Consider the following 144,179-nt stretch of genomic DNA (forward strand, 5'->3'; position numbering starts at 1 on the left):
AAGTTAAACCAAACTTTTATTTTGAAGGGTTGCCATGAAGACCTTTTGAGTTTCTGTGTTTGACATGACGATAGTTTTTCTCAAATGAAGTGATTAAATAATTAAAGTTAATCAATCTTTCGGGGTGCGCGGGTCGTCCCCCCAAAACAATGGTAGGGGAGACACGGTTTCACATATTCCTTGTTTATATATCTGCAAAATCACACGCATGCATACATAAAATACCCAAGGGCTGTTTAAATTAATCTTAATTTGTTAATTTTTTCTGTTTAACATGTTAAATGATTTATCGCAATTAATGCTGCATCTTATTTTTCCCCCTGGCATCCTTTGGCAAGTGTTATAGTATATAATCTCATTTATTCAAGTGCTTTTAAACCATCAGGCTTCCTATGCAGATAATTATGGGAAAAAAGAAAGAGTATGGAAAAAAATATGCCCTATTCAGTTTTCTAAAATATAAAATTAAGAATTTATCACACAAGTTTAGTGTTTGTCGAACACAACTGAATGAATTCAATGTGCACATTTTCACTGTTTTAAGCTGTTCATCCGGTTTCTTTGCCATGAGCGAGTCTTTTGTATGAATGTGCGGAGTTGAATATACTTGGGGTTTAAAGCATTTAAAGGTGCCATAGAATGTGAAATTGAATTTATCTTGGCATAGTTAAATAACAAGAGTTCAGTACATGGACATGACATACAGTGAGTCTCAAACACCATAGTTTTCTCTTTCTTATTTAAATCTCGTTTTTGAAAAACACCCCTGAAAAACGGGCGAATCTCCACATAACACCAACTGTGACGAAACCGATGGGATCATTAATATGTACGCCTCTAAAAATTTGCATATGCCAGCCCATGCTCAGTGCCAGGCGAAACTGCACAGCCGAATCATCAGAAGTTCTGCAGGTGAAGAAACAAGCAGGAGGAGGATCATAGGGAAAATGGCAGATCTATCTATAATCTATCTATCTATAATCGGATACCGCTACAGTTTAATTCGAAGTTGTTTAGTTGCTCTGCCCATTTCACCACGGACTGTTACAACAATATCAAGCAGCCAGGCTTCTCTCGGCGTCTCAAACGGACGAAGGGGGCAATTTCAACTAACGTTATATTCCCGCAAGCGGCAAGTAGGGATTTTATTAACGATAATTTACACTGTGTTATCTAGATCCAGCGCGATATTGTTTTTTCCTCGAGAGACATCGTGGCTTGCAAACGAGCGAACGAAGCATGGCAGTTGCTCAGTGTTTGGTTGTACAAATGAACACAAAAATATTTTTTTGCTCCTTCATCCGAGCCTCTGGAGAACCAGTGGGTTATGTGAATTTCTGATGTGTAATTGTTCAAATTCAGACAGATAATCTTTCTTTCAAAGTCGTTCAACACTGTTTATGCATCAGTATATCGCGTTGCAGTGATAAGATCTTCATTCACGCGATCAACAGGCTGTCATCTGCTCAGTGCTCATCACTGAAACCTTTTATGTGATGGGAATAGATCTAAATACTTTAAAAAAACTTCTCATGATTCGTTAATCCCGATAGCTGTAATAGTAAAAACATATAAAAGCTGTAATAGTAAAAGTTTTCCAGATAGCTCTACATGTAATGCCAGATATTTCATATGCAAGCATGTCAGCCAATCACAGCAGTGGGCAACAGCACTGAAGTCTCACAGCAGACACGCCCCTTCAAACAGAGTGTTCAAATCAATGGATGAAATCAGGCTAGGAAATATGCCTTTTATTTCTAAATTATAACAAATTTTGATCTAAAAAACATACTAACATTATAAGGGCACCCCAGGAAACATTATAAAATAATAAAATAATCCATTCTATGGCACCTTTAAGGTTTCTTCTCATTTAAGTACATGTTATTACTTTGAGAAAACCCATGGAAAAAAAAATATTGAGTTGACTATTATATACCAAATATAATGCTAAATACAATGCAATATTAATCATTTAAATATGGTCTGAAAAACTCTACAGAGAGGTTTGGAGATTTGAGCCTGGAAAAGTATGGAATTTTGAAATGGATGTGTAGGAGCCCTGTAAACCCAAAACACTCGCGCAGAAATCAGCTTCAGACAGCGCGCCAGTACAGATTTGAGTTCTCTTTTACATTGTATGAACGTTGACATGCAACTGAAACGTTGCTTTTTTTAATTAATTTTGACCATGCATGTTGGTGAGAATGTGAGATGGCTTACTGCGATCATCAGATCACAACGGTTGTGATGTAATTATATAAATATATAGTCTGACGTGCTGTATGTTTCAGAGTACTGCACCAGCACTGCTTTCAGTTTTGATCCACAGTAAATGCTACTCAAGTACTTAATTTAACGCCTATAATTTGCATTTGGGATTGCAACATTTGTCATGAGAATCGTTTATAAATCTGTTGTTGTCAATCAAGAGAAGCGATAAGGGCTTTCTGTGGTTTCCAACCAAAAATAAGCTCAATTATAAATGTTAGTATTGTAATTCTACTGTTGTTCTGTAAAATAAAGTGAAAAATAATCATTTTCTATTAATACTTTAGTTATAACTTGTATTGTATTGTATACCGTTGCTGTTCCATAAGCGCCACCTACTGTCTGAGAATGAATTTGCCCTTTCATTCAGTCCTTTTTTTTCAGCTATGCATGATTTCACAAATCTAATGTCAGACCGTTCTGTTTTTCCTTCAAATCCTATCATTACATCTCATTGAAACAACTTGCTCATGCTACGTGTGTAGCATCTTTGATCATATTTAAAATGCAGTGGTGCCTCTAATTTCAAATGGCTACATATATCTTGTTTAAGACCAGTTTGGCCTTTAATAAAGCAAATAAACTTGTTATAGAGCGAAAACATTTGCTTAAAGAAAAATTAGCTTAAGGATTAATCCATATTTAATTTTCATCTTAAAGTTTAAAACCATCAATGGCTCAATTGTAGTGTTGTGTTTTTTTTTTTTTTTCAGGGCATCATTGACTACATCTTCTACTCTCAACCTTTGCTCAACGTGCTTGGTGTACTGGGTCCCCTGGACCCCCACTGGCTCCACGAGAACAGTATCACTGGCTGCCCCCATCCTCACATCCCCTCTGATCACTTCTCCCTGTTTGCACAACTGGAGCTGCTCCTGCCCTACCCGCCTGCTGTCAACGGCATTCATCTGCCTGGTCGCAGGTAGTTCTCCGAGCCAGCAGGGGGAGCTCCGGCCCTTTTGGTCTCTCGGTGGCGAGGGAACGAGGCACGGGCTGTTGTGTATAAATCTGAATCTCTTATGAGGAGATGGGGTATGGCAAACTTTTATTCCCATGGATTTTAACTGAAGCAGACACTTTTGTCAGTCTTATCTATACCACCTCTCACACACTTTTTCTTTTTGTTTAATTTTCTCCCTCCGTTTCTGGGCACAAGTTACCATTCTGTACTTTTTTTTTTTTTTTTTTTCAAAACCTTAAGGGCCCCAAGTGATCATGTAAGTTTTACCTTAAGACAGGAAAAAAAAGTTTGTTTTATATAAATAACTAAATGGCAATATCTTTGAAACATGCAGGGAGTCCAGCTCAAGCGAAATATCATGAAATACATAATTTGGATCATGCTATTATGAGGCCAGTTTAGAGCGAGCAGCTGAATTTGAAGACAGAAAAAAAAAACAATTTCACCAGCTTAGGCCAGAGAGTACGATCTCCAGGAGCAACCCTTTAAAAAAGGGCTTTTAATGTGTAAAGAGAGCGGGCCGAACTCTCACGTTTGCACTCAATGGTGCTGAGGCCTCTCCACGGATGATCTGCCTCGCGCTCTAGCTGTACACCAGTGACAGGTTTGCGCGGCCCACCATCACCTACTGGGCCTTTGCCCGTCTCATAATTTAGTCCGTTGGATGCCAGAGCAATTGATGTACCTTTTTTGTTTTTTTTTACTCATGCTTTTAAGAAAGCAACATTTCAAGAGCCAAAATGGCCTAGTTATGAAGTTGTCAAGCTTCATGTGCCATAGAGCCCTCCTTGAGCTGAGGTGCCCGCAGATCTGGTGCGTACAGCCGAGCAAGAGTTTCAATTAAGGGAAATCATCTGGAAAGGGCCAGCTGTGTTTTAGCAAACGCCAGTGACCGTAGCCTTTGCACCTGAGGGAGTTTAGCAGGAGATCATGTTAATATGCTAGAATGGGCAAAGAAAAGCACATCTTACTCATAGACGGATAAATTAAACCCTCAATGTCACCAGTAGACGCTTCGCCCAGCCAAGACTCCAGTTCACTCCTAATTTTTTTTGTTTTTTTTCTCTACATGATTGTATACAAGCAACAAATGTCCTGATCTACTGCATCTATTTTTTTCTTTCTTTTTTTTTTGTACGTACACTTTTAGATTTGGATGAAAATGATTGTATTGTAAATGAAAGCGAAATTTCTATCATTTTTAGAAGTTCATCCTAATGAACATTCAAAAGACCAGCGTGTGTAAAATAATTTTTTTCAGGTATCTGCTGTGTAAAGTTGCACTTGTCCAGGTTCCCATTTTTATCCAGTGTACCAGTTTTTTTATTTTATTATTATTTTGGATGTATTCCACTGAGGCAGATATCTGGTGATGTGGTCCTGTTACCCACTTTGATATTCAAGAACGCGTGACATTGTGCCTCACTGATTCGTTTCTCTAAGCGCACTGCCAGTGCTATCAGTGAACACCTGAACAGCCTCAATCTACTTGTACAATATCCTCATTTGTTTTTCTTTTTTTTTTCGGGTGTCTACAATGTCGAGTAAAGTGAGTGCTTCTGGTGTGCCGATCCGGGCTCGTGATCATTCTCATGTAGTTCCAAAAAAAAAAATTTCTCCTTCCATTTGCATCCTCTATTTACTGCCACTTCCTCCCTCTCGACTCAGGCAATTCACTTTAACCGTATATTTTTGCTTGTGTATTTCTCTATTCGTTCGGATCTCGTTCTGTATTTCACTTCCTGCTAGACTACGGTTATCTCCTCGTGTCGTGCCATCTAATGCATTCTGCCACAAGGCCAAGTGTAAAGCTCGATTTACTACTGTAAAGCCTGTTCTCTGACCTGATGAAAACGTATGTGGTGGGTTTTTTTTGTAGGTTTTCTGCTCTAAACGCAAGGCCAGAGTACCATTCCTGTAGCGCGGTCTGACTTTTAACTTCGTCTACGGTGGCATTGCGATAGCGCTGCGTCGTTTTCTTGCTGCGTGCTCTCAAAGCCAATTTGTTTTTCGTTTCCCCCTCCCTCTCGAATTTGTCATGTTTTAAAAAAATCAAATGATTGACAAGCACTTATTGTAGATCACTGGTGCAGCTACTCATTGCTTTTAAAAAAAAAAAAAATGAAAACATACTTTTGCCATGAGGCAGAGGTCAATTTTAATGGCTTTTATCAAGCAAGAGTAAATAGATGAACTGGGGAGGACCATCTTATAGTTCCCCTTTTGGTGTCCCTTTTTATTCCTCACATTATCTGTCCGTTTTTGTTTTCTTCTGGTTGTTTTTAATTGGAAGCAACTTGTCTGGTTCTATTGGATTGCTGATGGTGTTGTAGTAAAAAGATTTTTGTAAAGTGTGAATAAATAATGTATCACGTTTCCTTTCTTTGACATGAATTGTGTTGATGTGTGTATTATATCTAATAGTTTGTCATTTTCATTTTGCTTTTGTTTTGTAATACTCAAAACCAAATTTTTTGTAAAAATGTTGGCACACTGAATTATAGATTTATATTGTTGCTAACCTTCACTTCAAGAAACTTTTGAGAAAAAGATACGTCAATGAAATCGTAAAGTCGCAGAGAAATAAAGAGCTGTCATTTTGTCACCAAACAATTCCAACTTTGACCCTGAGCTTTATGTGGCATTTCACCTGGTTTGAGAGCCAGTTAGTTTAAAGCGTGCAAATGTGTTTGGGTTGTGGCAAGAATAGCAGTCTCTCTATCTCTTTCTTTCTATCTCTCTTTCTTTCTCTCTTTTTTTATTTTTTAGGTGTTTTCTTGCTACCGCTCTCCAGGAGAAAGTAAGGTTGAGTAGGATGAGATGAGACTTTCTTTTTTTTTTACAAGTGTTCTTGTTCTCCCTCCTTGTGTTCTGTGCACATCTCAGTGTCACTGATCTCTGAAAAACAGTCACTAATAATAAATTGTGCATGTTTAGATATTGTTGCCATCACCATATTGTTCAGAGACGTTTTTGTTTCCTTTGGGTCAAAGACAATGGTTTCAGGTGGTGTCTTGTGCACGACAAGCAAAAACGGCATAATGCTAATCACGTCAACATGCTCAACTTGGCAATAATTGCTTGCATCCATCCCCCCCCTTTTCTGATCCACTTGAGCAGATGTTTCTGGCTTCACCATAGAAATCCTTTTAATTTCCTTTTCCTGTTTCATAGTCGACTTTTCTCTGTCAGTAGGGATAGTAGTTCAATGGTCAGGATTGTGGTTGAATCAGCTGAGAGTCAATAAGTATTTAGGTAATGTCACTATATAATGCACTGGACCAACTCTTGTTTACCATTTATGGAATACCAGCATAACACTTGCACAATGTTTCAAATAAGAATGTTGCATATATATATAAATATATATAAATAAATAAATGCATATATATGGTAAAAGATTATAGATATTTAATAATAGAAAATCAAATAATGGCAGCTGTTTTTAATTCAATATTAAGTGTTGGGGATAAAAACCTAATGGTAAACAAGCGTTTTGGATTTCACTGTTTCTCCAGTTCTCTTGGTTCTCTGAGTAGTGATGTGTTTATAACAGGGTCAGCTTGTTTCCTTTACACCTATGTATTTTTTTCCTACTCATGGTTAAATAAATTCTATATCTGTTTCAGTCTTGGTGTTTTGTGTTTATTCTTAGATTCGATGTAAATGTTAGAGCACGTTGTGTAGGGTTACAACGCATGCAACAGAAATTTCCTTCGAGTCAATTCCTTTAGCATTAAAGGTGCCCTAGAATTTGAAATTGAATTTATCTTGGCATAGTTAAATAACAAGAGTTCAGTACATGGACATGACATACAGTGAGTCTCAAACACCATTGTTTTCTCCTTATTTAAATCTCGTTTTTGAAAAACACCCCTGAAAAATAGGCGAATCTCCATATAACACCGACTGTGACGCAACAGTCGGGATCATTAATATGTACGCCTCCAAAAATTTGCATATGCCAGCCCATGTTCAAGGCCAGGCGGAACTGCGCAGCCGAATCATCGTCCGAATCATTTTTCATCGAGAGACATCATGGCTTGCAAACTTGCAAACGAGCGAAGCATGGCAGTTGCTCAGTGTTTGGATGTACAAATGAACACAAAGGTATTTTTTTAGTTCCTTCATCCGAGCCTGAAGAACCAGTGGGTTATGTGAATGTCTGATGAGTAATTGTTCAAGTTCAGACAGATAATCTTTCTCTCAAAGTCATTCAATACTGTTTATGCATCAGTAAATCAAGCCAGTGACTAAACGATCAACTTCACGTCGTTTCTCTTAGTAGGATGAAAATAATCTTACTTAAACTGTGATTAATATACAGATAGCGATCAAAGAACAATCACTTTCCAGTCGCCCAAGCTGTCAATCACACAGCGCGAGTTTATCTGGACACTTGCCAAAACTCGTTATGAAATCAATGACGCTGTTACGCTGCACAACGAAGCTCTTACTGTACGTACATCATGTTTGCATTGGTGAAATCATTAGTGAGAGAGCAGAAACTGCGTTGCAATGATAAGATCTTCATTCACGTGATCAACAGGCTTACACTGAAGTCTCACAGCAGCCAATCACAGCAGTGGGCGTTTACACTGAAGTCTCACAGCAGACACGCCCCTTCAAACAGAGTGTTCAAATCAGAGGCTAAAATCAGGCTAGGAAAAATGCCTTTTATTTCTAAATTATAACAAATTTTGATCTAAAAAACATACTAACATTATAAGGGCACCCCAGGAAACATTCTAAAATAATAAAATAATCCATGCAAGGGCACCTTTAAAGGGTTAGTTCACCCAAAAATGAAAATTCTGTCATTAATTACTCAACCTTATGTCGTTCCAAACCCGTAAGCCCTTTGTTCATCTTAGGAACACAAATGAAGATATTTTTGATGAAATCTGAGAGCTTTCTGATCTCCCTGTAGACGGCAACGTTGTTACCACTTTCAAGGCCCAGAAAGTTAGTAAAGACAATGTTAAAATAGGCCATGTGACTACAGTGGTTCAGCCTTAATTTTATGTAGTGACGAGAATACTTATTGTTAATACTTAAAAAAAAAGATTTTATTAATTTTATTATGCAACGATTTTATTCAACAAATTCTTCTCTGCCATGTCAGTCTCTGATTGACGTTGTAAACACAGTGCAGCGCTTATGGGTTCTGCGTCTGAACGCCGACTTAGGCTGAATTCAAAATCGCCCCCTAAACCCTCATTCACTATTCCTTACGTTAGTCCACTTGAAGGAGTGAATGAAAACGAGTGAGCGTACGTTGGCTGTACACTTATTGCGGTGCAATGTGGGATAGAATAAGTGCACACCATAACATCCACTATGGTTTCGGACACCACTACAAATGGCTGTCCCCTCAAATAATGCCCTTTTTGAGGGTATTGGGGGTAATTTCCATAGACAGTATATAAACTGGACACAGCGACCCCATTGGATTCAACTGAGAAAAGTGAAGTCAATTAGAAGCTCTCACTTCCTGATGGCTGAGCGTACTGCGCAGACTCAAACTGAGCTTGACGACGTAGATATGACGTGAGAAACCCGTCTGTCTTCTAGTTGCTGTGCCAAGAGAAATTTGAATCATTCCCTTCCGAAACTTGCAGAGACGGAGAGTGTGAGTAGAAGGTGTCCATGAGCTAGGAGCAGGAGCAACTTTTGCTAAGTATTCTGATTAATTACTCTGTCATTTTGCCTCCACGTCCCCCCGATTGCCCGCAAGCTTCTCCTCCTGTCTATACGGTAATCTCTCTACTGTGCGACAGAGAGTCGCGTGGTTATGACGCAATCGTTAGCCTATTTTTTACAAAAACTGCATTTACAGGGCCATAAAGTAAGCTATAAGGTAATGGAGCCTTTTATACATTTTCGTGTTTCTTTAGAAATAAATAATGGACAAATGGAGTCTTTAAACGCCTCAGATGTAAAGTTATTCGCTGTCAAAGTGACACCAAAATGAATGGGAGTCAATGGGATGCTAACAGCAGGTGATGGTCCGCTAGCCAATGGTGGCGCCTGGGGAAACTTCAAAATAATATGAAACCCTGCCCCCCTGGCAATTTCGGATTCAGCCTTAGTACTGGCCGGCTGTCGTGGTTCTCACATGAAAAGCGTCAGAGACTGACACGGAAGAGAAGAAATTGTTGCAGGAGATTTAAGATAGTAAAATGACACACTTCGGCTTTCATTTTATAAACTTCTTTAAAAAAAAATTCCCCAGACTTGTAGTTTTGTCTGCCCTGATGTGCTTCACCCAGCAGATGGAGTGCATGTTTCATGGATGATCATGATTCTTTTTTCTTTACTTCTCAGCGGTTATGAACTTTGTCTCTTTTTTCCATCTGTAAGCTTGGCAAGAATTCTAAATGTTTATATATATATATATATATATATATATATATATATATATATAACATGTGTCTTATAAAACAAAAGCCACATGACACTATAAGATTACAAAGGATCCTGTAGAAAGAATCTGTACAAAGTTTTGTAAGATTACAGTGTGTTTTACCAGACACAGATGAATATGTATTATATTGTCTACAAAACCCTCAAATTGACAGTCTGTATGAATGTGTAAACAGACATTTCCCTGCAGTTCCATTGTGATTTAATGCAATTACCATGGAGACAAACCCTCCTGCAAAACGATCATCACAGGGAGCATAAACAGTCAGTCTTGGGTAGCAATGCGGCAAACATCTGCAGCGCCGAGATGAATAAGTCATGTCAGTCATAATTTGTTAAAACTTTGTCAATAAGACAGCCAAGTGCTACAAATTATGTATCGCTGAGAACCTGAGATACATAATCATGAACACATGCACAATGTGGAAAATATCAAAGTATCAAAACAATATCTGCTCTTAACCTGTCTCTGAAGCAGTGAGAAAAAGAAACACCAGACAATTACCCGGGTGAAAATGTTACACATTAGATAGACGGACATAAAAAATGAATAGGTAGACAGTGAGACAAAGAAATAGACAAACAGAGATAGGCATGCGGATGGATGGATGGATGGATGGATGGATGGATGGATGGATAGATAGATGGATGTTGGAGCTCATGTTGGTGCTTCTCTGCACATAAAATCCACAATAGGCTGTTAGAACATCACTATGTAATTTTGCTGCCTTAAAGCTGAAGTTGTTTACAGGTTGGATTTATCCTTGGATAGACTTCATTAGTTTTGAAGTTTCATTTCAAGGTTTGGGCCATAGGGAATCTGTCTAATTTCTCTCTGTAGGTTGGTTATAACGACCCAAAGCAATGATCCCTGCTAAACTTTTTCCGAAACAATCTCTTGGGACGGCCACTTTTTTTGAGGTATGATCGCTTTAGAATTCGCTTGGCTTACACTGCATGCTGTAATGCTTAATGCTGATCCTAAAACCACATTTAAAATCATTTGGTCCTCTGCCAGAAGAGTAATTTTTACAAAATACATGCCCATGGCTGGCACTGTTTATCCCAAGGAGGTCTATAATAGCCTAATTAATTTCTTTAGGTTATATATGACTCAACTGACACTTTGAGCTCCATCTGCTTCTTTGGCCATTATGCTGTTAGCAAAAAAAGGGACTCCTACCAACATTAGGCTTATCAGTCTGTTAGGCTCAGTGGATAGGCTATACTACAGAACCATCATGCTCTGGTCAGCATTACTAGCCTACCATTTCAACAGTTGATCCACAAACACTCCATTGAACACAGATGATAATAATCCAAGTCTCACTTAATTAAACGTGCGAGTTCCACAATTGTATGCGACTCCCTGAAAGATACCGTTGAAATAAGAACCGCCCTTGTCTCTGCAAACGGTATAAATCTGTATTTTGTTTACGCAGGCTGTGGTTAGTTTGTTTGTTTAACCAATCAGAAGTGGCTTTCATCATATGAAGAGTTCAGATGCAAAAGCCTCTAAGTGCCATCTGAAATTTTCTTCTAAAATGATCATTTTTATCAAGCTCGTATATTTAATTTCAGTTATTTCACTTAAATGGCAATGACAATGACCTATTAATTGTCATTTAAGTGAAATTACTGAACTTAAATATACGATCTTGATAAAAATGATCATTCTAGAAGAAAATTTCAGATGGCACTTAGAGGCTTTTGCATCTGAACTCTTCATATATGAAGTCCATATATGGGAAGCCGGACGTACATGAATTTGTACAAAGACCGCAATACATGAATTTGGGGCGTTCATTGCGAAATGTTTACGTTTGCGATTTCCCTGCATACACAGCCAAACGTCCTTAAAGGATTATGAAAAATAAAATAAGGAGACCAAAAGGCGACAGAAAAAAAAAAATTCAAAAGGAGAGTAGGCTAAACACTGGCAAAGTATTTCATCACTGGAGGGAGCTGAGAGTTTCAAAGTGTATGAAAACGGATGCCAAGCTCGCTTTGCTTCTTCTTGACAGGTAAAAATACCAAAGAGTAGAAAGGTCGTTTCTAGTTCTGGATGAAGTTCTATAACGGTTAACATCGCTTGCATGACATTCATAGAGATTTTGTAATTTAACAAATATGTTTGTGAGTTAGCAGTAATATTCAATTTAAAGGTACAGTATGGCATTTTTCGCCACTAGGGGTCGCTAACCTATTTACAATAACAAAGGCGTAGATTGATGACGCAACATTTGCTAAGAACTATGGATCTTGTCGTCAGCGTCAAGCCGACCGATCTAATAATGTTTATGGATGACTGAATACATCGATGTTTTTATCATGACTGTGATATGAAGCAGTTCGGGATTGCTAAGAGACAGCTATCAGCTCCAAACGCGACGCGAGTCCCGCGGATATAAAAGGAATATGGACATTTCATTCTACCGAACTACACGCAGAATTACTACTCACAGGTCAGTTTATTAGACAAATTAAACTTGTGAGGTAACGCAGCGCTGTTTCACTTGGTCTAACATTACACTAGCACACTAAACTGCATTTAAATGTGTTTAAATTTATGTGTTAGTCTGTCTGTATGAGACTATAGCAGTAAGTTAAGCTAGATCAACATTAGAATAACATACAGATCATATTCTGACATTTTATCATTGTTGAACTATAAAACATTGATTAGTTTTATGTAAATGTGCTCACCTGTTTAATAAAGTACATGTAGGAGCGGTCGAAGTCTCGGACGTGGAGCTCTCGTTTATATACTGTCTATGGGAGCTCTAGGCATCTCGAAAACACCGCGCTGATATTGATTCTCGTTTTAGTTCTCCTTTTTTATCCAAAGTCTGCTTGCCATGGTCCATACTGTTTGAACGAAACAACAACAGCGTGCAAATAGACATTGCGAACTACAAAGTTGTCCGCGTCAGTCGCTTTGGTTACTATCACGGCTCTGGTTCATAGCTCTGGTTGCCATGGCAGCACGAGCGGAAACCAGGGACAACGCGGATATGACGGCATTGGCGGCGACAAAACGGAAATAAAGAAACGGGACGTTTCTCGAATTAAATTACAAATTTCTCCTGGTTTGAAAGTTGTTGGAAACAGTCGGGATAATGTAAGTACACAACTAAAAAAATATATAACATAGATATAGTGATTTTTTTCTAAAAAAGTTACATAATGTGCCTTTAAGGGAAAATGCATGTAGGCCTATTTCAAGAAATATTTCCAAAAACAAGTCTCAAAATTTTATTGTGTTTTTTATTACTGGAAAACAAGAAAAAATACTGATAGAGAAAGTTATTCTGTACTGTAAGTAATTTGTGTAAATTCGGATTTTATATTATCTTGTGTAATTGATGCATGTCGGTTATGTTAAATAGTACTGTAGTAGCCTAGGAAAAAAAAAAAAACTATTTTATTTCTTGCTGTTATTTAAAAACAGTGCTAAACAACAGATTCGGCTAAAAGTATATGGCAAAACTTTTCATTGAGACTCAAAAAATGTATAATTTGACCGTCTGACCAGGTTGTACTAGTCCATCCTTTGGATCATTTAATTAGGATTTTGTCATATATATAAATATATATATAATTTTTTTTTTTACATTTTTATTGTAAGGTTCACAATTTAGTTTTCTTGAAAAGACATTTGATGCCTGGTGCTGGTTAAGTAATTAAAACGGTTGAACACTTGTATAATATTATAAATGTAGTTTGAAGCAAGTTTAAAGACAAAAATAGATTTTGTTCCATGGAAAATGGAAGCTCATGGTCCTCTGCTTTTCGTTCTCTTAGGCTCATAAATTGTTCAGTGGCTTTCGTAAATGAATAAATCAAGTATCTTGAGGTTCTTTATGAGTTGCATGGTAATACTTGTGCATCTTTTTATTTTAGGATTTCATATTCTAACAGATTTCAGATGTTTCTCTTTGATGTTCAAATACATGCTGGTTATGAAATACACGTGGCATGTCCATCATTCTTTTAAGTTTTTTGTTCCTTTGAGGGGAATGCAAGAGGATAAGAAGCTAAGACACCCTAAAATGGCTTGAGCAGCAATCATGGTGTAAAAATAAAATAATGATGCTGCCATCTTTTTTTAAAGGCCCCCTGAAATCAAAATTTAAGCTTTGTAGTTTTTAGTATGAATATGTTAGCATTAAGGTTATGAATAAGCTGGTGTGTTCCAAAACAATGACAAAATTGGCATTTAGGAGATATAAGCATTAAAAACGTACAGTTTCTCACTTCCGCTAAAATGGATCACGGATTTTTATGACATCACTGCGGACTTCAGCTTCTCATCACATCTTCTGTCCAATCAAATGCTCTCTAGAATCTAAAGCGTCCCGCCTCCTATGCTATAAATACCACGGAGCAACATGAGTTGGAGATGTGCGTTCGGTTGCTAAAACGCTCAAGTTTTATTCCGTGTTCCAACTGTACGTTGGTTAAGAAATAAATAGCCAGAATGTATTCACACCTCTACTATTGAATCCAACGTATCATCAGTGCTCAGATTCGCTTCCATGGTGCTGTCAAGTACGAATTGCAGTCTGTGAGGTAAACTAAACGCTATTGGTTATTTAAAAAAGGGGAGGAGCCATTCAATATGTCCTGCCTTAGTTTCCTGTTTCAGTGGAATTTACGCTGCCCGTTCCAAGGCACTTCAGTGGGCCTTTAAAGTCATTTTTACCCCCTTGTAATTTGGCTCCAAATCTCAGGTGAAAATTGTCATTTTGACCCCCCTCCACAAAATAGTGGATTATTCAGTAAATATACATCCATGGCATTTAATATTTTGGATTTCTGCTTCATTCATGTATTTCTTTCAACAGAAAAAAAATATAAACCAAAATTTGTAGTCAGGGACCTCTGGTTGATTTTGACAGGAAGATAATATATAGAGATCAGTGAGCTGGAACCAAATCTGTAGTGAATGGTGACAAAGTGAATCACTCAACTTTCACGGTTTGCTTAATGTAACAAAAACACTATGTACAAATAAGTGATACAAATTAATATTTTTCATCATTTTGAATTCGGATATAGCCATGTGGGTTTACGAGTTTCCAAGTGCACTTGAAGGCAGCATCATTGGGGCAGGAATATTCTCATTCTAGATAGCATTGACAAATTGAAGAACTGCAGGATGAGTAATCAAAATTTTAGGTATTCATATACAGTAGATGGCCTTAAAGCTCACAGAGAAGGATTAAAAGCTACATAATTCCTGTTTTTATTAAATGGAGTGTTTAACTCAGTATAGGGAAAGTTGCCATCTCGCATCCCAGATGCGGATTATATTGTTATTTTCAGTGGTAGTGCAAATATCAGTGCTCCGAGAGAAGTGCTGCCACACACACACACACACACACACACACACACACACACACACACACACACAGATGGGTCCTGACTGCAGTCACCTCAGTGAGGTGGCTTTGACATAAATCTCTGCAGACAGCTCCCAAATGCATCCTCCACACTTCCCTGAGTTGTGCTCCACTCACAATGTCACCTGCTTTTTTCCATTTTGCTATAGCAGAAAAGTTCATTTCACAAGAGAACCCTCTGCGCTCTTTACCTAACAAACCCGATTGATTACTTGTCACCCTGCGAGTAACTTCCTTACTTTTGTCACTTCAAGTTTTCGGCGTCATCCATCTGAGGCTCACAAGGACCCGCATTACGTCAAAGAGTTATTTAAGTGAACTCTCTCAAATTGAGTTGTTGATGAAGCCACGCTCCGAGTTGAGAGATTTAGAGGACCAAAGCTAAACTGTAGCATCTAGAGCCGGGGAGAGGCGTTTGTCTCTGCCATAGTGTCGGCGGGACATCAAGGACACACTGATGTTTGTTAGCGGGGGAGCGAGGCTCAGCTGGAGGTGCAGGTACAGGTAGGATGAGAAGATGCAGGGTGACAGCAGTTCCAGGTAGCTGAATCCGTGAATCCGTGGGGGAATGCTGAGCTCAGCAGTCTGAAGTGAAGTTAACAGAACAGGCAGCTTGCAAAAGTGCAAGGAGGAGTGTGAGGTGAGAAGGCACAGCAAACATGACTGAGCAGATGGGAATTTCTTATTGTTTACCAGAAGCTGCTCAAAAGGGAACGTGCTTTGGTTCCGAAAGAGCTTTTTTTGTTGTTGCTTGAGCTAAAAAATTTAAATATGGAAAAATCAGTGCATATACTCTCAGTTTATTACATTCTCTTGAAAGCAAAAGCAGAGCAGCTTATGTTCGTACTACTTGCATGTTGGGACCTTTGTAATATTCTAAATCTAGCTAAATATTTGTCCAGAGGCTTTATATAAGCTTTGATGTCCATGCCACACATCCTCAAGCAACTTGCTTTTTGGCCATCAGGAGAAATAAAATTGGAGTGTTTTGCTTTACTTCTCATATTTGGCTTGCAAAGTTTGGCCCCGTTTTGTCCACGCGTCAGGGTGCAGTGAAGTAGGACACGATTCCACCATAAAAAGAGAATCTCTTGGTGGTAATTAAGGTAATAAGAAAGAAAATGTGTTTTGAGTGGGCGTTTTAAGTTTACAGGGAACATGGGGTTGTCCATGTGGAAAATTAAAGTCCAATTTAAGAATTAGAACTTGGTTTCATCAAACTGAAAGACAGTTTAATGAAACCAAGAAGCTGTAATAGAATGTCTGTAGATGAAACCACAAATGATCAAAATGAAGATTTCCATGTGTGCATTTGAAAGGCCTTTCAGCAAGTTGTCCTGTGATGTAATGCGTCTTTTGATTTCTTTTACTGGACAAAAACTGAGACAGTAAGTTATGTTGTGGCGTTGAGCATTGTGGAGACACTCACCAGATTTGCAGACAAGACGAGCAGTGAAAAACAAACTGTTCCTGAAACACCAGGGGATTTCAATTCTTTAAGTCACTTTTTGGAAGATTTCCCTCCCATCCATTCCATTTCTTTTCCTGTCCAACATTTCAATGGCTTTGATCATGGAATTGGAAGCAGAAGATGTGGAGCACATTGTCGAGAGAGCCAGCAATGGAGGCTGCTTCTGGTTAAACAGAGGGATTAAACCTCGCAATCTTGTTTGGTGCACACAGTCTGTTATTCAGTTCGTATTCGCATTTGAGGATGATAGTCTATCGCTCTCACCACGTTTCAAAGCCATGTAATCGGCACTTTCCGTGAATAGGGTACAAAATAGGGCTTGAAACTCTTAGGAACTAGAAAGTATTTTACAAATCAGTGAGAAGAGGTGCCTAACCTTCATAAAATGGCATTCTTCCACCTCAAGAGGTCAAAGAAAGTATTATATGAGCTTTTTATTTTGTTTATTATATATGATTTTCTTTAAAAAAATTATAAAGCCCTGTTACTGAAATGTGGGACGTCTAAAACACTTTAAACCAAAATGTTCTGGTTTTGTTATTTTCAAGCAGTAAACAGTTAGATTAACAGTAATATAAGGTCACTGTTGCGATATTGGTCTTTTTGGATGCACTTTATTTCAGTAGTCCACTTTAGACACTCTAACTATAAGTAACTTGTCTATAAGTAACTACATGTCAACTAACTCTCATTAGAGCATTAGTAGACTCTTAGTAGAGTGTTCAGGTTAGTAGAATAAGTTGACACATAGTTGCAATAGTTATTTATAGTCAGTAGAAGGTCTGTTGAGGGAGCATCAAAATAAAATGTTAGCAGATTTTAAGCTGGCAGTCTACTAATTCACTAATAAGAGTTAGTTGACATGTAGTTGCAAAGTTACTTATTGGGTCACACTTTAAATTAGGGTCCAATTCTCACTATTAACTAACTATTAACTATGACTTTTGCCTCAATAAACTCCTAATTACTGCTTATTAATAGTTAGTAAGGTAGTTGTGAAGTTTAGGTATTGGGTAGGATTAAGGGATGTAGAATATGGTCATGCAGAACAAGGCATTAATATGTGCTTTTCATAATTACTAATAAACAGCCAATATCATAGTAATATGCATTTTAATAAGCAACTAGTTAATAGTGAGAACTGGACCCTAAACTAAAGTGTTACCACTTAAAGTTAGTAGAATGTCTAGAGTGGGCCATCAAATAATTTTTATAAATTGACATATTATCACAAATAGTACAAAGATGAAGATGAAGGCAGGCTAATAAAACAATGACAAGGTTTATTTAAACAAGAAGCTAACACTTGAGACAGCGTGCAGCTAAAACACAAACAATACTGGACAAATGAAGAGTGCACAAGGAAGAACTTAAATACACAATGGTGATGAACTAAATGACAAACAGCTGTGTTGATTGAGTTAGTGCCCATGGAAACAGACGGATGTCGGGAAACTAAACAAAGGGAAACATGTGACTGACGATAAACAAACTAAAAGTCCATGAAAATGAATTTAACAGAACATAACTGTGACGCATATGATATACAATAAACTTTAGAAATTAATATGATTTGAAAATGTAACCATAAAATGTATAAAATATGATCATATTTCTTTTTTGTTCTTTTATTATGATAACTTGAATAACATTTTTGTAATGGGGGAAATTGTTATAACAGGGTTGCAGAATGTGGGACACAGCAAAGTATTATGAATTTGTTTACTAAAATGACTTAATTTAATCAATTTGCACCTTATACATGAAAAGTACCCTTTATTTTTACAAAAAAGTGAATCTGTTGTCTTCTAATTTGAATAATTTTCCTATTTCCTCTGTGCTGTCAGTGCACATTGAAACAGTCGATTTAGAGGAGGACGTGTTTCCTGCAGGGACGACTTGTCTATGAAACACCCTCTAATGAGGAGCGCTGGTGTCGCTGTTTGTGTAACCACGGTGACAGTCTTGCTGGTCCGTTTTCAAGACAGATTCCACTGGCTGCTGTCACAGACATGTCTCATGCAGCCCTCTCATGCTTTAGCTCCACAGTCCTGAATTGGTGACTTTTCATTCGGTGCAAAGTCACTACAGGAGAAGATCCAGAAGACCTTGAGGTCCTCCCGGACCATAATGTGTACTGCTGATCTGGCATATGGCTGCTCAGTGGGTTTATTGTGTGCTACAGCAGAGAGCTCTCCCAATCTTCCTCCATTAAACAGCAGAAAGGGATAACCTTCACCTGAACCCACTCGGGATATCAATATCAAGGTGCAGTCGGATCTTCGTCTCCATCGCTTGAGAGAATGATGTACCTGCTAATGCATTCCTCGAAAATCCCTCACCATTATTCATCTCAGCTGTGTGTGATCTCATAAACTGATGGCACAGACAACAGAGCCTGCGTAAGATTTTATCCACACATCCGTTCCTGCTTGTTAAATGTATGCTCTGCATTTTTTGTCATTAAAAACGTTTTGCACATATCAGTAGCTGAATAAAAGCTCTTTTATTTGACATTGGAGAGGGTCACCTCATGAGGGCAGACATTTTGAGATCACATGACCAGCCGAATACTGCTTTTTTAATTGGATCTCTGTAAAGTCCCTTAGTCACTTTTGCTCGCAGAATAATATAACTCTTTGAGAATGAGAATGAGGGTTGCATCAGTAACCAAGACATACCCTATCTGTCAGTCAAGTTCGATGTTATGTCGAAAAGACTGACACACGGTGTCCCATGGAAAGCACCACAACCACTGAACTGTGTTATGGGGGATGGAAATGCAGATGCTGGCAAGCTGTAGCGTGCCTTTTTGGCAACTGCTCTCCTTAAGTCGTAACATACCCAGCACCCCACGGAAGTCCAGAATGTTAGTCCTCCATGCCAATGGGATGAAGGGGACAGTTTTTATCAACACTTGAATGTGTGCAAGTTTCATAAAAGGAAAAAAAAAGAAATTTCAGAGACTACATTATCGCTTTTATCACTTGTTTCTGCTCCTTTTTTTGCCTGTGTTTTGATTCAGAGATTCTCTATTCTTTCAGAAGTTGTGTAATAGCGCCCACCTACCATATAACAGTGAAAACAAAGAAAGCCGGAAAATTCCATCAATGGCGGGGAAGCATAAGACAGGGATAATGCAGGTCGAAGCCTCCAGGTCGAAAGGAGGCTTGCCGAAAGGTCAATTGCTACAACAGAAACTAACCCATAACCCCTAACCCTACCCCACACCCTGACAGACAGCTATCGCGACCAATGATGAAGACCTTTCTCCATGCCCATTACTCCAAACTGCAGATACCTATACATGGGAAGCGTTGTCTCATAAATGACGGAAAATTCTGTCAATGGCGGAGAAAGAATTTGTCATGTCCCTCTGCGAAAAGTGAGTGGCTGTTCATTTGCTAACGCTTGTGTTTGCTTGATGCTGCATCCACTAGGTGATAGTATGTGTCCAAGACAACTATCAGTACAACTAAAAATACTGAGAACACCTTTAATAAAAAGCTGATTTTTGTCAAAACGGGTTTAAAGGTTTGCATGCATGTACAAAACTGGGTTTTATAGAGTTTTTATAAAGTTGAAGTTTTCAGAAAGCTAAACAACAGCTTTCATAACAGTGCCAGACTGCTCCCTTTACAAGTCCACTTTGTTTTCTTTCTGGTCCTGTAAATGTCATTTGTAAATCATGCTGCCCAGAGATGCTGTTCTTGACTCTTGAAGGACTCCAGCCAAAACTTTCCTATAAAGTCATTTTTCTTGTGGGGTGAGCCACTGTATAAAATCATAATTCCTTCAACAAAGTTAAAGCAAAACAGGTTTGCAATGGAAAATATACTGTTGAGGTATAAACCCAAAATGTGTGGTGATGTATTATTATTTTTTTGCTTCATATGCAAATATCTATCCACCAAAACAGGGATTTTTGTGTCAGCTGAAAGGCATGGCAGTAAATCACACTGGTTTTGAGGTGTAAAATAACCTGGTTTTTATTAAGTGCAACATGTTTTTGGATCAACATCTTTGTTGATCCTGGAACAACATTTCAATCAACCAATCAAATTTGAGGGACACGTTTATAGTGTCAAGTTTAGGCTCACAACCAGGTTAGGTGCTTCTATCAGTGTTATTCACCTATTATTTCCCTCTGATTTTACGGATAACTTATGGTTAGGGTTAGATTTAGAGGTATAGGATATTAAATTTTCAGACAGGAATGTTGTTCCAAGATCCATAAAAAATATGTTGACCCAGGAACGCGTCTAACTCGGCAAAAACAAGATGTGCAGTGTACAACGTTTTCAGAGGTTGTTCATCAATGGACTCAACAGATTTATTGTTTCTTTGAAGGAACAGTTCATCTAAAAGTTAAATTATTGTCATCATTATACACTATACAGTGCCAATGATAAAAAAAATAAAACACGTGCCAAGTCCTTAGTCTTTGTGTTATCGTTGGTTTCATATGCTTTTGATTTAATTAAGATTTTAATTTATTTTGAATTAAATTAATCAAGTACAAAGTAATAAGATGTTTTCCTTACACATTGAATACATGTGAGTGTGCACATCTCAACACGTTTTAAAATATATTTCTAAGATATTTTTTACAAATAATGATTAATTTCATTCATTTCATTTCAAGTAAACGTAGATAAACACCAATATTACCATATAAATAAGATTAAGAATATACATTCTACATTATAAATTAATTATTTAAAAATATAATAACATAACAATATTTAAAAATTCACTCAGTTTAGTGTTTGAGTGGACATAGATTTTTAAAACATTATTAATAACCAGTGAAGCAGTTTTGTTTAAATGTTTTTCCTCCAAAGAAATGATAATTACAATAAATCATGCCAAGCTACTTTTTAAGCTTGTCTTTTCTTTTTTTCTATGATATCAGGACAGTTGAATCACCCTGAAATATTTGACTTTATGCCCTCAAAAAGTTTGAGCTTAAGAGCCTCATCCATTTTTATTCTAAGTGAGCAGCATGAACATTCTTCAAAACATCTTCTTTTGTTCTCAACAGAAGAAAGGCTGTAGAACGACCTGAGGGTGAATACATGATGACAGAATTTTCATTTTTGGGTGAACTTTGCCTTTAAGTGTCTTGTCAGTACTTGTATTTGAGGGCTTGTATGCCTTTAAGCGTATGTTCATGTAATCCATGTGTCTGTTCAGCAGCAGCCGTTTAGCCCAGCAGGTCACGTGACGTGAGTTTGTGCGGAAGGAGTTTCAGGAGGAGAGGGTAGAGAGGGAGCGGAGGAACAAATGTGAAACACACGTCCTGGCGGGACACACTGGCTCGGCCGTGGTTCGTTTGAGAGCCAGCAGTGACGGCAACATAGATACATCTCTCTTTTACAGCCACTAAACAGTAACAAGTCCCTTACTGCTAACCTGTGCCAACTCTGGACCCTATCCATGCAGTCTCAGATTAAAAACAAAGGCTATGTAACACAGCATATCTGTCCTGCATTTCCCGGATCCACATGAGTGAATCATATGACACATATGGTGGAATTGGCCGGATGCACCGGAACAAGAGAGGAATTCAAACAGTGTGATACATGCATTACGACATGTTGTTGCACATGTGGTGTGTGATCATATCATTGGTCATAATGTAAATTAAGTTGCTCATAAGTCTCAGCTCTCAGGGACTTTCATGGCTGGTTGTGTTTAGACTTTAGGTTGTGTCTAATGCCAGCTGCTGAATGTATCTGTTGGTTTATGTATCTAAAGGTTGTGTTTAGCTGCAGTATGCATCTATTGGTTTTTCCCTTCAGGCTCTATTACATGAAATTTGCTGACTCGTCTTTTTTGTCCACAGTTGGCAGTAAATATAGCAATAGTCTATTGTTGCCTGACAAGATTGTGTTTGTAAATGAAATTTAAAAATGTGTTCTGTGTTGCATTTGCTGTTTGTATTGCTTATATTACATTTAAATTTGAACTTAAAAAATTAATTTATAGAAAAAAATATATAAATATAATTATTTAATAAAAAATAATAATTTGATTATACTGTTTGTATCTCTAAATTTGTCAAAAGTCTAGAATAATTGTTTTTTTTATGTTTTTGAATGAAGTCACTTACGCTCAACAAGGCTGCATTTAATTGATCAAAAATTCAGTAAAAACTGTAATATTGTGAAATATTATTTCAATTTAAAATAACTGATTTCTATTTTAATATATTTTTAAAATGTAATTTATTCCTGTGATGGCAAAGCTGAATTTTCAGCATCATTATTCCAGTGTCTCATAATCCTTCAGAAGTCATTCTGATTTGGTGCGCAATCATTTATTTATCTATAGTGCTAGTTATCCAATAGCTTAGTTTTTTCACAGAGGTATTACAATTCTTAAAATGCTTAGAGAAAATGTTCCTTTCGCAGATTGTCTCCTATGGTGTTATTTAGACAAGAATTAATATACATGACCATCTGCTTCCACATTTACTCTTTTGCAACTTCTTTCAGTTCAGTGAACCAAAACTCATGTAGTCTTTCCTCATCTGACCTCATCATGCAAGTTCAAATGACAAAACACTCAACTATTCCCAGGATATGACCTTCCCCATAAGTATAAATTATACTTTTACAGCTTTAACATCGTATTTGACCTTTATATAGTGTACTACTCAAATTTTAAATGCAGTTATCCTTAGCATGTATACTCAATGCACCTAGTTTACATTCTGGATGCCCAGCTACAAGAAAGTTGCAAGCATGATAGCTTGACCCATCTGGCTAAACAATGAAGCTGGAATGTAGAGGTTCAATTAAACCATCGTCTCCCTTAACCACAGTGACAACCTCAATCTTTTACCTCAGTCAGAGAAGCATGAGAAATAGACGCGGTCCCCCTCAGAAACCCTCTCTTCTGCTCTGCACTTAAAATCCCACAATCTGAAGTCTCTGCAATTATGTCATAAAGTTAACCACAGCTGACTTTTGCTAACTGAGTTTATAGTTTAATAGAGTGTTGTTATCTGATTCAAAATGCTTCCCAAAACTGTTTTCTATAAACAAATATTTCTGTAAGTAAATCGTTTGTTTTTATAAATTTATCTTGTGAATGCAATGCAAATAAAAGTTAATTACTCCATATGACATCGCTTAAATGTGTATTCTAAAAAGTCTATGTGTAAGGTATAAAGTGTATGAATTTATATTTCCAATTAGCTTTTGGAGTTGGGATACACAAGTTGATCTGTTATTGATCCATTGATAATGTCTAATTTTTTAAAGAATAATTTCAGCAGTGATAGCCAAAATGAAAATAATAATAAATATAGCTGCAAGCAGCCATTAAGGGGCCAAGCACAAAGAAGGCACAATAATTCATGCAAGCATGGCTGGATATCAGACCAACTGCAACAATGAGCAATTAAAGGCATATTAAGGTGATGTTTGGCAAAATGGCTGAAAATAAAAATAAAAAATACAATCACTAGTGAAATGATTTAATGGTTTATCACTTTTGACCAAAAGGTGGTGCTGTGACTAAATTGATGTGGTGTGGTCAGAGTAAAGTGACAATGACACATGCAAAGTTTGGTGTCAATTTGTCAAATAATTGCAGAGATACAGCCTCAGAGTCATTTTGGTATTATGCCATCAAAAACGATTTTGTCTATTTACGCGAAATCCATAACTTTTTGCCATCATGGTCTAAAGATGATCTGTCTCATTTGGTGAAAATCAGATAAACACTTAAGGAGTTTGAAAAAGGTTTTTAAAGAAAATCAAAATGGTGAACAGAACTTTGGGCGACTATGGCAAAATGATCTATGTTCTCAGCATGAACCAAGAAGTTCGGCTGACTATGACAAGGTAGCCTGACTACGTCAGACTTCGTACTTCCGCTCAATTTCATTTCGCTTCTGTACTCAGTCTGAGATAGCGACCTATCTTTCCGTTTTCCTCCGGCCTGAAAACAGCCGGGCCAATCAACGAACAGAGGGCGGGCTGAGAGCCGTGACGTAGACGCTGATTGTACCGTGGATGCGTAGATTTACTTCACATAATCTGCAAAAGTCGTTCACAGCCATGTTCACTCCGGTATTTCGCTTGATGGATTTTGTTTTCGCATCATACCTGTGTTTACAGTGGAAGTTAGATGCGGCTGAGCATGCGCATAACACACGCCATAACCAAACGTTATGTGATTGGCTTACGGGTAATCAATGATTTTAAACTTCAGATAAGCGACCCCCGCGAGAGAGAAAACACTTCTCTATTATGCCATTCCAGACTCTGTCTACGAAGCAAAGCGAAGTGACAAGGTGGCGCTGCCCCTAAACTTTTTGAGTATCTTCAGGGCATGGTGCTGAAGACCAATGTTGGGGAAAGTTACTTTTAAAAGTAATGCATTACAATATTGCATTACTCCCAAAAATAATTACTTTTTTTGAAAAGTAATGCGTTACATTACATTTGTGTTACTTTTTCTCACCTGGGCAGGGCTTGCTTGTTTGTTTTTTTAATAACAACAACAAATTTTGGGCAAATATTAAGGCCCTTTCACACCAAAGGTGAAGTGAATAAGCCTCAGGCTGAAGGAAATGCATATTTACACCTGTACAGTAGAGGGCGCCACTCAAACAAACCTTTCAGATGCTGTTATTCTGGATTAGAGAACAATAGGATACAGGAGAAGGAAGTTCAACACTCTTATTTCTAAATCTAATCTAAAGTAATTTTTTCTTATTAGTATGGTTGAATTAGATCATTGAAGGTCAGCAGCAAAGACATTGGTTAATAAAGAGATTAAATACATAAAGAATATTTGTGTTATTTAATATACTTAATTATAAAAGTTACCTCCTCACTTTATTTCTTTCAACATGGGGACAGGAGAGCTGTCAGTCAATAAATATGAAAAAGTAACTAGCATTACTTATTTAAAAAAAGTAACTTAGATATTTTGTTGTAAATTGAAAAAGTAATGTGTTATTTTACTAGTTACTTGAAAAAGTAATCCGATTACGTAACTCAAGTTACTTGTAATGAGTTACCCCCAACACAGCTGAAGACACATATTAAGTTCCGTAACGATACCCCAATGCGTTCGTAAAATATTGCATTTTAAGTCAAAATTCAAAATGGTCAGCTTCCAAAATTGCCGATATAGGAAAACTGGGTTTCATTCAACTCGGCATGCTGCACCGAATCTAAAGTATCTAAACCAGTGTAATAATTTTTGGCCAAACTGTTAAGAAGTTAAAAGAGCTATTTTTCATATCTCCTGACCACTAGGTGGCCATGTGCCGAAACTGAGCACGTACCCTCAGGTTATGGTTGTTATATAACCCAAACCAAGTTTTTTCAGAATATGCTAAAACGTTGCAGAGATATAACCTCATGTCCATTTTGGTGTGCACTTCCCCAAATTCGTTCGCAAGTTATTTGAGAACGGTTTGACGAAACAACTTGAATTACATAACTTTTTGTTGGCATGGTATGAAGATGATCTGGTTACATTTTTGTGAAAATCTGAGCAACCGCCTAGAAGGATCCCCAGATGTCCTTTTGAAAAAGAGTAGGGGTTTAACCCCGGTATCCTGGCCAAATTTGCCCATTGGCCTCTGTCCATCATGGCCTCCTAATCATCCCCATACATACTGATTGGCTTCATCACTGTCTCCTCTCCACCAATAAGCTGGTGTGTGGTGGGCGTTCTGGCGCAATATGGCTGCCGTCGCATCATCCAAGTGGATGCTGCACATTGGTGGTGGTTGAGGAGATTCCCCCTTCCATATATAAAGCGTTTTGAGTACCCAGAAAAGCGCCAAATGATGGAAAAAATGTTCAAAGGTAAATGATGTCATATGGTGCAATGAGTGCAAATTTGGACAGTTGGTGGCAGATCCGACTGTCCTCTATCTGTGTGCCAAATTTGATAACTTTCCCGCAAGCAGTTCTATGGGATTCCATAGTGGAGGAGGAGGAGGAAGAAGAAGAAGAAGAAGAAAAAGAAGAAGATTACAACTTCTGTGCTTGGCCCCTAATAATAATTTGCTGATCACAAAACAACCATATATGTGGGCATGATGAGATTTAACAGCTGTTGTGTAGGGCAACATTTTCAAACTACTTTTATGGTGTTTTATTCTTCTTTTTGGATCTTATTGGTCCCAGTTCACCATCCACATTCATTGTATGAACAAAAGCAGAATGTTCTGTGTTCTGTTAAGCATCTGCTTTTGTTTTCCACAAAAAAACACAACAAAAACAAAGTCAGGGTGTAAGTAATGACAGTCATAATATTTGCAAATGAAAAGCAACCTGTGGTGGTGGGTTCTTGCATGTTATTGCTCATCATCAGGTTTTTAAAATAATGAAGGTAAATCATTGTACTTTAAGAGCCTTTGCCCCACAGAGGAGGTTGGAGAGGTAAAGCTGCTGACAGATAGATGGCACATGATCCATTTCCTCCTGCGCCACAAAGATGCATTAGACATTCTTTTTCCAAGAACCCAGCATCCAATCTCACCAGGTGATTTATTTCAATAATCCACTAACTTCATAACAGAGCAGGATGCTTCTTCTCCAACTGCTCTGGTCCTGCATAACGTATGATATTAAAAATACTAGGACAGATGTACTCATTTTTAGTTATAAGAAATATGAATGGGAAAATGAGGAATGATTTCTAGACATCATCCAAAAACTAAACCACAAAAAGATAATTTAGCTTTTCCAAGAATGTAATCCTGTTTTGCCATTCGAAAGTACTCACCTTCTCATTCTGAAATGTCTTAATTGGAAATGGGCATCTTAATAATTTCTTTTTCCTTCTAAAATGCTAAACAAGTAAAGGAGTTTGGCTGGTTAGTTTCCGCAGTTGTCCTGCCGGTAGATGCCGTACACCATTAGATGAGCAAAAAACTTATATTGATGATTTCTTAGTGTCTGATTCTCCTAAAGATATTTAACAAACTTTATATTTTTCAGTGTATGCTTTTTTCCCCCTGTCTGCTGTCTTTACTGTATCGCACATCTCTATAAAGTTTGATATATATATATTGATATAGGCTAGAAAATCTCAACTGCTTGACATTTAATGTTGCAAAATGTAGCTAAATTATCACCCTGCTCTTTATGTAGAATTGCATATATAAGTCCAAAAATGTGTCCAACTTCATTCGCATACATACATGTAGGGCGATTATACTGTATACTGTGTATAGCATATCTCAACGGCTTGATTGCTTGTATCGTCACAAAATGTAAACTATATTATTGCCCAGCTCTAATCTGCTAAATACGACTCTAAGGCATTAAGATATTGGGATATGATTTTCAGTAAAGCTGCTTTGAAACAATGTGTATTGTGAAAAGTGCTATACAAATAAATTTGAGATGACTTTCTTGTTACAGCTCAGAATAGTCAGCATTGATGGATTTGGGTGTGCTTGTTTTTTTTAGATGTAGGCTATATTCTACCTTTATGCATATGGTTTGTAGGTAAACAATATATAAATAATAGTAACAATAATAATAAATACTAATAAATAATAATAATAATTATTATTATTATTAGTAGTAGCAGTAGTAGTAGTAGTTAGTAGTAGTATTATTTGAGTATTATTTTATGTCAGTTACATGGCTGGTCATGTGATGGCAGCATGGCGGTGCCCATGAGGGGGCGACCCGCTCCATGTAGAATAAATACATTTTTTTTGCTATGATTGGCCTCTCATGTGAGTGAACAATGATTTTTTCAATGATCATTTTTTTGTGTAAAACTTAAGGGTTTTGTGTAAAACTTAAAACTTAAAACCCAAATAATACAATAGTCCTATTTAATTTGATTTCCTTCATACATACCCTCATATTCTTCACATTATATTTACTGTCCACCACTAGGCTACATGAGTATTGAATGCCGTCTATTGAGCTTAATAAACTTTTTAAACAAACAAACAAAAAAAAAAAAAAAAAAAAAAAAAAAAAAAACTTCTGACCCTGAAGTGTGAGTATCACAATGAGTTCCCCGTCAACGTTGATGAGAAGAACGAAGAATGTTGTCATGAGAGGATCTGCATTCACGCTCACCGCGGACTGTGGAGGAGGAAAGGGGGCTGGAAAGGGAGGGTGAGAATGAGAGCCTATCTTCCCCGGTGCACTTTGCAGTCAGTCTGAAAGGGGAGGGGGGAAGGAGGGGGTAGCGTTCGCTGCTGGATCGCTTATCTGAGATCTCAAAGTCCGCCTTTCGCCCGTGCGCTCTCCCCTCTCCGCGGACCTGCCATGGATGTTACTCCTGGATGTGCATTCTTCATTATTTTCCTTCACATTCAGCACGCAGATACTCTTTACATTGCCAACAGTATAGGTACGTGGAAAGGTTTTTATTTGTCAGTAGGCTACTGATCACGGTTACTTTATGCAGGAGATACGGATCCGTTCGGGTGTCCAGCTGTATGAAGCAGCAACTCATGTTTCAGCAACTTGTACTTTTATAGAGATGAACGAGTTTTAAGAAGAATTTTACTGTCAGCGACGGTTTCCCTGAATTTGAGTAGACCTGGAACTTTTCATGGCTTGTAAACTGAAAGATCTATAACTTTTGTTAGAGTAAAAAGAACGTTATAATACAATATGCATCTTATTAGGCTATAGCCTATTTACGATTAACGCGTTGATCGTGAAACTCAAAGGAAGCGCCAAAATCCATGCGACCTGTCAATAATGTAAAACAGCTGATGTATCTGTGTCTTCTGCTTGAAATAACTGCCGCAAAATGCCGACATTACTGTCAAGATACAGAAGAGTAAATTAGACAGAAGGACCATGCACATTACTTTACTGTCAAATTAGATCAGCCAAATCATATTATAGTGTTTACTTTGCTGTAAGCTGCTCTTGAAGTGAAGGACACTTATGCATAGGATGCATAAACAGAGCAGCCAAATGTGTTGCTGCCTCTCTCATCAGTATGAAAGGAATGCATGACACATTGTAAGGGACAATGGGGTAAGATTTGTATACCCCTTATTCTAAAAAAAAACTACAGTTTTTGTCAAATAGGTATTTGTATTCAGCTGCACATTAGAAAAGTGATGAGTAGCCTATTTTTTATGCTAAAAAGCTGTTTTTTTCTTTGCATGTCTGAATTAATTTCATGACAGCTGTACTGTCAAAGAAAATCTATGCAGCTCTAAAAAAAAATGCATTTCGGAGAATTGCAAATTTACCTTTTTTCCCCTGTGGGGTGTGTCAGATGCTTTCGGGTATAAGCTGTGCCACTGACTGAACTAGTGATCTGAATTTAGGAATACTAATATTTCTCTTTGAAATTCCTAAAGTGAGGACTAAATTACTTTAAATAATCTGAGTGAGTCCATAAAATCTTTTAAATCTTCTCATGACTGATTTATGGTTGTCTTAGAATAATGTGCAGCAAAATACCACTCTGCAATCCAAGTAATGTGTTGTTGTTATTATTATTATCCTTGTGCGAATAACTAATGTTCATACTTTTAATTCAAATCCGAATTGATCAGGCATTTACTCAACCTGCCTGTTGATATGACACAGTTTCCCGCTAACAAGGGGCAACATATTGTTGATCCTGGAACAACATTACTGTCCGAAAATTGAATCCTAAATATATCCCACCCCCAAATCTAACCCTACACATAAGTTATCCCTAAAATCAGAGGGAAATTATATGTGAATATAATGTAGAATCACCTAACCCTGGTTGTTAGCTTAAACTTGGCATAAACTGTAAACTTGTCCCCCAAATCTGATTGGTTGATTGGAATGTTGTTCCAGGATCAACAAAGATGTTGAACATGTTGCACTTGGCAGGTTCTGCAATAGGTGATGGCATTTCTCCATTTCTCCTAATTTAAGCAAAAGGTAATTTACCAACTCTCCTCAATGCAATATGTTTCCATATTTTTTTTTTTGTTACTTACCCTCTGGTTTGACCGAAGAATTTTACTTTTTTTTTTTTTTTTTTAATTTTCTTCTTCATCGGAATGGTACGAAACTTGGTAAAGTTTTTGGCACTTGCTATATGAACACACAAAAAAATCATGGACATAATTCGAACAGGTTAAACGGTCCTGAAAAAAATAGTCACACTTGTGCTCCTCGCGGTCAAAAATGGCCGCATTGGAAATGAATGGGAGGCGAATTTCGTCTAGTGAAAACATTTGGTACTGCGGCCAAATAAAATCTTACTGAAAGCTAATTTTTTTTGAGATATCAGACACAACTTGTTTAGATTTTTGGCTTTGACTTTCTCATAGTTTTAAGAGTAAAACATGTTTTTGAAAATATATATTTCATATAAAAATTGAAAATAGTATTTTTGCAATAAAAATAAACTTAAAATTCTGTAACTTTTTTTTAAGTTCACTTTTTAAAACATCTTTGAAAATAGATCAAACTTAAGTCTGTGCTCTAAGCATTCAAGATTTTCGACAGTTTAAGTTGGAAATTAAATTTTCAGGTCTATGCTCAAAAAGTGAATAAATGGATTATAAATACAGCGTAACTATAATTTAGTGACATAATATCCCATAAAAATACTAAATATTAAATAAAAAAAACATTATCAAACTAAAATATAGTACATTAATTTCATTGAAATAACACACGAAGAGCATCAGAGGGTTAAAAATATTTACACCTGAAACTTTAAGATGTTATTATAAATAGGCTACACAATTGCCATATGTTTGGATAGCTGTGTAAGTATTGCAGCTGATTTCGAGATTGGTTGAGTTTTGACTGTTGTTAAGCTTCTGCTGTGAAAACTATTGACTTTGTGTTTGTGTGCACATTTGAATGTTTGTACCTGTGTGCGTGCCCCTGACAGATTCCCTGCAGCATGTCCTGAGGGAGTACGGGCTAGTGAGGCCGGTGAGCGTGGATGCTGACGGGCGCTTCCTCTCCCACGCCATCTCTGCCAGCCGGTTGAGTGGGCAGGGGTCCCACCGGCGCAAGAGGAGGCAGGCCAACCAGCATGGAGAGACCGATGAGGAGCAGGACCACCTGAGGCACAAGGAGACACTCTTTTATAACGTCACTGTTTTCGGACAGGAGTTTCACCTGAGCCTCAGGCTAAATTCCAGGCTCGTGGCCCCAGGAGCAAAGGTGGAGTGGCTTGAGGACGATAACCAAACGCACTCTGAGCCCTTGTTGCCCAGCGACTGTTTATATGTGGGTTATGTGACCAATGTGCAGGATACATCAGTGGCTATCAGCAACTGCGATGGCCTGGTAAGTTCTTTGCTCTATCGTATAAAGCATTTACTGCATGATGTTCATCAAGTAGGATAATGACATGATGCCCACTTTTTAAAATATAAAAAAAAATACAATTCATACATTTAAATACATTTTTAAATTGGGGGGCTACCTGTCAAAAGTAAAAAAACAAACAAACATATTTTTTCCATTTTTTTGAAAGACAAAACGCTGCATTTATTGATTAAAATACAGTAAAAACAGTAACATTGTAATATATTTATTTTTTATTTAAAATAACTTTTCTATTTTAATATATTATAAAATGTAATTTATTCCTATGATGGCTAGGCTGAATTTATCAGCATCATTACTCCAGTCTCCAGTGTCACATGATTCTTCAGAAATCATTCTAATATGCTGATTTGCTGCTCAAGAAACATTTCTTATTATTTTTCAATGTTAAAAACAGTTGTGCTGCTTAATATTTTTGTGGAAACCGTAAAACAGCAGTAAGGAGAAATGTTTTTGAGCAGCAAATAAGCATATTAGAATGATTTCTGAAGGATCATGTGACACTGAAAACTGGAGTAATGGCTATTATTTTTTCATTGAGATCTTCTTAAAATAACAATTAAGGATTTTTTTTTTTACTTGATTGCACGACATGACATTTTTAGAGTAATTGTTTGTTTTATTGAAAATTACGTAGTTTATCAAAATCAATTTCAAAGGCTTGCCACGTGTTTTAAACTAGAAAAAAAAATCTTTAACAATAAATTGTATGGCATTTGCTCATGTACAAATAGAGCACAGTGCTTTTCAGTGAGAGCTGCAAAGGTAATGATTCAGATCAGTTGTATACTGTCTTAACCGCTGTTATCTGTTGAGAAGGCTATTTAGCGACCTGCTATTGGATGTCCGCCAGAGGTCCTTCCTGCCGGGTTTCTGTGCGTGCTCGAGCGCTGACTGGCATGGTTAATTCTACTGAAAAAAGCCTGCCAGTCGCAGCTTGTTGACATCACAAGAGTGTGCTGTACATTGTTTTTATATACATCTCTTTACAGAGGGACGACATCAAGTATTTAGCTACCATTTTCCACCTCACAAAACGTCCTTGAAAAGCTATTCGGCCTTGGCTGTTGTCCATGAATTAGAGATCGACATAGATATTATTCATGTGTTTATATCTTGGATGAAATTGAAAGGAATTACCATACGCTTTGGTGGTTTGAATGTGGTAAAGAAGAAGTGATTCTTTATTCAAGCGCAGTTCAGCTTGGGTTCTTAAAGGCTAACATGCGTGCCTCGCTTTTAAAAACACAAAATGACTGTCCTAAATGGATTTACATCCACATTGGTGATTAGTGTGTCACATTGGCCATTTTATGATTTGAAAGTGTGCTGACAAGCACCACATTTGTCTAGTTTAGACTTCACAATGGGCTACTACCCCAAGGCTAAGGGAAGTGTTGGGCCATTAAGTCTTTTGTGTGCAATTTTTAATTTAGAAGTCAAAAAGAGATGAGAACACAAAGACAGTGTTGAAAAATGAACAGTGTTGTTTTGGACTCCATTTAGTATATAGACAAAAACAGTTATTCAAAAGAGATTATATTGTGTTCCACAGAAGAAGGTTACTGGTTTGGAACAACATGAGAAGAGTTATCATTTGCTCTCCTTCATTTTTGAGTGAACCAACACTTCAGAAATCCTGAAATTAACAAAAAGATGTTAGATGGAATGGAAACTGGTTTTCAGAAAAGAGGGAGCAGCTACTTTCTGTTGCTTTCAGTGATTGATACACTAGCCCTCCACTGTCTGTACTTGGGTGTTACATTTCTGCGCCTGGAGCATGTGGAGTTTAGTGCATGTTTGGGCAGCATCGGAAAACACTCTGGAGTGACCTCACAAGTACAAGCCCCAGCTCCTCCATCAATTCAGCCAGAGAGGCGGGGGAACAGTAGCCCTGCAGTGAACTCGCAGACACGTACAGCACCACAGGAGAGCAGGGCCTGGCTTTTAGTCGATGTAGAGTGGATTTCTGGATTATTCCATTTGACCCACTGGGTTGTTACTCCGGAGACGGAATCTGAAGGGGAAACAGTCACCTTTTTAGATTCCTCATAAAAAAGTAAAAGGAATTTAATGTTGCATTTGGGGAGAACTTCCCTACCCTTTAGCTAAATGCAGTCTAATTCAGCAGATCCGCTTTTTAACCGGTAATTGTGTTATTCCTAGACACTTTTTTTTTGCACATTCAAGGGCGAATTGACTAAAAAGTTCCACAGTGCATGCAGTATTTCAGCACAACAACTTTCTATACACTAAACTAAGCACTATTTGCTGGGTGCTGTTAAAGTTGTGCTGTTAATGTAAGAGAAATGTAGGCGCTAAACGGAATTTTATTTAAATAAGCTTTGTTTATATTCATTTTCAACTGATCATGGTATCAGTAATTCATCAAATGACGGTCAAATAATGGAGAAGACCAATATAAACAGGTGTAGTGGTATAGTAAGCACATTTTTATCAGTTAAAAGAGTCAGTTCTGGTATCTGGATCGCAGTGGTAAAGGATGCACAGTCCCAGTAAACTATGTCAGATTGCAGAAGTGTGTTGTATCCTCCACAACCGAGCTGCAGGATGGGGAACATGCATGCAGTAAATTGGACTTTTTTGTATAAATGATTTTAGCAAATCAAGTGTTAAATCCATGCAAACAGCAAATACCTGCAACTAAATGACGCTATCAGTATAGGCTCCAATCTATTTTAGTGAATTCTAGTCCTCAGATTGAACAGCAAAATCTTTGTTGTACAGTCTCACACTCAATGACACATTCAAAGCATGTGACCTCACAACCTAACTGCTTTTGATGCAGACTGCATAGTTCCATGCATATTTAATGTCTGAAACCCCCCCCCCCCCACCCCACATGTGCACGTACAAACACACGCCTAATTCTTACATAATAGGAGTTTGTGGAAGAACAGAATTATGTAATTCCAGGGGCTAGAATGGATTTTATGGAGATTAAGGAACACGGACATTTCTTAACCAACAGATAATCAATTATATGGATATTCGTATTATACATGTCCAAATTCTCCTTTCTTTTATAATTGTGGTAGAAGAGCAAAGGGTGACCTTACGCTTGTGCTTGGGTACAAAAATTTGGCAGAGGGGGTTGTTTCTGAAGTGTGCAAAAGTAACTTAAAATTGGATATTTTCTTACCAGCCATGAAACTGTTTTGCATAATTTTCTATTAAAAATGTATATTTTTGTCCTCATGACAATGGAATAATATTACAATATTTGTGGGAAAATTGCATGTCACCCTCAACATCACTATTAAGAATGCTAACATTAATAGAGAAACATGTGATACATTTTTCACATCTTTGCAATTTAAAAAGCAATTGACCCTAGCACTCTAAACTATTCCTTTTGTCAGGAGGGCTCCATCTTTCTCTTGGAAATCTACATTCCTGCTGAGTTTAGTCTTAACCACTGTAACACCTGCCTGCAATTTTCAAGGGAGACTGTCAGGTGTGTTTGTTTAGAGTTGGAACTAAACTGCAGGAAGTTAGATTTTTAGGATCAGGAGTGATCTCTTCCTCTGGTCACGCCCCTTCTGCCACTGAGCAAAACACGTAAAGTGGAAATGAAGCAGTCAATGTAACAATTTTAAAGAAAAAGGGATGTTATGTTATAGCTTTTGGAGCAAGGGCACCGCCATCTTGCAATACCACAGCGCGTGACGTCACAGGGTTGGCTGTCTTCGCTGACTGACAGGGAAAGTTAAAGACAGACACATTTAAAGATGGAAACTGGAAAGCCACATCATAAGTCAAAAGGAGGGGCACTACTGTATTGCCCCTGGTTGTTGTTGAAATAATTTTTAAAGCGTTAAAGCAAAAGGACAAAATAGTTAATTTCCATAAACTGTCACTAAAACAGAGAACGTAGTTTCATTGGCTAGCGGCACTGAAAAGGAAGAACCCTTCAATGGGTGCTGATGTTAGAGTATGCAGTGAAAAATTTTTGGAGTAAAATTACATTGAAGAGAAGACCTTTGATTCGGGCAATTTAGTGATTGAACTTAAGCTTGAAGTTTCTTCGTGTGTTTTTAATTTCTCCGGCTATAAAACGCTCTACCGAACGCCCAGCACTTGCCGGTACCAATCAAGTTTTCGCTGCGTTCACAAATCACCCCTTATCACACTATTGTTTTCCTCCAGCGAAAACAGAACATGAAGACACTCTATAGTTATTTATATATGGGATTTGGCAAATGATTTGTGAAAAGTTGTTTTAAATCATTAAAAATATATATTTTTTACAGTAAACAGCACTCAGTCAATGCACTGATTTAAACTGTTTATCAGAGTGAATGAAAGGGAGAAACATCATGTTATTATTTCATTCTACTAAATAATGACTCTGCAGCTGATTGTGACATTTATATCCTTACAGTAAAGGGATTTGTGGTTTTTGATGTCACTTTGAATTATATAGCTGTGCAAATTGACGGTCACCTCGCCGTATCGGCTCAAATGTGAAAGCAATGACTTATTATGGGCTCAACAGTCCTTTCAAGTTTTTTCACTCCGAGAAATGTACTATATCTATTTACCTCAGTTTAAATGCAGGGTAGGCGATTTGTTCCAGAAACATTTTTTAGCTGGTCGAAAGTCTCTTCACATCCTGATAGCAATCACTAAGATAAGTGGTCTAAATGTATTTATATATATATATCGTCTGTGGAAGGCGGAGGCCCATAAAATGTTCGTCCAATCATTGCATTCGGTCTGAATGTAGTGCTATTATACTTGGAGCAGTTTGTGACTCAAATTTATGTGTTTCAATGGCAACTCTATCAACGCTGAAATGAATCTGCAACAGTCAGGTGGTACAGGTCAGTTCTCTTTATGTTGTTTATGTTCATTATTATTGTAATGTTATGTGCTTTGAGATATGAGGTAGTTTAACGCCATCTCTCGTGACGCTTTTGTTTGGCGTTTATGTGTTTTGGACAAGCCATGGTTTTAGAGATGCTCTGAAGGGAGGGTGGGATCTCATGTTTTCAAAGCTAACTTGCTATTGCTAGCTGATCCCAAAACTGTCTACCCTACCTTTAACCTCTGTCTGCTGAGGGTGGAGGGTCAAATGCAGTTGACAAGACAAGACAGCATTGCTCTAGGCTCTTCATTAACATTCTTCCTTGAACAAAATATACTTATAAGGAGACTGTTGTGATTTGTATTTTTATTTGTTCAATGTGTAATTCCACAAACCTGTTGTAACAGTCTGTAATTGGTACCAAACATTGGTATTGGCATTAGTGTCAGTGACTCATTTCAACAGTTTTCATTTGCGCTTCATGACAGCAAGGAATATGCTGTATCCAAATGCATTGTGGGATATTATAGGCATGTTATGATACATCTATGCTTTCTTCAAAAATGTCTTCCAGTCAGATGTTACACAAACATCTGATCAGGATGTGGCTTGATGCCCTTTTTTTAGGTTTCTGACCATTAATATAATGACCATTTGGCTTTGTTTTTTATGGGTTACAGTTAGATCCAGGGTATCTGAATAGCTGAACACTGACGTGTTTAACCACTACGGCATCATACACTCACACCAAGAACTATAACGATATCTGTAACTATAAAGTTTTTATAAACATTCTAATTCTATGAGATAAGAGAGGTCCACACCACATCTATAACAATAACCTCACAATATCGTTGGAATCACAGTAACACTTTACAATAAGGTCCCAGTAGATAACGTTAGTAAAGGCTAACCTCGGTTTAATCCAAGTCTTGTGAAGAGACGAAATCAATTTATGTGATGAACAAATTCAGGAATTTCAGACTTGCATGGGTTGATGTGCGAGAACTAATGAGGTTTGTTCTAGCATGTGACACACTCTGTGTATGTGTGTTTATATGTGAATAAAAGCCTTAAGTTAAATCTGTTTATCATATGAAGTAATTGTATTTATTCCCAAGACCGCTTGATTCATAAGGATTTATTTCACTACACTTTCATGGCCTTTTTAGATCTTCTAAGTTTTGGTTATAACTTGACTTTCAATGGAAAGACCAAAATTTCTCAGGTTTCATTGAAAATATCTTAATCTGTGTTTCGAAGATTAACCAGTCTTATGGGTTTGGAACAACATGAGATAGAGTAAATGATGACAGAATTTTTATTTTTGGGTGAACTATCCCTTTAAACTCACTTCCTGTTTGTAACTAATATAAACAAGGAGAGCATCAAATAAGTCTCATTGTGTCCTCACTGACACGCTCATGTTCTTTCTAGAGCAGAGGATGGAGCTCAGAGCTCATTGGTGCAGAGCCTGTCGTGGAGATCACTGGGGCAGTTGCGCACTGTGAGGTCTGAACCCCTGCTAAGTGTGAAGTGAGTGGGAGGTGCACCGTGAGCTTGTGCCTTAGTTCTCCAGCAGGGGCACAAGCTGTTGCTGCAACTAAAGCTAGTTTGTAACAGGAAGCCTGGAATTAGCAGGATACTCCTACTCAATGAGGCTTAGCACAATATACAAGGGGATTATTTGGGCTTGTGGATAAGTAAGATGTGTCTTTAAATGTGGAGCGTGTCATTTTAATATTCATTCTCTTATCCTGTATTAGAGTGTTATACGTAAGGCATTCGAGGATTGATTTTCCCTGAAAAGTGTAAACACTGTGACTGTGTTACTTTCAAAACATTGTTTGTTTGAGTCTTGTTTGTTTGATCTCCCCAGGCGGACATAGCAACATCTACTCAACCAATAGTGTGAGTTTGGGGGCGGGACTATCTGTGTGGTTGACCAATGAAGTTCGGAGGGTGTTTTGGGAAACCTATTGGTAACAATAATTATTTTTGTAATTTTGTTCGGTGATGCATTTGGCTCTGAAATTACACTCTACACCTTTTAGAGTCCGCTGTCACAGTGAGGGGAAGCCTCATGAAGTGTCATCTTACAAATTTATTCCACTACTGAGATATGAGACGTTTTGTTTCATTCTTTTGTAATTTTGACATCATTAGTCCAGCACATCAGGGAATACAGAAACATCTGGAAAACTGAATGGAAATGAAAAGCCCCATTTATGGAAACAAGCATCCATTTTCTCATTAGTCCGACTGCTGCTTGTTTGGCTTCTTGACTCTGGGGCGAATGTTTGTGTTACTCTTTGTTAGCAATAGCCCTCGATAGGTGAATAGTCATCCAACAACTGACTAATGAGGTCAACTAGGTAATCTAGATTTCTTATAATATTTTTATTAGTTTTATTATTTTTAGCCATGGAGTTTTAATTGGATTTTGTCCTGCACTGTAAAAAAAAAACTGACAGCTGTGGTTACATGAATTCACTGTAGAAAATACTGTGACAATGTTTCAGGTATTATTGAATGACATATTGGTGCCTGTTTATAACGTATAGCCATATTTCATTAAATTATGCTAATATACTTGAACTACCAAAGTCTGCTTTTTACCTTACAGTACTGAAAACCACCATAATAATACAGGTTTTAAAAGGCTTTACATGATGAATCCGAGTTCATTATAAGTATCCTGTCCATAAAACATAAAAAAGAGTATAGATGGGGCTCATAGGCACAAAGACAAAAAAAAAAAAAAAACATTATTGGGGTAACAAACATGACACTATAAGAATGCAATAAACATTCAAATAACATAACCAAATAACATAGAATGTAACAAACATTTTTACAGTGTGTTTGGAAGTTTGCATGGGAACTCTCTTTTTGGAAGTTCACAATCACACTGAAGTCTTTGGCCATTGTGTTGTCTTTCCATTCCAGTTTTTGCTCTGTCTAGCTGATGTTGAACACAAAAACTTGCATAATAGAAACGCTTCCAGTCGGGTTGAGGAAGTAAAAATCCCATCGACTTTCGCCATAGAGAAATTGTTCCTTAAAAAAATAACCTACCATGAGCTCTGAGATTAAGTAATGATATATTGCAAACTGTGTATAATAGCTGAATTTCTGATAAAGAACAGTGCCTTAAGATGGTGTTCCCATTAAAATGAACACCCTTAAAAAAAGCTATATGTGCATGCCCCTACTCATTGTATTCAGTGTTACTTGTGTGCATTTCTTGAAGTGGACTCCAGCAGTCATCCTCTGTGCCGATACAATCCTTTCTCTCCACCTTTGATGAAACTGAGTGTACATTACTCTGATTCAAGATCCAACCGAAAGCCTTTAATCTTCTGAACACTCTCTTTTGATGTCAGGTTTGTTCAGTCTGGGTTTAGGCAGCGCCATGAGAGCGGTGCTCAAGCTTAGAGCTGAGAGTCTCAAGTGACCTCTGAGCTGTCTCAAATGAATTGAAAAAAGCTCAGAATGAGAAACCGGGCTGTTTTTTTTTGAACAGGACGACATCTGTTAGACTTAAGCAGGACTTGGTGGCACTTTGCAGCATTTGTGTGTGTGTCATTGCACTGTGGCGGAGGATGAAAGGGGAGCACTAGTCAGGTGGGGTAGCTCCAGAAATCTCCTGGCACCTGTCGCCTGGAAATCTTTCAGAGTGCTTTGAGGATGTCATTAACATTCCAGCAGCAACACTCTCCAAAACATAAAGTGGCAGGGAAAGAAAGAAATAAACAGTTTGCAAATTCCAGAGCGCACTGCTCAGTGTGCTGAAGTAACAGAACGGTTTAGAGGTACAAATGAAATCACTCAAGAGCTTTGGGCATGGGATTGACTGGGAGTTGCCTTCCAGATGTATGACATCTCTCATTTCTGGAATAACCTCTGCGCTTTTATTATGAACCTCGACTTAAGAGTCTTGTGATGTGGCAGCTGTGAAAGAGAGAGCGGGAGAGTGGTCTGGCCTGCTTCAGAGAAGTCTCCTGATACCTCAAACACACGTTTCTCCTTCCTGTGGAGGGAATAAGAGAGACTGGACTGACTCACATGTGTTCAGGGAGGACTGGGAAGAGAGTCATAAGCAAGATAAGGAGTCCCTCCCTAAGGCTGTACTTACTTGAACTCACTGTGAGAAGCTCATATCTGAATTCCTCAAATTATTGGAGGACATGAAGGTTTGGGTTTGTTGGTTCATGGAGAGAAAGAGGTGTTTCCCTTATTGCTCTGTTTCTCGTTCTCCCTCTGGCCCAGTTGTGCTGAATGTGTGCTACAGCACTGTTTTAAAGTGATATTTCTTGGCAGAGATTCCAGGCGAGTAAACTTTCTTTGCACAACACTGCAAAAAAGCATTTTCTCAATCAGTATTTTTGCTTTGTTTTCCAGTTAAATTTACTTGAGAAACAAATTGTTTGAGACAATGAGACTTTTTTTCTGAGAGTACATTACTGTTCAGAAGTCTGGGGTCGGTGATTTAACATAAGTGTCAAAAGTTCAAAAGAAAAGCTTTGATTTGAAAAAAAAACTTTTGTAACACTGTAAATGTCTTTACCATCACTTTGGATCAATGTAATGCATTCATGCTGAATAAAACTGTTATATTATTCATTTCTTTCAAAAGAAAATCTTACTGGCTCCAAACTTTTGAATATCAGTGAATATCTTTTATCTTAAGTGCCAAATAATATAAGTATAATATAGTATATTATATATAGTATTGTCACATACTGCTCTGAAACACAGGATAAGGATCCACGTGCATCTTTTATTCAGGCAATCCAGATTAGAATTATAATCCGTAAAACAAAACACAGGGCAGACAATCCAAACAGTAAAAACAGGGCAGAATACACAGACAAACAGGATAATCCACGATTTTTTTTTTTTTTTTTAGCTTGATAGACCCTGGTCCCCAATTCACATTTATTGTATGAACAAGCAGCGTGAACTTTCTGCTGAATGTCTTCTTTTGTGTTCTGTGAGGGGGAAATCATACACATTTGGAAAATAGGGTGAATTTGTTGGGTGAATGTTTAATTTTTTGCGTGAGCATAAAATGTTGTTGTAATTTTCTTAAAACAAGAAACAAATCAACTTAACTCAATATACATTCACAGAAAACAATTGTGTGATTTTGTCAGTCATTCTGATTTCTGATGGCCCCGACCATACCAAATCCTCATTGGGCCGTAGTACCGCTCCATATCTATCATGATTGAGAGGAGCGTGGAAATTTAGAAACAAATAATAAATGACAAATTCTGCAAGATCCACAAGGAAAAATCATAAAAAGAAAACTGTTTGGTGAAGCATCACTGAAGTCTTCAAACTACAAGGTACAGTATGTGTTCATAGCGCATCGCATGTGTGAGAGAGTGTGCCAAGAGAGAGAGAGAGAACTGATCTAATTGGCTGTGTTTTGTGGTTCATTGTGGTCCGTCACCCCATTTTCATGTTCTTATTGCATTGCGGTGCATTGCAGTAGAAACATTTTCAAATGCAGTGGAGACCAATTTCCTTCTCAATACCTTGAAATATGACAATTAATTTCTTATTTAGTATTAGTATTTGATTTTGTTTTTTGCTTGGCTTTGATTTGATCTCTTCTCAAAGGAAACACCAAGGATTAACCTTGTTTTAACCGTGGAAGTGCAAGTGTGAGGTGCGAGTGTCAGTTTTTCCTTGTGTTTTGGAAAGAGAAAGGAAAAAGTCAATGAATTCCTTTCAGCTGATGATGTGGCGAAGAGCCTGTAACATGAGCTCATGGTTTCAGTTACCGATAGGCCCATTGATAGAAAAGATTTCCAGTGAAAACTGACACTGAAAAGTTTTGAAAAAAAGGTCAATTTCTAGGTTTAAATATGTAATTAGCTATTTGGCTGGACTTCCTAATGCTCTTAGGAAACAACGCTGGAACTGGAAGTGCTGAATTTTGTTTTTTCAAGACCCCTGACAGGAAAAACTGTGCGAGTGTGTGAGGTCTGACCTGATTCATATACAGCGTGTGTGTGCACATGTGTGTAAATACTTTCCAGTACTTAGAACCCACCGTCATTGCTTCATCACATCAACATTCCTGTTAAACTCTTTGCCATAATTGGGGAATTCTGGCTCTTTTTCCCCCCTTCATCTGTCATCCTTTAATGGCACCAAAACCAAAAAATCTGCAAAGAAGTCCAGAGTTCTTCCTCCTCTCTGAGAGCTGCTCAGTTCCCTGTCAGTTGTTTAGAAAGGAGAAGAGATGTCTATATGAAATACAGGCCAGCCATTGGACAGGCTGTGGAAAAGCAGTAGGTTTGGCTCGGGGAACGTTGTTGTCTTTGCCCGGCTCAGGAGATAAATGATCAGAAGGAACATGTAAGGCTGTGCCTCTCTCTGTGGAATTGCTATTCCACTTCACAGTGTGTCTAATCACGCACACTCAGGGTTCTGCTTTAAATCACGATTCAATAATCCTTGAGTAATCTGACATGAATCATTGGCCTGGCACAATATACCACATGGGTAACAAAGACTAAAATTCACTTTATCAAAAGATGAAGTGTGATAGAGTTTATATAATTTTGAATAAAGGCATGGCTCACCTCAAAATCTAAATTCTGTAATCATTGACTTGTTTTTGTTCTTCTGCCATGTCTGGTTCCAAACCAGTGTGACTTTTTTCAGGGAAACATAAAAGGAAAGAGAGTAAATGATGATAGTATTTAAATGTTTGGGAGAACTATCCCTTTAGAGAGGCCATGTTGTAGCATTTGTAGCCTTTTGGAATTATATTCCAGTACCATATCAGTTATCAGATGATGTTAATGATCGTTATAGAATATATATTTACAAATATTGGATATTTATTTGTACATGCTTATTTCCTCTATTTTTACATTTAGATTGTCTTTGCTATCATCTAACACTCACTCAAAGTACTTATTTTACAAAGTAAAATAACTACTAATTAAATAACACTTGAATGTAATCTTTGATAAAGCTCAAAATGAATATATGCATATATGTATTTTCATACTGTACATTATTTGCACTACCATCACAATGACAGTGATGATAGTGATGCATAAATTCACTTGATTACTTTGATTAGTTTTTAGTATTTTTTTTTATTTTATAGTGCCTCATTATGGTTTTTCGAATATTCCCTTTCATGCAGTGTGTAATATATCTGTCTGTGAATGTAAATGGAAAGAGCATGATAAATAAAGTTATTGTCTCCCAAAAGACTCTGAACCGCCTAAACAAGTCGTCAGGAATCCAAATTCCAATCAGTTACGGCTACACGTCACTAGCTAACACATTTGCATAATGTCCGCCTATGTTCTACATTGGCAGCTTATGTTGCGAAAAACTTGACCCGTCCTTCAAAGTGGGATTAGCAAAACACTTCCTCGAGAAAGATGGGTCAATACCCAATATATTTGGACCAGCTTGCTCCTCAGAATCACAACCTGTGAGTATGATTAATTATTGATGTATATATTTTCTACCAGGTGTTCAAAATACATAGTTTTGTGTTTTATATTGTGTAGGTCTACCAGCTAACTCACGTTATTACTGTCTTACTGAAATACTTCTGCTAATCAGCTGTGTGCCACTATTACCTAAAACTGTGTCTAGTAATGCAGATTGTCTGTCGTCTTTAGTACTTTAAAATGATGAAGGATTGAGTAAGATTTGTTTTGCAAACTTTAATGTAACATCAGTCATTCATGTTAGTGCTCGGCTAACGTATGCGCTGTTATTGATACAGTTCCCGCAATTGCACCACAATAAATGAGAAATATACACATCAGTTTGTTGATGGACATACACTTGTTAATGCTGATGGTGAGCAATTACAACTGTGACATCTCATAATGTACCTCAAAATGAGTAGCGTATCACTGAGAAACGTTCTGTCGACTTCAAGTCGTTCTTGTGATGGAGGTTCGGTCTGAATAACTAGATTTTCCATTGTTTCATTATCGGACTCGAGCTCGGATTGATATTGTAAAATCGACGCCATAGTTTACTGTCTTGCAGTGTGTACAGTTGCTGAGCTTTAAGCCTCCGGAGCTGAAGTTCAGTTATGGTAATGGACCTTTAGTTTCCGACACGTCCTGTAAGCGGTAGACCAATCACGACAGACTGGGCCGTCTAGCCAATCAGAGCAGTGTAGGCTCTCGGAAAGGAGGGAGTGATTCATCCGTTGAGTCTTTTGAGAATCATTAAAAAATGTTCTATGTGCAATGTATATTATGAGAAATTGAAAGTGTTTTTGACCCTTAATGCTTGTAAACCTATGGTAGGAAACCTCCAAAACAAAACTAGAAGACTTTAAAATAGCATAATAGGGGCACTTTAAAAGTGCTATAGTACTATATTTTAATATCAACCATTTATTGGTTATCATAGCATGAAAATAGCTGTCAGCATATTGGTATTGGCCATAATTTTAATGTTGTGCATCCCTAGTAGCTTTGTATTTTTCAAGTATTTGTACATGCTCATTTCCTCTATTTTTACATTTAGATAATCATGTCATCTAGACATAACATAAAGTTACTCAAAACATTTGAATATATACTGTATACGATCTGGATAGAGGAGACCGATTTAAGATAAATCACAGGCAAGAACAATCAGCTCTGTTGTCCCAACAAAAACACACATGAGGAAGCTCATCATCATAAGTCTGACTGATCAAAGACCTCATATGCTTTGGCTTTGCTTAAAACAAAATGAATGAAAAACACTGCAAGTGCAAATGTTCTGTTTGAATGAAAACACGAGTCACTGCTTTTGTACAGCAGATATCCTTACAGTTCTGAATTAAGCAAATCATGTTTAAAAACAAGGTTAATATCCCATTTTCTTATGACACGGTCATTTTTGGAAACAGTCCAAATCCGATCTTGATTGAAACCTAAACCTTAGCTGCTCTTCTTTCTCCCAAGGCTAGTATTGAATAACAGTCATCAGGAACTATGGAAAAACTACTCTCATCTAGGATCCAAAGCATACACAGCTGGTCTTCTATGTACTATATTCCCTTACTGACAGTCTAGTTCGTCATATGCTGCTCTTTTAAAAGAGTTTTAATATACCTGGAGAGAGCTATTGCTTAGCATTTCCATTTATCTCAGAAGCGTTTGCTTCTCTACAAGTATTTGGATGCTGTTATAGCATTTATTTAATTTTGAATAAAGAAATAATTTACCTCAAAATACATTTCTGTCATCATTTACTAATCCTTGTGTCATTCCAAACCTTTATGACTTGCTTTAAGATTTCTGATACAGCTGGAGAAAGCTATCTCTTAGCATTTCCATTCATCTCATTAGCATGTACTTGCTCATAGCATGCTGCTATGTAAAAAAGGAAAAACAAAATTGTTTTCTTGATTAAAAAAAATGGTGTACATTTTTGAATGGCTGTCAATTGGAGAAACCTTCTTTTTGTCTGCATATTATTGCAGTTACAGATGCTGTTACTGCTGCAGTTCTATCACCAGGGGTAAACTGTGGAAGCTAACCAGGCAAAGATTACATGATTTTTTAAGTTGCAAGGCAACATTTTGAAGGAATAGTTCAACTACATGAGGGTGTCACGAATTGCTGGTCAGTAAACACAGCGATAGAGAAATCAATATATAGACTCAAATTAACTGACACTCAGGAGAATACAGGAACAGGAATGATAGACACTAACCTAACATGCAACATTACAATAGTACCCCCTTCCGGAAGGCGCATCATAATAAGTCAAACCGAGGAAAATTACACTTGTAAATTAGAAGCGGGGTTAGCAACGCTTTTTACCCTGGGTTATGAAACCTTGCACCGGAGCAGGGTTAGCACCGCTTTTACAGTGTTATCCACACATTATGGTGGCAAATTTGTACAGTGTGAAATGATGCGGTGTTAGAATGTTACAGCTAGACGTTTAGCAACAGACCAAACGTGTACATATTTGCGTGCATCACGGAAACACTGTGCATTGTATATTAACAGTATATTCAGTGTCTGAGAGTTAAAATGTCAAATGCTGACAGAAAACGCTGCAATTTGAGTGAAAAAGAGACCATTTCATTCTTACTTTTATAGTCCGAAATGTCCATTCAGTACTGTATAAACAGTACTGTTAGTACAGTCGGCAATATGAGGATGCGCAATGCAATTTTATGCCCTTTCTAAACAGGATGCAGGTTCATCCAATGAATTACACTGACACCGCAAATATGCAGAATTAATTGTTAACCCCGGGTAAATTATGAGAATTGTGAAATGTGAAGCAAGATAACCAAGGATTCTGTTTACCCCGGGTTTAGAATGATCCAAGGTTAACTATTTCAAGTATGAAAAGCCCTTTGGTGTGGTCCTCAAGGCTTTGTTGCTCCTGCTCTGGAGAGAAGTTGGACAGCTGGTAAGTCCGTAATAATCACAAATTGCTGGTCTTTAAACACAATATTCACTATATAGACTTTAATTAACTGACACCTAGAAGAATACAGGAACAGGAATGATAGACACTAACCTAACATGCAACGTTACAGAGGGTGATTAAATTATGACTATGCCTTAGAATGAGCTATTCCATTAATATCTTGTTTATTTGTCATGGTCCACACTCTGACATTATCCCATTGATGGATTGGACAGTAATACATTAAGTGTTGTCTCTCCATCGTCATTAGTGTCATTACACCCAACCACCCACACGCCTCTCTTTCATCATATGTGTTTTTTTTTACACTATATAAACAGCTTTCTAATAGCCTCCTGTGTTATGTCAGAGTTTGGCTTCCTATGGGCCTCATGCCGGAGAAGGACTGCACTGCACTTCTTCACTGTCTCATGGACTCAGCTCTAACTGTAATACTTTGTTTTCTCTCTCTCTCTCTCTCTCTCTCTCTCTCTCTCTCTCTCTCCCTGAACGTCTGTTTTCTCTCTTGCACACAATTACTTTGTCTCAATTCTACCTCTCTTAGTTCTCATCTTGAATTTAAAGCATTGAGACTTTTGCTCTGTTCCAAAACCTACGGAGGCAGCATTTTTGAAATGTGAAGACTGTTCCGTGATTTTTTGTGTCCTAAAATACCCATTAAGGCAGCGTTATATGAATCCTTAGAAATCAATGGCGACGAGGTGAGAGAAATGTCAAATTCGATATTGAACTAAAAAGCATCAAAATGTTATGTAATTAAAAAAGTTATTTATTTACCCAACATTTCAAAATGCTATGTATACTTATGCTTAAAGGATTATTGCACTATTAGCTTAGCAAAATGCTAACGTCTGCCTATGAAGAGAGTGTGATGTTTCATGACAGTTAGGATGCTGTCTTAAAAGGCGCCTGCCTGTGTTGGTTCCTTTGTGAAAAAGAAGTGTGCATAGTTATATTGAAAGTGCACTTGAAAATTCAATAATTTATTGTCATATATACGGGGAAACAATCATTTCACCATCAAATTAAATTCTTATTCTGCAAATCCTCCTACAACCAAAAACATAAATTATGGTCTGGACCAAAAAGATGCGACAGCACAGACTACAGTCGATTTCAAACTAGCATGTGCGTTCTGCGCCTGTATATACGCAGATATACAAAACGTAAACAAAGCAGCGCTTTCTTACCATTTTGAATATCAGTTATGTTCATCTTAATTTTAAGCAGCTGATGTTGTTATGAATATATTTGTGTTTTGGAATGCTCGGGTAGGATAACAACATTAGATCAGCCTTCTGTCTGTGCCGTCTTGACTTAATGGCTCTCTATCATCACTTTCGTTTTAATTCTCGTGCACTGACTCATTCGCTTAACTGAACATTCAATCAGAGTTCTTGACACTGATTCAGCTTGCTTGCAAACTGCTGCCGACATGAGCCCGGCGAGAGCTGAAGTGTAGAACACACCACAAAAACTAGCTTGACAGACACTTGCCGACGACCCACCGTCGGCTCTGTGTGTTCCAGCCTATAGAAGCATCTGAGAATCCAGCCGGACATGCCGAATTTCCTCAACCCTCTCAAAAAGTGCAAACGCTGACTATGATTTCATGACCAGTTGTGTGGTGTTGTGAGACCAGCTGAGATCCTCAGTTACATGAACTCCCAGGAATCTGAAGCTGCTCACTCTCTCCACCTCCGTCTTACCAATGTGTAACTTTGAGTGCTGTTCCCTTTTTCCGTACATCGACAATCATCTCCTTTGTTTTGTAAATGTTTAGGTAGAGATTGTTATCCTGGTACCATGACAATCATGACAATGCAAGAGTCAAACCCTCTGTAAAGTCTACTCCAGCACATCCCAAAAATGTTCTCAAGTTTTTGGGATATGCTGGAGTAGACTTTACAGAGGGTTTGACTCTTGCATTGTCAATGCAAGATCCCCTCCTGTTATCAGTCCATTGACTGTTGTGTCATCAGCGAATTTAATGATGCTGTTGTTGTTCTGGGAGGCCACACATTCATGGGTGAACAGTGTTTATAGAAAAGGGCTTAGCACACAGCCCTGTGGAATTCCCGTGTTTATGGTTATTGTCCTGAATGTGTAATTCCCAATTCTGACAGTCTGGGGTCTGCTCGTTAGAAAGTTCAGAACCCAGTAACAGAGGGTGTATGGCACACCAAGGGTATCAAGCTTATTGATGAACTTTGATGGTATCACTGTATTGAATGATGAACTATAATCAACGAACAGCATTCGAACGTAACTGTCTTTGTTTTCCAGATGAGAAGGGCAGTGTGTTTTGTTGTGGGTCAAAAACGTTAATTTAATTACAATTTTAACTATACATAACATATTATAATACATTTAAGTAAATTTCTGTAATAAGTACTTTTTTTTTTAGAAGTATGCTATAGTGTACTTTTTTTTACAAGCTGTATGGACTGCGGAGCAAGGCAGTTTGCTAAGTTTAGAGTAGAGCTTTTGTCTTAAATGTCATGATTGAATGATGAACTGTTTCCCCTCTGTGATACCTCAGTTCAAATTGGAACTTCCAAATTGACACTCATTGTATTTTCTCCTGGCTGTGGATTGGGTGTAAATGAAAAATATTTCTCACTCTTTGAAGTGAAGACGGTAATTTGCTAGACGGTGGGGCATTGAAATACCTTGTGAAAATATCTTGGCTATCAATTCCTGTTAAATTTGACAACAAGAAAAGTTATGTTACAGCCAAAGTGGCGAGGTGGAGCCAAGAAAACTAGAAGCCGTAATGGCAATAGAATAGCTACAGTGCTCTTTGTTTTGTAGCTGTCAGAGTCAAACAAATATCAGCTCTATAAGCAATCACACACATACAGAGGGTTACGGATTTCTTATTGGACTGGGAGGGTGGCCAGTTCCCACACATTCATGCACATACAAACACAGATAATGCTTCTGAATCTTCTCATTAACTCTCTATTTTGGCAGATAGTGACACTTCAGACCGGCTGATGTCCACCCAACTACAGTTTCGCTGGTATGGAGGTCTTAGATGAAGTTGGATGGTGCAGCTGGCCTGGCTTGTTCTGTTGGAGGTTTTGTGTTGTATTTTTTTTTTTTGCTTAGACTGTAACAAATCAGAAAATGTTACTATAGATTGTTCATTTGAAACCATTAGAGGCTAACTGTGTGTGCTCGAGAGGGCCAAAAGATAGGAATTAGCCATAGTTTCTCCATGAGGAAAGAGGGGCTTTGGTTTTGATGACGGGTTCCATTTTAGATTACAGGATCTGGAGATGTCCCAAAGGAGTCCAAATGGAAAGAATTAGTCGGTTGGAACGCAGACATGTTCGATTGTCCTCTAAAACTGTATAGTGACTAGTTTTTCCAAGTAGTCGGTTAGCCTCAGTTCCTGTATGTATGAAGTATGAAAATGTGGTTTTTGGTAAAATGTTATTGGAAACAATGCATTGTGCTCAGACTCTGAACAAGAATTTTTCAAAGGTGCTCAGATTTTTCTTTTACATCTGCCCACTTAAACAGGAAGGGTCCATCTGACTGAATGATTGACGTAAGGGTAATTTATGTATACATCTACACTAACTTTTGTTACATATACATTTGTTCATCGACTAAAACAAAATGCTCTGAAAAGGATCCCAAAAATATTGTTTCTCTTTGTTGCATCTTTTTCTCTCTGTTTTGGCCATCTGTCCACACACATTTTTATCCTGCGAAAATGGAGCTTTTTGAAGACACTCTACCAAGAGGATGCATTAAAAAAAAATAAAAAAAATAAAAAAAAAAAAATAAATATATATATATATATATATATATATATATATATATATATATATATAAATTACATTTTAAGAAATAAACTGTAGTTTTTCTTCTTTCAAAACATTAACAACTTACTGACCCCAGACTTTTGAACAATAACGTGTGTATTTTTTTTTTACTTCAATCTTAAGCTATCTTGTGCATTATTGCTTTTCAAGTAAATTGATATTGTTTTACATATGTTTTGATATTTTTATTGGTAAATAAGGAAAAAATACTTTGCAGAGTGTATAACATGTTATGCAGATCATGCATTATACTATTAATTGCTTCTTTAACCTCCAGTGACACTGTCATTTCCATTTGCAATAGAGACGACACACTGTTTTGAGTGGATTTTAGGAGAGGACAAAAGTATATGCGAGTCTGTTTTGTTTTTACATCAGCACTTTCAGTCAATGTAGACCAACGGCAACGGCAGCCCTTCATGCAGTGGTGTCGATTTATGCAGCGCACAGGCATTTCCTTCGTAATGAACCCTCGGGGGAAGCAGGACGGAGTGAGGGAGGTGGCGGGACCACTCGCTGTGTAATATTTCCTGGGAGACCAAGCTAAACGACTAGCTCAGCGGCCTGCACTCTGCCGGGCTTCAGTATTGTGATGACTGAGGGGGCTCCGGCGTGACTTTAACAGCCCTGTTTGAAGTTCACATTTGATATTCCTCCACATCAGAGAAGAGGTCTAACATTGCTATTCAATTCGTGCTCTCATTGGGGCTGTCTAATTTGCTATGGAAGCAAAGGGAAAAGACCCTGTGCTCTGGCAGGGAAAAGCCAATAAGTCGTAGGGATTGCGACGTGTCCTACAATCGATTAGCTCTGTGTGACTAAAGCCTTGTAGACTCTCTCTCTCTCTCTCATTACGTTCTCAGCACCCCTGGCAGTGGATGCGGCTCGTCGCTCAGAGCCAACGAATCTCAACTAGAGACAGTGAGATCGGAACATGAGCTGTCAAGTGTGTCTGTCAGTGAGTTTGTTCACTCTGGCAGAGAGATTCATATTGATCTTTGCTCGCGGTTTGGATTTCCCTCTTTGCCCTCATAGACTATTCTCACCGTCATCTTTAACTGCACAAACAAGACGATCTCATGTTTGCTCCCTTAAAGCAGCGAATTGTTCTGAAACATTAGCGAGAGTTTGTTTTTGCTTATGACAGGCAATGTCACAGAGTTTTAGAGATGGTCAGGGCCAGAACACACGAGTTAGTAGCAGAAAAGGGATGGATCGATTCAGAGATCAGGTTGCCCGAGGGTTTCTTCTAAAGCTGATGAAAACATGATATAGCAGGCTTACAGAAATAGCCTTTATAGCTGATTCGCTTAATGGACTTGATGTGCAAGCTTTGTGCTGTACCTGCCTTTGAAATTCCTAATCTCTACCTCTCTTTCTCTTTCTCTCTTTCAAACCTGTCAGGCGGGGATGATCCGTGCAGGTCAAGAGGAGTTTTTTATCGAGCCACTGGAGAGAGGAGGCGACATGACAGGAGAGGAGGAAGGAGGACCCGGGCGTCATCACATCGTCTACCGCTCCTCTGACATCAAGAAGCCGCCCGTCAATCAACCCGCTGACTTTCACCCCAGAGGTCAGATCACCTTTATGACACCAGCTCTTCATGGAGTGCTGCAGCGAGTCCTTCACATGCATGCTGATGACTAGGGAGGGATGCTGAGGTTCAATTTCAATGCTGGTTTGGTGCCGGTTTGGCTTTGTTTTTCTGATGAAACTGGTTGGCCAAGGGAGGATTGATGGTAAAGTTAGCAGGGCTCAGCAGTAAGGCATTTTCTTCTTGCCTGGTCAACCCAGTAGTTCAAATTTCTACTTGCTTTACCAGCAGTTTCTCTGTGCCCACCATAAAAGGATTATAAATACATTCATTTTAATGTACATTCATTTTAATTAACTTTAACAGCTCACTGACCCCCTCCTTCCTCCCCAATTGCTGAGAGGTTTTAGTTTAAATAAACTAAATCCCTGCCAGAATAGGCACTGGAATAAACCAAATCTACAACATCTAGGCTATGTACTGTATATAGACACTACACAGTTATGAAATTCCATAAATTTATAAACACTTTTGCTGTAAAATAATGGCATACATGGCAAAACATTACTGATTGGTTTGTAAGTTTCAATCCATTCTTATTGATGCTACCAAGACTCAGATCATTCTCAAATCTCAAATCATTATTGCAATTTCGACAAAACCTCACTGATAAAAATGATTTTGTGGTGAAGTAAATACTACAGAAAAAAACAATGTAATTTTCATGAAAAAGTTAGTTAAAAAAAGTTGATAAACAAGAATTTGCTATTAAATCTCTGAGAAAAACAAATGTTTAAGTGTACAAGGCATAAAAACGTATGTACATGGCTGCACTGGCCCTTTCACTTTGACCCAGATATGAACGGGGTAAGATAAAATATTTGGCATGATTGTTAAAATAATGTGTGAAGCACATTACATTTTAAAGCATGTTAAATGTAACCCTTTTAGCAATACTGCTTAGGCTGTATCCATTTGAACTAGATTACAATCAGAGCTTCACTGTCTATCAAAGCTAAAAGCCAAGTCTCGTAGTGTAAAATATAGTTTCTTTAAAAACTGACAATTCAGGTGAGTAAATAATGTAATGTTTTTTGGTTGAACTATTCCTTACTAAATCAGGATACAGTACGTGGATGAAGTAAAGAAAGTTCTCCAGGGCTGAGTCATTGCCCAGGCTGTTCGTACGTCCCTCCACCCCCTTCTTTGTCTCGCTCAGCATCCCGTGTGAGGAGAGGAGCAGTAGAGTGACTGGATAGTCATAAACTTCTCTAAAAAGGATTCACATGTCACTTTGAGTTTGAGCGGTCGAGTTCAGCCGGGGGATATGGAGAGGCTCGACATGTGTCACAGTCCCTTCACGTTTTCATTTTTCTTCTCAGCCTTGTTGTTTCAGAGGGCTGCATGAATTGCTTAACTGCAGTGCTGCATAACAGAACCCTGTCTTGACCATTTGACAGAAATTCTTTCTTATCATTTTTAAAGGAATTTGGGATTAGCACTGTAATCATTTCCAGTGTATGTACTGTGTAAGCAATTTACTTTTATTTTATTACAATATTGCATTATGCATCATAAAAAGTAAAGGCCCATTCACATCAATAATGAAAACTGTATTGGTGTTTACACCAATGGACGATAATGTTATATGATAATTTTGTTATATTGAAAGTAGAATGGTTTTTGATTGGCTATCATTCATCGACTAAAACAAAATGCTCTGAAAGGGATCCCAACAATATAGTTTATCTTTGTCGTTATTGTTATGGTTGTGGTGAGGACTTCACTTTTTCACATTTTTTATGGTCATAGTTAATATTTTAGGTACCTTGAATGGGCCTTAACTAATTACATTTACATAATTACTTTTTATGGAAGTAATACTTTAAGTTGCTTTTATGTTACTTTTTATTATTATTGGCTGATTGAGAGTCTCTCTTGTTGGCTTTTTTTTTTTTTTTTTTTATCAACTAGGGTGAATTCAAGTTGATTGGGAAACCTTTTCCAAGTCATCTCAATGGCAAAAAGTGTCCCAATCACCCTGAATTCATCCCTACTATTCAAAAATGTGGGGTTGTTACAATATTGTAATGTTTTTGAACCTAGGAGGCATTTATGTGATCAAAAATACAGTACAGGCAATATTATTGTGAAAAATTATTTCAATTTAAAACATCTGTTTTCTATTTTTATATATTTTTAAATAAATTAAAATTTTCAGCAGCAAGTACTAAATATTTCGTATTAATATCAATGTTTAAAACAGTTGTTGCTGCTTAATATTTTTGTGGAAACTGATTGATGAATAGAATGTTCAAAAGAACGTTTATTTGAACTAGAAATCATTTGTAAAATTATACGTTAATGTCTCTGATGTTGTCACGGTGACACAACCATCTATCAGCCCATCGTCACCAGATCAGCACTCTCTGCCCACTCGTTCACTCTCCCCGGACTACTGATTCAACGCACCTGCACCTCCTCATCAACCTGCACTATATATACCACACACATCCTGCACACCATTGTCTGGTCTCTTCTAACAACGTACAGACTCATCTCTTGCTACAACTCCCGTTACCAGCCTGAGACTAACCTGCCTGACTACCTGTCTTCGGATGACCGTCTTCTGTCTTCTGTCGTCTGATCCTGAGCCGTTATGTGTGTTCAGCCTGTACCATCCTTCAACCACCTGCACCTGTGATCATCATATTCCACCCAGCTAAGTCACAGTGCAACTGCTTGAACTTCACATTCACCCTTCCATTGACCAGTGTTTGTTCCCCTGTCTGTTCTCTTCCGTTATGTGACAGAAGACCAGACCACCAACGATGCAGAGTTCAACAAACCCAGGTGTTGATCACTCCAGCGATCACTTTCCGGATCTCGTTCAAGCAGTTCGCCAGTCACTTCCTCCATCTGCACCCGCTGCTTCACCTGCTGCCTCTGCCGGTCCCATGGCCATGGAGGAGTACATCAGGGAGGCATTAGAACAACGCTTCATCCATTCATCTACATCCCCTGCCGCTTCTAGCTTTTTCTTCGTGGCCAAGAAGGACGGAGGCTTACGGCCGTGCATCGATTACCGTCATCTGAACTCCCAAACAATTAAATACAGCTATCCCCCTCCTCTGGTTCCGGCAGCCCTGGAACAACTACGCTGAGCTCGTGTCTTCTCGAAGCTAGAACTGAGGAGTGCATATAACCTTATCTGCATTCGCCGAGGTGACGAATGGAAGACGGCATTCGTGACACCATCGGGGCACTACGAATACCGGGTTATGCCGTGTGGCCGGTCAAACTCTCCTTCAGTGTTCCAGGGTTATATGAATGAAGTCTGCCATGAGTTCCTCCAATGTTTCGTCATAGTCTACATAGACGACATCTTAATCTACTCAAGAAACCTGGTTGAACATCATTACCACGTCAAGCAGGTTCTCCAAAAAATTACGTGACCATCACCTCTACCTGAAGCTCGAAGATGCGAGTTCCACCACCCATCAGTCCAGTTCTTAGAGTATGTCATCGACCAACACGGCATCCAGATGGACCAGAGGAAGGTGGAAACCATCCAGAACTGGCCCCAACCCTGCAGTGTAAAGGAACTTCAACGTTTTCTCGGATTCGCTAACTTCTACCGACGCTTCATCCACAACTACAGTCTGATCAGCTCACCTCTCACCTCACTGCTCAAGGCCGGCCCAAGTCTCTGTCCTGGAACCAATCTGCCATCGAGGCCATTAAATCCCTCAAGAAAGCCTTCCAGTCCGCTCCGATCCTGGTTCACCCTGATCCGGATCTCCCATTCATTGTTGAGGTGGACATCTTAGCACTGGGGTCGGAGCGGTACTATTGCAGCAGCAGGGCGATCCTCCATCCATGTGCCTTCTTCTCCAAAAAGCCATCCCCGGCGGAGCAAAATTACGACATCGGCAATCACAAGCTCCTTGCCATCAAGCTGGCACTGAAAGAATGGAGACACTGGCTGGAGGGAGCAAATCACCGGTTTGAGATAATAACCGATCATCGGAACCTTGAGTATCTGCGCAAAGCCAAGCGCTTGAATCCTCTCGCTCTTACGTCATCGCTACTGGTGGCCGTCTATGAACCAGGACATCGATTCGTCAAGGCATGCTCAGTCTGCGCCATTACCAACACGCCACAGAGACTCCCCGAAGGGAAGCTGGTTCCACTCCCAATTCCTCATCGTCCATGGTCTCACCTGGGGATAGACTTTATGACCAACCTGCCTCCATCCGACCACCATACTTGTGTGTTCGTCATTGTTGACCGTTTCTCGAAGGCTTGCAAGTTGATCCCTCTGAAGGGCCTGCCTACTCTATTTGAGGCCGCCGAGAAGCTCTTCCTGAATGTTCTGTCATTTCGGTCTGCCTGAGGACATTGTATCAGACCAAGGCCCTCAATTCACCTCTCGGGTATGGCAAGCCTTCAAACTCCTAGGAGTCTGTCAGCCTCTCATCGGGATATCACCCCCAAACTAACGGCCAAACTGAGCGGAAGATCCAAGAGATCGGGAGGTACCTGCGGTCATACTGCCACCAGAACCAAGCCAGCTGGAGCCTGTCAGGCGAGCCGTCGGAGGTTCCAGCTGTCAATCATTGGTTCCAGCAGAGCAAGAGGGTGTGGGACTCAGCACACGTGCATCTCCAACGGGCAGTGCAGAGACACAAGAGACATGCTGACGCCTGCAGAACCGCGACCCTGCAGTACCAGCCTGGCCAGAAGGTATGGCTCTCGTCAAGGGACATCCGTCTCCGCCTGCCCTGCCGTAAGCTGAGTCCCTGTTACGTAGGTCCATTTATGGTGCAGAGGCAGCTTCAGTCTTCTGTCTTCTGTCGTCTGATCCTCTGATCCCGAGCTGTTGTGTGTGTTCAGCCTGTACCATCCTTCAACCACTTGCACCTGTGATCATTATATTCCACCCAGCTAAGTCACAGTGCAACTGCTTGAACTTCACATTCACCCTTCCACCGACCAGTGTTTGTTCCCTGCATCCTATTAATAAACTTTGTTTATATGATCACCTGTCTGTTCTCTTCCGTTGTGTGACAGATGTCACTTGATCAATTGAATGCATCATTGCTAAACAAGTGCATGGTAGTGCACTTTGCTTGCAATAACATCAATCAGTGTTTCCCAAATTCTTTGAATGCGGGGTAAATGAATGTATACAAGAATGAAAATAGTGAGGAACAAATTAATAAACCCATAACAGACCAAAGTCTCAAGTTTGCAGAGGTTTTTTTGACAAGATGTATGCTGGTTGTCTTGACACTGACAACTTGTTACTTTTAATTGTGTTTACAATTAAGATTCTAAAACGTTATTTCAAAGTGAAATGTGTATGGTCAGTATAAAGACTGAAGTCAGCAACTATTATAAGCGTTTTCTCTCACATTTCAGGCGATTGTTTCAACACAGCAGTTGTTTTTCTTCTTTTTTCCCCGAACACATCAAATTAAAGTCATAAATCAGTCATAACTCTCAGGGGTGTGTCCGTTTATCAGATTCAGCTTTATTCAGCTTTAACTTGAGTGGAAAGGTTACACGTGTGGCAGTAGGCTTGATGTTGAATTGCATTGTGGAAGTGCGGTTATGCCCAAGCCGGTACTAAAAATAACAGGACAATATATCTGTAAGTGAATCTCTGTGTCTTGAGCGAGCAGGTCTTTGGCGACATCAGCTGGAGCGCGTGTGTGCGTATGAGAAGCTGCTGCTCTCATTGAATTCCAGCAGAGACATGCTGGACTCAGGCAGCCAGTGTCTACGTGGCAAAGCTTGATGAGAGTTTAAGTTCTGCTTGGCAGACGTGCACAAATCAGAATTGCTGCAAAAAATGGTGGGAGGAGAGAAGGGTGAGAGGTTTTTTCCCTAAGTTTCATAATCAGATATTCTGGAAAAACTCCTCCGCTCTGTTTATATAATTTCTTTATAGTTTATTTGGTTTCGATAACTGCGTTAGAGGGTTTGTTTTGTGAATTACCATGAACTTGTATGGACCAGATTTGACCTTGACTTAGTCTTTGGCCTTCTAGATCTGTATTGACTCTATAATGATGTATCTCATGCTAACAGGGGATTAGATTGTGTATGAATGTCTTATTTTATTGCACTTTTTGGAAGTGTCTGCCAGTCTCAAGCCTTTATATGACTTTAGAAGCTGTGGCTCCACTCTTTCTAGAAAGCTCTTATTCTGTTCACTTACACAATCATAAAATGACTTCCTGCTACTGTAACCTGAGAAAGAGGTCAAACCTTCACAATACTGAATCATCAATACTTTGTGCTTTCTCTACAAACATTGCTTTTGGTATTTTGTTCACTGACCTATCAGAATAATGCAGGTGAATCCAGAGTTTCCCTCCGCTGTGGAACGTTTCCCATTTGAGGACAGCTGTTTTTCAAACTAAATGGCGGACATGCTAATTATTTAGCATGTTTCAATGCAAGTTGCAAGTGTAATTGGGTGGTTGACGTGACGCTACATTTTTGTGTTCATGGTGACAAATATAAATAAAAATGTATAATATTTCATTAAAATATCTGTTGTTATATAGAGTTTAATCTTCCAGAACTAATACATCTGTAATTAATGAGTATTATAATTCAAATATGTAAATATTTAGTTTTAAACATGACATTTGTCCACTGGCGTGACTGTCCGGGGTAGCGTTGCTTATCTTAAAACTACTGTAATTAAATGAAAAATAAGTCTAAATACATTAAAATACTTGAATAGATGTTATAGCGGTGTTAACTTAATGAAACTAAAGGTTATAAGTCATAAGGTCCCCATTTAAAATAATTGTGACGTATTACATTTTGTCCGCAAAACTGGTGTCCACCTGGTGTGACGCCATTCTGTAGATATAAAACGGGCATTAATTTGGGCACCCTATTACTGAGAGGGGCCCTTCTTCATCCAGGAAGTACAGTAGACCTCACTGGAGTACATGGACTGCCCACAAGGTGAGTTCTGTTTCAAATATTTTCATAATATTGCTATTTCCGTGCACTGTTGGAAATGGGATCCATTAATGCAGTCCTTTGGTGTGACATAATCTAAGTATTGATCTGAAAATTTTCATCAATTTATATTGATTGACTATTGAAAATAATGTAAACCTTAACACTGTTAGTCAGGACTGAAGACTGTCTCTCATATAGCTAGGCTGCAAACTGGCCTTGATCTTGAAAATGTCCACTGGTGTGACAGCACTGTCCTATAGTGTGACAGGAAATCAGCGTCACACTGGTGGAAATGGCTGTCACACCAGTGGATGTAAACATTATTTGTTCTTATAAAATAACCAAAATCGGACAGAAATCACACACACACAAACCAGATATATTTGAATCCTGCATTTATTAGCTTCTTGAATCAGATGAAGAGATGTGTTTAGTTGTGTTTGTAGCTCAGAATGAGCGTCATTGCATTAGAACAGCCTTATGGTCTGGTTGGTTCACGTGAGATGATTGACAGCTTTAGAAACTAATCATATCACGCTGATTTCATAGCTGACGCGAATCAGGAAGAGGAGAGTCATCGCTAGCTCAGTTAGCTGTTTTAAGCAGGGGGGCAGGGTTTCATAAAATATTGAAGCTTCCCAGGGCGCCGCCATTGATTAGCGGACCATCACCTGCTGTTAGCATTCCATTGACTCCCATTCATTTTGGCGTCACTTTGACAGCGAATAACCTTACATCTGAGGCGTTTAAAGACTCCATTTGTACATTATTTATTTCTAAAGAAACACGAAAATGTATAAAAGGCTCCATTACCTTGTAGCTTACGTTATGACCCCTTGTATCTTACGTTATGGCCCCTTGTATCTTACGTTATGGCCCCAACTGCATGGCCCCATGCAGTTTTTGTAAAAATAGGCTAACGATTGCGTCATAACCACGCGACTCTCTGTCGCACAGTAGAGAAATTACCGTATGGACAGGAGGAGAAGCTCACGGGCAATCGGGGGGATGTGGAGGCAGTGACAAAATAATTAATCAGCGGTCTTGTTTGCCATATTTCTCAGATTCCGCTGAAAACAGTGGTATCCAGTTTGTATACACTTCCTTGTTGCGTAATACCACTGCGTAAAAAGGCCAATGAAATCGATGTTTGTTAGGCAGATTCCATCATTTCTTCTGCTTTCTTCTGACTTTATTGTACAAAACACATTTGAACTTGAAGTTGTAACTTTATTTTAATGATTTTTTTTATTATTTGAACAAGAAATAATAAATGTGACTGTACAAAACAGGGGCATACCGATACTTTTTGTTGTCCAATGGTGTGACGAAATGTCCTGTGGTGTGACAGACTGAATTATAAGTGGAAAAGGCATTTAAATGCACAAATTTATGTAGAAGGTGTTGAATAGTATAATAATGATATCATCACTATGCACATATAAGGATGGAATGAAGCTTCATTAGGTTTTATACTAATTATAATGAATATAATCCAGACGTTTGGGTAAAGTCCCTATGTGTACATCTTATAGTGGGATAATAACATGATTGTGAATTTTTATTGGTTACTTTTGATGTGGGAATGTAATTAGGACAAATTGATAAGGATTGTGCATATTTGTCTGATCTGTCACACAATCTCTGAATTAAATATTAACATAAAAAATGTTGTCACACCGGTGGACAATATTTGGGACTACCACACAAAAAAGTTAATAAAATGCTAAATAAATAAGGAATTAGAAAGGGACACATTCAGTTTTGAGTTATTCACATATTAAGCAATATAAATCTAAGACATTTGACATACATTTTAGAAATATTTTTTTTTCCACTTTGGATTTGAGTTCACGTCAACCACCCAATTACGTATTTTGTCTAATACCAATAAGCCGATAATTAGGCCTATTTCCATGATTTCATTTTCACGGATGCAAAGCTAATATTAAAATGCTATACTATTTTGACTAAATAAATTAAAAATAAAACACTAAGATATGTTTTAAATGCAAACATTTTTCATTTGGGCATCACAACATTGTAATGTATATTACATCATAATGTTTACTCTAAATTACAGAATAAAGTACTTTAATTTTTCCATCATTGTTAAATGCAGAAGAAAAACAAAAATTGTACACTACAAGTTTAAAGTGTAAGTGTAAACATTTTGGACATTTTATTTGATACATTTCTTGATTTCTTATTCATATTTGCTAAATATGTGGATGCAAATCTGTCTATTGAAAGCAATAGGTCTCATAACAAATATAACTGAAGATGACCTTACATATAAAGGTGGAAAAATCTGAGCCTTTTTGCCTTGTCACTTGTCACTGCATTTGAGAAGAGTGTCGTTTCTGCACTTTTGTGACATTTCAGCCCACACATATCAAGCTGCAGCATACCAAATATGCCATAATGCCTCCAGATAGCCATCGAATACTATATAGGTCTGTGTGTGTGTGTCTGTATGTGTGTTCACAGCTTTAGAAAATGTGTGACAGCATGTGTTTTTCATTTAACGTTTTCCCAATCCCTGAAACAAAAACATTCCGGTTGTTCCATTGACTAATAGATGTTGGCTTGGTCTTACAGAAAGGAGGAGCACCGGCTTCCTCAAGTGCTGCAAATATCTCCATTTGTGCTGGGCCACCTTTGCAGCAGTGCAATGTCTTAAGAAGGAGAAAGGAGAGCTAATGAAGAATGATCTTTCCGTGCCTTCGAAATTCCGGCTTGTGAGATGAGCTAACTCAACAATGCTCTGATAACTGATGGTGCTTATGTGAATGAGACATTAACTTACAGATTACAGGGTTTATAGGTTTAAGATTGATAGCCAAGGTATAAATGTGATGAAGTACTCCTGAGAGATGATGGGAAAATCGAGGTAATTGATCTACGATTCACATTCATTTGTTTGTTGTGCTTGCACAACTAGTCATTTTAAGTTGACAATGTTGTAGAAAATGGCATATGTTTTTGGATGCTGGTTTGTTGATGTCAACCAGCAGATGTGAATCGGCAACCAATTTTACCTGAAGTCCTGAAATATATAAATATGAAGTATATATGAATGAAATCAACTTTATTTTCTAAAGCGCTTTATACAATATAGATTGTTTCAAAGCACCTTCACAATATAAACAAATTAAAATTCTGCTGTAAAGCAGCTCTAACAAGTCAATAGTGTCATTATTATTCAGCTCAAGTCAGTTCAGTATTGATTTAGTTCAGTTCCATAACTGTGTAAAATTCATCAGTTGTGCACATACTGTTTACAGTGTATTTGTTCACATACATGTATATGTGTGACAAACTCCTGTACACTCCACTGCACACTGAACAAGCAAAAGACACAAGAGAATAGTGTTTTACACGTTTCACATCTGTGTGTAGTTCGGTGTGTCATTATATGCTAATCATTTTATGTTTGTGTGTAGAGTTACTACACACAAATAGCATTTTTAGAAGAGTTCAAATAGTTTTGAATGAAGTGTTTACTATTGAGATGTGTGACGTTTTGCATCTTGTGTGCATGTTTTGTGGTTTTGTGTGTAGAGTTTAGAGAAAAGGAGCCATAGTTTCAAAAACTGTTTGTAAAAAAACAGTACTTGTACAGTATAAAAACCATCATGTCCATGGGGAGTCCCCACAAAGATAGTAAATCATACGTGTGTGTGTGTGTGTGTGTGTGTGTGTGTGTGAGTGTGAATGTGAAGGCTCATATTCCTCTGTGCTGAGTCACTCCTTCATTGAGGATACTCTTGCTTGTCCAAGACCTTCATTCATCCTGCATGCAACATAGTTTTTTAATCTGTGTTGTTGTAATAGAGGAACAAGTTGGTCCATTCATAGACAACTTACATTTGTGCAACATTCATAACCAATACATTTTGTCATTGTTCTTGTCTTTGTTGAAATCAGTGCAGATTGGAGTTTATTGAACTTTCCTTGCATCACCTGTTTGTTGAACATTTCAAGTTCTGTATCTTACAGTTTAATTTACTTTGACATTTTTTCAGTTACATCTCTCAGCATTGATTTAAAAACCAAGCTGTATACTTGTTTTGCATGGAAATTTGTTTTGTTTTGCAATAATCATGTCTAATTTGATTCAAAATTAACTTTACCATCAGAAGTGTAAACACGAAACAGTGTCTCTAAAGTATGTTTATACAGAAAAAACATGTCAAAAGAGCTTCCACTGCCATATTCAAAGAGGATTTCTCCAGTTGTTAACAGATCCGAATGACTTTGATTTCATTTTCAAAGCAAAGGTTCTACTTGAAAGCTTCTAAAGGATTCAGTTTTCATTTTATCCTTGCAGATTTTCGCAACGCACCCATTTCCTGAATACAAATAACCCTGATATGTCAGAACTGACAAGCCCAGCACTCATTGATTCGAAGAATTATGATAATTGGCAACAGTTACTAACTGCCTGGCCTTCATCAATATTCTGTACATCAGCATCGCCCCTTGCAGACTGATTTTGGAAACCCCAGCAACAGTTGAAAACGCCAATGACTTCAGGTCAAGGGATAACTAGGAGCAGACGTGGTATATCAGAATGGCAACCAGAATATAAGATGCTTGTTTGTAGCTTTATATTTTTAGCAAAAGAACGCAGTGTCACATTGAAGGCCGTTACCCTTGAAATACGATGACTGGGGGATTCGGTTGGGTGTCAGCTGACATTGTGATACTTGCTTGACTGTAGCAATGAGAGTATAGTGTAATGATGCTGACTTTACAGTAATTTCATAGTTTTACCTTGGGGTAGTTCACCCCAAAATGAAAATTCTCTCATCATTTACTCACCCTTAAGTTGATCCAAACCTGTATGATTTTTTTCTTCTTCCGCTGAACATGGGTAGAGAATACAGGTTTCGAACAATTTGAGTGTGAGACAGAAATCTCATTTCATTTTGGGTAAACTGTCCTTTAATACTCACATTATCTATAAAAGCTAACTATATTAGTGCTACTTAGGGACCAATGTGTTTTTGTAAATAAAATATAACTATCCAATAATTCATTATTTAATCAGTGGTTTTTTTTTCTGGTACAAACACAGTAAAGGAGTTTAATTGAATCTCAGTTAGGGTGACAGTATCAAACATGAACAGGTAAATTAATACTTGGTACAACAAAAACAACTAATAAAATTTGCACTGCTTTTAGTTACAGCAACCCATGGTCTGTGCTGATTCTCATTTGAAAGTAATTTTTATTCTAAGCCAATACTTAACCTTTTCCATGACACTGGCCTTTTGTGTGGATGTCCTGGTAATTGCCTCTATCCTTTGTGTTGTTCCAGCACTAGACGCACATTTACAGGTCACCCTAACATATTAGTACTTGTTTTCCAAAGTCTAAGTTGACTCCATGCAGAAAACTTCAGTTTGAGTGACATGGACCAGCTTTGGTTTTCCTGTTTAGTTTATTTCTAGTGTAATGTGTATATAAATACACAGCTTGATTATTTGGAAGTAGTAAAGCAGATGTCTATTGCACAAACAAAGCTGATGACCCATTTTTATGGTAATTTGTCATGTCAAACAAGGTAATAAGCATTGTCTGATGGCAGATATTGACCTAAATTATAGTTTAGAATTTTTTTTAGGAATTTGTACATTTAATGTTTCTGCTAATTTCTTTTTGGCAACATTTGCAGCATTTGCGCTTATAAATGAATGTTAATTTTGGCAGTAAACATTGCTGATTTTTGTGGTGCATTTGTTTGACATCCCATTTGGTTAATATATCAGGGTGTTGCTTGTTTCAAAATAAGCCAGAAGTTTATCAAATTCTATTTTATTATTAAACATAAATAAGAAGTTTATCAGACGATGTACACTGCTTTGCCTCTTCCTAAACATTTGCCTCCATTCCGATCTATATTCATAGACTGTATTTACATATATTACCCTAAAAGTTCTGTAGGGGAAATAAAATCTGAAAGGAACTAAAGAAGAGCATTTGTTTGAATTACAATTCTTTGGGTATTGATCTTGAAATCCTGAATCGCTGATCCACAGAAAAAAAAAAATGTTTCTTGTTTCTATTTAATTTGTTTTCACACAAAAAGGTTGGACTTTTTTTTTTTTTTGTGGGTTAACCCTTAAACACATACCTCGGGTCTTTAGTGACCCCGTCCCGGGTCATTCACTACTCTTCTCCTCATTCATTTTTTTAAAGTAAGACATCAACCTTCTTAGTATTCCTCAATCAATTCATTATAAACAATATAACAAGATTTTATTATAATAAAATTATAAAAGACTGCCTGTTTTCCCATTCATTTTTTGTAAAAATTGTATAGGGTTGCTAACGCCCCGAGGTGTGTAACAGAGTAAGTATATTTTTTCTGAACAACAATAATTGAATCTTTGATGACTGAATAAGTGCAATTCACCTTTATTCCACAAGGTGTCAATGTCTGATACACAATGATGAAGTGACGTTTCACTCATAGTTACCGCAGGCAGAAAACAAAAGAATAGGAAGAATCATCAGCAAAACTTGAAATGGCTCAGCGATTTACTGCAGAGCAAGTACTGAACACAATCAGATATTAGTGTCACTGTCACTTGACGGTGGATCTGGTGAAGAAGCTGTCAGCGATCAAAATATTGATTTTGAAGATGTTGAAAATGATAGTTTTGAGAATATGTTTGAGATTGTGAATATGAGCCAGATGCTGAATGTACTGGGAAATGAGCTCTGATGATTACAGTGATGATGGTATAAAACATCTGCTCAAACTGAACCATCCAATGATAAATTGAACCATCCACATGATAAAATGATAACTCATCCAATGATAAATTGCTGAATTAGACACGTTCCTTGGTTAACATGTTTTGTTGATCCCGGAACAACGTTCCTGTCCGAAAATGGTATCCTAACCATATCTCTACCCCTAAACCTAATCCTACCCATAAGTTATTCCTAAAATCAAAGGGAAATGACAGGTGAATAACACTGCACCTTAGCACCTAACCCTGGTTGTAAGCCTAAACTTGACATAAACTGTAAACTTGTCCCTCAATTTTGATTGGTTGGTTGGAATGTTATTCCAGGATCAACAAAGATGTTGATCCAGGAACATGTTGCACTTAGTGAAATGGGGTTCTTCCATTTAAATATAGTATTGAATAGAGTATAAAATACCATACATTCAAAGTTGTTTTGCAAAACATTCAAACATATATAAGTTGTTTGACAGTGTCAGGAGAACTGATTATGACATCCACTGTGCTTGATGGGAGTGGGCGGTCACTTCTAAGCTCTTTTGCTGGGATTCTGGTTTCCATAGTAACCGCGACTTCTCTGATTGGTGAATCACTCCTTTAGGATTATCTCATTAGTTCTGAATAAATTCTGAAATTATATTAGAACATCAAATGGCATATAAAAATCTGTAGTCATAAGGTTTATCACCTTGGGAAGAAACATCATATTTCTCTTAAAACACTGAGAAGAAGTCACTGAGCACATAGCAGCGATTTACAAAAAAACAACGTTTTTGGACATGATACCATGGTGTTGTAAAATACCATGTAAATACCATGGTAAATGAATGTGATAATCATTGGTATTATTTTGTAAGGTAAGTCAAAGGCAAGATATCACTGAATTGGTACAGTAATCTTTTTCTGCCTGTCATTGGATTCACACTGTCCTTCGCTCGAGCAGTTTTGGCACAGGCAAAGCCCGAGAGACATGCCTCAGTTGCACCCAATCTGAACATGAAAGCTCTTTGAGTTAAGAGAGTGTTTTTGTCGTGTATTAGGTGACAAGAGAGAGAATGTGCCGAATCAAATGAGAAACATACTGCCACTGTTTTTCCACATTTTTGTTTATCATTGTACAGCTATTTCTTTATTCTAGAAATGGGCTGAATAATGATCTTAATCTACAGTGTGAAGAATATACAAAGGGCAATTTAGTTTCCATGGCTCAGTTAAAGGAATAGTTCAGTTTTCAGTTGAACACAATCAGAGTTATATTAAAAAATATCCTGGCTCTTCCCAGCTTTGTAATGGCATTGAATAGTGAATTGAATTGAATAGAGTTTTTGAAGCTCCAAAAAGCCCATCCATCCATCATAAAAGTAATCCATACGGCTCCAGTGGTTTAGTCATTTCCTTCTGAAGCGAAGCGATGTGTTTTTGTAAGAAAAATATTAATATTTAAAACTTTATAAACTATAATCACTGGCATCAGGCAACGGCCATACGCGCGCTCACGAGAGAGTCGAGTTCCAGATGAAGGGTGACCTCTGACCCGACGTATGACATAGGACGTTTGATGTAGCGTAAGCTCAGGTGAGAATTGACGAACGCAGCAGGACAGAGAATAAAACTGCTAAAGATGTTCTTAAATCCTAGTTATGTGGATAAATAAAACACTCTTACAACTAATTCAACTAATTAAAGAAGTTCAACTAATTGCATTAAATATAAATTTTAACTAAAATACATTTTAACTTAATTGCAAAAAGTATGCAAATTAAGTACTCGAAAACATTACATTCACTTCGCACTTTAGTATGTTCTTGTATATATACTAAGTATTATTTCCTTAATAAGTAGGACTGCTCTTTTTAAAAAGTATGCCAAAGTGTACTTCTTTTTCCCAAGGGTCATCATACTTTTTTTATTATTGTTTAATATTGTTTTCCTCTGTGCTCCACTTCTGGTTCTGAAAGTTACAGTATGTTTTCATTGTACCCAAAAGATCACAGGAAATTTGATTCTCCATTATTTGACCTCTTTAAATTGTATTCTTGAATATTTTGTGTGCATTTTTTTGCAGGTTCCCCTTTGGGTGGTCTGGCTGGAATGGAGTATTTACCCCACCTTGTTAAGAAAAAAATGAAGAGCAATATACGAGCTCGCAGAGAGACGTATGAAGATGAGATCTTTAACATTGAGGTTCTGTTGGGGGTGGACTGCTCTGTGGTGATGTTTCATGGCAGAGAGCACATCCAGAAGTACCTCCTCACACTCATGAACATTGTAAGTTTCCCAAACTCCATTAGAAAGAATTTACACTGATTTCATGTAAATATGTGTACATTTTTACACCTTTTGTACATAGTTTGAAGAGGTTCTGAGATTACCCTATTATCATAAGCAAAGCAAAATCCTCAGTTTTCCCCACACTCTTAAAAAAAATAAAGGTTCTTTTTTGGCTTCTATGGAGAACCTTTAACATGGAATCTTTGCGTTGCGCATAAGGTTCTTTACAGAGCAAAAGGGTTCTTCAGATTATTAAAAAGTTCTTTACACTAAGAAAACATTTTTCTTTTAAGAACTGTTCATGGTAAGGTTTTTTGGTAATCCCGAAATGGTTCTTCTATTTCACTGTTGTGAAAACACCCTTTTGCCTTTATTATTAAACGGATAGTTCAGGCAAAAATTCTGTCATCATTTACTCACCCTTAAGTTTTTCCAAACCTGTATGAGTTTCTTTCTTCTGCTGAACACAAAAGATATTTTTGAAGAAAATGGGCCCCATTGACTTCCATAGCATGGAAAAAAATACAATGGAAGTCAATGGGGGTCCATCAGCTGTTCGGTTACCAACATTCTTCAAAATATTTTCTTTTTATGTTCAACACAGGAAAGAAATTGAGGGTGACAAAATAAAGAACATCAACAACTTGAGGGTGTGTAAAGGATGACAATTTTCAGTTTTGGGTGAACTATTCCTTTAAGAGTTCAGGGAAAGAGTTCTTCTACTTCAAGTTGAGGCATTAGCTAAAGGGCTTTTGCTTATGTATTTGTCTGCTAAATGACGAGTAATTTACCTTAGGAACTTTTAGGTTCCACAATGTCACTTTGCAGACAGTATCATTGTTATATCCAACGATGATTATATCAAACTCAAAGAGGGAAATTAGCATTACTGTACTCAATGCTTGGATGTCGGAGGCTGAGCCAAACCTCCATCTTTTTCCCTGACAACTGCTCTAAGTCAAGAAATTACATCCACATCCCTGACAGAGTTTCCTACCTGAAAGATTGATGTACTTGAGATCCTCGACAAGACCAGACTTGCAATGAACTGGCCGTCAAACCTGCATAACTAAACATTTTCTGTCTTTCCCTCCTTTTTCTTTTTTTTATTTTAGTCTCGTTTTGGCTTTATGGTAGTGTGCAAAGAAAACCCCAGATCCAGTGTCCCGTAATCAATTTGAAGATACTTAACACAAACTTTTATGTTGCTGTGGTGGTAACAAATCTCAGAATTACCTTCAAATGCCTGTGACAATAAACCAGAAGTGTTTAGATAGCTAGCTATAAACATGCTAACTAAATAAAACTAACCATAGAAGAAAAATGTTTACTCTAGTGTCTGTTATAGTGCCCCTTGTGGAAATGTACAAAATGCAATGCATATTTGCTTAGCGTTATGAACTGCGGTCTGACATTTTGAAACGCAAAAACACACAAAATCGAATTTGCATAGCTAGAAACTTTTTCGTTTTTGTGCTCGTGTAAAGTATGTTTATAAAAGTGACTACCAGTTCCAAAGGTCTTGCAACTTATATTCCAGTGTTCCTCCATGCTCATAGTTCTCTCATTCACACTTCAATTTTGTTTGCACGGCGGTTCCGTGGCTAAGCAGAAGACAAGCTCCGATGGTATACCTTGCTGCATTATTAATTAAGTCCTAATGATTTTCTGGAACTTTGGCCTCTTACACGTCAATTAGCTACCTGCTAAAGACAAGCTGAGATCTGGACTAATAAAATCCTGACAGGGTCCTGGAGAGGGCCAGAGACAGCCAGCACTAATGAGAGACTTGCTGCTAAGGTGATTAGTATGGTGTGTGTGTGTGTGTGTGTGTGTGGGAGAAAAGAGAATACAAACAAGACAGTATGTGCTGATAATAGTCATTAATGTGCCGGGTTACATAGCTGTCATTACTGAGTGCCTAGACACATGGTTTCAGGTGGGAACAAGGTTACTTGGCACTGTTTCTTGGAGACTGATATGCTTAGCAACAATAATGAATTGTTACTTTAACAACAAGGAAACATCTTTTATTTCTCTCATTATAAATATATAATAATGATTTTTTTATAATATAAAATTAAATATTTTATGTAATATCAAGTGAAGTTAAACATAATTTCGAGAGGAGTACACCCTAATCTTCAAATTAATGGCAGGATATTAAAGCAGCTTCTTACCCTGTCTTCAGTTCTTTTGGCATCCCTCCTCCTCCCCTTCTCTGGGGGGGCCAAATCGGAGCTCAAGTAGAATATCCTTTCCGAACCCCTCTATAGCGGACAGCAAACCAAAACCGTTTACCATGTGCGCTAGTCGTTTACCATGGTTTCCTTTTTTCTTTTACCTAAAAAGTTTTTGGCCGTCATTTACACGACAATGGCGTTTTGAGGGCCTGAAAGTGCAAAGTTTTGAAAGCAGGTTCCAAAGTGCACGTTTTTGAAATCGATACTCTGTGTAAACTACAAAAACGCAAATTTGTGAAAACGGTGACGTTGTGCACATGTGTATTACGTATTAAGTGACATCGCCAACTACTGGCCTGGCATGCATAATACAGCACTTTTAGTCACTGTTTTCACAAATTTTGTCATTTTCGCAGCGTTAGTCATTTTGACAAAATTGTCTTTTGTACGGAAAAAAAAAAAAAACGCAAAGGAATTTTTTTTCCATTTTTAGTACATCGTTGTTGTGTAAATGTACCCTAAAACAGTTTGGTTGCTCTAAAATGTATTTGTACCGTTTATTTTTCATCATTCATTCTTGACATTCTAGGAGTCTTTCAATATATCAATAAATTGATATATTCTTTTCTTCCCTATTGTGACATATATCCGAGTGAAATGGCTTTTCAAACAAGAAAAAAATGTTGGGGAATTGATTGGATGGTCGTGGTTTGCTATTGCTGTGATGTCATGTCATGTGAGTGACAGGTTGTCCCGCCCTTGCGCCAGTAAACGCATCATCAGAGAAGAGAAGATAAATCATTCATAATAAATACTGCAATATTCCATAAAAAAAGTAATGCCAATTTTGATTTCATGGTGACTAATATCCAAAGATTTGTATTAAAATTATTATCTTGTTACAGTAACAGTTGATTCCGGAGCCATCTGTGATTATGTGAACACACACTCATCTAAAGTTTAGTTTCATTGAAAAACAAGGGATGTTATAAGGAATAGGCATCTAATTGTATCTGTATGCATTCTGGTGAGAGGTTGAAGCGTTCTAGTGGAAACTATAGCTAGCTCAGTGTCTGCTCTCCATAATCAGGCTCAGATTTTTAAACAGCCTCTAGTCGAGCTGTCATCCATCTGTCAGTGTCTTTTTTGTATGAGTGTGTGTGTGTGTGTGTGGTTTAGTGCTTCATTCGTTTTCCTTCTTACACACCCTGATCATTTAGCCAGAGCTTAGCGCCTCCTTACAGATTTCTTCCCAGGTTCCCCCAGGGCATTGTGTAAATGAGTGGAGAGAAGTCAGGTGTGAGCATGGTGAAACTGTTTCTCTTCTTTAGGCCCATGTAATGCTGAAATTGAACTTGGGATCTTAAATCTGTGTTCTTTTATGAAGGGATGCAGATATGCAGGGGTGTCTTTCTTTCTCTTTCTTTGAGATAACACTGTACCCCTCCTTGTTCAATTCTCTTACATTTGTTTTTAATAAACTTTTTTAATAAGCATTTTTATAAATTTTTTAACACTTTTTTTCCTCCGAGTTACCTTGAGGGTTCCAGGATGTCACTTTTATATATACTTTTTACATACAAATTTTAACCTAGAAATATATATATTTTTTTTTCATTTAAAAATCTCTGCCTGAAAGATCTGAATGAACATGTACAATAGACACATGTAAACACATGTCAAGGCACTAGTAAATGATGACTCAGGGTTCAGGGTTCACCTTTAAAACCTTCTCAAGGTGACTGTAAGGCTGTGCATTTTTCATCTCACAGGCAGTAAACTCTCAACTTCTCAAATTGCCTCTGGCTCTGTGAGTCTGTGACAGTTTTTCCTGCCTACATCATTTTGGCATCCGTGTTATTGCCCAGACGAATTACACATCCATGCATCACGTCTAGGCTGTCTCTATTAAGGCTGTGTTTGTGTTACCTTTCTTCTTGTTTATCCTTTATGTTTTTCTTATGAATCGTTCCACAGGTGAATGAGATTTATCAGGACAGCTCCCTGGGTGCCAATATTAATGTTGTCCTGGTTAGAATCATGATGCTCTGCTCCTCCAAGGTAAGACGGCATCAGCCAGCTTCCTTCTGAAACTATTTTGGATGACATTGGTTGTATCAACAGCACTTCAAAGTATGAAAATATCTTAACGTGAATATCTTAATATGATAATCTAGTGTACTCGACTGTCCAACAGAGACTGTTTTGAAGTATATCCTGTTATCGCAATCCAAAGCAAAGTCTCACCGCTGTAGCTGAAGAAGATCGTTTTAAAGTTAGACTTTTGGATTTATGTCTGGAGCCTGAATGCCTAAGAATCTTTTAAAGCTTAAAATGCGAAAATTGTGTAGACTAAAAAAAATATTTGCGAAAATTGAAAACATAAGTTTAATTCTTTTAGGTTCAGTAAAAGTGGTGTTGAAGTTCACTGCATACTTTTGACGTCTACGAAAGACTTTGATTGATTTGTTTTCGAATTGTCTCTTTTATTCTAAGATCTTGTAATCTAAGATTGTATTCTAAATTCTGAAACTAAATTGAAATCTGGTAATTGATTTATGATAATTGATCATGCCCCAGTAAAAAGGGTCTAGCGACATCCCTCGTTGACAAAGTGGGAGTGTATGAACCTGTGATTTGTGTTGGTTTTGTCAGTCCATGGGTTTGATTGAGCTGGGCAACGCCTCTCAGAGTCTGGAGAACGTCTGTCGCTGGGCCTTCCTGCAGCAGAAAGAGGACAAGAATGATGCAGAATACCACGATCATGCCATTTTCCTCACCAGGCAGGAGTTTGGGCCCACTGGCATGCAGGGTAATACTTTTATGAAAACATAACATGATGCATGTGCTAGAGTTGTCAAAAGTACAGACTTCGGTACCAAGTTGGTACTGAAATAAAAATAAATGTGACGATACCAGCATTTCCCTCTAGCATTTTGAGCCCTGCTGAATGGATTCTTAAACACCTCTGATTGGCCATTGTGGTCAAATGCTGGTATCGTCACATTTTTAAATTTCATATACTTTTTGACAACTCTAGCATATAAAATTCAGCTAAAACTCATGTAAAGAGGAGAGTTACACTAAGTTATTTTCAGCAAGACTTGTCGATTTGAGGCAGACAGACTGTTGTTTATGCGACTGTTAATACTTTTCTACTCTGACTTTTATCTTCCCTTTCTTCGCAGGTTATGCTCCTGTGACAGGAATGTGTCACCCTGTGAGAAGCTGCACTCTGAACCACGAGGATGGCTTCTCCTCTGCTTTTGTTGTGGCCCATGAGACAGGACATGTGTGAGAAAAACTTGATCAGAACTTCCACCATAATTTGCCACCACTGACCAATGTTGGAGAAGCGAATATGAAAGTGTTAAGCCTCAAGATACTCCTAATTTAAAGTAGTTGAACTACAGTCAAGTCCTCAAGTCAAGCCACTATGGGCCAGATTTACTAATAGCTTGTGCCAGCGCAAACCCTCTTTTTGCATAAAAAACTACTGTCAGGATTTACTAAAGCCACGCAATGAAAAATTTGTGCTGAAAAGGTATGGACACAGTTATTTTTGCAGCTGACCTTATTGCATATGCATTTGTTGGAGTTTCCCTTTCAGAAAGTTTATGGCAGGAGAGTACTTGAATCATGCAAGGTACTAATTTACGCTAAGGTTTACGCTAGTTAATTTACTGGTATTTGCTCTATTATTTACCACCCAATAAAATATAAGGCAATATCTTTGAATATCAGACTATTTTATTTTTTAACCAGAGCAGTATTTATATGGCACAAAAATTAGCAATAAAACTAGAAAATGCCACAATTACTGATACTTGTATCAGGCCGATTCTGCGCTCAAGCACTTGTACTCGTTCGCATTAAAATGTTCCGATACCAAAAACCAAGACGACACAGCATATATACAGTGTTTGTGTCCAGAACAAACAGGGAGCAGAATGGAGATATCAGAGATTAAGGATGTCTATGAAGTAAATGTATTTAATTAATAGAATATTAAACATAAATTCAATATTTTCACGCAGTAGCATAGACACGAGTGCTTGATTTATGTATAATGGGTGGTTCCCTACATGATTACAGGTAAACATCATGTATAAATGGTATGAACAGTACAAATAACAGAAACTTGTATAACACATTCTAACAGACAAAATTAAGCCTGAAAAATATATATATATATATTTACTAAATGAATTTAATGAACTAATATGATTTATATTTTGTTGGTTTCTCTACCCTATATTTTAAAATTACAAATGCATTGAAAATACAGGTGTCAGTATCAGCAAGTACCAAAATATTGGGTTAAAAACTGGCATCTGTAATGCTTTAGGTCCGATGAAGATGATAAAGATTCCAAAACAAAAGTATTTATTCAATAAAACACACTCTGATAATCCACAGGTATGCAGGCACCGTAACACAAGACAATACCAGACAAAGAACTGAAAACAAAGAGGAGCTTAAATATACAAAGATAATAAGCTCAATGGCGAACAGATGTGCTGATTGAATGAATCTCCATAGAAACTAATGACTGGCTGGGAAAACGGAACAAAGGAGCAGAGGAAACAGGTTACTGAAGAGAAACAAACTAACAGTCCATGAAAATGAAACTTAACTTAAACCGAACATGACAGAATCGGTGCATCCTTATATTTTAATTAATTAGATATTATATTATATCATAATATACATAATATATTATGTATTACATATTTACATTCTCTCACCCATGTTTCCTTTAAGTACAAAAGATGACTGAGAGAGTAATATTCGTTTGTTATATTCAGACTGGGGATGGAGCATGACGGCCAGGCGAATGAGTGCGGGGATGAGGTTCCCATGGGCAGTATCATGGCTCCTCTGGTTCAAGCAGCCTTCCATCGCTTTCACTGGTCCTTATGCAGTCAACAGGAGCTCAGGCGATACCTCAAGTGAGTAATTGTGTTTTTGTAGATTCCTGATTTGTAGTATATGAACATATTCACCCCGTTCATTGATTGTAAATCCTAAAATAGTGCTGTTACTTATGCAGTACATATGACTGTCTTCGCGACGACCCTTTTGATCATGAGTGGCCAACTCTGCCCCAGCTGCCTGGTCTGCATTACTCTATGAACGAACAGTGCCGCTTTGACTTTGGCATGGGCTACATGATGTGCACTGCGGTGAGTGAAACAGAAACTTTATCACACCAACCAACCTGACATGCCATCTGACTCCACATCCAACCACATAAACTAGTAGGATTTATAGTTAGTGAATGCAGCAATGTAGTATACAGTGGAGTCCAAAAAGTTAAGATAATAAGAGATAGGCTGAAAATGTGCGATGTTTGTTTTCATTTAAACCATCAAATAAATACATTTATAGTTTTCTTTTTTTTTAAAGTTTCAAACTGTGAAAAGCCATGAGATAAAATAAAGGAGGAGTATGTAAAGGGATAGTTCACACAAAAATAACAATTCTGTCATTAATTTCTCACCCTCATGTCGTTGCAAACCCGTAAGACTTTTGTTCATCTTCGAAACACAAATGAAGATATTTTTTTATAAAATCTGAGATATTTCTGTCCCTCCATTGACAGCTACATAACTACCACTTTCAAGCCCCGGAAAGGTAGTAAAGGCATCATAAATGTAATCCATGTGATCACGTGATTTTATGAAGTGACGCAAGTGCTTTGTTTGTGCAAAAAAAAAAAAAACATAATTTATTTACAAAATATGAATCTCCAGCGCGCTCTCATGAGAGCACCATGACACATGTGTGTTGTGTTGACACGAGAGCAGGTGTTGCGTAAACACGAGTTGTAGATTAATATTTTGTAAATAAAGTAGTACATTGTGTTTACCAGCACTTGCGTCGCTTCATAAAATTGAGGTTTAACCACTTGAGTCACATGGATTAATTTAATGATTTCTTTACTACCTTAATGGGGCTTGAAAGTGTTAGTTGCGTAGCTGTCAGTGGAGGGACAGACAGCTCATAGATTATCAACAGAACTTCATTTGTGTTCTGCAGATGAACGAAAGTTTGGAACGACATGAGGGTAATTGATGACAGAATTTTCATTTTTGGGGAACTAACCCTTTAAGTTTCTATATTATTTCTAATATGATTAATCAAATGACATTGCTCATGTAACTCTTTATACAGATGATTATGTGTTCTTGCTTCCATTGAGGCACAATATGCTCTTTGGATCATTCTCAAAGAGAATGCAGGAAAACATGATCATTCAATTTTACAGTTTTCGGGTCTTTTCTTCTTCTTCAAAAATTTTACCTTTGGGGTACAAGAGTTAACCTTCAAGGGACACATTTTTTAACCATTTTGTAATATGTAAGGTACTACTATGAACTTTTATGGGTAAATAAGGTACAAAGTTGTCCCTTTAAGGTTACTTCCCCAGTGACTGTTGTACCCCTAAAGGCACAAGATTTGCATTTTTTTTTTCTGAGAGTGTATGGTTATTATATAATTTAATTTATAATAATAATAAAAAAGTAATAAATTACACAGGGTTAGGTTGTGCACATTTTGCCCATTGTCATTAATGGTTTCCTGTTAGACAAGTAAAAAAAAAAAAAGGGGGGGGGACTCTTGGACCCCACTTATATGTGTATCATCTTATATTAAGAACTAACGTTGTTTATGCAGGTGCAAGCAGGGAATTCACCTGTAAACAAGTAAATCAAAATAAAATCTCTGAAAACCTTTTAAAAAACACAAGTCCTCTGTCACTTTTCTATCTCCCTGCCACCATACAACCATGTAATCTGAGCTTGTCTCACAAGCTTTAGCTTTCACAGGCTGCGTGTATGAATGAGAGCATGACTGTTTCTTTTAGTACAGCACCTACGATCCTTGCAAGCAGTTGTGGTGCAGCCACCCCGAGAACCCTTTCTTCTGCAAGACCAAGAAGGGCCCTCCTATCGACGGGACCAAGTGTGCACCAGGAAAGGTTGGACTTGTAGACCCTCTGTTCTACTGTACATTACACAGAACCAAAATAACAGATACCACTTTTATCTTTTACTTTTCTCTATTTCTCTAGCACTGTTTTAAGGGTTACTGTATCAAGCTGACACCAGACATTCTTAGGCAGGATGGCCACTGGGGTCAGTGGACCAAGTTCGGTTCCTGTTCTCGGACCTGTGGTGGTGGAGTACGGTTCCGCACTCGAGAGTGTAACAACCCAATGTGAGTGTCTTTAGATTGATCGTCCCATCACCTTTCTCGTCTGTTGACTTAAACAAACCTGTTCTGTGTTTTAGTCCGGCCAATGGGGGGCGCACTTGTTATGGAAACAACTATGAGTTCCAGCTCTGTAACATGGAGGAGTGTGCAAAGGCCCTGGCTGACTTCAGAGAGGAGCAGTGCAAGATGTGGAACCCCCACTTTGAGCATGAAGACACCAAACACCATTGGCTGCCCTACGAGCACCCTGAACGTGAGTCAAAGCTATTTATTTAGTGTTATTAATCCCCAAATCATTTTCCACTTTGGTTGGAGGTGAAAAAGACATTGGCACACTCACATGTTATACTTTTCATTTTAATGCTTCCTGATGTTCGCCATGTGTCTTGGTCCATGTTCGTCTTTCGTTCAAAGGAATGTGCTTTTTAAATATTCACAAAGCTACGTTTTCTGTAAATGCATTCCCTCGCCCCTGTAATCTGTGTTCAAGGAAGTTATTATGTGGCATTTAGAACCACTTTTCTTTGTATTCTAGTAACTTTACGCTTCTGCATTTTGAGATATCGGTAACACTTTACAGTAAGGTTTTATTTGTTAACATTAGTTAACTACATTAGTTAGCATGAATAGATCTTAGTTAATGTTAATATCAGCATTTACTAGTGTAACTGTCGTAGGCCAGTAAGAGCTGTGCATGTAAACCTCACTCCCCTGATCTCAAGAAACGCTCTAGCCACTTACACTAGAGGCTGTGGTCTTTAGCTTCCTTGTTAGAGCGCCCGCCTCCCATGCCGGATTCCCGCTCAGGGCAGGTCAGTAGGACTGGTTACACTAGTAAAAAAATGTAAGATCAAAAGTTGGATCTGTTAACATTAGTTAATGCACAAACATGTATACTAACATTAACAAAGGTTAAATGCTGTAAAAAATTGCTTGTTGTTAGTTTGTGTTAGTCAATGCATTAACTAATGTTAACAAATTAGACCTAATTGTAAAGTGTTACAGGGATATCTTCTTTTATGCTGTGCCATTAAAACCTCAATGCAGAACAGCAACAAAGAGAACGGAAATTAAATTAATGGAAAGGACGAAACCCAAACTCCTTTCTGGGGAAAAATCCCCCCCCCCCCAAATTTGTTTTTTGGCTGGGATTTTTCTGTCCTTCAGGATTATGGTCTCATTATTTATGTATTTAATTGGTAACATTAACATTAAGAATTTAGAAAGAGTAATAGGGTTGTCACTCAACTGGAGAGTCACTCTTAGCTGCTTGGATACATTCGCCAAAGGTTTGGCCCAGTCACTGAGAAGGGCATCAGCCAAGCGTTGGATAGCAGCAGTTGGAAGAAAGGCACATGGAAATGTGATTAAGCAGCAATGGCATCTCCAGTTATCCACTGGGGCTGAAGTAAAAGGAATGCAGGTACTATCCAGCTAATAACCACTCCAGTGTCCTCTTCTACTGCTGAGAGGAATAAACAGTCTTGCTTTCTGTACATAGTATGAACAATGTTGCAGTGGTTGCAGAAACGTTCATTCAACGTTCATGTAGCAGACACCTTCATTTAGGACACATACACCGCAACGATATCACTGGTATTCGTATTAAATCTAAGTAATTTATTCCTTTGATAGCAAAGCTGAATTTTCAGCATCATACAGTCTTCATTCTCACATGATCCTTCAGAAATCATTCTAATATGATGATTTGCTGCTCAAGAAACATTTCTTATTATTATCAATGTTTAAAACCGTTTAATACTGCTTAATATTTATTTGGAAACCAGGATTTATTTTTTTGTTTTTTATTAAAATTGTACAGTCCCAGTTATACTGTGTCATATACAGATGTTTTTAAACAAAATGTATGCAAAATAATACATTTAATTTATTTTAAAATTATAAAGTGTCAGCTTGAGATATAATCATAATGACATAATCCTTCAAAACACACCATCCCCCGGTTGTTTTAACCTGTTTTAACTGAAAGCAACATGCACTGGCATATCTTAAAATATCTCAGTGCCATTGATTTGTCTCAAGATGCACACAAGTAATGTTAAAGGGTAGGCTAACTAAACTCTAAAACAACTTTTTTTAGTTAATGATCTGTAACACTGGGGCTTTATTAATGCTGTTCATTGATTCAAGTAATTTTTTTGCCATTTGTGTTTAAAGTGTTTTAATTCTACAAAATATGGTGTAAAAACGTCTGAGTGCTGCCCTCTTCAGGTTGAACGGTGGCTACTGCAGTTGAATTTTCTTATTGAAAGTTGTGGTACCCTCTAACGTCAGAGGGCACCAGCTAACCACGCCCTTGCCTCAGATGCACGCCCCCCCTCTGCTGGGCTCTGCCTACTTTTCCAACATTTTTCAAATATTGCCAGTGGGTGGAGTCAGGCTCTGACCAGGGGTTTAGTTACCCTTTAAGGCATATTTATAAAAGATTTCTGAAAAAACACTGTTGAAAGCGCCAAAACACACCTGTAGCCAATCAGCAGTAAGGGGTGTGTCCACTCATGATGAGGGAGGTGCCTGTGTTTGTGAATTTGAGGGTGGAACTATCAAGATAGGGGTGTGGTCCTTTTGGGTAGGGGGCGTGTTGTGGTGATTTCAAATATCAACAGCCTTTCTCAGAAATCGCTTACTGCAATTTTAATGCTTATTATTAATTTCAGTGTCTGTGCAACCATACAAAAATGTATGTGTGCTAAAACTGCACCTCGCATACAAATAGCTACAAAAATGAATTGTATGAATTTGTCTGTGGTCTGTTTTTGTTTTTGCTTTTTTTTTTTGGACAGCTGACGAGAGATGTCAACTATACTGCCAGTCAAAAGAGACCGGAGACGTGGTGCCCATGAAGAGAATGGTGCATGACGGAACACGTTGTTCCTACAAAGACCCTTACAGTGTGTGTGTGCGTGGGGAGTGTGAGGTAAAGGTTATTCAAACACACACACAAACCATCCATCACTGAAGTTAATCCTCCAAAATGCCATAGAATGAATAATATCAGGTCTAATATAATCAGCTTTCTGAGGCCTTTCCACTCCTCATTGCCAGTTAAAGTGTAGAGCTAGAACAGAAAACTCTCTTGAATGGTTTGTTTTTAGCTTGTTCTGTTATTGGGTGGAATACATGACTGTGATGTCCTGTGGGTAGGGCAGATTGATGAAGTACATGCTTAGATTTCTATGTTTTGCTACTGGAATTAAAAGATAAAGTGCATTCCGATATGTATTGCTTTATAATCTGAGGGGGCTGTGAATGTTTGGAAAAGGATGGTTTGAATTTGTTCTGGCACCGGCACTCAGTAAGGGAAAGAGAGGATCTGTGATTGTTTCCATTCAGTTGTGTACTCAAGAGTGTTTCCTACCCAAACATCTTTAACTTTATTGATTTTATTGGCAAATAGGTGTACTGGTTTGAATTAGGATTGAGTTTAGAGCTAATGTACCATCCACACATAATGTTGTCTTAGCCTTTAAAAGGACATTTACTGCTATGGTTGCTGCACCACACACAAAAGCAAAGGCTTTTAGTTCAAATGTAAATATTTTGGAGAAGTATTTTGAAGAAATTGAAATTATATATAATTGCTCTGTAGACAAGTCTTTTGCAATTATCTTTGCAATTATGTATTGTTATAAAGTATATTTTTGGATGTTTTTACTGAGAAAAAATACTAATTAAAAAATATTTTTGCAGTATTTATTTTCCTATTAGTAGCCCATGATTATTACGCATGAATTTTGTATTTGGCTGGTCATCTCATCATAGAAGGACTCAAGAGGTGACCCACTCGCATTATTGCATGTCACTAGTGTGATATTTTTTTATTTTTAATAATACTACTGATAATTTCTTCATGAGTGAAGGCTTTTAAAGGCACAATATGTAATTTTCACCACTAGAGGTCGCTTATTCAAAACAAAGGCGTAGCTTGATGACACCGTGATTTTGCGGAATCATGGTGTTACGACAAAGAGTATAGAAGTACCAAGAGGCGAAACTCCGTTGCAGTTTTGACAACAATCGCTAGATGGCGCTGCTGTCGCCATTTTGGACTGAACCAACGGCTTTACCGTTAGCACAACTACCGTATACAGCATTAACATTATGTCTGGAAATAATTGGAAACAAAGAAAACAGTGTTCTGCCATCAACTGCAACAACTACCAGTATACAACCAATCAACTAGCATTTCATAGATTCCCCAAAGATCCAGAGAGGTAAAGTAGAAAAGGTTTTTATTAACGTTAAAGTGAGCTAACGTCAACGATAACAGGTGCTGTAACGTTAATGTAAGCTATCCCATAACCGCAGTAACAGTTTGCTAACGTTACGTATTTGGTCGAAATTGAGTCAAGACTCGAAATGGGCTTTTTAAATCACATATTTTCAGAGATATATGAACACCTAACCTGGCAAATGACTGCTTTATTAATTCATTGTTATCACTAAATTAACCCTTTAACTGCATAGAGATATTAAAAACTAGAAACTTCTATTTAGTTCCCTTAACCGCTTTTGAATTGGAACCGGTATCGTTCAATTCTATGACAGCTGTGTTGCGTTCAGTCCAAGATGGCGGAGCTGCAGCTCTGCGCATGGGTGCGTTTGTTGCAATGGACCGTTCTATTGAGTTTCGCCTCTTGGTACTTCTATACTCTTTGGTTACGATGCATAGGAGTCATTCAGATCCAAGTGCAGCTTGTCTTTATTAAACAGAGTAGTCACCAGGCAAGGGTCATACACCAGCAAACACAGCAGAGAAGATCAGGCAAAATCGTGGTCAACAAACAAACAGGATACAGGAACCAGGCAGAAGATCAGGAACAGACAAGGTCACAACAGGCAGGTAAACACATGGAAACCGCTTGGAAACGTTCGCAGCAGCAAAACAACACTTCGCCCAGAGTGTTGTGTGAGTGTGGCTTAGTGTTTGAACATGAGGTGCAGGTGTGTGTGTGTAATCAGTGCAGGTGTATGGTGTAATCAGTCCAGGGAGATGCATGATGGGAAATGGAGTCTGTAATAATCACCCAGGGAGTGCGTGGCTAATCGTGACACATGGGAGTTGTTGTCTTCACCTCTATTAGGCGGTGGAAAAAATCTGATGGGACTCGGGTAGAAATCATATTCACGGATGAGCTAATTTATTAAAAATGTATTAGCATTACATGAAGCAGGGTGGGGCTGAAAGCCGTTGGAGTGGAATGAAGCCGCTGGAGCGATTGCTAATGAGAGACAAGCACGACACACAGCTCGAGAGCAGTGGAGCTTTTATTATTCCGCAGACGACCGCTTTCGCGTCTTCCGGTCATGCGTATGTGGGGTAACGCAGCGCTGGTTTATCATATTAGATACATTTCAGTGTGTTGAAAGTTATGTTATAATGCTACTCGAAAATCACCAAACATTCTTGGGAACATTTGGGATAATGTAAGTACACAAGTCAACAAAATATACAATATAAGGTTACACTTTATTTAAGGTGTCAGTATTACAGTGTAATTATACATTTAAGTACTGAGTAATATTAATTAACTACATGTACTTACTATAGGGTTAGGATTAGCATGAGGGTTTGGTTTAGGGTTAATTGTATGTAATTATGCCATAATTTATAGTTAGTACTACAGTAATTACATGTAACATGTAACAATGACACTGTAAAATAAAGTGTTACTCAATATAACATTGTTCTAGTGGTTTTTGGATATTTTAATCCAAAAATCTTACATATTGTGCCTTTATAATGAAAAAAATGCACCTTGAATGAATTCCAAAAAGTTCCTGCAAAAAATATTTTATGAAATAACATTTCTTGGAATCTGCTCAACTTATCCAAGGTCAGCACCTAAGTTGGACCTACATCTCTCTATATATTCTTGGTTCTCTTAAACCCTGCTCTCTGCACAGAAAGTGGGCTGTGACAATGTTATAGCGTCAGAGCTAGAGGACGATAAGTGTGGAGTGTGTGGAGGAGACAACTCCACCTGCAAGATTGTCAAAGGAAACTTCACCCGCAGCACAAGGAAACCAGGTGAGTCCATAAGCAGGTCACTCAATGTTTTCAACCCAGATTCATTCTAAAATTTCATCATAATCAGGAAATCCTTCCATTTTCAAATCTCATTTTGGCTTTTATGAATTTCATTCTTAGGTTTTCTGAAGATCCTGGAGATTCCTAGAGGAGCACGCCACGTACAGATCCGTGAATTCAAAGGAACTCCACATATTCTAGGTAGAAGCTCATTCTCAGTAAAAGGCAGTGTGATTAATTACTCAGACACTGGCCCTCATAGTGCAAGTGTCTGGCCTCCCACTGTTTGTTATTGATGGAGAGGTTTGGACTCCTCCTGGCACTGATAACATTAGGAGCTCCAGCTCACTGGCCGTGAAGCACCTTAGCTACTTTGAAGTAATGCCTTCCAAAATTGTGATTTATAGGTACAAGAAACGCATATAAAATCAGCTTGATGAAGACTGATTCCTGTTTTTTCTCACTGGGTGCATAAATTGGACTGCATGGAGATGAGATTGTCCTAATGTTAAATTGTCCACTGCTAGCGGTGAAGAACCAGGCCACAGATCATCTTTTCCTGAACGACGAGGGTGATTTTCCTGAGTCACGTACAGTAATCGAGAAAGGCGTGGCGTGGGAGTATGCTAACAATGATGACATGGAGATGGTCCAGACCACCGGACCCCTCAAATATGGAGTTCTCATAATGGTGAGAATGAGCATTATATCCAAAATGACCAAAGTAGACAACTATAAATCCAGAACTAAACCTAAAGGAAGTTCAGGGATAATAAGGGCACTAGATCTATTAGTATATTTCTAAATACTACTAGTTGGACGGTAGTTCACCCAAAAATTTAAATATTTTTTTAATTTCATTTACATTCATAATTAATTTAATTTAATTACATACATCATTTACTCACCCTCATGTCATCCTCTCTATACAGTATATGACTTTCTTTGTTCAGATAAGCACAAAGAAAGATTTTTAGGAAAATAATCCATTTAAAAACCTATTGTTTCGCTTTAGAAAACATTAATTCATCCTGTGGGGTTATATGGATTACCGCCACAATCGCTGTGTGTGGTTTTTTTAAGCATCTACAGATTATTTTCCTACAAATTTTCATTCGTGTTTATCTGAAGAAAGAAAGTAATTTACATTGAGGATGGCATGAGGGTGAGTAAATTAAGTTAAATTAATTAAAATTTTTGGGTTAACTATGCCTAGTTGGTAAGTACAATTAAGGTTAAATTACATGATAGCAATAAGGCTAGTCAATAGAATGTATTTTATAAAAGTAACATACTTCTCTAATATCAAACATCTTCTCCAGGTTCATTCTCAGAGCATTTCTAAAGTCACGCTTTCATACAAATACATCCTGCCTGAAGACCCGCACTCATCAATGGAGAACACCCTGCCTCAGGACGACACAATTTACTTCGAGTGGGCTCTCAGGAAGTGGTCGCACTGTTCCAAGCCATGTGGCGGAGGTACACAGCAATATAGAAGAATATTTCTCATTTTCAATTCACTTTCAATAGACTTAAAATTTAAATTGATTTGACAATGTCATTAGATTGTAATGTAAATTAGAATTTAGTTAGGAATGACAATTAAAAACTCATTTAAAAATATATTTTTGAATAGGTGGCATTTCAAACAAATCAAAAAGTTTAATGTACAAAACCATTAAAAAGTTTGGGGTCAGTATGATTTTTTTTAATATGTTTTAGAAAAAAATATCTTGTGTAAAAATAAACTTGTGTTTAAAATAACTTTTCTATTTAATAATATTTTTAAAAATTTCATTTATTCCTGTGATGGCAAAGCTGAATTTTCAGCATCATTTCTCCAGTCTTCAGTGTCACATGATCCTTCAGAAATCACTCTAATATGCTGATTTGGTGCTCAAAAAAACATTTATATTATTAGCAATGTTGAAAACAGTTGTGCTGCTTAATATTATTATGGAAACCGTGATTCATTTTTATGGATTTTTTTATTAATATAAAGTATTTTAACAGCATTTATTTGTAACATTAATATTTTGTAGCAATATAAAAGTATTAGTAAAGTATTACCATATATGATAACATATTTGTGTGTAATTCATACTGAAAAGTAAAAGTATTGATTGTTTGTTATTTAATTTTACTTCCTTAAATTAAGGTTTGAATTACAATTCTGTATTTGGTACCTCACTTCAAATTCAATTCAAATTTAGGAAAACTGATCAAATAATTTAATTCTCAGTTCACCTCTGAACATGGGACAACCCTGACAGACACAATCTTTGATTGAAACTTGGATCAACCGTAGAAGACAACAGCTTGTATTGTGGTCTTTTGTCTATTTGTCTGGCTTGCAGGGAAACAGTACACACGTTTTGGATGCCGGAGGAAGTCGGATGGCAAAATGGTACACCGCACACTCTGCGCCAACATACCCAAACCCCGTGCCATCAGTCGAGCTTGCAACCAGAAGGAGTGCTCAGAACCAATGTAAGCAAATGAAGTTCACCATGTGGTAGTTTTCAAACCAATATCATACAATTGTACTTGAACACACAATGAGTGGCAGATGATGGTGTAAGGAATATGGGGGTTTGTGGACATTTTTTAAATGTGTATTGTGTATATCAGCTGGGTGACAGGAGAATGGGAGGAGTGCAGTAAATCATGTGGTAAGACCGGTTCTCAGACTCGACCTGTGCGCTGTGTGAGACCTGAACTGGATGGTTCATATAGAGCCATCAACGCCAAATATTGCAACGACGACCGGCCTGAAGGACGACGACCCTGTAATCGTCACCTATGCCCCGCACAGTGGAGAAATGGACCTTGGTCTCAGGCGAGTTAGATTTTTATTTTTTTCATTTAACAGAAAAAAACTCTGGATCAATATTGGATATTTAATTGTACATGCTCTTTTCCCATATTTTTGTCACCATCTAATGCTCAAAGTTACTCACTTGTAGCATTTAAAATTGATTTTAGTGTTTAGTGCTTTATTTTTTACATTTTTAGACAAAATAGTTTTAATAATAAATAATAATTAGAATATATGGTGTATCCCTATGAACGGCAAAATAATATGTTTTTATACAATAGTTCAGGTCCAACTGTACCATCATTATTAATTATGTTAAAAGAATAGTTTCCCCAAAACTGAAAATTCTGTTATCATTAACTCACCCTCATGTCATTCCAAACCGGTTTAATATTATTTATTTATTTAAAAAAAATTCTGTGGAACACAAAATATATTTTGAAGAATGTTGGTAACCAAGCAGTTTTGGTCACCATTTACTTCCATTGCAATAACTCTTGATCGCATTATTTAACATATGCATATGATTACATATGAGATCGCTTGTTTCTGCATCTTCTTCGCCTGTGTTTTGATCAGGATATTCAGTGCTCTTTCAGAAAATGTCAAAGCGCCCCCTACCGTATAACACTGAAAACACGGAAACACAGAAAATTGAGTGTTTGGCGGGGGAAGCGTTTTCTCACAAATAATGGGAAATTCTGTGTTTGGCAGGGAAAGCCCATTTCTGGGTATATTTTTAAGGGTGTCCCTTTTGAGGTTACTTTTACTTTTATGCTGTGACTTTTTTTTCCTTGCAATTTTGATTTTATTATTAAAATATGATTACTTTTATATCCTAATGTACAGTAAGAACCTTATTTTCAAAACATTCCCAAAACAAGCATTCTCGTAATGTCATGTTTAACATAATGCAGTCTGTTTATAAGTTAATGAGGATTATTGTCACATTCTGCTATATGTTTATATGTGTATGTATGTGCAGTGCTCAGTGACCTGTGGTAATGGGACTCAGGAGCGGCAGGTCATGTGCAGCACCCCTGATAATGCCATCGGCATCTGCATGGACACCAAGCCTGAGAACATCAGACCATGTCTGCTGACACCGTGTTCAAGTGAGTGTCTATACAGCTCCTCAGAATTCACTTAAACGAGTAGTTCACTTTCAAATGAAAATTTCCTGATAATTTACTCACCCCCATGTCATCCAAGATGTCTTTCTTTCTTAAGTCGAAAAGAAATTAAGGTTTTGAGGAAAACATTCCAGGATTTTTCTCCATATAATGGACTTCAATGGCAACCAATGTTTTGAAGGACCAAATGTCAACTCTCAATGCAGCTTCAAAGGCTCGACACGATCCCAGTCGACAAATAAGGGTTTATTGTTCAAAATGGTCCTTGCGTGTGCATATCCTGGAAGTTTAACGATGTCACGCGTGACCTTTCCAATGTGATGATGTAATGCGTGGCGCATCTCAGAGATGGTACAAGATGGGCATTTGTGGTTAAAAAGTATATAATGTTTATTTTATTTTTCGAAAATGACCAATCGTTTCGCTAGATAAGACCCTTATTTCTCGACTGGTATCGTGTCGAGCCTTTGAAGCTGCATTGAGAGTTTGGACCTTCATAACGTTGGTTGCCATTGAAGTCCATTCTGTGTAGAAAAATCCTGGAATGTTTTCCTCAAAAACCTTAATTTCTTTTCGACTTAAGAAAGAAAGACATGGACATCTTGGATGACATGGGAGTGAGTAAATTATCAGGAAATTTTTATTTGAAAGTGAACTAATCCTTTAAGACTCCTTTAAAACCACAATAACCCTGTTCTTAAATCCTCTCTCCAAACTCCCAGATGAAAGAGGGAACTTCCTCATCCAGTGGCTCTCCAGAGCTGACCCCGAGTTCCCAGCGCCCAAGATCTCATCAAGTAAACGTCCCATCTCCAGTCCTCAGCCTGCTGTGTGCTGCATGGCCGCTCTTTCCTGGACCCTGCCTCTCTCTCTTACACTATGGCTCTGTTACACTCTGCCTTGAGCGCTTTTCTGTCCCTCTCAGAGTCTTAACATTTCCTTCGTTCGAGGGAATTCTGCGGGCTGTTTCTTTCCTCTGCCCTTGTTCGCTCTGTACATGGTCTTCTGCAGGGCTGAGGGCAAAACACGGCCTAAAAGTGCGGAAGGGGCCTTGTTTTGAGAAGCCATGATGGTTGTGCTACGTCAGGTAATATGGATATGACTGTTGTGACAACTTCCAGGGTGAATCATTCAACGAACTCTATGAAACAAACTCCTGTGTGAGGGAGTTGGTCCAGTACTGAAAGCAACTGGTGCATTTCAGTCAATTTGTCAATTCAATACGTATACAAAAATGAGCATAAACAATATATCACTAAAATGGCAATGTGAGCCATAATCTTTCTTTATTTTGACTGTTAAATGTCATGTATTTTTGTATATATTTTCTTGAAGAATGGTTTAAGAACTGAGTATATAGAAGGAATCATTAAAAGCAATTTCATTTCATTTTCTATATGATGATGGTGCACGCTTTAACACTCGCATTTTATTTTAGAAATCGGTTGCGTGCCGGCGTTTGATGTCGTATTGAAGGATAAAAAATACCTCATGCTTCTGCGTAATTAGTTTCCACTCACATCAGACATTTTTGCCTTATTTAAGGTTGAAGTGACACGAGTTTACGTTTGCATGCCCACTGAATTTCGAAAAAGAGGCAGCTAAAGAAAAGAACAGCAACGAATATGGGTGTTTACAGCTAAGGGAGTGTAGACAGTTGCTGCTCCTCAGATCTTCGGTTATATCACAGTCCCTCACTGCTGTATGATTATGAGTCTGAGGAAAGACGAAGCTTTAACGATGCAGACAATGTCTAAAGGCCTTTTTTAAAACTATACAGCGATTATGTGTATATATTAAATGGTGTTGAACATACTTAGTAACGTTAATAACATATTCAATGACTGTTATCTCTTACACCATTAATAAAAGTAATATATTGTATTTATCTATGTATTTTGACCTTGCAGGCCATGTTTCCTTGCCTGGAAAGTAATGATTTGAGATGCATATAGTATATATCATAATGAAAAGAGTATTTAAAGTTACAATGATATTTTAAAGGATTATAAAGTGTGTGTGTGTGTGTGTGTGTGGTCCTGTTTTTTTTTTTTTTATGGGAATGCTTGTATTCGGAGTAACTGGAAGAAATATAACAGGGTCTAGGCTGAAAATCCTCCTTTATTTAAACACACGAGACTTCAATACAAACTTAACAGTAAAAGGCATTAACGGTAGCATTTGTTTTCAACAGTTCTTCCAGCACGTTTCTGGAATTACATATTCAAACCACCTCATATCTGGACACATTATTGAAGTATTTAAAACTGTTTAAAGTGATATCAGAGAGGGTGTTGAAGGCAGCATGTGGCCTGTAGTCAGATCTCTGCTGAATGCTGGCCTCTGTAGGTCTTATTTGTCATGGCTCTTTCATTCCAGTGTAGCATTAAATAACATTACAGTACGTGTGGTTACGTTTTGTGATTGTTTAAATGTAATTCAGGATGTGCCATTTTTCCTTCTTTTTTTTTATAACTATAATCCTCAAAATTGTCAGTTTTTCAATGGATTTGATGGTGTTGAGATGTTTTACCAAAATGTTTACTAAACTGTGAATGGTGTGACATTTCAAAGCAGTTTACATTGTACTAAGAAAAGTTGTATGTGTTGTCTTGTATACGCTCTATATTTGACAGGAAGTCTCTATGTAACTATGTGGTTTCTTGTCGGCTGTGTTTATGGGAATAAAGGGTCAACTAATATATTGAATACTTAAACCCTCTGAATATGTGCTCTTGCTCTATAATTTTTTGTTGCTGTTTTACTTAGTGTGACTAACTGTATTTTCATTGCACTTTCCCCCCCTCATTTCCTGGTGTTCTGCATCTTTCATTTTCTTATTTCATATATTTTTTACATTATTATTATATTATTTCTATGTTTATATTATATTTTCTTAATATATTACATATTTTGAATTTGTTTGATTTTCTTATCCTAATTTTTTATTTATCTTGTATTGACTTTACTCGGCACTAAGCCTCTTGTTCGTTCATTTTCATATTTCATAAATATTTTATATTATATTAATAAAATATGAATATATATATATATATACACACACTAATAAGTTTTGGATTGGTAAGATTTTTAATGTTTTTAAAATAAGTCCCTTCTGCTCACCAAGGCTGCATTTATTTGATTAAAAATACCAAAAAAAAGTAATATTGTTAAATATTATGACATTTTAAAATAACTGTTTTCTATTTTAATATATTTTAAAATGTAATTTATTCCTGTGATCAAAGCTGAATTTTCAGCATCATTACTCCAGTCTTCAGTGTCACATGATCCTTCAGAAACATTCTAATATGCATATTTGATGCTCAAAAAACATTCATTATTATTATCAATATTGAAAACAGTTTGATAAATAGAAAGTTCAAAAGAACAGCATTTATTTGAAATAGAATCTTTTGTAACATTATAAATGTCTTTACTGTTACTTTTGATCAATTTAATTCATGCTTGATGAATAATTTTTTTCATTTCTTTCTCCCAAAAAATTTATTAAAAATGCTTACTGACCCCAAACTTTTGAACGGTAGTGTTTAATGTTACAAGAACGTTCTATTTCAGATAAATTCTGTTCTTTTGAACTTTCCATTCATCAAAGAATCCTGAGAATTCAGCTTTGGTCACAGGAATAAATTACACTTTACTATATATTCACATAGAAAACAGATGTTTTAAATTGTAATAATATTTCACAATATTATATTCCAAATAAATGCAGCCTTGGTGAGCAGAAGAGACTTCTTTTAAAAACATTTAAAAAAAACTTATCTCCTGGTAGTGTATATTGTTATGTTATATTTAATACATTTTCTTTTTTCCCCCATTATTGTACTGACGTCAGTCTCCTGCTGGTTTATTTTATCAGGGTTCCGCTGTAAAGGAGACAAGTCTGTGATCTGTCGAATGGAGGTTCTCAGTAAGTACTGCTCCAACCTTGGCTACAGGCAGATGTGCTGCAAGTCCTGCAACGAAGGCAACTACACCTCTGAATTCAACCTGACCAGACCCTGGATCTACACCACTGTTGCCCCACCCATAACTCCAACTGCAACATCTCCCGTTCACATGACACAGCTGCACAGGACCTCACAGAAGCCCAGCACAACAATCACACCATCAGTCAGCAGATGGAGAAACATCAGCACCAACCCCGCATCTTGGGGCCACACAACCACTCTGAACCCAATGACCATAAAACAAAGAACCACAATCACTTTCACCACTGGTTCTGTCACTGTGGACACTAAGCGTCCCAGCACACTCGACTACGAAGAGGAAACCAGCACCCCCTTCTACGAGGACGAAACCTGGACCGACGTCTCAGCTGAACACTTCTCGGAATCAGAATCTCATGAGTTCATCTCATCGTCTACAGAGCCTTGGTCAACCACTACGCAGTATACAAGCACACCTGAGAATGAAAACATCCAGACAACGGATATGACAACGCTACCGCCAAACATTACTGCAACAACGAGCCCTCCTGCCATTGTTAGTCTCCATCTGTCAGAAGACAAGAAGGAGAATAACTCCATCGACGTGCCTTACAGGATTGTCAGTCCGAACGAGGTCGCACTCAACCACTTTGTCCCCAAAAAGCGAGTGCCGTTCCGTGAGAGAACGCATAATAAAAGAATTCAAGAGCTCCTTGCAGAGAAAAGACAAAAAGACTTCCTGCTTCAAAGACTGAAACGAAAACCAGGAGACTGATAGATTTCCTTTCCTTTATCCCTGTGGTATTTTGTGAGTATATTTTTTAAGTGGTTTTATGGCCTCTACACTCTCTTTTGGCATATACAATATTTTTACAGGAAATAACCTCAGATCTCAATCTTTCATGTTGTATCTGTTTAAGCCATCTGATCGGAAAGATAAATGACCATTGTCAAGGCTTTTTCTGAAGATGACCCAGAGGTTTACCATATTTAGCTACTTTAAAAACACATGGGATGAATGCAGGGTTGTAAGAAGCTTTCTGTTGTGGAGATCTGGTGGTTTAAGCTTCATTTAAACCGGGCACATACTGTACGATTTTTCCAGTCCTTTACGGTTTTTGTACATGATCCCAATGAGATCTGGGGTAAAAATCATGGAACACTGTGTGACGTCATAAGTCATATACACATCATAGGCAAGTCTTCGGCCCCAGTGGTGCCCTTGACAGCTTGCACGAGCAGTCACACTGTGCCACAATTTCATTGGAGGCTGTGTCATTGTGTAGAAAATGATTTGTCCAATAGTGAATACACGTGTCACACAAAGACCTCAGATTTTGAGCTACAAAAGGAGACATCGTGAGCTTAGAATTATAAGGTTCTATCTCCACTTTTGGTCCAAATTGAGTTTTTGACATAATCTGATCCATTAGGTGTTTATTAATGCCTATGTGGTGTTATTTTTGTAAAAAAATATTTTGTTAGTAGTTATTAATAAAATAAAAAGGTTCCATCTCTCCATTGCCAGCTGGGATGTAAAAACTTTGATGCTCAATATCTCAGAACTACCCTAAACGGAGATAGAACCTTATAATTCTAAGCTCACGACATCTTGAATGATCCCAAAATTTATCTTGGGTGGTAAAATCGTACAGTTTAGACCTGATTTAAAGCAAAATTTCTCAGATGTTTTGCTGTTTGAATGTACTCGAATGAACAATGGTTGCACATTTCATTATTTTAAAATTAAGATATCCATAAATCTTATTTTTCACAAACTGTGCCATATTTCTCTAACCTGTGATGGAAAAGTCATGTTGATAGTCATTGTCTTACCTTTAAAGGTTTATTGACTCTGCTTAAAACAAAATGAAACCAGCTTGAGCTGATTTGCTGGTTTTAGATGAGTTTTGGTCAGCTGGTGAGGCAGGCAGACTAGCTAGCTTTACACCATTGACCAGCCTAGGAGACCAGCTTGACCAGCTTAAACCAAGCAAAGACCAGCCAAAAAAGCTGGTTTAATGTTTCTTTTATCTGTGGAATTATTTTTCAACATCTGGTCCCTCGTCAGAACTTTTCAAGTCAACTTGCTTTAAATATAAATTGCATTGCAGTATGTATAGAGTTAACTGCCCAAGAACAATGAGTAAAAGTGCGGTCACATTTGTGAATTTTTTGTGGGCAAAAAAGGTTAATTGTCATTTGTCATTTTCTGTGGCCAACTTGAACCCGATGCAAAATCTATGTGCGGAAATCTTTTCGCCCTCATGAGAAATTCCTGATTGCGTATATTCATATAGAAATTACTTGATTTTGTATTGGATTTTTGGATTTTGATAAAAGTGTGCTCACATTAACAGCAAAGTTTTGCAGGCAAAAAAGGTCCACTCAATATTAGTAATGGTTATATGCTATTTTGTTCTGTTTTGGTTTAGTTTCATTGTGTTTCAGCTTCTGTTTTCCCTGTTCCTGTTTGTCTGTGTGACCTAGTATTCTAGTGTGTGCCAGTTTAGCCCTATTCGGACAGGTCTAGTTTTACAATTCTTATCACTCGATGTCTGTGATTTCATGTACAGATTCGGACGGGACTAACATCTGTTTATTACAGAGGTTGAGTGTATTTTCTAGACGTGGGCGTTACAGAAGGTCATGCAAGGTGTTCTTGCATGCATCACGTATGACGTAGTGTTGTCAAAAGTACTGACAAATTTAAAAATTAACGGTTGAAAATGAAATTGAACAGATTCTTAAACACCACTGGTTTACCATTGCATTCACGTGCTCAACATACAGTATATATCTGTAATTGGCTACAATGATCAACAACATGTTGTTTTCACTGAGGGCTTACATAGATGAAAGCAGACACTCAAAATGCTAGAGGGAGATGCTGGTATCATCACATTTTTTAAATTTCAGTACCGACTTGGTACCGAAGTAGGTACTTATGACAACACTAGTAGGACGTATGTTAATACCATCCATATTCAAACTAAATGAAAGCATGCCGAAGATTGGTGTGGAAATGGTAGCTTAGATAGGTCAAAAACACATGAGGAGAAGCGTTAGAATCCGCAATCACAGAATCTCCTGCGTCCCCGCTTGTTCTGTCCAGCTCAAAGTCTACAGAGATCCCTCCCAGCCTTTCCTCCGCTGGTTCCTGTCAGTCCCTCGGCTCATCCTTATTTATTGGCTCCCTGCAGTGTTGCGGGTCCGCCTCAGTTCTTCCAGTCCTCAGCTCCACCTAGGCATGATGATCCCGTTTCCGCCTTCAGCCACCGAGCCCCAGATCCAACTCGGTCCTCTGACTCATCGGCTCCGCCTTGGCATCATGTTCCTTCATCTCCACCATGGCCCATCATCCCACCAGTTCCGCCAGGCACCTTTGTCCTACCATCTCCGCGTTGGTCAGGCGTCACCCTGGTTCCACCACAGGATTCCAGGCTTCTGGTTACACCTGTAACCTGTACCATCCCTTCAACTCTATCGAGCTTCACCTTCCCTCCTGCTCCAACGTTGCCCTCTGTCGCACCTGCTCCACAGAGGTCTTCCGGATTCCCATCTCCGCCTCGGTCGCCATGAGCCTTTTGCTCCACCTTGGCCCAACAGACCTGCAGTGCCACCCTGGCTCCGTGTCTCCTCGGCTTACTGTAACCATTATATTCTGTTATGTTCTGTTTTGGCTTAGCTTAATTGTGTTTTAGTTCCTGTTTGCCTGTGTGACCTTGTTTTCTAGTGTGCGCCAGTTTTTTCCCTTGATTAATGATTCCGTTCAAATGTCGTTCCATTTATTAACTCATTTAGTCTGTGTGTTTTGTTCAGTTCTTTGTATTGTCTTGTCTTAGTGTAGTGGATGTTTCCCCAATTATTCTGCTCTGTATTCTGTGGATTATTGAATTAAAGACTGTTTCTGTGAGTTTTTCCATGCAATATTTATAGCACCCATGTGGGACAATATTGTCAAATAGTGAAGTTATGTATGAAGACTTCAGCTCACACAGAAGTCACTTTCGAACCAAGCATCTTTCTGTTTTCCAGCATGGAAAATCCACGTGACCTTCTTCTATGGGGTTTAACCAATCAGTTGGGTAATTTTACCATTATTCTTGAATATATTGTCATTATTGTATACAGCAGATCCTGATGACTATTATCCACATGACCAGCTGGACCCTGTTAAAAAATCTGCTTGGGGAAATCTTTCAACATTCCAGATCTTGTTGATTCCAACTGAAATGATTTTTGCCTGTGAAAATTTGCTGAAAAATGTGACCGTGCCTTAATGAACCGTATGTTGAAAAACCATAAACCTTTGGTGTCATTCGTGTGTTCAAAAATATTTATATCCTTCTAAATGAATAGGCCCTAAATGTAAATCAGATAGATGAAGCAAAATGGAATGTAAACTACTACTAACTTGAGAAAGATGCTAAATAAACAGTGAGAAGCATTGTAGCAGTCAAATATGTCACAATGTTTACATGGGAAAAACAACACAGATGGACGCAAGTGTGAATGGCCCCTTAAAAGGTTGCTAAGGATTTTTTTTTACCTTGATCATCTTATGACATTTTGGGTGAAAACATTAATTCTGTAACCACTGTTTCTTGCCAAAACTTGTCCATCTAGCTTCTCTCTAAATAAATGCACAGATCTGAATCCCTTCGTAAATGTTGTAAATATGAACTAGAATTTTATTTTTGTATTTATTGAAGTAATTGTGCTTTTTCACAGAGCTGTTGTGTTCATCAGACCACTTTGAGCTTTTTTGTGCATGCGGCATGAGTGACAATCCTACACATATCCAAGAGCCAATATGATATCTCCTCCACATTGTCCGAGTACTGTATTGAGAAATCAGTGTTAGTATTTTAAGAATGCAGAGGACGTCACGTCTGCATTCTTCATTTATTACTGTCTACTTGATTCAAGGCGATTGGACGTCAACATTCTTTATTCATCACATTCTTGACTTAATAAAGCAACCAAAAAGAACTAACAGCGTTGTTCTTATTCCAGCTACACATTTCATTCAGTGTGTGCGGGGAGGGGTTTTTTTTTTCACCCAAAAATGAATATTCTGTCATTAATTACTCACACTCATTCCAGACCAGTAAGACATTTGTTCATCTTCAGAACACAATATATAAATTTTATGAAGGGAAATATTTTAATTATAGACGGTTTCAACGGCAACAACATAAACAAACGTTCCTGCATGCGCGCGCCTTTGTGGCCCAAAACTAAACTTCCGGTAGACTTTCGCAAAGAATCAATAACAAAAGAGGCTGTGTTATCTTTCTTATGCGTTATCATCTTTTCATTTTAATTGTGCAACATTATCTGAATGAGGTCATTGTCAGCGATGCCGGTGTAAATCAGTAGAGATCTAAATGAAGAGCTGCGCCAGCGCTGCTCAGTGATACTGCCAGAGGAATAATCGGAATACACTATGAATTTTATTTTTAATGTTCTATGTTTTTATTGTTTTCAGAATGTTTATTATAATCCCCCATTTCTGTCTACAGTAGGGTAGAGTGGGGGAAAATGTCCCCCCTAAGTAGGGCTCGACATTAACTCTTGTCCGGGACAAATGGATTTTTTGAAGGGGCAAGTGAACGTGAATTTTACTTGCCTGACAGGACAAGCCTGATTAAAACGTCAATAACAAAAAATAACTAGGGAATCACCAAAACGCGAGAATGATTCTGCATTCATTTAGTATGCCGCTCTTAGTTACCCTGGTAATCCAGAGTTCGTTGCAAGAAGGAATCGTTCCTTTTGCTGTTTTGTCGACCGTATACGGTAAGAGTATAATCTACCAGTTAGCTCCGCTGGTAGCTAAGCGTATGAGGTTTATTGTTGTGATTGGTCGTAGTGTTATCCAGTTGCGTGCAGTGAGATTTTCAAATGCATGCTTGGTGCCGCCCCTCGAGCTGGCCGATTTTCATTAGTCGACGCCAGACCATTCATCTTTTAGATTTAGGTCTGGATTTCCAGGCTAGCTCTTAGTCACAATGCAAAGGCTAATGTTCTTTTAACTGATGTTTAATGCACTCTGGACTTAGACACCAACACCGTAGAACTGAGTAAAAAAAGGCGAATATACAACAAACATGTCATACATTCAGTTACATGGAAAACACACATGACTTTAAACTCATACATAAACAGAAAATACATCCACATACCACTTTTGCCTGCTTGTGAGCTAAGAGAGGGGGTTATATCTTGAAGCTTCTTGATCGGATGACTTATGATCATAAAGAGAAACACTTTAAACTTTGCGATGATTACATTGTTCCATCTGATCAGCAGAATTGCTCTGTCAAACTCGGACCGCAGTTCTAACTCGTTATTTGCATAAACAGTATATAAACTGGACACAGCGACCCCATAGGTTTCAACTGAGAAAAGTGAAGCAAATTAGAAGCTCTCACTTCCTGATGGCTGAGCGTACTGCGCAGACTCAAACTGAGCTTGACGACGTAGATGTGACGTGAGCAACCCGTCTGTCTTCTAGTAGCTGTGCCAAGAGAAATCTGAATCATTCCCTTCCGAAACTTGCAGATGGAGAGTGTGAGTAGGAGGTGTCCATGAGCTAGGAGCAGGAGCAACTTTTGCTAAGTATTCTGATTAATTATTTTGTCATTTTGCCTCCACGTCCCCCCGATTGCCCGCGAGCTTCTCCTCCTGTCCATACAGTAATCTCTCTACTGTGCGACAGAGTCGCGTGGTTATGACGCAATTGTTAGCCTATTTTTACAAAAACGGCTTCTACGGGGCCATAACGTAAGATACAAGGTAATGGAGCCTTTTATACATTGTCGTGTTTCTTTAGAAATAAATAATGGACAAATGGAGTCTTTAAACGCCTCAGATGTAAAATTATTCGCTGTCAAAGTGTCGCCAAAATGAATGAGAGTCAATGGAATGCTAACAACAGGTGGGGGTCCGCTAATCAATGGCGGCGCCCGGGGAAGCTTCAATATTTTATGAAACTGAAATATGTATTTTATACATCCCTAAATCTGTGAAACATTGACAGCACTATAGTCATGCTATTTTGAATGTGTGTAAAAAGGTTTTAAATGTTTTAAAGCTCATTAGTTCAGAGGTGCATGAGCTCAGAGCTCCATTTTGAGCATTAATATCAGATAATTATAAAATGCCTTAAAAATACTTAATTGTATTTTTTGTACACTTTAAATAGTGTTATGGATTAGAAGTACACATTATTAACAGCACATGTGACCAACTTTTAAATGTGTGTACATTTTCAGAAAGAATGTGAATGATGCTGTTTTTGAAAAGTTGTTTATTGTCAATAATATAAATGATCTAATACAAATCCACAAATGAAGTTCGCAGTGGGGAAACATCAGCGAGTTTTGTGTTTAATCTTCTCCCCCTCTATTCAGGGGTACAACATATATGCTGAAATGGTTCTATGTGTTGGAGTTTAGGGTTCTTTACTCCCGCCTTTTTGTTTTTCAAATCTGTAACTGTCAAAGCCACCTCATTAGTCATTACTGATTTTCTGGAGCTCAGCTATACAACTACACAGAGTGTCAACATACTCTCAACAGGTAAATTATTTCTTTCTTAAAGGGGACATATCATGCTAAATGCACTTTTTTAGCCCTTAAATGCATTTTGTTGTATATTTGGAGTGTTTAGAAGTACAGAAAAGATGAAATTATTCTCTTCAAGTGCTTCGTTGATATCTTTATATTCTGTTTTGGTCATATTTTTCAACCTGTTCCGGTTTTTCTGTTATCTATGACGTTTTTTGAACTATTACGTCACAGTATTTGCAGCTGAACTGCCAAATAAGGACATTGACTTCCAGCCCAACACTTCGAGCAATCCGCCATTTTTATTTCTCGCTGCAATTTTGTAGTCCAAGCTAAAGGATGCAGAAGTTACGAGAGGGTAAGTTAAAATGTTCGGTTGTTGGATGTAGTAACCCACACGCTTCATTACACCGTCTAATGTAGATGAACTGCTGCGCGTGACAGGGCGCATGTTTAACTGAAAGAACGAGCAGAGAGAGAGACCCGGTCGCGCGCGCGCTCACACTCTCTCTTCAGAGCCAGGCGAAAGTGTAAACAAGACATCACTGTCTCCAAACTAGACGCTGTCTTGCTCTCTCTCCCTCGCACATATTAATCAAAATAAATCGACACGGTGGTAAAAGGTCGGAAGACCAAAGTTTCATGTGTAAATATAGTACACACCATTGCAATACATCCATATGAAGACGTTGTTCTACAGGTTCGTCGTCTTCATTTTCATCTCGCTCCTGCTCCGACTCTGGCTCGAACATGTAAGGCTGGCTGGACAAGTCTTCCGTTGTTGACATTTTGTTAATAACGTGTGAATAAAAAGTTTCTGTGCCGCTAGATAATCGTATCTCTGCTATCAAACTACAAAAATGGCCGAACGGGGTGGAGTTGAACCGAGTGTGGGCGGGGTATGAAGTGTCTCAATTGCATTTAAAGAGGCCGCACCAAAACGAGTTGCTCTCAGACGCACATCAGAAAAGGGGCCTGTGGAGCTATAATAATGAGGAATTCAGACCCAAGCATTGCAGTTCCGCTTTACACTCTAAAAAATGCTGGGTTAAAAACAACCCAATTTGGGTTATTTGGCAACCCAGCGCTGGGTAAATATTGGACAGAACACATGCTGGGTTATTTTGACCCAGCAGGCTGGGTTTTTATACATTAACCCATCTGCTGGGTTGTTTTTAATCAGTGCTGGGTCAAACAACCCCCATGCTACAGGTTATTCATTTTAGATAATAATAATTAAAAAAACGAATAAAAAAATACAAAAATATTAATAACAATAATAACACTACTGTTTATTGATTCAATTAAAGTGTTTATTCCAGGAAATTAATATAATCATAAATACATTCATGTTAAAAAAAAAGACATCTGCAACATAAACGGAGGCCCACAAAAATAATTTGTGCTAAAATGTTGGTATGTTAAAATATTATAAAATGGTAAGATTCTCAAAATTCAAAACTCTACACTTATAAACTGTAAAATAGCCTACAGCTTAAGATTCTATTCACAAAGAATACAATAAAAAACACATAAGTACATACAATGTAATTTACTTAAATAAGCAATCATTTAGTCCTGTGCAGCAAAAATGGGAGGCACATCTCTGCATATAAACAGTAAGTACATACATTGCAATTCATTTTAAATGAGCAATCATTTAGTCCTGTGTAGCAAAATAAAAACATGAAACTCTATACCTATAAACTGTAAAATAGCCTAGCTAAAAATTATCTTCACAAAATGATAAAAAAATAAAAAAAAAAAAACTGAGTCAACTTTTCCAGAGTTTCCCCTTCACCAAAAAACTGTCCAGCCATTCCAAGCTCCAAGACAAAGGGGAAGGGTTTTGCTTCTCTCTGCCTTTCCAGGTAAAGCACCATGTTGGTTCCAGACTAAATGAGGGAAAGACAGTATCAGACACATAATTATTTAAAAGTGTGTCTTAGGTTTTCATAAGAGTAGTTAAATTAGTTAAATTAGAGTAGTAGTTAAAATAGAGTAGTTAAATTAGTTAAATACCATCTTAAATTAACTTAAAGAATTAGTTCACCCCAAAATATAAATTTCCTAATCATTTACTCACCCCAGTGCCATCCAAGATATCCATGTCTTTCTTTTTTTCAGTGGAAAAGAAATTAAGTTTTTTGAGGAAAACATTTCAGTATGTTTCTACACAGAATAGACTTAAATGGCAACCAACTATCCCAATGTTTAAAGAAGGTTCAAATGTCCGTCTCAATGCAGCTTCAGAGTCTCTACACAATCCCAGTCGAGAAATAAGGGTCTTATCTAGCGAAACGATTGGTCATTTAAAAACAAAAAAAACATTTATATACTATTAAACCACAAATGGCTTATGTTTTCGCTAGATAACACCCTTATTTCTCGACTGGGATTGTGTAGAGACTCTGAAGCTGCATTGAGATGGACATTTGAACCTTCTTTGAACGTTGGGATAGTTGGTTGTCATTAAAGTCCATTCTGTGTAGAATAATCCTGAAATGTTTTCCTCAAAAAACTTAATTTCTCTTCCACTGAAGAAAGAAAGACATGGATATCTTGGAAGACATTGGGGTGAGTAAATTATTAGGAAATTTTCATTTTGGGGTGAACTAATCCTTTAAAGAGTTGTGAGAAAATGAAATGCGTGTCAGATTCAAGCAGCAATAAAACGATTTATCGTGCAGCCCTACAAACAGGTGTAAAGAAATGAGCCTGCTCTTTTTGTCCCCTGTTGTTTTACTTACCGGTTGTACATCAATGAATGAGGTTCTTGTCTCTTGAATAGTTGGTCGAAAGGTTTTGTGGCCAATCTTGTACACAGGCGGGGGAAGAATGACAGGCAGGATTGTAAGTGATAGTATGCCTTTGGAATCTAAGAATAGAAAAATGGCAAATTAGAACTTGTTCGTTCATCAGCTTTTAAATTAAGCAAAGTGCATTTCTAACTAAGGTCAACTTAGAATGAGTGAAATTAGCTTAAATATATAACAGTTAAATATGTACTCTGGTAATCTGAAAACATTTTGTGTTATTAAAGGTATAGTTCACCTTAAAATGCAAATTTACTCACCCTCATGTCAAATTTACTCGCCTCATTTACTCACCCTCACGTTGTTCCAAACCTTTTTTTGGAACTTTTTTTGAAGTTTCTTTCTTCTGCTGAACACAAAAAGATTTTTTAAAGAATGTCAGTAACAAGATAGTTGACGGTAGCCAATGACTTCCATAATAGGAAAAAAGTACTATAAAAGTCAATGGCTATTGTTAACTGTTTTGTTACCAACATTTTTTTTTAAATATCTTCTTTTGTGTTCAGGAGCAGAAAATCATTCAGGTTTGTAATACCATGAGGGTGAGTAAATGACGACAGAATTTTCCTTTTCAGGTGAACTATCCCTTAAAGCAGTGCTTCTCAAACCCATCCTGGGGACCCCATACCACTGCACATTTTGTATCTCTCCCTCATTTAACACACCTGATTCAGCTCATTAGTACAGACTGCAAAATTTAAATTGGGTGAGACATCCAAAATTATGGGGGTCCCAGGATATTTGAGAACCACTGCCTTAAACCAAGAAAGGGGCAAACAAGCACGGCTATCTATGAAATTACACTGACAACGACTAGGCACAGAAGTGGTACCCTATGCCAGCCCTACAATATAACTGATTTAAATTCACCCTACATGGTTTGACATTAAGTCTTGTCATGTGCTTGTACTTGGACAAGTAAATTGGCCATTCATGTTTTTGAGCTTATTGTGAATGGTGTAGCAAACTTTGTTAAAGGGATAGTTCGCCCAAAAATGATATTTAAGCCATGATTTACTCACCCTCAAGCCGTTCGAGATGCATGTCAATCTTTTTTCAGACGAACATATTTTCAGTTATTTTAGAAAATGTCTTAGATCTTTCAGTGGTTATAATGTGAAGCAATGGGGTCCACCTCATTCATGTCCCAAAATGTGTATGCATCCTTCACAAAAGTAATCCGTAGGACGTAGCGTAGAAAGTGTCGTGACATAGAAAGAACGTGACAGCGCAGCCAGAGAGCAGAGCAAAACAAAACTCTACGTTCATTCTACGTCACGACGCTTTCTACGCTACGTCCTACGTCATACGCCATCATCCATCTCCGTGAATGCGCGTCGGCCACTACCGGAAGCCAGTTATTTTCGTTTATAAAGTTTTAAATATGTATATTTTTACGACAAAACCGTACGGATTACCCTCAGAAGGCCTTCGTTTATCCCCCTGGAGCCGGATGGATTACTTTTGTGAAGGATGCATGCACATTTTGGGACATGAATGAGGTGGACCCCATTGCTTCACATTATAACCACTGAAAGATCTAAGACATTTTCTAAAATAACTGAAAATATGTTCGTCTGAAAAAAGATTGACATGCATCTCGAACGGCTTGAGGGTGAGTAAATCATGGCTTAAATATCATTTTTGGGCGAACTATCCCTTTAAGTGTTAGGGTTGGCACTGGATGCAACTGTGAAAAAAAGATTACCTACAAAGAAAGAGAATTTGAAATGCAAAATTGTTCATCACATATTTACCAGCAATTTTTCAATGAGGCACTCAAGACTCCAGTTGAGGAGATTTGTTGAACAAAAATGTCCATTGCTGTAAAAGAAAAGGAGGAAACATCTGATTAGTAATATCTTTACAAATTTATCATGTCTTATACAATGTTTTTAAAATTATTTTTTATGCTGGCTCCAGTTCATTTAAAAAATATATATATATAAATAATTTTAATGAATCATTACTTAATTTAAAAAATAAAATAAATAAATAGACTAAATAATTTTAACAGCTTAATTAACTATTGTTAATTCACAAGACTGTAAACAGAAGAAATGTTAATTTTGTGGATAATTAAAAAAATATTTTATAAAATTACCTGTAGACATTTCATAGAATATTTTTTATTCATTCCAATGTATTAGTCTATCGGTATAACAATCGCCCATTGACTTATTTGATTGCAGTTTCAAGATAAGTAAAAATAATAAATAAATGTTGTTAATGTTTATTCTTCCTGGCAGTTTTTTTTTTAAATCATTCACGATTCAATGATCATCATAGTTATTTTAATGACTGTGAACCAAATTGCATGACAAACCAAAATAATAAATTGTATTAGGCTATTTAATACATAAGCTTGGTTCCTCCTAAGGTTTTTTAACTTTTTTCCCTCTCCATTCTGTCACCTGATGGAGTGTGGGTTCCTTGCCACTGTTGTCTCTGGCTTGCTTAGTTAGGGGCACTTAATTTTCAACAATATTATTGATTTAATTGCACTGACAATATCAGATGAGAACTGAACTGAACGACTCTTTTTTTCAGAGCCGGTTTAAGACCAAATTGTACTTCAGTAACTACTTTGATTATCTTTACATAGTTTCTGAACGTAACTAAAGCAACACTGAACTGACTTCAAATGAACAATGACAGTTTTTGATAAGAATTGTACGTTACTGAGCTGGACGATGGCATCACTGTTTTCTGCAGAAATGCTTAGCCAAATTGAATTAAGGCGCACACACACAAACACAGAGAACATAACCTACTGCCGCATAATTCAATATTTTATGTAAAGCTACCTTTCAAAAATGACTAACAAAAACAGTTAAATAATAGGTAACGTAGACTTACAGCTTCTTTAGCATATCCAGCCACTAGCCAGTGACGTTAACGTTACATCCATCCAACACCGCCGAATTTCTGGAGATAAAACAGACACCAACAACTGTACTTAGACATTGTGACCGTGTTTTAAGTGGAATAATTGATTACAGACCGTGTAAAAATAATGAATGTTATGTGTAACGTAACGTTAACGTTAGCATAACGGTCGCTAGTTCGACAGACGTCGTCAATAATTCATAGTTCATTTCAACATAACTTCTTGTTGACTTTCTGACTTCTTTGACTAACGTTACTTAACATTAGGAAAGTTGTAATAAAACAGGGTTGCTCACCTTTACGCTCGCTCCTGCTTGAACCTCTCATCCTCCTGTTGACGTAGCTAGTGATTTGAACAGTGTGGACAAAAGCGCGCGACTCGCGCGAGGAAGCGCTGGGTCAAAATTTCCAAAACAAACCCAAATGCTGGGTCATTGTCAGCTGATTACGGAGAAAATAACCCAGCAACATAGTCAAAATGCTCAACCCAGCATTTGGGTTTAAAAATAACCCAGCATTTTTTAGAGTGTATATAGACTACAAATGTATGATTTATATGTAAAAAGGAACAATTTAAAAGCATGATATGTCTCCTTTAAACATTATTAACGTTAGATCCATCGGCATGGCGACAAGTTCCATGATTCCACGCTCATTTACTGCGTCATCATTCTACGCCTTTGTTATTGTAAGAGGTTAGCGACCTCTAGCGGCTAAAAAAAATGACAGATTGTAGCTTTAATTTAAATAAAGCGGTAAATTATGTTTGTTTTTGTTTTTTTGCGCAAACAAAGCACTTGCTTCCCTTAATAAAATTGAGGTTAAACCAATAGATTCTCGTGGATTTTTAATTATGCCTTTACTACCTTTCTGGGGCTTGAAAGTGTTAGTTGCGTTACGTAGCTGTCAATGGAGGGACAGAAAGGTCTCAGATTTCATTAAAAAGAGCTTCATTTGTGTTCTGAAGATGAACGAACGTCTTATGGGTTTGGAACGACATGATGGTGAGTAATTAATGACAGAATTTTCATTTTTGGGTGAACTAACCCCTTAGGCAGACAATAGGCCTACCAACTGATGGCCACAAGATGGCAGTGCTTCTCTCTTTATCAGTTTTCCTGGAACTGACGTGAGTAGTCTTCATGTCCCTCAATTTCTCATTCCTGGAATTATTTGTCTCTGTCAACACGCTTAAACTTCTAATCACATACAGAGTTTATTTAAGGATGGAGAACAACAGTCTTTACTTTGAGTCTCTCAGTCGCTATATTGTATTTAAAGAAAGCAGGTGGCAGTTTAGAGACAATATGCTATTACTACGTTTTACAATGTTTTCCTACTGTCAAGGTTTCACAATGAAGCAACCTTGTGTTATTACCGGTACTATTAGACAAATTAAATGAAGGCCTGACAAAAATAGCTTGCCTATTGCTGCAAAAAATCAACTAGGCTACTCAAAGTTTCAATGCTGCTGCTATTTAAGTTTATTATGATACATTAGAAACAATCTTTTATAATTAATATTATGTAAAATGTGTAGCATACACTATAATTATAACAATTACATTTCATTTAATACTGCTAGGCAGATAAACACTGGAATATGTCTCATTTTATAATCATGATGTAGCCAACACTGTAATTATGACAGACTAATCTGTAATGTAGTGTCTTTTTAGTAGTCATAATAACATGACATAACATCTTAAAAACTTTAGCTGGCCCGTGGCACATGTTTATATGTCAACTTCTTCATGGCTTTTGTATCAGATGACTGTCTTATCTATGGTGGAAACACAAACAGGACAAAAACAAACCTTATCTGCATATACAATTGTGGTCTCATAGCAAAAACTAAACTGAACTAGAAATACTAAAATTTATTTCCTTTTGACTGGAGATGGTACTTATTTCAATTCAAGTTTTTAAAAAGAAAATCCAAACTGTTTTGAGGCAGCTTCACAGAAAATGCTTATTTCAATGTTACTTTCAGGAAGTATTCTGTTATCAGCCAGAGATAGCCGACTACTTATATACTATTTAAGACATAGAACATGAAACTTGTAGGTTTTCTATTAATGATTGGCTTGATGTTTACATCATTTATACTTTTGAATTTTTTGATTGCAAATTCAAAATTAACATCTTATTTTCCCCTCAAATTCTTTTAACCCATTTAATCCCAAATTTTTCCCAGACACAAAAATATCCAAATCATGTGTCATTAGTATCCCTTTGAAACAATCAATCATAATTTTTAGAAATTTTCATGGAAAAGTGTGTGAAAAAGTGTGTTTTATGATCGGTCACAATTGTGACCGGTGGGATACTGTGTTGTATCAACCATTGGACAGACTGAATATAGGTCTATTTGACCTGTGCTGTGTGTGTGTGTGTGTGTGTGTGTGTGTGTGTGTGTGTGTGTGTGTGTGTGTGTGTGTGTGTGTGTGTGTGTGTGTGTGTGTGTGTGTGTTGTATCAACCATTGGACAGACTGAATATAGATCTATTTGACCTGTGTTTGTGTGTGTGTGTGTGTGTGTGTGTGTGTGTGTTTGTGTGTGTTGTATCAACCATTGGACAGACTGAATATAGGTCTATTTGACCTGTGCAGTGTGTGTGTGTGTGTGTGTGTGTGTGTGTCTGTGTGTGTCTGTGTGTAAAATTAGGTAGAAAGTTAGGTAGCAGCAGAAAGTAAGGTAGAACAGTTAGCCTATGTGTATTAGCATGAAGATACAATGGGTTATCCCACCGGTCACTATTGTTGCCGCTGACATGTTTGTGAGTTCTATGACCACATTAAAAAAAGTTGAGTAATTGCAAATGCATCAATACTAGACACCTTAAACATGATGTGTACCAAAAATCTATGTCCTATCTTTATGTTAACATACTTCACTAACATATTCTTTGGGAGCTTTCTTGCTGCCATCCTCTTCTCTTGGCGCAAACAGGAAGTAAACAGCTCTGGTCATGTGACAATTTACAGTAAACATGCGACACTGCACATATTTCATTGAGACCCTTTATTATTTCAATATCTGCTGGAAATGCATTGATAGATCATTCAGTAACATTTTTATAGCCTTAGAAATGAAACACTATTGTGACCGGTGGGATTAAATGGGTTAATGTTCCTCCGACCTTATCAAAAATATTATTGAAGTTTTAACACTGTTTCACCACAAAACAGACATGCGCTTTTCAGAAATGTGACTTTTCTAGTAACTGTTTCTGTTTGGGATCATTTTGACTTCCGCAAAAAAACATGTCAGAACACTAACAATGAAACAAATCAAAACAAACCGCCATCATGAGCGAACAATTTGCAGTATTTACACCAATCAATGAATCATATAACATACTTTATTGTATTTATTCATGTTTTATGTACAAATATGTAAACATAAGTAATGTAAAATGTAAATTTGGCTTAAAACCAGTTCTTGCAAAATAAGAAAATATCATAAAGTATCATATATATATATATATATATATATATATATATATATATATATATATATAAATGGCATTTTTATAGTTTAAAAAAAACAATTTGAGGTTAAAATCACTGCAGTTTCTTTTTTAATTGAACTGTTTGGATCATAACCAGTTGTAAATATTACTGTGAATGATGAAAATAGCAGAGAGCATGCTATTGATGTATTTTAAATGGTAGCTTGTTAACTAAATAATTTTGTTTGTATCCTTCTTATCTTATCTTCTTATCTTCTTATCTGCATATAGAACATCAACAGGAATGTTATGTTGTCCTTCCTTCTCCCATACAGTATGTACTGAACATTTACAACAAACAAATCCATTCATGTCATCCAATCAATATTTCATGGCTTTATTTCTTACCACAGAGAGCAGCACTGAAACTTTAATGGTCACTCCACTGCTCTGGTGAAGTTGACTTTGTCTTAAAAATTCCTGAATAATTCAACAGAGTTGCGAATAAAAAAACTCCTTTGGAACCTTGAGGCCTTGTTCTATCTCTCTTCAACCAACACACACTTCTGCTTGGTGGCATTTTATATAACTGCATTGTATAAGAGATACTTAAAACGATCCCTGAATACAACTGGCAAACTAATGGAGTTTTTTTTAGGGCAAATTGCTTTCTGTTATGTGAAGTAACATGCCGTTGCATAATTTTACAGTTTGTGTATCACGCTAGCTTTGAAACTCCATTACCAAATCACTTTACATCTCTTTTAGGACGTGTTATAAGCAGTTTGCAACACAAAGAATTAGATATTTTGTATATTTGTAGGTTAAAATTAGATTATTAAATCAACTGTGCCAACCTTAAAATGTTCACAAAATGACTTTAAAAATGTTCAAATGTTCAACAAAGTGGGGCACATTTTGTTGTACTGCATTAAGAAGATGGTTTGACTCCATTATGAACTGGCACCAACATCTCTGAGACATTCTGGAGTCAGCAATGAAGTTAATGGACGCAAATGACCACGGGGATATGAAACTGCAGGTCCTGTTCTTTACCTTCAGTCTAAATAGTGTCAGTAAGAAAGTAAAAGCTGAGCATTATTAGTTCTGTTCATCACTCATTATTATAGTTGCATTCTTCAAAAAAAGAGTACGTGTTACAAGTTCATTACGTGTATTACGTAATGTGTGGCGCATCGCAGAGCTAGTGCAAGCTAGCATTTGTTGTTAAAAAGTATTTAAATTTTTTTAGAAAATGACCGATCGTTTCGATAGATAAGAGCCTTATTCCTCGGCTGAGATCATGTCGAGCCCTTTGAAGCTGCATTGAAAATTTGGACGTTCAAACCATTGATAACCGTTGAAGTCCACTATATGGAGAAAAATCCTGGAATGTTTTCCTCAAAAAACATCATTTCTTTTTGACTGAAGAAAGAAAGACAAGAACATCTTGGATGACATGGGGGTGAGTAAATTATTAGGGAAATGTTAATTCTGAAGTGAACTAATCCTTTAATTACAGCAATATTCTCACTTTCATACTGCCTATTTTGCAAAATTATATATGTATAAAAAATATATATATGTGTATATATACATGTTATATATATGTTATAAAAAACATTTTTATTCTAAATAGTGGAACTATATTCACATTTTTGTGCTAATCAAATAAATTTTTATGTTAAAAGTCATGAACTTAAAGTTACAGATAAGACACTGAGTTAAAAGATGAATTCGTTTTCTGACATTATTATTAATAACTCTTTCCCTGCCAGGTTTTTGTTTTTTCTTTTAAAGTTGCCAGCCACCACCAGCATTTTTGATAATTTTCACAAAAATGTCATGGCCCCCAGAATATTTTGTTGCATGAATATCTGAACATGCAATATATCAAAAGAAAGAAAAACAGAACATCTGTTTTTAAACAAACAAAGAAAAGTTGTAATGTTTTTTTTTTATCAACACTTGAATGTGGGTAAGTTTCATTTAAAAAAAAAAAGAGCAACATTTTGAACAAAAAGGCTGAGAAAATTGTGTTTTCCCCCCCAAAAACAAGCAATGCTTGTCGCTTGTTTCCCTCAAAGTGCCTTGAAACGTGCAGCGTGTTGACGTAATTTCCACTGAAACAGGAAGACAGGGCGGGACATATCGAACAGCTCCTCCCCTTTTTTAAAATAGCCAATAGGTTTTAGTTTATATCACAGCTCGGCCAGAGCCGTTGAGCTCGGTAAAGCCACAGTTTCCTCCTAATCTCCTCCATATTTCTTTAAAATATAGCATTATTTGTAGAATTCAAATAGGTCCGATACATTTTGTGGTCTGCGCTGACTCGATCATATGATCTGCTCTGTGCTATAGTCTATCCGGAACTGTGAAGGTTCGCGTGACACTAGCGTAAAACCAGACTTCATTCGCCCCCATGGAAAATATATTTACACTGTCTAATGAATCGTTCCCTACATCCTTAATGTAGTGCCATTCACCACAAAATAGTAAATATGTGAACAAGTGACCGATTTTAGCCACAGCTTCAGCGTCTATTTATAATGTAGGGGGGCGGGACACTTTAGATTCTAGAGAGCATTTGATTGGACAGAAAATCTGATTTGAAACTAAAGTGCAGAGTGATGTCAAAAAAATCATTGATCCACATTGGCGGAAGTGAGAGATGGCTGCATCCGAAACCGCATACTTCCCTACTATATAGTGAAAAACATGTGACATCCGAATTCACAGTACACTTTTTTGCAGTCGTGAAGAAATTACTTCTTCAAAATAAGTACCTAATCAAGAGAGTATGCAGTTTTGGATGCAGTCAGTAAGTTTTGAATGCTTATATCTTCTAAATGCAAATGTTGTCATTGTTTTGGAGCAAACTAGCTTATAGATAACGGTAAGGCTAAAATATTCATACTAAAAGCCCAAAAAAATCTATTTTGATTCCATGGTGACTTTATTTGTCTTTGGAGTTGGAGTAATATCACAAAAATAATTAGGCTACTAGTAAAAATTGTTGTTGATTTGAACATGTCAGTAGGTTAGATATTCCATGACAGAAATTACAGAGAAGGTTAACATTTTTAGCTGTGTTAAGAAAACCAGGGTGGGTGACACCTGTACATGAAAAATATTGTCTATAATGTCTCAAAACAGTATGTTATGTGCACCATAAGACCCAAAATGCTGTCTAGATAGCCAGGAGACACAGCAAATTACTCATTCAACAGTTAAAAGATTTGTATTTTTCAAATATAACTAGCAAAATATCAAGGGAGGATGAGTTATGTTTGGCTTGCCATATGTAGCTCAATCAAAGCCTTTGATGCCAGATCACATGCTGCACGCTTCATTTATTAAAGAGACAGGGAGATGATGCAGCAGTCACGAACAGAAGGTCGATAAAGGTATCGTGTCGCCTGAGAGCAAAACATCTTTAGTAACCCCTGCTCTCGTTAAACATGCTGTCAATGCTGAGGGAGAATGACAAAGGTCATCTTCTCAAAGGATCTCACTGCAGGTCGCGATTCTGCACGTGATAAACAGGTAACACGTGCTAAAATATATAGCGCAGTTGCTCATAAACCAGTCTTTCCAGTTCATGTTACACCTAAATGCCCTGCTGTGTTGTGTTTATTAAGATATCTGAGCACACAGGCTCTTCAGATTTATTTAACAGTATTGGTTAATATTTATCTATAGTTATTAATTCATTGTTTACTTAATAATATTTGAAGAAGTCCTTTCACATCACTGGATAAACAATTTCAAATAAATAAATGCTTTGCAATTGCAAGCATAATGCCAAAATGTTTTTTTTTCAAACATGCATTTATGTACAAACAATAATGTTTATAAAATACCTTAGTTGTTAATATAAGACACAAATTTTTTATCTTTAAATAAATTGTATGTAAAATATACAATTCAGCCTCGCACTTTCAAACAGTAATTTAAATGGGTCCTATTCTTTTCCACTTTTTCAACTTTAGTTAGTGTAATGTTGCTGTTCATGCGTAAAAAAGATATGCAAGGTTACAAAGCTCAAAGTCCACTCCAAAGGGAGATATTTTATTTAAAGTCCCCCTAGTTGATAATTTTATCCCTTTAAACTCATCTTTGATCACCAAAATGACATATTTAAATGTTTTTTCCTTGAAAAAAAAATTCTTCATGCCTTAAAATAGCTTGAATGTAACTCTAAACCCTTGCCTCATTTAGTATATGCGGTTCTATGAATATGCAAATTAGCCCCGCCTCCACTCACTCACAGCAGCTCAGAGATCCACTCGTTGACGATCACACGTTGACGTGATTGGTTACAAGGTAGTTTGTGACGTCAGAAACACCTGCGATTTCAAACAGCGTTTTTGAGACTGTCTTTGGTTCACTGCATTTTTAATGAGAAAATGGGAATAAGAAATGAGAAAATACTCAGCAATGGTGTTGACAAATGAATTTGCACATGGTTTGTCTTAAAGCATATTTTGTAAGACGGTTCGCCGCTCTTTAGGAAAATTAACCATGGTTTTGTGATCGATTACTATTTGTATTACCTTAGTTTTCCAACAAATATCACGATTAAATGGTGGATAACATCGTATCTATAATGTATAAGAAAATTACAAAAAAACATACCACATGAAATCCACTTGCAAAGTCTGTGCGTGAAATCTGTTCTGCACAGTCCTCTTATTCGTTAACAGTGTCAGAGTCTGAATCAGGCTCAAATTGGTTTGAAATTGACGCCATCTTCATCCATATTTACAGGACATTTCCCTAACATGCGCTAAGCACTGCCAATCACAACACACTAGGCCAACCAATCACAGCACATTTCAGATTTCGGAAGGAGGGGCTTCTTCGAAATCGAGCCAGACTGGGGAGAGAGGTGCTGTAATGTAAAATATGTGACAAATAATGCTTTTTTGAACAATCAAGCATGAAAATGAAGTACCAGAGGCTAGTATTTGATATAGACATGTTATGATGGCCAAACAGATCATTCATAACAACAAATGACACATTTTCTAATTAAACAGTTTCTTTTTTACATTTACATTTACATTTACATTTATGCATTTGGCAGACGCTTTTACCCAAAGCGACTTACATTGCATTTCAAGGTACACATTTACATTCTTATCTTTTTGGAAGTAACTGTTCCAACATTTGTTTTTGTTAAACTAAAATAATATTTATTGGTGATAATGGGAACTTGTGCTCTGTTCAAACATCAGTGAACAGAGCTTCTGAGCCACCAGTGTTACCAATTTTTTTTTTTTTTTTTTTTTAATAATAATAAAATAATTCACAGACTGTTCTCAAACAAGGGCTGTGTCCGAAATGGCCCCCTATAACCTTAAATAGGGCACTATTTGAGGGGACAGCCATGTATAGTGTTGTCCGAAACCATAGTGGACGTTATCAAGTGCACTCATTCAATCCCACAATAATGAGTGTACAACTGATGTACACTCAATGACTATAGAATACCCATAATGCTCAGTGAGAGTGGCGCACCGAATGAATTCCCGCATCTGACCAGAAGATGCCGTCCACAGCTGAATCATCCCTCCATTTTCCAAACCGCTGGTCCAATCTGGCTACAGCGTAATATAAATACAGGTATTCCTTTTTAAATCCTTTTTAATTGATTATTAAATTATATAATTAAGGTTTAAACATAGTTTCCATAACGGGGATATAATTCTTTTCTTCTTACTACTGGAGCTGCCAGTTTGCGAAGTTTCAAATAATTATTATACATCAAGCACAAACTATGCAAAAGAGTCAGCCCTTCCGGCGCACTGGAACAATGAGTCGAGGTGGAGCAGAACGTTCTGAGGCCGGAGGTGGAGACACGGGCTTCTCACGCCCAGGAGGAGATGGCTCCCAGCAGTCCCGAGGTGTATCCATGCCACTGAGAGGAGGCTGGGGTGGTTCTGATGGGAGACAGTGATGACAGGGTGGCAGGAGTGGCTGAGGAGGAAAATGCAGAACAGAACAAAAACCAAAGCCTTCATAATGGCAGTCTGGAGAGGTGGTGGGAGAGGGAGGCTGGACGGGGTTTGCAGGACTGAAGATGATACACATTCGGGCATGATGAAGGGACACAGGGAATTCATCTCTCCACACTAACCTAAATTGTCCTCTCAGTAGCGGTAGGGTGGGCGGGGTTAGCTTCCATTCCCTCGTACTCCACAAGGACTCCCACAGCAATGGATGGTGCAGCCGGCTTGCACACCTGGTCAGACTCTAATGGCTCCGGGATGATGTTCTGCTCAGTCGATACCGTTGGCGCTGACTGAAACATTGCGGCGGAGACGGACTCATCTGCGGTGGGCTCATGCTGCAGCTCCTCGCAGTGGGATGGTATCTGGCTGGGCACTGGATTGGGAGTGGGGTCGTCGTCAGCTGGTCCAACGGTCAAAACGGTCAAAAAAGTCCAAATCGTGTGTGACTGTTGCTGCGTCTCAATTCACCTACTTATACTACGCCCTAAAAGTATGTACTCTTTTTTTGTGAAGAAAAAGTAGATACTTCTGAGTGTGTAGGAAAAGAGTACAAGCTTTGGGACATACTATCACGTCATACAATTGCATCTTTAACGGTTGCTCTCTCTTGCATACTGTCACCGTAAACTCGCCTGTCAATCATCTTGTCATAGTTAAAATTCTCCACATTTAATTTCATTTTATTTCCTACCATATCAGAGAGCAATGCAGTAGCACGTTGATCTGCAGTCGCGGGTCTTTCATGCAGAGAACTCTCCTAAAATGATTTAATGGCCAAATGGATCTTTATAAAAGTCCACATTATTGGATGCCATTAAATATATATATATATTTATATCAGGTTAAACTTTGATTAGTAACATCAACTGTAACAAAGTGAAAAACCTTTATCTAATCCTCTCACAGTCGCAAATCCGCCATGTTTTGTAGTTTTCTGAACACTTTTAACTTGTGTTTGTAGTTCTGAACTGAATCCTCTTCCAAAGCCTTTATAGTGTGCACAGATCAACACTTCGAAAACCGGAAATAGTAGACCATCCGGGGACTTCTGGCATACTCTTTTCAACACACTATGCTTTGGGACACACTTATTTTAATCTCACATACTGTTTAGGATGGATAGTATGGACATTGAGACGCAGGGTGTGACAGCAATGTTCAGAGAGAGAAAGAAAAAAAGAATTGTCCATTTTGATTTCACAGTGACTTTAAATGTGCTTGGTCTCCTGGAGCAGATGGAGCTGTCATACATGATTCAGTTCTGTGCTGGAAATGAAAGGAACGTGTGAATCTCTTCATTGCTGAGAGATGCTGCCAGTACAAGATGGTTATAAGTATGAGAATATATCAGCTCGGTGTGACTGTAGTTCACTGAGGGCAACACAGTTCAGTTTGTAGCATGATCCGCATGTGTTGCCATGGTTTTCTGTCTTTCAGCACTCACTGACCGTGCTATTACAGTCCTTATTATAAAGCTCCATAGATCTTCTGTATTCCCTCTTGTCACTCATTATGTTCTTCCTTCATCTGACTCAGGTCGACCTAGTTAGCACAGAAGACTCTGTCCCCCTGTCTTTCTGAATATTATTCTTTTATCTACTTATTATCTTTTCCTAATCCTCATTCTCTCATCTTCCTCTTAATAATTTTTATCTTTCATTCCATATCCCCCAAAACAGTATTTGGAAGTACTCATACATGAACACTTGGACAAATGGTCACAGGCACGAAGACGCAGTTTTATTTAATTGACCTGAGCTAATTTTTAGCTTGAATTAATCCATCAATTTGCTCCAGTCTGACCAATTTAGGCTGTGAGCTGTTGCTGACATGATAGGTGTGCATTATTGCATTGATCATCCAATTACAGTGAAGTGGAAGCATTGCCTCCACTTATTTGAGTATTTATCTATTGCCATTTGCCATAAATTTGTTCATTGGTGTCGCTGTTGGACAGAGGTACTTAAAAAATAATAATTGTAAAACTCTCTTTCATCTAAAATTCTAAATATTTGTTTTATTTTTTCATTTTTACTGCTGAATTTCCAGATTTACCTCAAATGTCCAGAACCATTGATTTTCTCTGCATTTTGATGTCTGAAATTTTTATTCACCGTTTTTATTGCAAAAGCAGCCGATTAGAACATTACATATTAATGATAAAAGCAGTGTTGGGAAAAGTTATTTTCAAAAGTAATGCATTACAATATTGTGTTACTCCCTAAAAAAAGTAACTAATTACATTACTTAGTTACTTTTTATGGAAAGTAATGTAATATGTTGCTTTAGCAAATGTAATTTTTATCTAAAGTTATTTTTGCTTATTGGTTTGGTTGAACTGGATTATCGAATGTCAGCAGCAAACACAATAGTTAAAGTGGATTAAATACATAAAGTATATCTGTATTTAATTATTGCAGGTTTGCATAATATTCTTATTGTTTGTAATATGTAATATTGTTTGCATTTCACAATTTTTCTTCATTTTTATGAATACTGAAGCTGTTTTTGTGCAAGTGAGATGAGTAAATGCATGCTCACATTAGTCTAGAACGTTACGCTGCCTCAGAAGTCTGTCTGAATTCAGTTTTGTGAGGTACCTTTGTGTCTAAATGCTACCAACTATGTCATTGCCTGATAAGGCAGCGAGGCAGCCTAAGTTTTTGGACACAGCCCTTATTTAGCTGGTTCAGTAGTGTTTGATCAGGGTTGCAGCTGAATTGTGAAGGTAGGTAGATCTCCAGGAACAGTATTAAACAGCCCTGATGTACACTTTGTGTTGTTTTTTAGGTGTCAACTTTGGGGGATCCAATACACACCCAATTATAGACTATATTATTACCTTTATTTTTCTTAAAATCTCTATTTGCGTTTATCTGAAGAAAGATACATCTGGGACAGCATGAGGGTGAGTAAATTCTGAGAGAATGGGTGGAGTATTTAAGAGGACATAACATGTGTTCTTAGAAATCTATGTTCAAGTTTGATAATCAAGTAAAATAAATTATTAAATCAAATTAAAAGGACATTTTCAATAAATTATGTAAAGGTGCACCTGGCCCAGTGCTTCCTTTGGCCAGTCCATCCCTGAGACAGGGTTACTAAATTTAAAATATTTTTAAGTTTTAAAAAAACTTAATAGTTAAATTTATTAACTTGATTTACTAAAATAACTAAAATTAAAAGTAAAATAAAATATATAAAAACTATAGACAGATAGTCAGCACAACAAATTTACTAAAGCTAAAATGAAAATGGAAAACATAAAAATAAAATGTATTCAAAATATTAATAAAAAACTATAATATAATATCTGTAAGGTTCATAGTTTTGTTTAGTGTGTTTTGACTCAGTTCTGCTCTGTCTCCCTATCATTATTTGATCTGATTTCCTAGTTTGTCACCTAGGTTAACCATTAATTAATCATTCTGTTCAGCTGGTCTTGATTAGTTCCCTTTGTTTGCCCTTGTATTTAAAACCTGTGTTTCATTCTGTTTCTTGTCTGGCATTGTTTATGTTAAAGTGTAGTTGCCCTTTCTGCAGTCATTCTGAGTCGTGCGTGTTATATACTACACGCTTGATACTAAAATAACACTGCTTTAAGTGGAGTGAATTCAATCAGAGCAGACTGAAAATCTTCTCATTTGACCTCTGACCAGAAGTGAGATGAATGGAATGGGATTATATTGAATTTAACAGGGCTGGTCTGTAAACGTGCTTATTTCTAAACTGCTCCACCTTCAAAACAACCACCTCCCTCTCAACGTGTCCCTCCCTTCCACTCCCTCTCTCTTTTTCACACACCCTTCCTTGTCAGACAAACACTTTTAAGACTGAACATGATGTTTGTGGCTTAAACAGGGCAGTGTACCTTTTATGAAGCTTATGTTGACGATATCATCTGATAACTACAACAGTTCATCCAACAAACGTGGAATATACGGGACAGCTATCTACCATCACAGGTAATGGACTTTGAACAAAAAAACATGTTTATTTACAAAAGCTGTCACTGGGGTGGTACCCTTTCAAAAGGTACACATTTGTACTTAAAGAGTGCATATTAGTATCAAATGTATACCTAAATGGTACATAGAACCATTTTATAGGGTGCCGTCCCAGTGATAGCTTATACCTTTTTTTTCTGAGAGTGTATTTCAGTTTGGCTTGAAGGACTACTATCGTATACAAAAGATTACTCTGTCTATTTTTCTTGAGTTTTCCATTGCACGTACAGTCTATACTCATGTGTGGGGAATCGACACCTATACAGTCGTGCTGTTTGTTATCTTGACGCTCACAAGTTTACTGCCCTTCCACTGTTTGACAGCAACGTGAACATGATGAAAGGTCATTGAGGGCTCAATATACCTGCAGACGGAGCTATATATAGCTGGATAAACACTCTCTTCACTCAAGATAAGAGCAGCAAACCAAGGTCAAAAAATAGAGGCATATCTCTAAAATTACTTGCTCATTTCCTCCTTGTAAAAAAGCAACCATGAGAGAGCAATGCATGATATTGGGAATCTAAATTATGACTGTTGACTTGGTATCAGGAATGGACCAGTGTGGTCACACTTTATATTAGGTAGCCTTAAATACAAAGTTCTGTCATGAAACACTAGATGGCGCAGGCTGATGGGTCCTTAACTCAGTTTGTTAACAATCTGAATTGTTATCTACATAGCACAGCTGATTGGTTGCTGTGGCATCAGCAGCCAATGAGCTGCGCCTCAACCGCTTGAGCCTAAAGCGCTTCCAGAAACCCTTCTTCTTCCCCAGCTCCACCTATAGATCTGCTACAGGGGGTTATTTCATGTATGTTATATGTGCAGCAGCAGCGTAGCAGATCTATTCCACCAAGGCCAAATACGTTAACATTGCCATATCCATTACCATAACAATTTCTCAGAAAGTTGTAATGGCAGAACTACTATTAACCATGTTAGTGCATTAATTACATTTAAACTACTTGCATTTAATTAACATTTGTAGTTACACTGTTAACTTTACCCCTAACCATAACCCAACCATTAACCTAAAACCTAACTCTAACATTTATAATCCTAACCCTAACACTGCCTTCACTCCTAAACCTGTAAATATAAATGTGGGAATTTTCCAGAACAACATGTGGTTACACAGTGAATCCATAGTCTTGCATTTAATGTTAGTTCATAAGGTTGATAATGTAAAGTGTGACCAACTGGGTATCCCACAGAATTAGTGTATTTTTAATACTGATATGCATCATGTCCCTTTTTAACTTTAGGGTTCTTTTAATAAATGTGTCATCACAATCTGTTTATTATCTATCTATCATTATAGGGGTATGATTTAGGAGGTTCTTTTTCTCTTTTTTTCTCAGACTGTTTTTCCATACTGTCATACAAACTTCTTCCCCTCTCCTGTTTCTTTCTCCCCACCACACCGGTAAAATCCGTTTTGCAAATGATTCTTCGCAGCCACAGGGATGGGAACGAAGGTGCTATTTTTAGCACTGACCAAGGGAGGAGAGAGAGTGAGGCGCACGGGAGAGGGCGAGCAAGCAAACCGGCAAGAGAGAAAGAGGGAGGGAGAGATGGGAGGAAAATCATTATTTTTGTGTGTAGCAGCAGTTGGAGGCTCTAAGCTAAGGCAGGGAAGAGGAGACGAAACGAGAGGAGTGGAGGAAGAATAAGAGATCCACAGCAAAACCAGGCAGCCGGAGAGACCCATCTCAGGTGGGACGCCACTCACACCACTGGCCTTAATACAAACCAGGGAAAGGGTATGGTTACATTATTCTTCAGGTTTTCACATATAACACAATCCGACAATTCCAAATTTATTTTAGGATTAGGGCAAGAGATACTTTAAATTTCGTCTGTTGTTGTCAGAAACAGCGACCCACGCCAGATGTCCGTCGTGATGGGATGTGTAAGACAGATCTGCTTTGATCTTGAAGTATTTTGCTGTTCTTTTTTCCTTCATAGATTGTTGTAGGAAATCTGGGAAAATCCAAGCATGTTTAGGCAACTAAAATTATTTGAAAATAGGGATGGGTGGGAATTGGTGTTGGGTTGTTTACATTGGTCCGCCACAATAAAGAGGGGTGTTCAGATGATTTGGGCATGGGGCGGCAGGGGGTAGTGTAGGAGCTGTTTCACGGTGTGTGTTTATGTGTGTCTATGTATGTGCTCTCCGATTGCTGTGAAATCTGAGCACAGTCTGGGATGTGATGGGAAGAGGTGTTGTCATGGAGACTGGGCTTGCACATATTCCTGTAACCAATCCCTCCCATTATATACATTGATTTCTGGCATTTACTGTACAGAGCATCATTAAGGAAGGATTGAGCAGGTAATAACAACTTCTGAAATGATGCTGTTATTAATTATGAATACAGAAATAATGTGGGTCAAAGCCAATAAGAGATGCATTAGAGGTCTGTGAGTGAGAGTATGTGTGTATGCTGATGAATTTGATGTCTGTAAGAATGATGTTTAAACTAACATTAAAAAAGATTAATAAATACTGCATGTATTGCTTATTATTAGTTAATGTCTTAACTAATGTTTACTAAAGGAACCTTATTTAAAACCAAATGATTTGGCTGCGAATTGCGAATACATGTTGTTATGGTTCCCTAGAGAAAGTTGGATTATTCAGAGGTTTTTCTTTCCTAGATCAGGAATTCTCTTCAATCGACTTTGTCTCAAATTGTCTAAAATGCTTTAAGAGACACAGAAATAGTAAGAGGATACTAATAATGTGGATATCATAGACCAGATCATTTGAATTTGACTAGGAATATTTCAAGAGTGATTCCTGTCTTGAGCATATCATATACAAATGGGTTTATAGTGAATTATATATTTTTTATAATAATTTTGTATATAAAATTATATAATACTTATTAAAAAAATATTAAATATTTTATATATTTTAATAAACATTTCCGTCTCGTTTCTGTTTGTCAGCAGATGTATATCAGTAATGGTGGTGTATTTGGTTGCAGTTTATTTTGTGATTTCGCTGGAACAGTTAGAGATGAGGAATGGCATGTTGTGTGGGGGCAGCGCTCCGTGTCGAACATTGCCACCCTATGCTGCCTCCACAGCTGATTTGAGAGAAGAATAATACTTCATGTAACAAACCTTAATGTTTTTAACCAAGAGATTTAGAGGTCACATGTAGCGAAATTCACAGACAAAATAGTCATTTCAATAGGAATCAGTGTGATCTGAGAGCAGATTTTGCAACAGGTTCAAGCTTGTCATGCAGATTTGTCATGCTGACCAACAGAAGCTGCTTGGTTTGACTTCTGTGTGAACTGTGCATCATACATCACTACACTATTGACGAAAGACTGTTTTTGCCCACACCTTCAAGTGCGAAGTCTCCATTTGCTCTCCATTTAATCTCATTGCTTATGTCGAAACAAGTGAGATATTAAAGTAATCTGTAACACTTTACAATGAGTAGTTAATATTAGTTAACTAAATTAGTTAACATGAATTAACAATAACAAAATTACAAAAACATTTATTAATCTTAAGTTTGTTAATTTGAACATTTATCTAATATTATTTAATGGACCTGAGCTAACAATGAACAGTTGAATTTTAATTAGAAAGGATTAATAAATACTGTAGCAAATGTCTTGCTTTGTTAGTTAATGTTAGGTAAAGCATGTTATCTAATGGGACCATATTGTAAGGTGTTATGATATACTATGTTTTTTGGGGTTTTTTTCGGTCACACTTTAGATTAGGGTCCAACTATGACTTTTGCCTCAGTAAACTCCTAATTACTGCTTATTAATAGTTAGTAAGGTAGTTGTTAAGTTTGGGTATTGGGAAGGATTAAGGATGTAGAATATCGTTGTGCAGAATAAGGCATTAATATTTGCTTTATAAGTACTAATAAACAGCTAATATCCTAGTAATATGCATGCTAATAATCTACTAGTTAATAGTGAGAATTGGACCCTAACCCTTTTTCCTATCATGTACATATCTATTTAATGAAGCACTATTTACTTTTACAGTCATGCGTCCCAGGTCCAGATTACTGGCTAAACGGGGCCTCCCCACCATCAGGGAGGGCTATGAGGAGCTGGTACAGGACCTGAACCAGACCAACAGCCAGCACACCACCACACAGGACTACTTCCTCTCCATCTGCCATCTGGCCCGGCCTACCTTCCCTCTGCATGAGCCCGACTGTGACATCCTCTCCATCGGCCCTTTGGATTCCCCAAAGCCCTGCCTACGACTGCAACGCCTGCGCCAGCATCTGCAGTCTCCACTGCCCCACACCTCCATGAGCATCAACCAGACAATTGAACAAGCTCATAAAGAGAAAGAGACCACCAGATCTGCTCCATCAGAACCACTGCAGGCCCAAGCCGCCCCAGAGGAGGACAACGGATGCAGAGATGACGTCCCCAGCCCTGCAGATCCACTGGAGTACCTGTACAGCCACAGAGGTGAGCTAGCGCTCCCCACCAGAAGGGGGAGCATTCCTCCCCGTCGGCCACGCAGCGACACCTACCCGTGCTGTTCCTCGCCAGCTGACGCCCCGCGCAAGAGCAGCTGCCCAGAGATTTGCCTGGCTGAGACAGTCACTGCAGCGACGGTCCTGCAGCGGTCACCTCTCAGCAGGAAGAAGCTGGACGACGGTGGCCTGGCTGCGCGCAGCGGCATTCCCAACAAGCTCGACGGCACCCCTGCTGGCTGGAGGGGAAAGAGCAGTCGCTGCATGGACAAACAGACCATAGTGTCCCACTGGATCGCAGAATGCCGCAGCGCGTGGAAGGAAGCCCGCGTTCGCGCTTGCATGCTGCCCGCCATCGCCGAGAAGTAATCTGCTTTTGCTAAAATCTCTTTCCGGTGAGGCTAAACATCACGTAGAGTAACGTGGATTATTTTGGAATTATGACTTTGCACTTCAGGTTTATATGCATATACATTTTTGGTGTATTTCTAAAACCGTAACCCTATAGATGGTGCCATGTCGATACCACGCCATAGTGTAGAGTTACTATGAATGTCAATAAGACTGAGTCAGTCTAGTAATGTCCAGTTGTGATCAATAAACACATTGATTTTTGGATGCCTTTAACATTGTTTAGTGAGATTTTGCAGGTCTAATATATAATTGCAATTGCAGTTCTAACATACGCAACACAATGTAGTGGTACAGAAATGCATAATATTCACAGATAAGAATCTCACTTTTTTGAACGCCCGGGTTTTATCAAATTTGCATATTAGGCAGCTACTGTGATGCAGAATGAATATGCCATGCTTACTTGAAATATTATTGAACATTTGATGGCATTTCCAAGTTTTTTGGGAAACAGGTTCAGCAAAAGATCTGACTTGGATTAGGGCGCCTTTCTGTATAATAAATAAATATGTCCAACTCTTATTTCTATATAGTCTCAAACCCTTCTTAGTTCACTTTAATATATTGGTATTTACACAACAAGCTATGATAATTCCATCTTCTGACAACAAAGGACAAATTACATGATCACGTTGAAAACAGCCATTATGTTTGTTTTCAGGCCCTTGTTTTGCAGTTTAAAAGTGGAACATGGTGTGACAGCTGTAGAATGAACTGAGTAATCTGGTAAGAGGATAAATGATAAAATGTCCTGGTTAGGAATCACCTTTGTTCAACAACAGAACATAAAATGAAAAATCTGACCTACATAATTTTGATATTCACATGTATGGCAAAAGGCCAATGTAGAACTGCACTGTTATCTGTAAGACTGTTTGTACACACCCAGAAAATCTGGTTTTCTCTGCAATGATTTGGTGTTTCAGTATTTTGAGATTGTCTTACTGTTAAAAGATTAACTAGTACGGTTGCATGTGAATTTGTAAATTATTTTGTATTCATGCATAATAAATTTCTTTGAATTATTATTATTATTATTATTATGGATATAATGATTTGAGAGAAACTGTATATTACACTATATGAAAAAGAAAACCTGTTGTACATTTTCAGCAACCTTGTACTTTTCTTCCCCACTTTTTTTAAATTAATAAAATATCTGTGTTTTATGTATGGGTGTGTTTTATGTTTGGGGGGGGGGGGGGGGGGGGGTTCTGTTCCATCAACTAGATAAAAAAAAAAAGTTACAGTGAGTCTTCTGAGACAATTAGTAGTCTATTCCATTAGTAATATTATTGATTGGTAATAATATTGCCCATGATTTACTCACCCTGAAGCCATCCTAGGTGTATGACATTCTTCTTTCAGACGAATACAATCAGTCTTATATTAAAACATTTCCTGGCTCCAAGCTTTATAATGGGAGTCAAAGGGTATGTTTTTTTGGAGGTCCATCAAAGCGCATCCATCCATGATAAAAGTGCTCGAAACGGCTCTGGTGGGTTAATAATGGTCTTCTGAAGTGAAGCAATGCGTTCGTGTAAGAAAAATATCCATATTTAAAACTTTATCGAGTAAAATAACTAGCTTCCGCCAGACGGCCGTATGCAAGTCGACTTACGCCAAAGGAGTAACACTTGACGTTGTATGTGTATGACATAGGATAAGCTTTGACACCTCTCACGGTTCAGACCAAACGGGCAACCGCGTTCGTCATTACGTTGTGCGTCAAGTTCAAGGGTTACTCTTTTGGCGCAAGTCAACTTGCGTACAGCCGTCTGCCGGAAGCTAGTTAATTTAGTCTATAAAGTTTTAAATATGGATATTTTTCTTACACGAAAACATCGCTTCACTTCAGAAGGCCTTAATTAAACCCCCAGAGCCGTTTCGTTTTTTATCATGGATGGATGCGCTTGATGGACTTGATGGAAAAAATATACCCATTGACTTCCATTATAAAGCTTGGAAGAGCCAGGACATTTTTAATATAACTCCGATTGTATTCGTCTGAAGGAAGAATGTCATATACACCTGGGATGGCTTCAGGGTGAGTCAGTCATGGGCTAATTTTCATTTTTGGGTGAACTATCCCTTTAATACTAATTAATTTTATTAGTATTTTTAAGTAACTTATTGTAAATTGCTAAAACACAGCAGTGAGTTGTTTCTTTAAATACTAGATAGTATGACAATGCTGTGGCAAAATTGTCTTCACTGGAACAATACATTTATTTTTTAAAGAAAATTTAAATACAACACATGTTGTGTAAGTGCTGCTGTCAGCTTTGGTTGCAATAAAGGAGATAATACAGATCTAGGGTAGGTGGAGACGAAGGGCTGATGTGAGTCAGTGAAGAGAGGGCTAAAGGACTGGGCAGTGTGGGCAGGGTTACAAAATGGCCTTTCTGGCTGATACTGGACACACAAACAATCTAAAACCAGCCAAAAACAAGTACAAACCCAGGAAACAGAATTAGAGCACGAGCAAAACCAATAAAAAAAAACACAGGCAAGATTACGCTTGATAAAACAAACCAGAACTGCCAGAGGACTGAGGCAGAGCTGGTGTGCTCGAAGACTAAGGCAGAGCCAAAAGGGGTGGAGGGACGAGTCACAGAAGGAGGCCCGTAAGTCCATGGTGATGGCAGAGTGACGACTGACCAAAGTGGAGCTGGAGGGACGAAGAAGCCCGGTGGAGCCGTAGGGGGCGAGGAGCCAAGGTGGAGCTTACTAGTCAACGAGCCAAGGTGGAGCTTACTAGTCAACAGGCCAAGGTGGAGTGACAAGCTTGTAGGGTCTGGGAAGAGCAATAGGGTCAAAACTCCAGGACTGAGCTGGCAAACTATCAGCCAGCTCAAACAATCTAAAAACAGCACAAAAAAATACAAACCCAGGAAACAGAATTAGAACACGAGCAAAACCAATACAAAAGGAACACAGGCAAGATAAAGTGTGACAAAACAAACCAGAATTTAGGAATTCATTACAGCAGCACAGATTCAATAAACCAACAAATCCACACTATATCAATCAATTATAAAATCCAAGAATAAAAGTGCATTTTAAAAGCGGATTTAAAACTAGACAGAGAAGGAACAGACCTAATGTGTTCCAGGAGACTTGGGGCTGTAACCGCAAAAGCTCAGTCTCCCTAAGATTTGTATTTAGAACGGGGGACAACTAACAGAAGATGAGCCCAGCCTAGCCCAGACAAAACCTTACACAAACAACAGAATCTTAAAATCAATACAAAACTTCACTGGCAACCGGTGAAGAGAGGCAAGAACTGGGGTAATGTGCTCCCTCTTTTCTGTCCCTTTTAGGACTCTAGCAACAGAATTTTGCACCAATTGTAACCAGCCAAGAGACAATTGTGGTAGACCGACAAAAAGTGTGTTGCAGTAGTCAAGCCTTGATGTAATAAATAGCGCCTCACAGCGTTCACTCCATTATTACAATACAACAAGTACACATCATACATGACAGAGTGAATCATTATTTCCAAGTCCTTCCTGGAATAAGAAAGTGATAGCCCTAAGATGGAAAAAGCTCCCCCTAAGCACTACACTGATTTGCTTATTAAAATAATAGACCTTATTCAGAGCAGCGCCAGACTTGTTTTTAATGGCATCCCTTGTATAAAACTGCTAGATCACTTACAATTTTCCATAACTCATGTTGTCTGGAGTTTTTTGTCTCCTGAAATTTCATGGAAAGATATTTTTGCAGTGTTTCGTCTGCAGATCAATCCAGAAACACATTAAATAATAGTACAACCCACTGAAGAGATGTAGCCTATGTCTATCCCTCATATCCCTCATTTTATTTGGTTAAAAATCAAAGATGGCGCTGCTGTGAATAAGGTCTATTAGGATGTGTTGAACAAGACACTAAGGTTTTTTTTTTTTACATGGGACTGAGCATTAGTTGAGAGGGATCTTTAAAAAGCTGAGGCAGAGCTATATGAGAGCCTAGGATCAGCATTTCGGTTTTGGATTTATTAAGCTGAGAAAATTTACTAGCCATCCAGGTTTTAATTACCTCAAAACACTCCAACATACCAGTTTGAGTTTATAGGTAAATATAATTGGGTATCATCAGCTTAGCAATGACAGGAGATATTACATTTCTGAAAAAATGAGCTCAGAGGAAGCATATAAAGAGGGAACAGCAATGGTGATAGAACAGATCCCTGAGGAACCCCATAGTGTAAAGGAGCTGAAAAAGATGAAAAATCCCCTAAATGTTCTGTGAAGCTCACTCAGATAAGAGGTAAGGCAACAACACAAGGATTGTACCATATCAGTTCTGTTAGTTTATTACACAATTAAATATATTTGGAGTTTTGAATGTGCTTTGTAAATTACTGAACTGTTTTATATGCTTAAAGCTATACAATATGTAATTTTTTTCGCCGCTAGGGGTTGCTAAACTCTTACAATAACAAAGGCGTATGTTGATGACGCATAAGCGGAATTGTGGAACTTGCCGTCATGCCGAAGGATCTAATAATGTTTATGGATGAGTGAATACATTGATGTTTTTAACATGACTGTGGTATAAAGCAGGTCGCGATTGCTAATGGGAGACAGATATCAGCGCCACACGCGAGTCCCGCGGATATAACGTTAAAGGAATGAGGACATTTCATTCTACCGAACTAACATACCCGCAAATACTAAATAATACTCACACAGGTCAGTTTATTAGACGAATAAAACTTGTGAGGTAATGCTTACGCAGCGCTGTTTCACTTGGTCTACACACTATCACACTAAACTGCATTTGAGTGTGTTGAAAGTTATGATGCTATTCTATGTGTTAGTTTATCTGTATGAGACTAGCAGTAAGCTAGATCAACATTAGAATAACATACTGATCATATTCTAACATTTCATCATGTTGAGCTATATAACATTGATTAGTTTTATGTAAAGACACCTCTACATTTGCGCGTCTCTGTCATGTCGAAGTCTGTCATGGACGTGGAGCTCTTGGCATCTCGAAAACGCCATGCTGATATTGATCCTTGTTTTATTTCTCCTTTTGTCCCAAAGTATGCTTGCCATGATCTATAATGTTTGAACGAAACAACAACAGCGTGAGCTAGATGTAACGCAGTTGTCCACGTCTGTTGCCTTGGTTACTATGGCAGTACGAGTGGAAACCAGGGATAACGCGGATATTACGTCATTGACGGGCGACAAGTGGGACAGGGCACAGGGACAAGCCATAATTTAAAATTGGAATTTCTCTGAAATTAAAAATCTTTGGGAACTTTTGGGATATTGTAAGTACACAGCAGGAAATATATCACACTGTGCAAGTGATTTTTGGATATTTTATTACAAAAATATTACATACTGTAGCTTTAATTTTCCGAAATGTATGTTCTTTGCTATTTTGTATGTGTGTTTAGGATTTGGTGGGGTGCTATAAACCATTCAAGCTCATTAGTGAGAATAACCACCCCAGCCCCCTTGTGTTAATCCCTGTGCCACATCCCCCACCAAACACCAACACACTACACAACACCCTCCTTTAAGGTGCTATAGGGTCCCTTGCACCACCCACCACAGCCCTAGCAGGGGGAACTATAGCCTACTTACTTGTGGCTTCATGTGGTTCCTTGGGAGTCCTTATGTGAGTACATGAGGCCCTACATTTCCAGAGGGTGCCAATGGAAACAAAAGCTTCTTACTAATCACTGAAGAATCACACGCAGTTTGTTAGTTTGGTGCCATTACTGAATTTTGGTGGTGCCAAATGTATGCCCATACAGTAACAATCTTCTAATTCCTTAAAAGCAAAAAGAGAGGAAAGAAAAAGTAAAAAAGAAAACAGTAGAAAAATTACAATGCATATAATAATACAATAGCCTACCAGAAAGATTGTAGAAATTCAATAATGTTGCTGAAATGAGAACTATAGGTATTCATGGAATATGTAGAATAAATCTTAACCACCAGACAGCTGGTTGTCCATTGAGGACTTGCAGTTCTCTTCATTGGATTATACTGTAGAAGGGATGTATTAAATAAAAAGTCATTTAATGCTGAAAAAGAACAGTACACAGGTTTACTGCTAGGTGAGTAAATAATAACAAATTTTTATGTTTGGGTGAATTAACTTGCATAGCTATGAAATAATCACAGAGTAATCATTAGCTATGCAATGTGTGATTAAACATACTTGGCAATAAATCTCTTTCTGATTCCCATAGCTGCTGTGTATTTTAGGTCTTTTACTGCCTCGTGCGGCTAGTTGAAGTACTGCAGCAGTTGCTATGATGATAATGACAAATCAAAGTATCGCGAGATTGGGGGACTGCAGCCCCAGCTGTGTTGTCCTGGTTGGCTTATTGTCAGAGACCTAAAGGAAGTTGAAGTTATGGCAGATATAAAGGCCAACTCTTGTCAAACATATTTGATGTGTAATTTAGCCATTCGATTAAACGTGTCCTCAGTACCTCGGCTGGACTGTTAGCTGATGTAGAGGAGGTGCGGGAAGACTTGAGCTCGCCAGCGCATCCCTCAAACCGGTTTCAGGTCGCCGAAACTGGATTGAACAGCTAACGTTAGTAGGCTCATTTACATACGATTCAACAAATATTGTTGTATTTGTTAAAATGTGAGGTATTATTCAGTATTTCAATTATTGTTAAACTTAGCCGAAATAGTGTTTTGTTAAAAGAAGCGTGTTGTTGTGTTTAACGCTAGTGCGTTGGCTTTTGACGTAGCGGAAATCAGTAACGTTACTGTGAAAGAGAACAGCATTACATAACATCAGGACAGACAGCTGGTGCGAGCCCTTTCCCAGCATTGCGTTATCACGTCAATAACGGTGTTTAGTCGTATTATAGACCGTGTTCAGATGCATTTCTTATCACACGTGGTATCTTCTCAGACAAAAGGTTTGTCTTGCAGTCAGTCATAAGTTCCTGTTTCTCCAGCTTTTTCTGTCTTATACTACTGGCTGTGCTAGTCCTGGCGTCCCACAATGCTGACTGAGCAAACTTCAGCTTGTCAGCAAGATCAACCTGTGCTCTAGCAGTGGTGATCCAGCCGCCCTTAACAGGTAAGAGACGAACAAATATGCTTTTGATATCTAAACATATATGCGTAGACAACTTTACACTCAGCTAGGAAATAATTTCATGTTTATAATGCTAAATTAAAGGCATATGGTCTTGGATATACATAGTTACTTTAGAGAACTTCCACATGACCGACATTTATTCATTTATTCAAAGGCAATCATATTTGTTATTGAAAAAGGCATAAAGATTTAAATGGGGTCTTAAATAAATTATAATTATCTTGGGCATGGTAAGTGTTAACATACGGTTAAATTAGTGGACAACACATGTTTTGGAAATTGTGTGAATAGGTTTGGGCGACATGGCCAAAAATATTATGACAGTATTTTTTCCATGTCACTCGATATCAGTATTTATAACAAAATTCGGTTCATGCTATTAAAGGTCAAGTTAATGCATTTCATGTGTTTTTCAGATGTCATGAATGAATGTAACCACATTACTTGTTTGTTTGTATGACATGAATTCATAAAACTTTTAAAAAGTCCTTTAAAATCCAAAGTCATTTACAACAAAACATTGCATTTTTATTTTTGTTAAATCAGGTGCCGCACAATATAATTTGTATACCTGCTATACAAATTAAAACATGGATGAAATATGTCATGGTTGTATGATATTCCTAACATACAATAATAAATGTAATGTTGTAATAAATTGTATAATATCTGGGATTTTGGAATTTCAGCCACTCATTCATTGGTAATGATGTTGTTGTGTGGTCAGTCACTTGCACAATGATGCAGAGGGTCAATTGAACACTGTACCAAAGGATTTAAGAACTGTGTCTCTTTAATGATTAATCTGAGGTTGCTGGATGGTTCTTTGGCCTTAAAATCAAATATTGCTTGGTTAATGTGTAACTTGTTCCTTTCTCTTTATTTCATCTGTAGTTTTGATCCAGTCTGCTTTGATTGGGTTTGTCCAGGCTGTCTTCACTTTTTGGTCTAACAGAAACACTTCATTCAGTAGCCATGGTGTCCAGACCTGGAGACCTTCCAGGTAAAGGAGAGATTTAGACCTGTTCATGTTACACGTTGCAGTGCATAAAGTGAAAGGGGTCAAGGGTATTAAACATTAACCTACATTTTCAATACGTTTAATAGATTGTAGATGGTTTTATCACACCAGTTTCTACTTTTAAATGCATCAAATAATGTGTTTGTTCAGATGTTGTTGTTTTGCTCTTTTACCTCAGCCCTGGAAGCAGGTCCAGGTTCCTCAGAGGGACTCCTCGGAGGGATGTCCATCCCAGTCGGGATGACCCGTCGAGCTTTCAGCTATGATGATAATCTTGAGCGGCCCATGTCTCCACCTCCAACTGACATTAATATTAACAACCTGTGGAGACGACCTGTTATACCGGAGAGGAAGTTTGCCCGACTTGCTGAGGTTCGTGTGCGCTGCTTATTCTTTGACCGATTTGCCCGCATGAACATGCAAATACAATACACACACACACACACACATTATAGAGTCATGTGAAAAAGAAAGTACACCCTTTTGAATTCTATGGTATTATATATCAGACATAATAAAAAAAAATCCTCCGGCCCTTGGCAGGTCTTAAAATTAGGTAAATACAACTTCAGATAACAACACCGGGACGAATATTACACCATGTCATGGTTTATTTAATAGAGTAAGTAGGAGTCAGGCACTGCTAAACAAATGCCTTGGATTAATTGATCATCAGCAAGCGTGACCAACTCTATAAAAGCAGAAGTTTTCTCAGTTTGCTGGTCTGGAGCATTCAGGTGTGTGCTAACACAATGCCAAGGAGGAAAGACATCAGCAATATTGCAATTGTTGCTGCCCATCAATCTAGGAAGGGTTACAAGGCCGTTTTGTAAACAATTTGAAGTCCATCATTCTACAGTGACGAAGATTATTCACAAGTGGAAAACATTCAAGACGGTTTCCAATCTTCACAGGAATGGACGTCCCAGCAAATTCACCCCAAAGACAGACCGTGCACTGCTCAGAGAAAATGCAAAAAACTACATCTCAGACTCTACAGTATGGAAGCTTGTTTCCGACACAGAATGAAACATTTTCTAAGACAATTGCGACTTTTTATCTCACAATTGCGTGTTATAAAGTCAGAATTGCATGATATAAAGTCGCAATTTCGTGTTATAGTCAGAATTGCGAGATATAAATTCACAATTGTGAGAAATAAACTATAAAATCTGACTTTTTTTCTTGCAATTGCGACTTTTTAGCTCGCAATTCTGACGACTTTTCTCAGAACTGTGATGTATAAACTTGCAATTGCAATCTAGATTGCAATCTAAATTGCAATCAATTGCAATCTAGTTTATATCACAATTCTGACTTCATAACACGCAATAGCGACTTTATATCACACAATTCTGACTTTATAGCTTGCAGTTGCGACTATATCACGCAAATGTAAACTCACAATTGTGAGAAGAAAAAAAAAGTCTGAATTGTGAGATTGGCGGGATGTGGTGGATACATGCTTCCATACTACAGGCCTCAGTTAGCATGTTAAAGTTCATGACAGTACATGGCAGCAGTAGGGGTGGGAGATATTGACAAAAATGAATATCTCTATTTTTTTCCAATATCTCGATATCGATATTCAGATGATATTTTTGCCATCCTTCAAAGAAATGTGTGCAAACTGGCAAAGAAGGTCCAGTTGGTCTTTTGACTTGCTGCATTTGACCTATTATTGTAGCCTAGGCTATAGAAAAAAACAATAAAGGAGCTAACTAAACAGAATCTGAGGTAGCCCCTACTTTTTCCCCTTACAAAAAAACAACAAAAAAAAACAAAAAAAAAAACGGAACTAGGCACCTCTTGCAACAGTGATTATTAAATCAAACAACAATATTGTTGATGTGAATTCAAATTAAAACTTTTTATTTTTCAAATCGCTATAAATCCATCCATTTTTTCCCCAAAACGCTATAAATCAATCCATTTTTTATTTTTTTTATTTTTTTTTATTGATGGTTTGTCTTTTTAAAAAAGTATTTTGTCTTTTATTTTTTGTGTTTGCATTTATCAGGAAAAAACACGTGACAGTTCTCCATTATGGACGCGAGTGCTCTGAAAGCGGCACTAAAAGACTTTCAAACTTTCACAGAGACCTCAAAACAGAAAGCACAAAGCCTTTCTTTAAAACGAATTTCGTTTTGTATTAATTGTATCTTAATTTTAATACATTTTTCATTAACCAATTTCCTGGATTTAATACATAGGAAAAGTAAATATAGGCTAGCAAATCACAACATAAGGTGCTTGAACTGGAGATTATATCATCATGAACCGAACCGTAGCCTACTCGCCTCACAGGCCTAAAAAATGTGAAATGTATTTACAGAAAGCTGGTTCTAAACAAAACCATCCAAAACAAAATAAAACTATGTAGCCTAATAAATGTGCATTTCTCCGGTGCGTTCACTAGCCTACTGCGAAGATCACGAGTCAATAGCCTATCGTCAACTTCATCTTTGCAGCCGACACAGAAATTAATAAGCAATTAAAATGTCTTATTGCAATATTTTACATATTCATAATCATTACTTTTGCTGGTTCTTTGAGGCAGCTTTTTAGGTTTATGGCGTTTTAGAAAAGAGCTCTTCACGTACAAACACCGTTTCACAAAGGCACAGCGGCCCTTCAGCACATAAGAACAAAAAGAGAAAAAGCACGCACTTACTAATTACGAAACTTTGATGTGGTTGAACAGGTGAAACAGTCACAAAATTCCTCTGCAACTCAAACCTTCTCAGTACGAGTTATGAAGGAAGAGAACAGCATTACAGTTTTCAGCGCGTCCTCCTCTGATTGCTGTGTTGTGACTGAAAAAGTGCGTGCAGGAGCACATGCGCAAAACGTAGGTTTGTAAAATGTCCTTTTGTAAAATGACATATGATAAAATAAAAATAATTAATATATCATTTTAAAAACGGGTTTGCGCATGTGCTTCTGCGCGCACTATTTTGAATTTACGTATGAATGTGCGTTTTTGACGACACGGGACCATCGGAGGTTGCTTCCAGGAATAGTACTGCCCTACAGTATTAAAAATCGCTACATATAATTGTTTAGAAGGTTATAGTGTGCGTTATTTGTTTTCTCTTTAACTTCTTTCAGCTCTTTTCATGTTTGGCCTTTTCATGTCAAATTATGAAATATTCGATATCCCAATTTTGCATATCGTCCAGGCAACAATTTTGATATTATCGTCTAAACGATATATCGCCCACCTCTAGGCAGCAGGGCTTATGTTTGCGAAGTTGCAACCCACAAGACTAATGGAACAATGTCCTTTAGACAGACAAGACCAAAGTGGAGATGTTTTGCCATAAAGCCCAGTGCTATGTTTGGCAAAAACCAAACACATCAGCAGCACAGACACCTCATAACAACTGTCAAGCATGGTGGTGGAGAGCTGATGATTTGAGCTTGTTTTGCAGCCACAGGACCTGGGCACCTTGCAGTCACTGAGTTGACCATGAACTCCTCTGCATACCAGAGTATTCTAGTGTCAAATGTGAGGCCATCTGTGCGGCAGCTAAAGCTTGCCCAAAATTGGATGGCTAACAGAGTTGCTAACTGTCTTACAATGACAGCTGTCAATGTCATCCTTGTCCCAAGATGTTTTTGATGAATTTTGGACACAGAAGGACCACCTCTCGTCGAGGAGCATGTGGTGGGTATCAAGATAAATTTGGAAGCAAGGGTTTATAGATCACAATGCAAGCAGGAGAAGCCTCATGTTACAGTCGTCACGATCACAGATGACAACATCCAGGATCAACACTGTTCATGTACCACAGGCTAAGATTAAATTAATTTACAGTTAACCAGTTTAATATGGAGAGGCACTGAAATGCAGACCTTCAGGTCTCTTATCAAATTTTAAAAGATTGTCTTGCCACCTATCAAAAGTCGGTCAGTGATGCAAAATCTCAATACTTTTCAAATTTGATTGCCATGAATGCAAACAGGCCAAAAGTTCTTTTTAAAACTATAAACTCAGTACTTAATCCAGCCACTTGCTCAGCTCCTGTTGGCAATCTCGAGACCTACATAGAATTTTTAGGTTTCTTTGTACAGAAGATACTAGATATCAGATCTCACCTCTCTCCTCCTGACATGGCTGTTTCTCCCCCGATCTCTCCTTCTAGCAATTTCACTAGCTTTAAACCAGTGACTCAATCTCAATTAAGTGCATTAATTTCTAAGATGAAATTTACATACTGTCAATCTGATGTACTGCCTGGCCGTTTGCTTAGAGAGGTATTAGACACTATTAGCCCTGCGCTTTTAACCATTATAAACAGTTCTTTGTCTAGTGGGGTTTTCCCTGTGTCTTTTAAACATGCTTCTGTACAGCCCCTGCTAAAAAGATCTCACCTTGATCCATCTGTTCTTAGTAACTACCGGACAATTTCTAAACTCCCATTTATTTCCAAGGTTTTAGAGAAAGCAGTGCTTTCACAGTTTACTTCTTACCTGGATGCCTTTAACATTTTGGATAAGTTCCAATCTGATTTTAGAGCACTTCACAGTACAGAGTCAGCCTTGCTTAAAGTTACGAATGATCTTTTGTTGTCTACTGATTCAGGGTCATCTGTCATTCTGTTACTGCTAGATCTGAGTGCAGCCTTCGACACTATTGACCATGACATCCTCTTGAAACAACTTCAATATGCAGTAGGGGTTCAAGGCACGGCATTACAATGGTTCACCTCTTATTTAAAGGGTAGGACGTTTTCAGTAAATATTGGGTCGTTTACCTCACCTACTGCACCCGTCCCTTATGGTGTTCCTCAGGGTTCTATTCTTGGCCCTTTATTGTTCTCACTCTACATGCTTCCCCTGGGCTCCATTCTCCAGAAATATAGTATAAACTATCACTGCTACGCCGATTACCTACAACTTTACTTTCCAATCAAACTTGAAAATGACTTCTCTATACAACTTATTTTCTCATGTTTTGACGAAGTGAAAATTTGGATGGCTAACAATTTCCTGCAACTAAACACTGACAAAACAGAGGTGCTTCTGCTAGGCCCCGCTGCACTCAATACTACTCTGACAAGTAGGTTAGGCTCCCTTAGTGATAGCGTACAACCCTATGTAAAAAATCTAGGGGTCCATTTTGATCCTTTACTACAATTTGACAAGCAGGTAAACATGGCTGTAAAGAGTAGCTTCTTCCACCTCAGATCTGTTGCGAAGGTAAAACATTTTCTTTCTGAAAAAGATCTTGAAATTGTCATCCACGCACTAATCTCTTCAAGACTGGACTATTGTAACTCTGTATGTCGGCCTTCCTCAAAGCACTCTATCTCGGCTTCAGATGGTTCAAAATGCGGCAGCCAGATTGCTGACAGGAACAAAAAAGCGGGAGCATATTACTCCTGTTCTTGCTTCATTGCACTGGCTCCCTATCAAATTCAGAGTTGATTTTAAGGTCCTTCTTTTTGTATATAAGGCACTGCAAAAATCAGCCCTGGATTATATCTGTGACCTTATCCAGCCATATACAACCTCTAGGTCATTAAGATCTTGTAACCAGCTTCTTTTATCTGTCCCTCGTTCACGTTGCAAATCCAAAGGTGACAGAGCTTTCGCGGTTGCTGCCCCTAAACTTTGGAACAGCTTACCCTTTAATATCAGGGCCTCTCCATCGCTCAACGTTTTTAAATCTAGCCTCAAGACTCATTTTTATACTCTTGCATTTGAGTGATGCTGTGTATGATTTTTTTTTTTTTTTTAAATGTTCTTTTATTATTATTATTATTATTATTATTATTATTATTATTAATTTTTTTTATTTTTTTTTTTTTATTTTTTTTTATTAACCTTTTGACCGTCTGTAAAGCACTTTGGATCAACAAACGTTGTGTTAATGTTGTGGTCTATAAATAAATTTACTTGACTTCGTTTACGTGTTTTTGACCTACACTGTACATGATGTGAGAACCGTAGCTATTTAGGTATGTACGTTAGCATGTACTCACTGACTTTAGTTGTAACTTTAATCAGAGTATGACAACCAGAAAATTAACGTTTTTGTCTTCATTGGGATTGGGGTTGAATCCTTAGGGAACCAAGTTACTGTGACTACGTCATTGGATTAATACACAGCTTAATCCAAAGCAGACATTTTGCTCTGTCTTGTTTGGGTTTAGGAAATGTAATAAAATAAATTCCATTGCCCATCCTCTCAGGATGCCTGGAATCAGTGTTACAAGTACCCCAGGCACATCATTTTACCATTTTTGTAGCATAAACACCATCAAACCGATGAAAGCTTCGGATCTTCCAGTGTTTCTCTATGGCGCTGAAACCTAAAGATGTCCGAGTTCCGGTGCCTGTACAACTGATTCTCAGCTGCCATTGGCTCATATGCGTTTGAGGGGAGGGACTTACCGATAGGTCAATTGGGTCATGCAATAAGACAATGATCCTAAGCACACCAGTAAATCTACACCAGAATAGCTGAAAAAGAAAAGAATCAAGGTGTTGCACTTGCCCAGTCAAAGTCCAGACCTCAACCCGATTGAAATGCTGTGGCAGGACCTTAATTGATCAAAAATAAATTAATCGCACAGCCTTGATTCATAAACCATAGAATTCAAAAGGGTGTACTTTCTTTTTCACATGACTGTATATATTCCAGTTTAAGACTAAACCACAGGTAGACTAATGCTAACAATTCTTCTGGTATTTCCTGTATATGTTTAGGAGGATGAGTCAGAAGGAGGGGTAAAGCAAAGTGCTGCTTTTGAGTCCACTAAACCTGCAGGACCTGTGGTGAAAGCCAAAGCTTCGTCTGTCATGAACTCCCTCATCATCAGTAAGAATGTTACGATGACTGCCTCATGCATCATATTTCACAGTGTTAACTGCTCTTTAGTGGAAAGTTCAGTTTAGTTTAGTCCTAATTGGACCTGTTGTGCTACGTTACAGAGCAGACCCAGGAGAGCATGCACAAGTTTGAGAAGCAGGCAGGACTGACCGATACAGGCTACACTCCACACAAAGGCCTGAATGCAGAGGAGACCCGATACCATCGTCTGGCAGAGTCAATGCATGTAGGCAGACATCCTCTTTACATCAGCTCCAAATGTTATAGGATAGATTTTGGTCTGACATCTCCAATACAGGTCTTTTTTTAAAAAGCATAAATTGTGTGTATTGGATGTTGTAGAAGCTTCAAATGCAAAGTGTGGATGCCAAAGAAGAGAAACAGCCTTCATCTAATCAGTCAACGCCTTCTGGGACCCCTCAATCCTCACCCAAGCAGAAACGCAGGTGCCTGAATGAGTCAGCAGCTTCACATCCTTTGTTTTACATTCATCATTTTGTGGGTTGTAATTTTGAGTGTGTATTTGGCAGGGGCTGGTTTACTAGTCAGGGCTCCACAGCATCTCTCACAGGCTCTGAGATGAGCACCAGCTCTAGCTCCAGTATAGATCTGGCTTCAGGTGACGGACATGTAGAGCGCTGGGGTGTTTTTGGACCTCGGCCTCAAGTCAGCAAGTCCACCACTGACCCAGGTACAGATTCAGCTATGACAGGTAAACCACATGTGCACTTTACATGAAGATAAACTTTTCTGCATACTCTCTTTAAATATCAAAATCACCCTAATGACCCCCACTTGCATTCAAATAATCCATTCTAACAGCATGAGTCGATCAGATATGCTCATGTTATCATAATAACAGTAATAATATAATAACAGTAGGCTAGATTTTGGTGATTTTTGTCAATCCAGCACATTGCTCCCAACCTTGTAAATTTATCTACAATCTACTCATAATTTGAAGTACTTACAGTAAGTAAAATCTTAATTTTATCATCAGGCAGGCTCTTACTAAGAATGAGAATAAATCTGTTATTCACATTACCTTCCAGTTTACTCATTTGAGTTTTCACTCTCCTCAAAGACAACCATGTGCTGGAAAAAAAATTCAAGCTCATTTAAAAAACAGATTGAATAAGTCATCTTTGAAACCTTTGTAATATAGTTGATATACACACATAATCTCAAATCAGTATTAATTTGCCAGGTTGTTTGTTAGCTGAAAATAGCTGACAGTTAAGTTTATGAAATATATGTACACGTGCACACACACGCACGCACACATACATGCATGCATTATACATACATACATGCATCAGGGTTTCCGTTGTCCGGTAATTACCGGACATTGGCCGGAAAAAAAATGAAATGTCCGACAAAATTAAATCTCTCCGGTCAAATTGTCCGATTAAAATTGCCTTATAATCCCGCCCCCCTAACACAATCTGAATTTGAGAATAAGCCTAAAATGTATAAAGCAAAAATACACCGACCTTTGGCTATGTTATAAAGGAACAGGCTCTACCGTTTGAAAGTTATTAAACATTATTACATGGCTTGGTTGAATTCCAATGTGGAATGCGGTCTGTTATTTCTTGATATCAGACCGCTGCGAAGCACTAACGGCGCCAGGATTTTGATTGTAGGTGGGCCTCCAGAAAACTGGATGGGCCAGTTAAAATAAGCCAAAAAATAAAATAAAAACGGGTTCCCCTTCATCTCCGTTTCAGCGCTTTTCTGGGCACTGAGGACAGTGACTCAGTAGCTGAATTTAATGCGTAAAAAAACAAACAAAAAAAACAGGATTTTTTTTTTGTTGCTTTTTTAATACAATTACAATTTCATTTAATTTATTGTTTAATACAATTATAGGCCTATTATTTTTTGTTTATTAACAGCAACAACAGCTGTAAAGATGAAGTTGACGATCGCCATCTCCTTATGAACGCGCCTATAGAGAGAAATGCACATCATGGATTACATAATCAGAGAGTAGCCTATTTCTTTTCATTTTAAATTGTTAAAAAGACATTTCAAGCTTTCTTAAGATATATTTCATGTCTGTGAGGCCTACGCTGAGTTTTGTTAAATTAGGATGAGATGCGCTCCCGTTCACGAGCAATGCAAGTGACCGCGCGGGCGCCTGCATGATTAGGCCAATCGTCTGCTATATTTGCTGCTTATTTATTAAATACAGGCAATTGGTTGATAAAAAAATTATTAAAATTAAGATACAATTTATACAAAACGAAATTCACTTCAAAAAAGTCTTTCTACAAAACCAAACTTAATTAAGTGGTCAAAATCATGTCTGACCCGCTCCATGTCTCTCGATATTGCGCATCCTATCCTACTCGTGTGGTTCACTTTTCATAATCAACATAAATTAAAAAATAACATTATAATATTTTAACAAATATTAAACTAAATGAGCTTATTTAATGGCTACAACACGTATAGTAGACCTAGACTCTCTATTTGTACAAATTGCTGCACATTCTTTTTATTCAGAATTTTGCACACATAAGTTGAAAGGCATTTGTTTGTGCATGCATAGCAAAACATATCTGCAACATTTATCAAGTTCACTGATAATTATGCACGCATTTATTAATTATTATCTTAATGAATAATGAAACAAGGACGAACCATATAAACTGCGTTGTTTGTTTAGAATGAAATGGATCGCAAATAGATCCGAATAAAGAAACGTACAAAACCATAGTAGAAAATGGGTCTCGAGTGTTCCTGCAGAGAGGGGGTTCTCGCTGCAGAATCGGATCAAGACGAAGAAGCGAAGTCGCCTAACAAGGTTACGCGGCTTATGCGCATTGCAGGTTGTGGAGAGACACTGGGAAGTTCGCTTGAGTAAAAACAATAGGCTTCAGATATTCTATGTGGGGAAGGGGGATTGGTTTGTTAAACTATGAATGTGAAACCATAGTAAAAACAATTGGCGTTGATTGACGCCAATCGGACGTTCATGTTTTTTTTCCGTTTTTTTATTTGAAAGTTAGGCTAATAAACATGTTGCATTCGGCCTGATTATGTCATTTTTTTTAAGTTACATAGCCTTCCTCCAGTTTTCCTCAACTTGACTAATTAAGAGGCTATATTTGACCGGCATATCATTAAAATGTCCGGAAAACGAAACCTCTGCCGGTCACTTTGACCGGCACCATTTTTTTCTAGCGGAAACTCTGACATGCATACATACTTGGCAGAAGAATTATTTATGTGTATGTTGATTACTATTAATGATTTAACTTTTTAATTATTTAACTATTTATTGAACATTGCTGGACTTTGTTTGCATTTTTTATTAAGAGGAACCAGCTATCTATTCAGGTGAGATGTGAGGTATAACACTACCGTTCAAACGTTTTTATTTTATTTAGCAAAGATGCATTAAATTAATAAAAACTGACGGTAAAGGTGTTTATGGTGTTACAAAAGACTGATAATAAGAAAAGTTTCTTGAGCAGCAAATCTGGTCATCAATCATGAGTAATGATGCTGAAAATTCAGCTTTGCCAACACAGGAATAAATTACATTTTCTAACATCTTTAAATAGAAAAAGTTATTTTAAATTGTAATATTATTTTACAGTATAATTATTTCTGATTTAATAAGCATTAGAGACTTCTTTCAAAAACAGAAAAAGTCTTACCGACCCCAAAGTTTTGAATAGTAGTGTATATCATTCACATCATTTCTGTGCCTTTTTACGTCATTCAGACCAACCAGCTTCTTATGTTTATCCAAGTCCTTTCATCTATATGTATTAACCACTGCAGAGACCAACTCTGTTCTACTACGTAAACACTGCTCGACCAATCCAATTCAAGAACCAGAATTAGCCACTCTATAAAACGGTTTAAAGCTCTGCAGGCAGCTTTTTACACATGCAGTGCTTCAGTTGTTGGAAGTTCATCGGACTTCACCCTCTAATCCGTGTCAACACACCCAACGTTATTCCTGTGTGTTCACAGGGGGCTTTGCCCTGCAGTCCTATAAGGGAGCTCAGAAACCCACCCCTATGGAAGTGATGAAGGCTCAGGCCACCCGCTTGGCCGAGGACCCCAACTTCAAAGCTCCCCCCAAGATGGAGATCCCCACCATGGAGGGGAAGAGACAGGTGACCCGACCTCACAAACTCAAACACCGGGACATGAACGTCCTTACACCCTCTGGATTCTGAGAGAACTCCCTACATTCACCTCAGCTGTACACATAGTGAACCTGTAGCTGGTCTACCCTCTCTCTCTTTCCCTTGTGCTGTCTTGCTGTTGGGTCACTGCAGTAGTAATTGCTTTTCCCTTCACAGGCGCATCTTTTTGCTAGTGTCTAAAGTAAGTGGTCAACCTCAGACGTGCGAGTGTGTATGAGCACTTTTGTTGGTGCAATTGTCTTTTGTTAGCCTCCTCTTTGCCTTTTAAAGTGTTACTTTAAGTTAGTATGTGTGAGAGTGTGCGTGCCTTGATGTTTTTGGATGTACTGTGGTGTAATTACTCATGGCTTACTTTAACACTGACTATGATGAAGAAAAGCAGTGTTTTATGTGTTGGATTTTTCGTTCCATCGCATACAGTAGCAACAGGTTAAAAAACATTTTTTTTGTCTGCCTAGAGCAATTGTTATATATTCAGTAATGATGTTGTGATTTCCTGTGTAACATCATCAATACACACAATAGGTTCAGTGATAACTTAATTCTTTAAGTCTTTGCTGTGTGTATTATGACGTTTAAAGCATTGTGATACGGTTGTGTCGAGGACGGTGTGTCAAATGACGAGAGCACTAAATTGACTGAAGAATAAAAGAACTTTGGCTAAAATTTTATTTAATGTAACAGCTCTGGACAGAGAATTTCTTATATTTTTGTTACAAGTTTAAAATCGTTTCATTTTATTATACATGTTAACACATGAATAAATAAATGGACATAAATGATTTTTGCTTTTTCAAATTTCTTTCGTGCAATTCCCTGTTTACCTTTTTTTTGCTAATGATATAAGAAATCGTATACGGTCACATGTAAGTTATTATTTAATTCTTTGTTTAAAATGATGCAAACTTGCCTTTCAAAAACAGTTGAACATTTTACCAACTTTAGAATGGTATTCTCTCTCTCCGTGTGTGTGTACAGGTTTATATTACATTGTGGGGACCAAATTCCCCCATAAGGCTAGTAAAACTTGATCACCTACATTGTGAGGACCAGTCAGCGTTCCCCATGAGGGAAATGGATTAATAAACATACTAAATGATGTCTTTTTGAAAATGTTAAAATGCAGACTGTTTCGTGTTTTCAGTGTAAGGGGATAGAATATATGGAGGGCATTTTCTGCTAAATTTAAATAAATAAATTAAATGATTAAAATGAAAATTAAAACCAGATTAATGATTTCATTACAGAAAACAGTACGCAAAATATGTGACAAAATTGAGAATGAAATTAAATGATTTCATTTTCACAGCATTATCCCTGTCAAATTGAAAAATAAAATGCAATTGGTGATTTCACATTTCATTTTCACTACAGTCTCGAGGCAAGACTGCCAATATTAAAATGAAAAGCCAAACGTGAAAAAGAAAGTACAAATACAGTTTTTACAATGCTCTTTAGTAACGCTCGCGCAATAATAGTGACACAATTCAAATACAAATGTAAATTTTCGTTTTC

At 37.7% G+C, this 144,179-nt stretch overlaps 4 protein-coding genes and 1 long non-coding RNA gene across 9 annotated transcripts in view; 4 read left to right on the forward strand and 1 right to left on the reverse strand.

Moving 5' to 3' along the window:
- The window catches only part of cnot6a (CCR4-NOT transcription complex, subunit 6a), a 16,579-nt gene extending 10,959 nt beyond the window's left edge, over window positions 1–5,620 (forward strand). Inside the window, exon 12 of the mRNA XM_084137158.1 lies at window positions 2,985–5,620. Within this exon, the coding sequence (XP_083993284.1) occupies window positions 2,985–3,197 (213 nt within the window). The 3' untranslated portion in view covers window positions 3,198–5,620. The remainder of the gene's footprint in view (window positions 1–2,984) is intronic.
- A 22,949-nt stretch (window positions 5,621–28,569) lies between these two features.
- Window positions 28,570–92,783, forward strand: adamts2a (ADAM metallopeptidase with thrombospondin type 1 motif, 2a). The gene is made up of 22 exons (XM_084136940.1): window positions 28,570–28,894; window positions 31,394–31,797; window positions 52,363–52,531; window positions 68,312–68,514; window positions 72,678–72,761; window positions 73,356–73,512; window positions 73,889–73,994; window positions 75,509–75,652; window positions 75,754–75,886; window positions 77,572–77,685; window positions 77,779–77,924; window positions 77,999–78,174; window positions 80,726–80,859; window positions 83,850–83,973; window positions 84,094–84,174; window positions 84,501–84,664; window positions 85,296–85,455; window positions 86,334–86,466; window positions 86,608–86,815; window positions 87,780–87,909; window positions 88,650–88,724; window positions 91,811–92,783. The coding sequence occupies exons 1-22, from the start codon at window positions 28,810–28,812 to the stop codon at window positions 92,653–92,655; spliced, it is 3,975 nt and encodes a 1,324-aa protein (XP_083993066.1). The 5' UTR covers window positions 28,570–28,809; the 3' UTR covers window positions 92,656–92,783.
- An 8,061-nt stretch (window positions 92,784–100,844) lies between these two features.
- LOC311097666 lies at window positions 100,845–104,142 on the reverse strand. Its single transcript, XR_014609295.1, has 3 exons — window positions 104,031–104,142; window positions 102,208–102,335; window positions 100,845–101,352 (listed from the first exon to the last, which is right to left on the reverse strand). It is a non-coding gene; the product is annotated as an uncharacterized lncRNA (long non-coding RNA).
- Window positions 104,143–118,449: 14,307 nt separating this feature from the next.
- LOC311097391 (uncharacterized protein) lies at window positions 118,450–124,705 on the forward strand. Of its 3 annotated transcripts, none has more exons than XM_084137016.1 (3): window positions 118,463–118,599; window positions 120,006–120,407; window positions 122,670–124,705. In XM_084137016.1, exon 3 carries the CDS (start codon window positions 122,672–122,674, stop codon window positions 123,485–123,487), a length of 816 nt encoding a protein of 271 aa, XP_083993142.1. In that variant the 5' UTR covers window positions 118,463–118,599; window positions 120,006–120,407; window positions 122,670–122,671; the 3' UTR covers window positions 123,488–124,705. The 3 variants fall into 3 exon arrangements, with proteins under 3 accessions (XP_083993141.1, XP_083993142.1, XP_083993140.1); XM_084137014.1 differs by having other exon boundaries at window positions 120,250–120,360; XM_084137015.1 differs by lacking the exon at window positions 120,006–120,407 and having other exon boundaries at window positions 118,450–118,599.
- Window positions 124,706–129,847: 5,142 nt separating this feature from the next.
- kiaa1191 (KIAA1191 ortholog) lies at window positions 129,848–143,446 on the forward strand. Of its 3 annotated transcripts, none has more exons than XM_084136685.1 (9): window positions 129,848–130,108; window positions 130,485–130,609; window positions 131,525–131,633; window positions 131,830–132,023; window positions 138,369–138,480; window positions 138,594–138,718; window positions 138,835–138,938; window positions 139,023–139,204; window positions 142,486–143,446. In XM_084136685.1, the coding sequence occupies exons 3-9, from the start codon at window positions 131,606–131,608 to the stop codon at window positions 142,692–142,694; spliced, it is 954 nt and encodes a 317-aa protein (XP_083992811.1). In that variant the 5' UTR covers window positions 129,848–130,108; window positions 130,485–130,609; window positions 131,525–131,605; the 3' UTR covers window positions 142,695–143,446. The 3 variants fall into 3 exon arrangements, with proteins under 3 accessions (XP_083992811.1, XP_083992813.1, XP_083992812.1); XM_084136687.1 differs by having other exon boundaries at window positions 139,023–139,183; XM_084136686.1 differs by lacking the exon at window positions 129,848–130,108 and having other exon boundaries at window positions 130,310–130,609.
- Window positions 143,447–144,179: the final 733 nt, after the last annotated feature.

This window comes from Abramis brama (genome assembly GCF_963993115.1).
Source record: "Abramis brama genome assembly, chromosome: 15".
Classification (NCBI taxonomy): Eukaryota; Metazoa; Chordata; class Actinopteri; order Cypriniformes; family Leuciscidae; genus Abramis; species Abramis brama.

Bases quoted from the DNA above. Each gene is read 5' to 3' on its own strand.
- adamts2a (XM_084136940.1), top strand. From the start codon at position 28,810: ATGGATGTTACTCCTGGATGTGCATTCTTCATTATTTTCCTTCACATT. The intron at 68,515-72,677 runs GTAAGTTTCCCA...ATCGTTCCACAG, and splicing joins TCCTCACACTCATGAACATT to GTGAATGAGATTTATCAGGA. The intron at 86,467-86,607 runs GTAAGCAAATGA...TGTGTATATCAG, and splicing joins AAGGAGTGCTCAGAACCAAT to CTGGGTGACAGGAGAATGGG.
- LOC311097391 (XM_084137015.1), top strand. From the start codon at position 122,672: ATGCGTCCCAGGTCCAGATTACTGGCTAAACGGGGCCTCCCCACCATC.
- kiaa1191 (XM_084136685.1), top strand. From the start codon at position 131,606: ATGGTGTCCAGACCTGGAGACCTTCCAG. The intron at 138,719-138,834 runs GTAGGCAGACAT...TGGATGTTGTAG, and splicing joins GTCTGGCAGAGTCAATGCAT to AAGCTTCAAATGCAAAGTGT. The intron at 138,939-139,022 runs GTGCCTGAATGA...TGTATTTGGCAG, and splicing joins TCACCCAAGCAGAAACGCAG to GGGCTGGTTTACTAGTCAGG.